This window comes from Chelonoidis abingdonii, chromosome 6 (assembly GCF_003597395.2).
Source record: "Chelonoidis abingdonii isolate Lonesome George chromosome 6, CheloAbing_2.0, whole genome shotgun sequence".
Lineage (NCBI taxonomy): Eukaryota > Metazoa > Chordata > Testudines > Testudinidae > Chelonoidis > Chelonoidis abingdonii.
Genome location: NC_133774.1, coordinates 31,887,445 through 32,031,623, shown reverse-complemented (window position 1 = coordinate 32,031,623; position 144,179 = coordinate 31,887,445). Strand labels below are relative to the sequence as shown.

The window sequence follows — 144,179 nt, the reverse complement described above, 5'->3', positions numbered from 1 at the left end:
GATTACATGCCACTGCGCTATTCAAGTTAAACTATTCAAATTAAGCGTTCAAAAAACAGTGAGGACTTGACCCTTCAAAGCCTTACTCATGTGAGTAATTTCAATATGGCTACTCCTCTGAGTGGTTGTACAGGATTGGGCCCTAATCTGTGCACCTGACATTAAGCGTTAAAGGAAAATCCATACAGACAACAGATGTTTATTCTAAACGTTAAGAGTTAGACATGCTAACCACATCAGACACGTCAGGAAAGCCCTTTGGAACTGTATTTATTATTGTCAGAAAACGTATGCCTTTCATCTCATTTAATTTTAAATTTTTGCTTTCTAAAGCTTGGTTAAACAGGTGAAACAATTCAATTCAATAAGAAATAGTTGTGTCCCCAAAATATGGCAACCCCCCAAAAATAGTGACTTCTATCACTAATGTTCAAGTTCTATTGCAATAGTTTTTTGTTTTGTTTTAAAGCCTGAATATCAGTAATAGGAGCAGCTGCTAAAGTGAATAAAGAAATAAAAGGGTTTAATCAATAAGCTCTTATTCCTACCTTCTTGTTTTCAAACCAGCATTTTCCAGTAATGCTTCTCCAGTTTATTACTCGACTCAAAACTATAATCACAGCATTTTTCATTCATGCATTTATGTTTCCTTCATTTTCTTACAAACCTCATTAACTGCCTAGTTTTAGAATAACCTGTTATTACAAATGAACAGCTATTAATCTTTATAGATACATAGATTTCAAGGGGACCAAAAGAGACTATTATATCATCTATTTAATATTTATTTTTCCTTTCCATGATGTCTGCCTTTCTATAGGTTCACAGTAACAACACGGAAATAACAGCTGTATAATTCAAAGTTGTTACCCATGTTTTGGGACAGACCATAATTACAGGATTGGGCCCTTTAGTAGTTGCTATTCTGTTGAGCCTAACTTTGGTAAAAATTAATGCTTTCAAAACAAACAGTAGATTAGGCTATAATGGTTTCAAATGTGCAGTAGGCATGAAGTTCAAAGAGTTACAGATGTTTTTTATCAAATGGATGATACTTGGACATAGCTTTATTGGAAAGCTAAATATTTACTAAAATAATTGGTTTTGGTATTTTAAGGTCATTTAATGAACAGAAAAAAATCTTGCCATTAAATTAGTAGCAAATGTTTCTAAAATTTTGATTGTTGTAACATATAATTAGTCAAGAGAAAGCTGAATCATGCGTCTCAGATTTGATTTTTAAAGCATTAAAAAGTGTCATGAAAATTACCATGGGCCATATCATGCTACTGATGTTGGGGCAACTTTTTTTTAGTAGCATTACAAAGCAACACCTGTTTAATATCCCTTTAAAGATTAGTTTTGTACCATGACTAAATTTGTCCATTTTTAATAAAATTATATAAAAAAGGTTCTGTTCTAAACTCAGTGTTTCTTTTATGTATTAATGCAATCCCCCGTTGATTACACCCATGGCTGTTTACTCATTGGTAAGATTTTATATTTTTCCTCCAGTGGTGAATAATATCACTATATTTCCCATTGATTTTCACCACAATTTAATTTGGACACAGCGGAACAAATTCTACTCACATTTACACACTGTGGAACCCAATATAGTCAATGAGACTGCATAACATATATCTGTCAAAAGGTGACATTGCAATGTGTCTGTTGGCCATCAGGGTACTGCTGTGTTAAAAAAATCATATTACAGTTATCCCCAAACACCTTTTCAAAGCAAATACTCTTACTTAGAATCCTTTATGCAGGAGTTACTTCAGAGAAAACTTATTCTGAATGTATAAAGCGTTAATTTGATCACTGTAATTTAGCACCTTTGTAGTACAGCGTTGTAAAGAACAGATAACTCAGTGGTTTCAGATGTGAGACTATAATGAGATAAGATGGGCTCCTTTAGGATGGCCCCAGTTTTGTCTAATTTAACAGCTTTGTAGTCCATACTGTTTTTATTTTGTTGGTTTTGACAAGGGTTGTTTCATCTTTATTTAATACCCTCTTGATTTTGCTGAAAGAAGGATAGGCCTATATTGAAATGCTTGTACATCAGCCAGTGTTAGGCCCTGCTTGATTCATTCTGTGCGAAATTGATTTAATCAATGAAGGTATATGTACCAATGACCATGCGTTCTGCATCAACCTGAGACAAGTTCTTAGTGATTTAGCATGCTAGATGGGTGCTTCAGGGAGTCCAAATAATGAGACCAAAATAGGATTAAACACACCAGTTTCAATGACTGTAGAATTACCTCTGCATCAGAACATCTGCTGAGATGTGCTACTTAAGTGGTATTTTTCTGCTTTCATTTATAGTGTAATATTGGCATCTAATGCATACAACAGAACTTAGTTTAATTTTAAAGCTAGCTTTATTTGTGAGGTATTAGTCCTTGTTAGTTTGAGTACCACTAATGGCAATTATGTATATCTTTGACCCTGCTTTGTCCACATTGGACCCAATCCTTCTTCCAATGAAGCCAATAGTGAAGAAATACTGTTCAGTATATGTGTAGTTCTGCTTATTGCTATCGGGAATACTCTATCTGTGTACTCTGGGACCAATCCTATTTCAGTGAAATGTTATCCTTTTGTCACTCCATATATAACAATATTCACTGAGAATACCCAAATGTAAATATTTCCAGCAACTGAGGCACAACTGTTTAGAGACCACCATACCTCTTTATTCTCTAAATAGTCCATCTATAACAGCGTGAAGGCTCTCTGGATTGCACTTACCCTCAAACCTGTCTCACATACCTTTTCTCTGATGCACAAAGACCTCAGTTGTCTACACCAATGGATGTTTAATCAGAAATCGCCCTTTTATTTTAATCAATGATAAGGTTTTATATTTACTCAGTAGGATGAAAATTACAGGGTGAAGTGGGAGTTTTGCCATTGACTTCATTAGGGCCAGGATTGCACCCACGTTTCCTAACTCCACTGGCAAGATAGAGAAAGATGCAGATGTCCCTCAATGCTGTGAATCCCTATGGCTCTGTTACACTGCTGTAAATTTGAACTCCACTGGGGTGAATAGATTTAGTCCAGATATACACTGGTGTGACACAGCAAATTTTGTTCCACACTTTTTGTCCCTTCTGCTTATTTTACAAAGTCTGCAACTCTCAGGGATCCCCCTCCTTCCCTCATTGACGAACACTGTAAAGCTCCTGTTGGGAGCAGGAGCAGATCCTTTCAGATCTGCAAGAGTGGTTAGAGCCTACTATGTGTCTTTTTGCAGCATAATCACCAGCATCCAAAGAGACCATTCTTGTAATGGAAATTACATGAAAAATGAGGCCTCTGAGTATTCATAACACTGTACAGTATCCTGAGTAGACAGCTAATATTGTTTTCTTAACCCCTAGTAATTGGCAGTCTTGTTCAGTCCCAACAGGCCAGTTGTGTTTTCTTACTTATGCTTATGGAAAGTTCAGCATCAACAACATTTAGTTTAAAAATGCTCACAGAATGTGTGCAAGTGAAATAGAGACAGAGTCTCTTGCTTGTTCCTTTAGCCATCCCAACATGCACATTTACTCAGCTGTCACTCTGGATAACATCGATTAATAACACAGTAACCCAGGCAGGTAGCACAGCACTCATTTCATACCCTCATCAGACTGTCCCTTCACCCCAGTAAAAATGGTTGAACTCTTCACCCAGGCACTTCTTACAAAATGCTAAATCTTGGGATAAAATGATTTCTAACACATTCATAATTAGTTTGAGCTCTGGCTATGGGGTGGAGCGGGGGGGGGAAGAAAAAGGTTGTGTGCTAAATATTGTAAGACTTCCGCAGTTTTATATGTAACATCAGAAAGAGGGAACTCCTGCATAAAGTTGTTCTCATGGTTTTCATTATCACATAGAGTTAATCAAAAACACTTCAACCCCCGGCAAGGATCGCATGGCAGTGAGAGTATTTAGAGGGTATAAAAGCATCTTACTCACTCAGACACTAATTAACCTGGTTAAAAATGAAACAGTTTAAAATAAAGTACTGTATGTGTCAGGCAGGGCTGGGTGTTACCTTGGATTTACTGTGTGCACACACAAATGAAAGCCAATCCTACTCGTATCAAAGGTAATGGCAAGATTCCCGTTGACTTCAGCGGAGTCAGGATCAGGCCCATAGCCTTCATTTTAGGTATGAAGAGAAATAGAATTACCTTGTATACAGTTGTGCTTTGTATTGAACAAGTTGATATTGTATGTGGATTGTGAATTCAAAAACCCTATACAAACTCTGCCCTCAGTTATGCAGGTAAACCCCAACGAAGTACAGAGGAACAGTGTATTCACTTCAGACTCAGTTGTGATTTATTGTATGTAGCTGCTGCTTATGGTGACCAGATTGAAAGGGTGAAAAATGGGGACAATTTTTTTTCAGGGTGGGGCGGGTATAGTTGCCCTAGTATCGGGATGCCCCTGATAATATTGGGATGCCTGGTCACCCTAGTGCTGCTAAACTGCACCCTAGAAGCTCCCAAGCCCTCAGAGAGAATAATCCAATGCCACACCTTTTCTGGGGTGTAGCATACTTCCTTTTGCATGCTAGTCCCTCTCTATGGGCCATAACAAAGGGGCAGAGAGACCTTGGCCCCTGCCTCTCTGCTCCTCTTTTGGGGCAACCTGTATCTGCAGGAGAAGCAGCAGTTCCTCTGCCCTCCTGAATGCAGAGATTTAAACTCAGCATAGCCTTTATGTTATCTGCACAAGAGGAGAAGGGGAAAATTCCTTGTGCCCTCTACCTCCACTGTACACCCATGTAAGAATCAGTCTTTGTAATTTCAGTTAGCCTCGAGAAAAGGGGCCAAATGCTGCAGTAGGCAGGCTACATTGTGAGTTTTGCCTGAACAAGGAGGAGGGTGCATAATTTGGCCCAAGAAGAGCTTATGGTATGTTCACCGGCTCCTAACTTAGGCCTCAATCTTGCACAGAGAGCAATGTGGTGGACACCTATGCCCACATGGAGCCCCATGGAAGTCTGAGAAGCTGTACATAGGTGGAGTGAGCTGCCCCTGTGATCCTCGGTGGAGAATGGTGGCCTTAACTTGAAACCCTCCAGCTCTGACATAGAGTTAGAAAACAGTAATAACTGAGCATAGCTAAGTGTGCTTTTATTAGAGAGCCACACTGAACCCTGATTATTTTTAGACATAAGTTCCCATTGATTTCAGTGAGCACTTCTCCTTAAAAGCTTCAGGTGCAATAGGCCTTTAGTTTAACATTCTGTGTTACTGGTGTCCATGATATTGTGGAACAGTTCAAGAGTTATTCTGTTGCACTGATTAAAAATAAATAGAGCACAGTAGAATACTCAGCTTTCTCTCACATGAAACTAATCCACACATACATTATTTATAAATAATGCACACCTCTCTAGTTCACAGCATCTAAATTATGCAGAATAAGGAACAGCTGACAAACTAATTTATAGACGTATGTTTATCCTAGTGGAGATTACTACATTTGTTGTAAGGGTACTTGATGGCCCATAATTTAGATTAAAGCATAAATTGGTAGATGCTGCTATTACAGCAAAACTAATGTAATTTTGTTAATTAAAAACTAATATTTAACATCTGTCTAGGCAGAAATCTAACTTTAATCAAATAAACACAAGCCGGGTAGTTTGAAAGCATAAATGCAATTTAATTTAGTTTTAGTCAGCCTTGTTAGAAAGTTGAAAACTTTACATGCATTTCAGAATAGATATTAACTTGTAGAGCTGTATCGCAATATTGCATTATATTGTACTTGATTATCCACAATAACCTATATTTTGCTACCATGCACACACTCCCCTTCTGTTTGTACAAAACTGTTTATTTTAGTGCAGGAATTCCTTAGATGTAGTCAAGGGACACGTCTCAGTAGTAATGAAATATTTAGTTCAATATTCACCTGAGAGAATCACTTAGTATGGATTGTCTAAGCAATAATATTTGGTTACATTTGCATTGGATTTCTGATAGGAAGCAGGAGTTTTCCAATGCAGACAAAGAGGCCAAATTCATCCCATCAATTTAATGGAGTTACGTCTGGAATGAATTTGGCTTATTCTTCATTGAATTGTAAGGAATTAGGTGTATCCCCAAACTTAATTTATATGGAAATAATTAGCTGCATAAATGCACCCAAAAGAACGTCCATTGTTAATGCTATACCATTAACAAGACAGATATTTTTGTTGTTTTGTGTAGAGTTCATTATACCTTATGCATTTTATCACTTATAGTTAGACAACATAGGTAAGCCGTTCTTGTGGTCAGCTGTTGCATTTTTGATCACTGTACGAGACTGAAAGCCCTAAAAGCAAGCCATTCTTTGGACACTGAAATCCAAATCCCATTTTATTATGATGCCAATGAACTGCTGAAATTCTCCTTGGCTTGTTAACATGATAGCAGACAGAAGAGAAGAAATAAAAAGTACTGGCCTGTGAAAGCCAAATCAAAAGGGGAGATTGAAGGGATTTCTCGAGTTACTCAGGTGAGTCTTTAAGACCCCACCAGTGACCCAGCCAATGGTCAGAATGATGCAGGTTCCGTTTGGTTGCTCCAAACGCCTAGACATGGTATCCAACTGTCTGCACAAAAGGCTGAGAATTTGCAGTTTCTTTGTAAGCTTACTGCACAATAAACAAAAGAAGGGAATCTGATACTAACTAAACAAAGAATGAACAGTCAATAACATTGTATAAAGTTTTTGAAGTCGCAAATCTTTATGTGGCAGGAGGGGCTTTGTATAGTCCTAGAATCCTTTACTGCAAGGCTTTTGTTGTTGTTTGGTTTGGTTTTTCTTCTCATCTTTTAGGTGTAAGGTTTATTTTTCTAAGCCTTAAGCCACACCTAATAATAAAGAATAGGATTATGTCATAAATTACATAGAATAAATGTATTTGTGGATTAAATTAAATAAAAAAGGATGAGAATAAATTTTGTATAAAAAGTCCCTATGATTAATAAGAGAGAAGAAAATATTTTGCAGGATGCCTTTGTTTATGTTCTTCAATAATATAGTCCATGTTTGCAAAACTGAAGAGTCCCATGAGAAACTGGTACTATTTCTCAGCTTCCTAAACTGAAACAAAAATGCAGCATTTAAAAATACCTTGATCAAAATGCTCTTTCTATCATAGGTCTTGTCATAAGAAATTCATGTGGAATAATGTATACAACTGAAGAACAGTTCACTAGTATTTATAGGCCTGAATTTGAGTCCTCTTATAGTGGAAACATTATTATGAGCTCATCAGAATATATTTTTCTCAGAATGCATTAGCTGTCAAGTTTAAATAATATCTTACATGCCCTTTTGTAACTTGTAGAATTAGCTTTATGAAATCCAGCTGTTTAAAATAAAGTCTTGACTAGCAGTGCCATCTAGCATCTCAAAAAAAAAAAAAAAAAATCACCGCCACCACCATGCAGCTAGAAAATTGGTAGGTTAGTATTTATGAAAACTATCAATCTATGTAACAAATCTATGTAGCAAGTTGTAGTCAAGTGAACAATAGCACATGTTTTGATAATCAGTGCTTTACCAAATATAAAATCTGTACACGTCACAAACCATCTGGACAATAAAAGTGTCACAGGCAGGACTTTGATGTATCCTTTAAGAGAGCTGAGATTAGAGAGTGGGGGGAAAGGGTTGCATTTAGTAGTTTCATGTTGTGTCATAATAGATTAGAAACAGAATGAAGCTGTGTTAAAAAAGGGAAGGAAGGGACAGCAAGAGTTTATCTCCTTAAGGAATTTCTTTACTTTGAATATAGAGGGCATGAATAAAAATATAATGCATAAGATTAACAGAAAAAATTAGAAGTTTTGCATGTACAGTAATGGTAAACATCTGCTTTATATGGCTTGATGACTGAAATTCCCATGCTTTACTGCCCCATTCAGAAATATAAGGGGGTTATGTTCATTTTACACATATTTTGGCAAAGATCCAAATCCTTTGCATACATACGTATACTCTTGTAAAGTGAAATCAGATTTATAGGAATATATGAACAAGTAGAATTTCACCCATAATATTATTGTTTGTTAGGCACCAGCAAATTGCTTAGTGTTACATAAGACAAAGCTTGAGTATGAAGAAGTCCGTGCTTTGAAGATCTTAGAGTCGAGAAGATAGGCACAGAAAAGGCAGGATGCACTGGGAAGCCACATGAGAGATGTTTACTAATCATCATCATTGTTGGCTCTGTTCTTGTGGCTGTCATGGAAGAAGTGAGTCCTAAGGGAGACCTGAATGCAGAGACGGGTGGTTTGGTAAACTAGGATGGGGTAAGTATTCCAAGCATAAGGAGTCACATGGAAAAGAGGCAGAGAGATAGAAGTGAGAAAAGATGACATAGTAATTACTCAAAACATCCCTTTTAGAGTCTCTTGCACATGACTATATACCAGTGGTCATGCAGCCAAAACCTGTTTTGAGGTGTGGAGACGGGTTGGATGGCTCAGAAAAGTGGTAATGAGGTCCTGCATCTTTCATTTCTGGGTTGCTGTTGGAGATGGACTAACAGTAAGAAAAAATATGGATTCTGTTGGTGACATCTAAACAGATTTTTGTTTCAACGTTTGCCCCACTTTTTCGTTCACTTTTGCATAGACTCTCATGAAGCAAAAATTGTTAACATGACTATCTGTGGAAGATACATTTTGCATAAACAAATGAATCTTTCATTTTCTCGATAAAAGATATTCTCTCAGGGCAGAAGCAGAAATAGTATACGTTTCGGTCAGATAATGAAGGAATAAGGTAATTTGGGAGAGCAGTGAGGTAGTTCCAATATGGAATACTCCCAGCAAACAGTCTATAAAAAACTGCAGCCTGTGAAGAATGCAAAGTGCTCATCCTGGTTTGAATCTAGCCCAGGTCAGTTACCTAAAGTTTTCAGATAGCTGGGTGGTGACCAATGTGAAATGTGTTATTGGGATTGGCCTAGTTTCCAGTGAGCAGGTGTCGATATGACAAATTTGTCAGCATGCTGGCAGCATGAGAGAGAAACAAACAATTATATGGAAACTAACCTGCCTTCACATACCTAGAGATTGCTCCCTCAAAGAAGTTACTCTTTCACAAGTATGAAATTCACTTTATTATTTTATTTTTTATTATTATACTGTAGTGCCTAGAGTCCCAGTGCTGGATCAGGACCCTATTGTGCTAACAACATAGAAACACTTTGTTAAAAATTCTGATTGCCCAGTGTGAATGCTTGGGCCATTTGTTGATATAACAACAGGCAAATGCACTTCTGTTTCAAACCATCTTTTGCACACTGCAAAATGCTACTCCCCTAGTATCTGTACTAGTTATTTCAAAAATACTGTAAATATGCAGTATTTTCAATTTGAACTGTATGTTAACATACAAAAAAGTCATTGTTGAAAAGAGAACTTTTATAGCATTTTATTCTGAGGATTTATTCCTACCTTTATAGAATTAGGGCTTGTCTACACTTACCAGAGGATCGACACTGTGGCAATCAATGCATGGGTGGTTGATTTAGCAGGTCTAGTGAAGACCCGCTAAATTGATCACCAATCACTGTCCCATAGACTCCTGTACTCCACCTGATTGAGAAGAGTAAGGGGAGTCGACAGGAGAGAATCTCCCTTCAATGTTGTGTAGCGTGAACGCTGTGGTAAGTAGATCTAAGCTATATCGATTTGAGTTACGCTATTCATGTAACTCAAATTGCGTAGCTTAAATCGACTTTTCCCTTTAGTGTAGACAAGGCTGAATACACACAAATGACAAATTTTGGTGGCTCGCTGCACATTTTAAAGTGTGATGGAGTCCCTGTTTTTGTGCTAGAAATGGAGATATCTTATTGATGTGCTTCTGTAGGAAAATCTTAAAGAAGATGGTGGGAGTGGGTATTTTCTAGATAGTTTCTTTTTTTCTTATAATTGCTTACATCACAGTCCGTGAAAGGGAAACTCCCATGACATGGGTGGACATGAGTCTTTTCATTTTCAGTACTGTAGAGTGCTTAGGTTTTGTATACTTTATATCTCAAAGTAAATGTGTAGCTTACTTTTTTCCTTTTCTTTATGTTCCAGTTGCTCAATGAATTCCTCTTCTTTTCCCCTCTTACATTTTCCTTCTATTGTGACAAGTCAGTGGGGAAAGAAGCCCAGCCTATAGATGAATGTGGGTGCCTCTGCAGCACTGACATAGCTATTACATTTATGTTAGTCCCATCAATCCAATTAAAGAGTTTCACAATACGGTTAAGGCCTTGCCTGCAGTGGTTCTTGTGCCTGATTAGAGAGTTCTCTCATTTGTTGAATATGTCCTCTCTTTTTATGCTTAAAGAGCAGGGATGCTACAACAGACAGTGAAGGCAGAGGGTAAAATTTCCTATCAAAAGGAGAGGTAAAAAATAAAAAAAATCAAACTGCACTCTCTTGCACAACAAACTCCCTGGCACGAATCTGATTAGCTTCCTAAGGCCAGCAAAAGCACAAGAACAGGATGTTTTCCTTAAGGGATGAGGGGATATGCTGACCTTTTAATTTATAAAGGGAAACCACACACCTAGGTGTGGCAGCTCTGCTGACTAGGAGCAATTAGGACAGAATCTGGGTTGTTTATTCTGCTGGGCTCAGAAGTCCTTGTTGAAAGATCAACAAGGGCTTTCAACCATTCAGAAAGTTTAGTATATTTCATGCATATACTGTTTTTTTAACTGATTTGTGTGTTGATACTATGGATTTGTTCGTTCTTTGAAAAAAATGTCTCTTTTAAAAAGAGAGACTGCTTGGGATAGTCTGCTACCATATAGAAGTCTGGCTGCCTCTTAACCATAGTGGTAGATTCTCAAGGGACATGCACTTGAAATGAATCCTCATCCATATAACAAGTTGCACTAATTCAACTAGAGAAGTCTTTCTAGAACTCATTTGGTTCAAACTGGTGCAAACTGCTGTGTGGACTCTTAAAATCTATTTAAACCTGTTTTAGGTTAATTTAGTTTGTCAATGCCTACTGATTTAAAATAAATGGATTTAAATAAATGGATTTAAAGGGTTAAATAAATGGATTTAAAGGGTTTGCCCCAGTTTAACTAAACCAATTTAAAAAACAGTTTTAAACAATCTAATGCATCTTATACTATAGACAGAGAATAAAAAGCTGATCCTGTTGTGACAAGATATAGTAATACTTTATACCTAAATATGACCAGATTTGGATACCCTTATTCATGTTGACAAGGACTCTACTCTATGAATAGCCCTTTTAATTTGAATTAGTCATGAAGTAAGGTGCTACTAAGCATGAATATGAGAATCAGAATCTTGCTGATGATTACATTTGCAATCCCTGGGGCAGAATGAGAGAAGGAAGTGGTTAGGGTTCTCCATGAAAGCCCTTTACCTGTGGAACTCATATTTCTTCTGGCCTGAAATAGCTTGAATTTGAAAGATAAAATGGGTGAGGTAATATCTTTTACTGGATCAACTTCAAGCTCTAAAGCTTGTCTTTCTCGCCAAAAGAAGTTGGTTCAATAAAAGATATTACTTCACCGCCCTTGTCTCTCTCATATCCGGGAACCAGCAGGGCTCCAACAACACTGAATGTGGTAGGCCATCAGACCTGCCATGGAAACCATCTATTTGAGAGGGCTTCCGAGGAAGAGTATACCTTGCTACTATACTTCCTAGTTTGTGTGTTAACTTTTCATGGTTCATTTTGCCCCTGGGATTGCAAAAGTAATTACTGTCTGAGCACCAAGAGATGAGATATAGGTTTTTAAAAGTACTGCATTTTAAATCTAAATAAAAAGTAAAACACTTTAAGATGCAAGCCATCATCAGCAAGATTCTGATTCTCATATTCATACTTAGTAGCACCTTACTTCATGAGTAATTAAAATTAAAAAGGCTATTCATAAACAAACCGGCCTGGCCTGCCAGGGGCTTTCCCTACACAAGCGGCATCCCAAGTTTGGGAAACACTAGTGTAGAGTAATAAAATATTTATAGTTATTCCCATTAAAAGGTTTGTCTCTATTGTCTAAATTGTAGGTATTCATGGTAATTGCACTTCGAAAATGCAGTCAGTTATTTACAAAACTAAGAGTTATTTTCTTACAAATCATTTTAAATTATGACTAGATTCTTTCCTCTACTTCTGTAAAAAGAGGAGGATGCTAATCTTGCACATTTCCCAGCCGTCTCCTCTCTGTGGGTGCTGTTCTACAGCAGTAGAGGGAAGCCCCAGCCAACAGTAGTCCTGGGGCAGCTCTACTTTTGCATGGGCCTTGGTGGACATCTTGAGATCTGGGCAGAAAGATGTCACTAAGTTAGGTTGACCCACGGAATTACATCATTCCAAAAATACCGCATACAGGGATAATGAAGTCTAAGGAACCTGTCCTGCAAAGACTTGTGGGTGTGCTTAAGTTTACATCCCATGAGCCTGATCTAAAGACCACGGGAGTTATGGGAGTCTTTCCATTGACTTCACTGGGCTTTGGATCAAGCCCAGGGGTTAGCTCCATTGACTTCAATGGGACTATTTGCAGTCTATAAACCTAATCGCGTGTATGTGTTGTTGCAGGATTGGAACCTAAGATGGCAGCAGCAACTCAAGATACGTTGGGATCAGACAGTCAATGTACCAAAAGGCTGTTGAACTACTAACTTTTTTATGTAGCAAGGCTGTCTATTTGTAAGACTAGTATTTATTTTATGCCATTAAATTCAAACCAAGATAATTTGGATGGGTTGGGTTTTGTCTTGGCCCTTTGGAGTAGCATAAGCATTTTTTAACTTTTCTTTGAAGCAGAAAAAATAGGGCTTTCCAAAAGTGTTCAAACATCTCAAACTTTTGAATAAAGTTCTAAAAATTTCGTAAAACCTACATGTTTTTTAGGTATCTCTACAAAAAAAAAATTAAAAAATTTAGAAGTTCAATTTTCTTTCTAAAGGAAATAGCACATGAATAAATTTGGCTCCACAACATCAGATTTACTTTACAGTTTCCTTCTTCAGTTCCAAATGGATTGAGGAATATGCTGACTAATCCAGACTTCTGCAGAAATTTCAGTCCTTGGTTACACAACTTTGTTTAATAAATTATGTTTTTTTTCCAAATATTAATCAGTTCTTCCAGTTTAGCCAAAGGGAGCAAAACTTGTTAGCATGAAATAAAATACATGGAAACTCATTTCCTTTTCTTCATAGCTAAGAGTTAATTTGCTGTGAGACAAATTGAACAGGAAAGGAGAGATAACTCTTCATTTTGAATGCATCTGTTTTAAGAACATGTACTAAGCCAATTTATAGCTTTTTTCTTATAGTTGGAAGAGTTTTAAGTCCCCCCTGCAAAAAAAAAAATCTAATGAGATTAGCAAATAAAACATATTTTTGGATAAAAAAAGAACTAGCTAAGTATATTAACTGTAATCCAACAGCTTCACTTTTAACTTACTGTAATTGAAACATCTTTACATTATTTCACTTTTGAATTATTTCAGCAAGGATGTTGTATGGGCTTGGGACATTTTGAGGTTCATAAATCAATGAATGTCTTCCTCTGCTCTTGTTAGCGTCCCTGGCAACTCTGCTTGAAATCTGTTTTGGGGGAATTCTGAAAGCTTTTTCAACCACAAATTACTGGGCTAGATGTAGCAATCATTAGGTGAAATTCTATGGCCTGCGTTACTCAGGAAGTTCAGCCTAGATCAGCAGTTCTCAAACTGTGGGTCATGACCCCATTTTAATGGGCTCGCCAGGGCTGGCGTTAGACTTGCTTGGGCCTGGGGCCAAAGCCCAAGTTCAAGTCCTTTCCTTTCTCCTTCCCACCCCTCCCCCCCAGGGCTGAAGCCCTTGGGCTTTGGCCCCCCTGCCCTGGGCATCAGGGTTTGGGCAGGCTCAGGCTTTGATCCTCCTTCCTGGGGTCATGTAGTAATTTTTGTTGTCAGAAGGGGGTCATGGTGCAATGAAGTTTGAGAACCCCTAACCTAGAGCATCATAATGGTTCTTCTGGTATTAAATTCTATGAAAGGATTAAGAGGAAACAAGCTATTTTTGTGCACAATTGATATAATTTTGCTTCTGCATTGAAGAAGCTTTAAATATGCATTGAACAGGAAAACCATACCCACTTTCCTCACACTAGCCATCTGACATTTCAAAAGACAAGTACTTCTCAGCACAAGATAGCTGATAAATATATTCAAATTTGAAGTTATTTTTGACCTTTAGCCACATAATATAGCAAAATCAGGTAATATTTTAAAAATTGTTTTATAGTGTGATGAAGGTGAACATTACAGTGGGAGGTGCCAGCAATAGTCTACAAATGAATATCAGCAAGAAATGGAGAGTTGAACCAGTTTTGTCTCGTGAATAGAGCACTAGACTGGGACTCAGACCTGGTTTATGTTCCCAGCTCGGCCACTGGCTTGCAGGGTTACTGTGGGCAAGTCACTTCACCTCCATAAAATCAGGACGACAATACATCTCCATTGGGAAGCACATTATGATCTATTGATGAAGAGGGCTTCAGACCCAGCTGTGACATACGGACAATTTTCTCCAATATCTTGAATGAACTTTACTGAATTGAGTTAAACTTTATTGACTTCCTTCTGGCTGACTCTTAATCCTACTTTGGCAATCTCATGTTTGCTATTATAATGGTCTTTTTAATGGCACTGTCATCTGTGTCCAACAGAACAATGTCATCTGCAAAGTCAAGATCTTGGAGTTTTCCTCTACTGCACAACTCCTGAATTTTACTTTGATTTTGCTCTTTGAATCATAAAATCTGTCATAATGCAGAAAAGATGGGGTGGTAAAATACAACCCTGCTGCACTCCAGTGATGATATCAAACCAGTGTCGCCACTCTGTCCTTTTCAAAGCATTTGAGCCTTCTGACAGCAATTTCACCAGTGACACCATCTTTTTAGGAAGCCCAAATTGATGCAAGATCTTCCATAGTAACTATTAATGCAAAGTGTTGGTGAAATCTATGAAGTTCAAGACTAATATTTCTGGTAGATGAGCCCTCTCTCAATCAACTGTCTCAGAATAAAAAGATTTGGCATATATATGATCCTTTTGGTCTGGAGCCTGCTTGCTCATTACACAGTTTTTCCATCTATGATCAGTTTGATTCTGTTCAACAGTATCCTGCAGGGCACTTTTCCAGATACTGAAAGTAATTTTATTCCTTGCCAGTTGTCACATACCAGCTGGTTGCCTCTTTATTAATTTATAGATCACACCTTTCTTACAATTCTCTGGACAGAGTTCTTTTACCCAACTCTATATTATGAAGTTTATAGTTATTACAAGGTTAGTTATTGAAACAACTCAAATACAAAAGTCCGTCTCAATTAGCCAGCCAGAAGGAAATCACTGAGTTGACAATAACTGAATCTGAATGGAAAGATGATGGTGGTAGACCCAACTCATGAGGGATCTTATCACCTGAAACAAAATATGCTAACAGCTTGTCACAGAGCACGACTCCTATCATGCCTTCTCCCTGCAGAAACTGCACTGACTCCAGTGGTTGTGCCTTCACCATATCCTTTTATTTAAGGTCCTTCCACCATTTCCCCAATTCCCATGCAGCAGTCTATTTACAGCACTAATGACACTTTTTGGCTCTTTCCCCAGGACCCGAGGCTTAAGGCTTCTGAATAACTGGGCTCACCCAGCCCTAGTCCCTTCACTCCTCCTTGGCACTTCCTTTCTGCCTTATAAAATATCATGTATCCAGTAGGTAGCAATGGTATATGGTATGTAACAGGAGCACTGGAACCTTAATGGAAGTTGTGGGGGAGGGAGAAGAGGTCCTGCTTTGTGCCCAGGCTGGAAGCCAGAGCCAGACAGCAATAAGAGCAACCCAGGGAACCTGGGTTGCTGTGGGGAGCCCCAGACCTTCCATCTGTCCTGGGGGGGCAAGGGGATCCAAGAACAGCCCCCAGCCTGTGTCCCCACCCCCTGGGATGTACCATCCAGGGCAGGTGGAGGGTCTGGGGCTTCCTACAGCAGTCCAGGCTCCTTGGGCGGCTCTTTCTACAGCCCAGCTCCATCGTCTGGCCTGACCAGAGTGCGAGGCCATGGACGGGGAGAGGTGTGACCCCCTCTTGAACTCAGAGCTGGATTTTAAAATCCCTCCTAATTCCTGGGACAGACATTATTTTTACATCAAATACCATCTCTTTTCTTGTTTCTGTCTTCTTAGCTTTATTCTGAATGTTCTGATGACAAGACAGTGAAATAAAAATTTGCCGGTGGCCTATTTCCCAGTTAGAAAGTTAGGCAACCTCCACACTAGCTCAGCTGTGGAGAAAAGGGGAGAGCACATTTCAGTTTCCTGTGTTGGAAGTCACAAAAATCCCTCCGAGTTTTTTCCACTGCGTGGCTGACCTTCCTGCTCCGTCTTGGGAAGCTATGCAGGAGACCTACTGTCACCGGTTTCCCTGGTTGCCAGATACTCTGGAATGTATTCAGTGGCAATTCTACAATATGAAGCCATTTATGTTACTGCCATTCAGGCTTTCAAGGTTTTGAACTGAGTTGCAGGAGAGATTCCACAGCATCCAGTTCACCATCTCATCACTCCCCTTTTCATCCCATGTCCTGAGAGCCTGCAGTACCAGAACCCATAGCGTCCATGGGCAATATGCCATAAAGATAGTGCTGTGCTTTCTACGCCTCCCCAGTTAGGATCTGTGGGTTCAGGCTCTTGTCTGGTCATGGAAGGAGATGGGAACAGTTAGCTCAATATTTAGAACTTTCATTGATATCAATGGATTGAATGCAAAGTACAGGTTAGTACAGGTCTATTTGCACAGTAGATTAGTGAGGAGAAATAGGTTAAAAAGGTGGCCATTGCAGATGCATATTTGAACTCTATGCTAAAATCCATCATTAACTTTTTCATGATTCAGGGTTATCACATGGATACCTGTATCGGTTTTATCACTTTTTAAACATAACAGCACTTCAGCTAAGACATTTTATATGCATTTTAAAAAGGTAAATCCTTAATACAAACTAATTGATTGCAAATTTTCATTTTAAAAGTGAAAATGATATTAATGCAATATTGAGTCTTAAAAATTTACAATTTTGTTTGTGTTATTCACCCAACAAAAATTATGGAAAAATGTCATCACTTACACAAGACATTTTTAATACAGGAAGTAATTTGTACTCCAGAATTACATAAACCTTTAAAAATTAGCATTTACAAAGAGGATAACAACCAGGGCTGGCTTTACCATGAGGCGAACTGAGGTAGCCGCCTAAGGTGCCAGACTGTGGGGTAGGGGGGGCAGGGTGCCACTAGGACCCAGAGTGTAGAAGATTGTGTCTGCGTCTGGTGCATGTGTATTCTTTCTGCTCTAGATGCACAGAGATGGTGGAGTGCTGTGCTGGAGGAAGGAGAGCACAAGAGACATAAGAGGCAGTCAGGAGAAAAGGTGAGAGGGAATAACAGAAAGCAGCAGGAGCTGCAGGGAGAGAGAGGAGGAGGAGCCTCTTATGTACCTCTCTAGCACCCCCAGGAGCCTGGACTGATTAACACCAACTTCTCAGGAAGCTTCCTGTTTTCTGCTGCTTCCCTGAACCTACCTGAGGAGAACAGGTAGTCATCTGAAGTAGTAGGAGCCAGACAGGCTCTTAAGACGCTGATATCTTCCCTCTCTCAGGCCCTGCTACCAGCTGTTTGTATCTGTCAAGCAAGGTAATAACAAACTTCAACAGGACTTTATTTTTAAAGAGGAAATCTCTTTTCCAAGCTGCTGCTGCACGCTCTGTAACTCTCACTCTACCTCTTCAGCTCCTGCCCCCTCCTTCCTGTTTCCTATCCTTTCAGGCTCTCAACAGCCAGTGCTCCCAATTCTAATAATTACAAGCAACATCTAAACACCACACCAGCCTGCTTATTTGTCCCCTTTAACTGAGTGTTGAGAGCCACTATAGCTGGCACAGAACAGCAGTCATGAGTGAAAGAGAGAAAACACCCCTCTGGGATAGCATTCAGAAAAAGAAAGAAAGCAAAGGAAGCTTTTCTATATAAGCAGGAAGGAACACTCCTGAGATACATAGACATAAATGTTCACAATGAACCTTCCGGCCCCAGTGAGGATGTGAGTGGTGAGGCGATCTTCCTGATCTTCCAGTTAGTCAGAGTGCAGCATCCATATCTCCATCTCAAATGGATGTAACCATGCACATTCCTGAAGAAAAGTGTAGATCACAGAAGAGTGTGGTGGAGGCACAAGAAACAGCTGCTGCTGAGTTTAGTTTCTTAAGTCTAGATGATCCAGGACTGTGGACCCACTTGAGCAGTAGCCTGAGGGACTTCCTTGTACTGCATGGGCCACAGCAAGTGAAGAACTTAATGTTCCCCAAAGACAATGAAAATAGACGTTTCCATCCAACACATTACTGGCGTGAAATCCCCAATGGTGACAAAGTGGAGAGGCCAAGGCTTATGTACTCAAAAACCCAAAATGCTGCATACTGTTTTTGTTGCAAACTCTTCCAGTCTAATGTTCCAGCCACATTGGGTTCTACAGGAACAAAGGACTGGAAAAATCTGGCTAGAAATCTGGCATGCCATGAGAAGGCAGCAAATACCAGAAAGCATTCCATATATGGAAAGAGTTTGAGATGAGACTAGGGTTAGAGGCCATGATAGATGATCAGCATCAAGAGAAGATTGCAGAGTCTCTTTACTGGCAAAATGTTCTGAAAAGGCTCATTGCCATTGTGAGAATTCTTGCTACCCAAAACCTAACACTGTGTGGCACCTCAGATCAGCTGTATATGCCAAACAATGGAAACTGCCTTAAAATTGTGGAGCTGATGGCTGCTTTTGATGCTGTACTTGAGGAGCATCTAAGAAGAGTCACCACCCATTAATGATACTACACGAGCTGATATGACAAATGTGCTTCTTAAAAAGCTGGAAGATACGGGAGTTGCTATAGTTGACATGAGAGGTCAGGGCTACAATAATGGTGCCAATACGAGAGGAAAGAACAGAGGAGTGCAGACACAGATCCAAGAGTTAAACCCTCAAGATTTTTTTGTCCCATGCAGTTCTCATTCATTGAACTTGGTGGCCAGTGATGCAGCACCAGCTTCTAGTGAGGCTGCTGAATTTGTTAATGTAATTCAAAGCATCGATGTATTTTTCTCAGCATCAACTCATCAATGACAAATTTTGAAGAAACACCTGACAACATCCTCTCTGACTCTGAAACCACTGAGTGCCACATGATGGGAAAGTCGAGTGGGGGTGATAAAGCCTATCAAACACCAAATTGGGAAGATAGATGATGCCATAGTTGCCATTATGGAGGATAATGCTATGACCGGAACTGTTTGTGAGAGAAAACAGTGGCAGAAGGGAATGGAACAACCAAGAAACATACATAACTTCAAATTATGTGTGGCTTAGTGTTGTATCATGACATACTGTTGAAATAATGTTGTAAAGCAAGAGAACCCAGAGGTGTTACCCTGTTATATCTGAAGGCAATGAACAACTGGAACAAAGCAAAGTCCATACCTACAGTCTACCGGTCAGATGAGGGAATTTCAAAGTTTCGAAGGGGGCAGAGAAGTTGGCAAAGGAACTTCACAACTGAAGCCTATTTTCCCACCCATTCAAGAATACAAGAAGTCACCGAATTTGATGACATTTTGATTACAAGCATGAGATAATCCCGTAAGAGATCCCAAACAACAATTCACTAAGTTGAATTCTTAAACCAGATGCTAAGATTTGTGCAAAACAGTCAGCTGAAGAATGTTTCATGCAGCTCAAGGAACACAGCAGTATATTTGGGATGTTGTATGATATTCCAAAACTCCTCACTATACCTGAAGAAGACCTACACCAGCAATGCAGGGCACTAGAGACAGTGTTGACACATGATGACATGCACAATATTGATGCGAGTGATTCCTAAGAAGGATGGAAGCAAATTTTTGGAGTGGTGTAAGAAGTTTTGCACTAGCATACTCATACTGCACTTCTATTGAGATCACTTCCCATTACCACCAACCGGTCAAGTTTTTGTCTCTGTTTAATTCCTTTTAAGCAAAATGTTGTTTTGCTTTGTTTCTTTTGAGAAGTATTAGAATGAAATTAATGCAATCTTGACATAATACAGTAGAAAATTCACTGGGGAATACAGAAACCGCCATCCTAAAACGAGCTACCTCAGAAAACTCTTCACTATATTAGTGATTTAATATTTGTGGGACATATTCTGTGCTGACCTCCACCTCTGGCAACATCACTGAAGCAGTGGTAAAGGGGTAATGTTGCCTGAGTCAGCACAGAAAATGGACCCTTCTGCAATATCATATAGCAATGAGTTCTATAGTTTAATTGTATATTATGTTAAAACATTTCCTTTTATCAATTTTAAGTGAATTTCATTTTAATTACATCAAGTTTATTGTTTCTATGGTATGAAAAGGGTTAGATAGGAGCAACAGATAAATAATTATAGAGAGGTTATTTTATATACACCTGTTATATCCTCTTATGCATCTTCTTTCCAAATAAATAGACCTAGTCTGTTGAATCTCTTTCGGTAGGGAAGCCTGCCCTCCCCTGTATGGGCTTGTATTCAGTGGGTTAGACCTTTTCCATATCTGTCATCGCTTTTTGTGATGTGACCTTAACTGAAATCTGTGTCCAGGGTAAGGACATGTAACTCATGTTACTATATAACAGCCTTTTTCTTATTGCTCCCTAACATCTTCCATAATTCCTTTTACCTGCATTACACTTTGAGCAGATATCATTGATCATTCTATACTTACACCCAGATCATTTTCAGGGACGTTTACAATTAATTCAGAACCCAGTTATGTGTTTGGGTTCTTTTAAATTTCCCCTCCCAATATACATTAATTTATACTCACTTACATTGGCTTTCATTTGCCATTGTGTTGCCCAGTTACATATTTGTTACATCTTTCTGGATCTCCCAAAAACCCTCAAATAATTTTTTGTCAGCAGCAAAGCAATCATCCAGGTCATTTAGTTAAGCCCATGTTCAACTTTAATTGGGTTATTAATACTTTTAATGTGATTAGAGTTAAGTATGTGCTCACTCCTTACAAGGGTCCCCATATTCTCCCCCTACCCACCATGCCAAGGTTATGGACACACTGCTTTCCCCCCCTCATTTTCCCCTTCACACACATCCTACCCTAACTGACATGTTCCAGAAAGAAAGCAGAAAAACCTTTAGCGTGTCATCATATTCAAATCTATTCAGGAGAATGAACACAGATGAGTGAGGGTCAGAGGGCTCAGCAGCTTGCAGAACCAAGACATGTTCCGTTCACATGTTCAATAGATTTGAATAGATTAGAGGCGTCTGATTTATGGAAAATATGGTTTGTCTGTCAGATTATACTCAACAACATACTTCATAATTACTGGAATTGTGTCAGTGTGTTTATGCCTGCATCTGTAATTTTCACTCCATGCATTTGAAGTTTTTTACCCATGAAAGCTTATGGCCCAATAAATCTATTAGTCTTTAAGGTGCCACCAGACTCCTCATTGTTTTTGTGGATACAGACTAACACTGCTACCCCTCTGATACTTGTAATTGACTGGATTATCTTGATTGTTTCTTACTACTGTTCATGCCTGCAGTTCCTGCAATCACTTTCACTGCCCTCTCCCTCTCTCCCCGCACAGGGTCCCCTAATCTCCCGGTCAGTGAGGGCTCTGTGTGCTCCCATTCTCCCCTCCACCATACCGGGATCTCCCATTCTTCCCCCTGCCAAGGGTCTGTGTGTCCCCCATTTCTTCTCTCTCTCCATACCCGGGTCCCCCATGCTCCCCCGCCTACCATGCCAGGGTTATGGGCATGCCCCTTATCCCCCTTGCTTTCCTCCTGGCCCATTCTCCCCTTCACACACTCCCTGCCCTAATTGTTTTCATTCTTTCCAGAAGATAAGTCATTTAGAATGTCAACATATTCAGCTTTATTAGGGTTGATGACCAGAGATTAAATAGGATTTAAATAGGATATTTTTTTATACTAGAAGGTTTCCACAGGTGCCACCAACCACCTGTTTGATCTAAAAACAATTTCAGAGGTACTTGAGGCTATGCTAATCAGATGGCAGGGGTTCCATACATCTCCCATTTTTGGTTTTCCCCAAAAAATCTGTAGAGTTTTGGCTATTGATACCAAAACATTCTCTGAAATTTTGGAACTGATCAGATGTAGCATTCAAATTTTATTGCATACAGATAGAAAAATTTTGTTGGACTGAGTATAAGGCCTTTACAAGTTCAGCCATGTAATAACTATATTAGAAGATGCAAGTGTTCAGCATCTCAGAAAATCAGGCCATATCCCAGCATTCTCTGTGGAATTAATAGAACCATAGACACGTAGGGCTGGACGGGATCTCAAACAGTCATCAAGTTCAGCCACCTGTGCTGAGACATGTCCAAATAAACCTAGACCATCCCTGACTGGTGTTTGTCCAACCTGTTTTTAACAGCCTCCAATGATGCAAATTCTACAGCCTCCCTTGGAATCCTATTTCAGAGCTTAACTACCCTTATAATTAGAAATCTCTTCCTAATATCTAACTAAATTTCTGTTGTTGATGATTAAGACCATTACTTCCTAACTTCAGTGAACATAGAGAATAAGTGATCACCATCCTCTTCATAACAGCCCTTAACATATTTAAAGACTCTTACCAGGTTCCCCTATCAGTCTTCTTTTCTCAGGTCTAAACATGCCCAGTTTTTTTATCTTTTCTTTATAGATCAGGTTTTCTAAACCTTTAAACATTTTTGTTACTCTCCTCTGGACTCTCGCCAATTGTCCACATCTTTCCTAGAATCTGACAACTAGAACTGGATGCAGTATGCCTGCTGAGGTCTCACCAGTGCCGCATAAAATGGGATGGTTACATGCTGTGTCTTACATACAACTCACCTGTTAATACACCCCAAAATGCTACTGGCAGGTGCAACTTACTTTTTTAGCTTTCCTACATTCTCCTTTCTGAGTCTACTCTTTACAAGTTAGTGGCCTATAGCATGGGCTGCGAGTATTACGAGTGAATGAAATGATTGCTGTTTGATATTCATATTTCAAAGTCCTTGTGAAGGAGTGGACTCATCACTGAAGCACCTCCTCATACCTGGATGTGGCATAGCAGCTCTCTTCCTGTATAGTAGCCCCTATCAACAGCCACTATGGTCCTCAGCTCTACAGTCAGGCCACGATTTAAATCCACCCCTTCAAGGGTAGCACCAATGTCCAAAACTTTGTATCAGATCTCCAGCCCCAAATCTGAGCCCCCATGGTCCTTATACCCATCTCTTAGGGTCTCCTTCTCAGAAACTTCCCCCCCTCTTTTCTGGTGGCTAGTAGGGAAAACCTGGACCTTATCACTACACCAGATTCCAGCCAAGGGACCTATATAACCAGCAGCCAAGGTCTGGTCCACACAGCTATTTGCTGCTCCCTCCCTGAGCATCTTCCTATTGAGCCTCTGTCAGGCCTTCTTTCCCATTACATCTCTAGGTTAAGCCGTCTTACAGTGCTGGGACTCTCAGAGCCCACCCTTTGAATCCCCTATCAAAACCCCCAGCATGAAAAGTATAAACAAAAACTCACTTCCATCCTTCTTTGGCTTAGCCTTACATCTCTCTCAATTAAATGCTTCTCAGATCTCTCTCCTTGGAAGTTCAGGTTCTGACCTTTTGTCAGGGCTTGTCACAAGACCATGGTCCATGCCACTCCTGCCAGCTTCCTCTACTTAGGTGAGACTCCCAGGACTTACACTCTGCCCCGGCCTTTCTTGACCCTCCCACTCTGTTCTCTCTAGTCTCTAATCACGGAGAACTGCAGAGTTTCACCATACAGTCCCTTTCTAAGCTGTACTTCCTCTCTTTAAACTAACCACCCAGCTCCTGCCCAGCTGGGCTTCATCCTCAGTTAAGCCTGCTTGTCACTCCAGGTGCAGCAAGGTAGCCTAACTGGCCTCTCAGGGGGCTCACATTAACTCTTTCAGAGCCAATGCAGGGAACACACCCTGTCACAGTCGTATTATCTTTGAATATTCAGATGCATAAAATAGAAAGGGCCCAGTCTTACAAGCCCTTATCTGGGAGAGTTGTGTAACATGGCTGCTACTCTGAAACCTGTGTGAGAACAACTCAGGAGAATTAGGGTTGGCAGGATTAACCTTTTATCATGAAAATAATAGGGTTAAAATGTAATGAGGTTGGGCAGCCTCACAAGAGCAGGCAGGGAGAAGGAAACTGAGATTTCTCTTTTTCTTTTCTCCTGTGGCCTGCCTGTTTGGGTGTGATATGTTCCTCCAGTATTCTGGAAAATGGTCAGAATTAGCCTGCATTGTACGCATAGGCTTCAAGTGCTTGTTATGGTCAGAAATACCTCTGGTGTTTGCATACTTTGCTGGCTTTAAGGGCTATGCACCCCTGAGCTGCATACTGGAGGTTGGAAAAATGTCTGCAGTGATTTTCTAATATTTAGTGAATACCCGGGGAAGACATTTATGTCCATTTTTAACATGCAAGAGGCAACACACATTATTTTTAGCATGCAAATGTCTTCTTTTGCAATTGATTGAAGGCTACATCAAATTTCAAATTTAGGGAATTTTCCATTTAGAGCTAATTATCATCAGTGACTTGCAGTGTGGATAAAAACTTTAGTAATGTGGATCTGTGTGGCCAGTTGTTAGCTATATACTATATAGAAAAATTATGTCTCTAAGGCTAGCAGGATGGATGACTTCACTTCAGAGAGTTTCCTAAATCTTTAACATGTTGTATACATTTTAAATAATCTTAGAAAGAGGATACTGTATCATTATCCTTTGCTTATGTATTTTGATCTTAATAGAAACCTAAACAATTTGCTAATAAACATAAATCATGACTAAATTGAATTTCTGAGGTTTCATTTTAACTTACATTTAACGAGACATAACTAGCTCACAACTGGAACATACCTTCTTTAAGAACAAAAACATCTTAAGGAAAGGTCACAGTTAAACTATCGACTCTCTTTGAGGCAGGGACCATGAGTAGCTCTGTGTCTGTACAGCACGCCGCACAAGAGGGGACTTATCAGAGCCTCTGCACACTATCAAAATATAAGTATTGAATAATAATAATAAGAGTGTATATATTTGAGTGGTCATATTTCAGTCATGACTAAGGTCCTACTTGAATTGTGGGGTGATTGTCAAATAATTGCAGCTGAGTTGCAGACAAAACATGGAAAATTGCTGAAAAGTAATAATATATATGGAGATATACCTATCTTGTAGAACTGGAAGGGACTCTGAATGTCCAAATCAGGATATTAGGAATGGCAATATACGAAAACCTGTAGGAGAGCACTTCAACCTCCCTGGCCACACTATAGCAGACCTTAAGGTGGCCATCCTGCAGCAAAAAAACTTACGGGACCAGACTTCAAAGAGAAACTGCTGAGCTTCAGTTCATCTGCAAATTTGACACCATCAGCTCAGGATTGAACAAAGACTGTGAATGGCTTGCCAACTACAGAACCAGTTTCTCCTCCCTTGGTTTTCACACCTCAGCTGCTAGAACAGGGCCTCATCCTCCCTGATTGAACTAACCTCGTTATCTCTAGCTTGCTTGCTAGCATATATATACCTGCCCCTGGAAATTTCCACTACATGCATCTGACGAAGTGGGTATTCATCCACGAAAGCTCATGCTCCAAAACCTCTGTTAGTCTATAAGGTGCCACAGGATTCTCTGCTGCTTTTACAGATCCAGACTAACACGGCTACTCCTCTGATACTTGACACCATGAGGTAATATTTGTTATTGGATCAACTTCTGTTGGTGAAAGAGACACTTTTTCAAGATCCACTGAGCTCTTCCTCAGACAAGTTTATTACCTAAAACAACCTTTCAGGGTTACGTGAAGAAGAGCTCTGTGGAGCTTGGAAGCTTGTCTCTTTCACCAACAGAAGTTGATCCAATAACAGATATTACCTCACTCACCTTGTCTCATATCCAGGGACCAAGATGGCAACACCAACACTGAAAACTTAAAGACACAGAAGTTACATACAACACCAAGTAAAGATGATAGTTTGAGGGAAATCAAAAGCAGGCAGAGCCTAATGTGTCCACCCTTGAGATACTCCAGCAATTCAAGAATGAAATTTTGTCTAACTACAGGAACACTTGCAATTCTTCCTGTAAAAAAAGATCTCTACTGATCAAAAGAAAAAAAATTGATACAACCATCGGAAGCTAGTAGATTGTTATGAATATTTCCAATTAAAATTCCTATGTGTACTTCATTTCCCCCAACATTCTGAGGAAAGTTGATCTGCCAAAACAACACCCTGAAAAATGTTTTCTATTCGTTGCATACATTTTTTAAAAGGGGGGTTGCTTTGTTTCAATGTGGATGAGTCAATGTTACTGAATGTTTATGAGAATGCCACTAAATAAGCTATGTGAAAATCATAAAGAGCTTGGAGGCAAAAAAGAAACAGATTTAGAGGTAGTAGGTACCACTTCTAGTGTAGGACCTGTACTGAAGTTAGTTCCTTTTCAACTTAGCAGTGGAACAATTAATAAAGGAACCCATTAAGGTCTGATTGTTGCTGCTAAAAAGGAAGGTTGAATTTCAGTCCTTTGAAGTAACTGAGAATGATTCAGGCCTCATTACAGAGATATAATCTACATTCATACATTTATGTTAGTGATTCAAATCTATTGGGACAGATTGAATTCCGTTAAATAGTGCATCTTTCCTGTGGAACTTTTCTCAGGCTTTCTCAGGCTAACCTAAGAGGTGACCTAACAATACAAAGTAGTGGGGTATTTAGGGATTCAACTGTGCTATAAAAGAAAGGCTATACAGAAAGTAGAAAAAGGAATGAGATATAATCTAAAAAGCTATGTCAGCTTTTCATTTGGGCTCTGTTTTGTAAATGCCCTCCCTGTCATCACGCAGTATAGAAAAGGACTCTATCTGTTGTAGTGGTTTTAAGTACTGCACTAAGTATTGCACCTGCCAGAACCAGACTTAATGTGAAACTTCTAAAGTTGCAATTTTTATTTTTGATTCACGCAATCAAGCAGAAGTTATAAATAGGTCTAAGTAGAATTTCTCACCTGAGCAGAAAATTCAGCTCTGAGGCTTTAAATACTATTTTAAATAAAGTCTTTTTAGCTTCTAGTTATACTTTCTCTTCCTAGTGCAGAAAAACTCTTAAAAAATTGCTGCATTTTGTGACATTTGTTAGCACAAAGGGCTATAATTTGATGGTGTCATCAAATGTACAATTTAAAAGACATGTATTTTTAATTACTTGTCATTTTAAATTTTTTGAATCAGCTGTACTTTTGGCTGAAACACAGATTCCTCAGTAACCCTATACCGTATACTTCAGACATTGTGGGTAACCCAGGTATAAAACTATGAGCTAGAAAACTGAAATTAACATTGTGGACACATTAAAGTTGTCAGCCATTCATTATAAAATAAACTTTTTCTTTTTCTTTTCTCTTTAAGATTAGTAACTGCAAAAATAAATCCTAAATCAAATTAAGCCCCAGAATTTTCTGAAGCCTTTACCACAGTGAAAATATGAAGAATAAATATTCTGAAGTAACATAAACACCACCATAAAACATATAGATTCCAGCATTAAATGGTTCCATTTTTAAGGTTGTTTAAATGTCACCCGCAGAATCTAAGCACATAAATTTAAGAGCTGACTCTTTTGCAACTGCATAAACATCAAAATTGGAGAAAATCATTTCTAATTTTTTACTGTGAAGTTAACACTATACTAAAGAGCCCAGCCTAATGAATCAATCTAATTTTATACCTATTGTCTTTTATATATTTGCTGCTGTTCAAAGTAAGATTGATTCCAAATGCACAATATAATGGCAGAGGCTGTTTTTCCACTGTATTCTATTGATCAGCATTATTTCCCTTTGATGATGCCTGTTTCAGACAAGTTCTATGTTTATGCACAGGATAACTCATTTTGTTTCCACATAATGTCAGTTTCCCTCTGTAATCTATTCTCTTACTTAATAGTGTTTGGTTATCTTGCATTTTATATGGATTATTTTACATTAGTGAATGCTCATGCACAGTTTAATATCTTGTGTACCGACTGTCCTTAATCACCAGCAGGGACACTCCCTGGTCTCTTACTAAGGTATAAAAACTTAGTGCATCACACAGGGTTGCCTGTTAATTGTTGGTTAAAAAAAAACCACAGAAAACCATTCAGACAGATTTTATGGGGAAAACTTTGCAATCCCCATAAAAGCCCATTTTGCTTTGAAGTCCGACCCGTGATTCAGTCAGTGATTCATGTTAGTAATTAGAAATTATAGGTCATTTAGATCCCCGATTTCATTTGAGACCAGGAGGGTGAGGGGAGATAAATCTTGAGAGGCTTAAAAGGAAGAGCAGGCTAAAGTGTGAACTTTTTATTTCAGCAACGGAAGCGAGAAATCAATGGTACGTTAAAGGGGGAGAGACCTCCATGGAAGCAGGCAGAGGGGAAGGAAAGGGAGCTAATTATATCTCTTCCCTTTTACTCTCCTTGACCAACATATAATCTTACTTTTCAGGGCTTGTCTGCACTATATTCTTCTAACCAGTCTCGCCCCCGATCCCTTCTCTAGCCCAGGAAGGGGGGTGGGGGAAGCCAGTACAGCAACAAGCTCCAGGTGGTTCTCTCAAGCACTTCGCTGCCAAAAAAATAAAATAAAACCCTGCTCTAGAAAACAAGCATAAAAAATAGGAAGAAAGGAAAGAAGGGGGGTTCCCTAGAGGGGATTGGTTCAGCCTGGAAGACAGGGAAATTAGTAAAGCATGAGTCTCCAAGCCATGCTGGTGGCCAGCACTCGGAGGAGAAGAACGCTTTAGGAGCAATTAGCAAAGAGCTGAAGGCTGCTACTTCTGCTGCAGACTGGGAGGAAGCAAGGGCAGTTCCGTCCGGAGGCTCCCTCCACAGCAGGCATTTGCTCACTCCAGCTGCAAAAGGGTTTCAGATGTCCCACCGCTGCTTGACCCCCTGCAAACAAGAGTTGACCACCAGAGGCACATCCCACCTCTTGCTTGTAATCACTGACATACACTGAGGCTACAGCTTCCAAACTGTTTACAACCAGACGGGGGAGAGAAGTTGGGATTTTTTTTCTCTCTCTTTTTTTTTTTTTTTTTTTTTTTTTTTTTTTTTTTGGTACTTTCTGGAGGATTCAAAGCAAAACAAAGAAACTGCCTCCTTCTGGGCTGTCAGTGAGAAGGGACGAGTTGTACAACTGGCTTGCGCTTTGCCAAGGAAAGGGGGTGGGGAAATCAGAAGAAGGTGCAAAAGTCATCAAGTGTGTGTTTGTGTTTGTGTGTGTGTGTAGGGGGGGTGGGCGTGGGGCAAGAAACCCCTTCCAGTACCTCCTTTGGTTCTAGTCGTTATTTATTTTTGCTATCGTTGTTCACTCTGCTGTCATCTATTTTTCAGACCTTTCTGCATCTAAGATGGTAAAGAAAGGAGGGAGGAAGAGAACGAAATAACCACGGGGAAGCCTCAGACCAGGTTGGGGAGGGGGGGTGAGAGTAAAAGGAAAGAGGATTAACCACCACCACCACCACACAAAAACCCCACCAACTTTCTTCTGTGAGGGAGGACTCGAAGGATTAAAAAGGCAGCAGCTTCTGAGGCGATTTGTCCCGAGTTATGGATGTTGGTGCACTCGCTTCAGGCCAGATCAGAGCTCAGGGGGCTCTAACCAGAAGCCGCAGCCACCAGCTCTCCACTTGCCTTTTACCAGGTTTTACCCTTCCAGTATGTTTCTTCTGATGAGACATTTTCCAGCGCCCAGTGTTTCAGTACAATGTGCAAATGGATACTGACAAATGGTGCCTCAGCCTTTTCCCACCTGCCTTGCTGCGGGTGCTGCTGCCTCTTCCTGCTGCTCTTCTTGGTGTCTTCTGGGTCTGTCATCTGCCAGGACATGCGGTCTCCGGTGGCCACCAACGCGTCTTCTTCATCCTCCTCCTCCTCTTCATCCTTCTTCTCTCCTGCCAGTGCGGGGAGGCACGTGCGGAGCTACAATCACCTCCAGGGAGATGTGCGCTGGAGGAAGCTCTACTCTTACAACAAGTACTTTCTCAAGATTGAGAAGAACGGCAAGGTCAGCGGGACCAAGAAGGAGAACTGCCCATACAGTAAGTACTGACTCCCCGAAGCCCCTGAGAACTGAGCGCCCAGAGGGAGCTCAATCAATATCCCACCTCTCCCCCCAGAAAAGCCTCACACAACTGGGTCAGTCACCCCACTACTAGTGCATCTCATTTGCTCACATGCCAACCCCCACCCTGCCATCCAAACTTTTAGTTCTCAAGAGCACTTGCTTGGGAAGGTGACAAGGAGAGGTGGGGTGGTGTCTCTTTGGACCCTGCTCGCTGCATCCTTCTCCTATCTGCACATCTCATCTCTCTCCAGAAATTTGTTTTGCAAATAGTTTGAGTGAACACAATTGGTTTCCTGGGCTGGCAGAAAAGCAACTTAGAAAGATTTGTAAAGGGGGAAGGGAGGGTATTTTCTACTGAGTCTGAAAACAATTATCCCCTGTCTTTAGAATGGTTTGATGTGAACTCTAGTTTAAAACGATACATTGATTCCCCATCTCCCTTTAAGCCCCACAAGATTTATCTACTTCTTCCCCCCTCCATCCTTCCACTCTCTATCCTGTGAAAAGTGTTTTTCTGGTTTTCATTTCTGTCCCTGCATGTTGTTGGGTTTTGAGCGATTGCAGCCCATGAAGTTAACTTTTAAGGCACCACTGCTGCTATTTGTCTTTGCCTTGTTTTGCCTTCTCTCTGGTAACATGATGCTCATGTCTGCGTTGTCAATAGCATATGTGCTGCTTTGTGGTGTCCTTTTGTACGGAAAGCTCTCATACTGCAGCTATTCTGCTATACTGCTATTGCATCGTAAACATCTGGGGCTGTACTCGTACGGACCTCACACACATTTCATTGGCATCGTTTTTAAAGAAGAAATATTTTCAAAGTAAAAGTCACAAGGCTGTTTCAGTGGCTGTAGTTTACCCTATCGAGTGAACGTTTCTCTAATACTAATTAGCTTCTAGTAATATTGTGTCTCTGGTAATATATTTTTGATGAGTATCAGAGGGGGTAGCCGTGTTAGTCTGGATCTGTAAAAGCAGCAGAGAATCCTGTGGCACCTTATAGACTAACAGACGTTTTGGAGCGTGAGCTTTGACGAAGTGGGTATTCACCCACGAAAGCTCACACTCCAAAACGTCTGTTAGTCTATAAGGTGCCACAGGATTCTCTGATATTTTTGATAGTCAGTCTTGAGAAATGTAATCTTTGTGCAGGCAAGAAAATGAATAATCTCAAGTGGAGGGGGTGGGGAACTGTAGTAAATCACAATACATTGTAGTAAAAACATTGTACAATACATTGTAGTGTAATTTTAAATGCCAGCATCCCTGTGTTGGAAAGGTAGCCTGTGCTATACCAATGTTTGAGAAAGCTACTTTATTTGATCTTACCGGTGAAGAGCAGCTGGTTAGGCTTAGTTGTTTTTTTAAATCCAGATATACCTAGGGATATATGCCCTGCTAAACTAAAAATAAATGAGAGCTGCTTGAAACAGTAAGTAAAGTACAGACTGTGGTTTGGCAGGATGCCATGTTGTATGTTAAAAAAAAATATTACAGTTAATTCTCCGGTACTTGTATTCTTTCTTTACACCTCCATAATATGCCTTTTTTCATTTGAGTTCTTGTGTCATTGCTTCCACTTGTTACAGCTAGCAACCTATTTTCATATTTTATATTATCACAGGTGTTAATTCTGCAGTGTTAGACCTATGTTTGTAATGTTTTAGGTGTCAAAGCAGATTGGCTTTACCATGTAGTCTTTTAATTTTCACAGAAAATAGTTTTATGAGATACAATCATATGCTGAAGACTTCATTTTGGTAGGTTAGCCTGTACCTCTAGCTGTTACCATTATTGTACCATGTTTCTTAATAGAGCAGAGTACTGAGCTTCTCAGAAATGTGTTTCTAAATGTGTACTCCTCTACTTGTAAAGTAAATAGGTTTTGTGTGAACATATTGCTTCAGGAAGGGAATGGGAATTAATGTCTGATTCTGCAGACATTAATGCAGGCAAGTAACTTTACTCAGGTGAGTAGTCCTATTTTAATCAGTACAACTATTCATTTAAATAAAGTTACCTACATGTGTAAGTGCCTAGAGGATGAGTCCCTAACTGAGGAAAGAGAATAAAGGGAAACACAAACATACACATGATCAGAGCCCCAGTCCTACAGTCCTTAGGTAGGAGCAACTCCCCTTAATCTATCTGGCATTATGCCTAGGACTTTTTGTTTTTCACCCAACACATAATAAAATTAGAAAGTAGTTAATATTCTTGTTGGCATGTCATAGATATTTTCAGATTTGCAGAATGTTTGTCTGCAGTGCCAAAAATTAAATAAAACATACATTTGTTTACCTATTTTCCCCCCATGCACATAAGAACTTCAGAACGGCCATACTGGGTCAGACCAATGGTCCATCTAGCTCAGTATCCTGTCTTCCAACAGTGGCCAGTGCCAGGTGCTTCAGAGGGAATGAACAAAACAGGTAATCATCAAGTGACGTAAGTCAAACATTAATTCAGAACTACAAAATAATTATAGCTTCTTGTCAGCAAAGTTCACATAAAGTAAATGAAGGGCACAGTTTCTTCAAAATGAGTAACTTGAGAGTGCTTAAATGAAGCACAGTACTGGAATACCTTTAAAAAGCAACCCATGTGGATATATAATATTTTAGTAAGTATTTAAGTTGTTGCTATCAGATCAAAAAGAGTCAAACATCTACACTGTTCTTTAACTACATACCAATGCAAATTAAAATGTCTTAATGAAAGCGCACAACTGTGTTAAATGATCCCCACCTATGTTGCCTTGTATTTCAAGAACATCCATATCAAAACATTGTAAATGAAAAGCATAGGTTCTGTGAATCATAATTTAACATGTGGCTATGTAATCAGAACGCCACCATAATCTCCAGATGGACTGAGTCAGTGGCAGTATTTTGTATCATCATTGATATATTGTCAAAATGTGTAATTACATGTGAATAAACTCCTGCCATACCTAAGAGGTAAGCCATCTAGCCAGCCCATCAAACTGTAGTTTGTTAAATATTAGGGTGTTTAACCTCTGAAATAAGTTCCTCATCCAAAATCACATTTCCCTAGACAAATAATGATTACTATTGACACACATGGCTTTATTTTTTAAATATTTTAATTTGGGGATTAATTTCTTTCACTCAGATGATAATGTTTAAAATCCAGTTATACTACAAAAAATGTTATCTATGGGGCTGCAAGCTTCTGATATGCTATGTAATTAGACAACAGTTTTAATGGCTGCTTGACAGTGAAATGCTATGAAGTAAAAGGAACAGTTGAGAAAGTCAGGATAAACCTTCAGAAAGTACAATTTAGTTTCAAGTTCCTAAAATGGCTCAAGAAGCATTCATTGCTTTGCTCTATAAATATTATATAGTATGCACTAAATAAAGATTTACTTTGGCAGATGTTTTCCAACTTGATTACACCAGAACTGTTACCTCAGCCTTTACATACCTCCAGGATAACAGAACGGGTGAATTATGACTATTCTGTAAGAAGTCTGGGGGACCTTGCATAATTTATCGTAGCTGGAGTATATCTGTCACTAGATATACATAGTATAGTTTAGGTTTTGTTTTATTATTCTTTACATCTAGAGCTTTGCCCTTGAAACTCTACCACTCAGCACTAGTTCTTACCTCAGTGTTACAGCTGCAAGGTCCTCTTGCTACAGCTCCTGATAAGTCCATTTCTAGAAGTGAATAAAACAGCTGTAGTGCTCTCCAGTGACTGTGAGCATGTGTGAAACAAAAGCCCTGAGTAATTACAAAAGTATTGCCTATAACTTGACATCTGAGATGGCTACGAAAAGTGTTACGCTTTTAGCATATGTAAAGATAGAGGCATTGCTGTGTGTAGACATATGGCCCAGTTGCATCTTACTGGAATTAGTGGGATTGCATGGGTCTAATGGAGAGTGAATTTTGGCCCATATAACTTATGATGAGTTGGCTAAGGTAGACATACATTAAGTCTTTTTAGTATTACACTGTCAAAAACAATAAAAAATTGATGACAAAGTCAACTTTGTCTGAAGGCCTCAAAGTATGCAAGATATGAATGTTAATAGGGATAGCAACAAGTAAATAGCAGTAACAAGGGAAGAGGGTAAAATATGAACTGCACAGTTATTAAGTTCTAGAGCCTGAACAGGGATTGCAGAACTGGGTTCATTTTTTTTTCTATTGTATTAAATCTGTGGGCCTGATCCAAAGCTCATTGAAATCAATGGAAGATTTCCCATTCACTCCCATGGGCTTTCACTTCCAGTAAGGTGGTATGTGCACAGTGCTGTACAAAAGATACTATAGAAGGTGGCACAGCAACTACCACAAGGAATTTACACTCAAATTAGGCTGGCACCATAGGGGTATATTCTGAGCTAGTGTGAACTGATTAAATCAATGGAATCACACTGATTTATAGCAGATGAGATTTATCTTCTAGTATACCTACTTATTGACTTTAGTGGGCCCTTGCAGTCTTTCCATTGACTTCAGTGAACTTTGGATCAGATAGATAATGCACAAAGAAAATCTACATCAATGTCACCTATGTTAACAGTGGCACATTAGATTAAGGATACATGACTATTTAAGAAAAATCTGCTAATTTCATTGTCTCTTGTAATTGTTTACAGCTGACAAGCCAATGTTTAACTATTCCCAGGTGTAATAAAACCATTTAATTTGATTGTAAATAACAGTGAGATAGCTGCAATAAGATCAGATGTACAACTTTAAATAGAAGACTAGAACATTGAACAAACAGTGCTGTCTTAATACTGCATATTTTTAGAACAGAATGTATGAGATCATTTTAATTCTTTCAGAGTTGGTTTAGTATATTAAGCAATATTTTTTTTTAAATTAAAGACTACTTTCCAGGCTCATGTATTTCTCTGGTGTCACTTTTTACAAGTTGTTGTTGACAGTTCAAAAAAATTTTTAAAAAATTGACCTCAGGAAATCATATACTGCCTCCTAATAAATACTTTTGTTTCTTGGGAAGGAAATCTATATATTTTTATTACTTAACTGGTATCTCATTTAACTCTAGGTTGTTCCTGGAGTTCAGTTACATAATTTATAACCATCAGCATCCAAGCACAGACACTTGGGATTTATGTATATGGAAGGAATTGTATTATTTAATGTCTACATGACACTCTCCTGTTACCTTGACTGCATTACCACCATGTGGACCCTCCACACTGATAATGTAGCCTTATCATACATTTCTTAAGATTTACAGTTGTAAGGAATCTTTTTTTCTTTTTGTCTTAATAAATCTGATTTATAACCACTTGCAAAAGAAGACTTGAGACAGCATTAGGTGGGGATCACCCTGACAACCTAAGAAGAATATGAGACCAAGGACAAGTAAGCTTACATATTCCACCCTGCTATTTCAGTCCTAACTTGGTAAGGACCATAATATGTGGCTCAAGGCAGTATGAAACTTCTCAAGCATGTTCCACTATAGTGTAAGAACCTCTGTCTTGAAAGAAGGCATTTTAAAATGTTTTCAGAAGTCCTTCTTAAGTCTCCAATCTTATGTGCCCAATCCAGCTCACATTAAAGTCAGTGGGAGTCTTGCCACTGATTTCAGTGGGAGTTGGATCAAGTCCTGTAGGATAAAGTTTTCGCTCATCTACAGAGCCTTAGTTGTTGAAGGAAAGCTTATATTTGCAAGCAATGTCTTTCCACCCTTTGTGTCTTGGGTGGTTCCCAATTATTTTTATCACATTGAAGATTCATGAATGTTAAACACAAACAAGGTAGAACCTCCTTCATGTGTGTGCTAATGGAAAAAAAAATCCTTTCTGAACCACAATATTGTTTTTTTTCTCAAACGTTTTCCAGTTGAGGAGGTAGAAATGGTGTCAATAAAGTCAGTAGAGTGATTAAGCAGCCACTATGGGAGTAGTTCTAGAGTCTATCCATTTTTCTTCTAAGCTTGACTTAGTCTTTAATTAGTCAAAAAAAAGTACTGAATTAAGATTACAGTTCACACACAAATCTAATGTCATCACTATTCTGTGCAGCTGCAGCAAGAAGTGGAGTGTTAAAGTGTATTGTTGCAGGGTATCTTTTTAAAATCTTATTTCTAAAGACTTTAATGATCTCATTTGCCTTTTAGAATAGTACAAATGTTCCTTATAGTGTATAATTCCAAAATTTGTCAACATTAATAGTGGATATTATCTTGTTGGAATTAAATGAAAATTTCGCATCACTCACTCCAGGATATGAAACACAACTTCTTTGTGTAATGGAGGAAGGATTTACAAATGGACTGTATACCAATATACTTTAATTTCTTTGTTGGCATATGCACTATTATTACAAGTCAGACCATGCATGGCTAACACAGAGATTATCCTTCTCTTACCCTAAAGATTTATTTAGTGAAAAAAGCTCTCCAGTATTTTAATGTCTATGGATTCTTATTATTTAGATGCTTTATTTTTTCTGTTGAATCAGTGGTATTTATTACTTGGTTTTGTGGACTGGGAAAATCATTTTCTCACAGTACTAGTTGCCTTTGTTGCTAGTGCCAACTCATTGTAATGAACAAAGAGGCTTTACAATATGGAATAAAGAAGAAATAAGACAGAAAACATGCCATCCAAAGCTTTAAGAAGAAATCAACCTGTTTCTTGGAAAGCCATCTCTGTCTATAAACACCAAAATCTTCAAGGAAAAAAGTGTGTACACTTTCATCTTTGAATGGATTATTAAAACTGAATTAATCCTTTGAGGGGGTACAGTTTTACACAAATGTGAGTTTTAATTAATTTAAATGTGAGCCAGGTCATATGCAAAACAATAGCTTTAGAGGCACTCTTTGCTTTTAAATCAGGTCACTTTTGTCCTTTCTTTTAACATTCTGTTCTAACTGGAACAGTAAATCAAAGAAAACACTTAAACTATATTCCCATGTAAGGTGGAGAACTGGACAATACCTTTTTACTGCTACTAACACGTGCATCCAATTATTGCTTGATAGATTCATAGTAAGTAGCAGTAAAGCATTACCTTATTTTATAGTTAGGCTAATAATTCTTTAGCCTATCTCCTTACATGTTTAGCTCTAAATAATCTGTCAGTATTGTATATCTTCTGTGATTAAAGAGGAATTTTCACACACTTGGGCAAGCTTCAAAAATTAAAATATGCTGAAACAAAAAGCTGTTTAATTTCTCTCTAACTTTCCACATGGTGTTTCTCTTGATGCTTGTACAGTAGAGCCTTGTTCGCAGTAACAATTTGTAAGAACAACTGCTGCTTACTAGCAACATTTTCTCTGGGAACACTTTCCCTAATGTGAAGTGTCCACTTAGCAACATAGCCACCACATAAGAGCAACATTTGTGACATTGTGACGCCACATACTCCACTTACTTGCATCATTTTTTTGTGTGGCAAAAACAGACAAAATGCCAAGAAGCCTTTAACTCAGGGGTCAGCAACCTTTCGGAAGTGGTGTGCTGAGTCTTCATTTATTCACTCTAATTTAAGGTTTCGCATGCCAGTAATACATTTTAACATTTTTAGAAGGTCTGTTTCTCTAAGTCTATAATATATAATTAAACTATTGTTATTGTAAAGTAAGTAAGGTTTTTTAAATGTTTAAGAAGCTTCATTTAAAATTAAATTAAAATGCAGAGCCTCCCAGACCAGTGGCCAGGACCCAGGCAGTGTGAGTGCCACTGAAAATCAGCTCACGTGCCATAGGTTGCCTACACCTGATCTAACTGAAAGAAAAAGTACAGATTATCCAAGACTGTACAACTCCAGGAACTATTCAAAACCAAGTTGCAGTCAAGTGGGAATTGCACAGGTCGGTTGCATGCAGAATATGGAAGCAGAAGGATAACTTTTGGCTAAATACTATGACGGACAGTTGAATAACTGCCGTAAGAGTGGGTGTGAAGGAAAGCCTCTGATGTTGACCAGCTCTCTTTATATGGTTCAAGGAGAAGAGGGCACAGGGATAACTGCTTGCTGGACCCACAGTCAAGGAAAAAGCCCTTCAGCTTGCTGCTTCATTTGGATTAAACGATTTTAAGGCAAATGACAGTTGGTTTACCAGATGGAAGAAACGCTTCAATGTCACTTTCAAAGAAGAGCATGACAAAAAGCAGTGGGCGGACACACGAGCAGCTTAGCAGTGACAGTACGAAAAACTTCCTCACATTCTTGAAAAGTTTTCCCTGCTGACGTCTACAGTGCTGATGAAACAGGACTTTATCTGAAAGGCTCTGTGGCAGAGGACATGTAGGGAAAAAAATTAAAAGCAAGAAGGAGGGAAAGCTTCAAAGGACAGGGTAACTCATCATCCCACTGTGGGCTCAGAGGGATGTTTCCATGGAATGATCAAATGGTCTCAAGAAGACAGGGTAGAACCCCCACCCACTCCCGCAAACTTTGCATAGTCTGCATGTGTGGAAGGCAAGGGACGTATAGACTTAAGGTCAGAAGGCACAATGCAGGCCACAGAATCTCACCCACCCACTCCTATTGAAGTCCTCAAATTGTGGCTTAAAGACTTCAAGGTGCAGAGAATCCTCCAGCAAGTGACCCGTGTGCCCCACACTGCAGAGGAAGGAGAAAAACCTCCAGGGCCTCTGCCAGTCTTCCCTGGAGGAAAATTCCTTCCCCACTCCAAATATGGCGATCAGTTAAACTCTGAGCATGCAGGTAAGGCTTACCAGCCGGACACCCAGGAAAAAATTCTCTGTAGTAACTCAGATCCCACCCCATCTAACATCCCATCACAGACGATTGGGCATATTTACCTGCTAATAAGCAAAGATCAATTAATTGACAAAATTAGGCTATGCCATCATACCATCCCCTCCATAAACTTATCAAGCTTAGTCTTGAAGCCAGATATGTCTTTTGCCTCTACTACTCCCCTTGGAAGGCTGTTCCAGAACTTCACTCCTCTAATGATTAGAAACATTCGTCTAATTTCAAGTCTAAACTTCTTAGTGTCCAGTTTATATCCATTTGTTCTTGTGTCCACATGTACTAGCTTAAATAATTCTCTCTTCCCTGGTATTTATCCTCTCTGATATATTTATAGAGAGCATCATCTTCCCCTCAGCCTTCTTTTATTAGGCTAAACAAGCCAAGCTCTTTGTCTCCTTTTCATAAGACAGGTTTCCATTCCTCGGATTCATCCTAGTACCCTTCTCTGTACCTGTTCCAGTTTGATTCATCCTTCTTAAACATGGGAGACCATAACTGCACACAGTATTCCAGATAGTCTCACCAGTGCTTGTATAAGTACTACAACTCCTATGTCTTACTGGAAATACTTTGCCTTGATGCATGCCCAGACCACATTAATTTTTTCACAGCCATATACATTGGTGGCTAATGAGTTTGAGTTTGGCTTCTACTCGGATGTGTAATATCTACCTCCATACCTCATTCCATTTGTCATCTACCATTATCCCTAAGCTCCTCTTTAGCCTCATTAAAGACTTGAGACAAGTATTGTATAGATATTTGGGCCATGCCTAGATTATCCTTAACCCTTTCCACTCCATCCTCCAGTGTTTATGGTCCCACTTCTTTTCTTGTTTTCTCTTATTAATTGGCTATAGACCTTTTACTATTGGTTTTTAATTCCCTTTGCAAGGTCAGCTTTTACATGGCTTTTGCCTGTCTTCACTTATATCCCTATATGTACTGACCTCAATAACGTACTTTTCTTTGCTAATCTTCCCATCTCCACTCCTTTGTAGGCTTTCTGCTTTTTCTTAATTTCAACCTCTCTGAGATGCAATGCTCAATCCAGCTTGGTCTACAACTCCTGCCTATGAATTGTTTCCCCTTCTGGTGGATGCAGGCTTCATAGTTTCTGCAACTTTGACTTGAAGTAATTCCAGGCTCCTCTGCCTTTAGATCCACAAGTTCTTCAGTCCAATCCACTTCCCTAATTTCCTTAATTCTTTAAAATTAGCCCTTTTGAAATCAAAAACCCTAGTCCCAGATCTATTTTGTATCCTTCCATCTAGTTTGAACTGAATTAGCTCATGATCACTCGAACCAAGGTTGTCCCCCACCACCATTTCTTTTATGGGGTCCTCATTACTCACAAAATCAAATCTAAAATGGCATCCCCTCTTGTTGGTTCTTCAACTATTTGGTGAAGGAATCCATCAGCTGTCGCATCCAGAAAAATCTGAGCCCTATTATTATTACTATCATTTGTCCTCCAGTTATATCTGGGAATTAAAGTCTCCCATGATCACACAATTCCCATTAGTGTTTACTTCATAAAAAACATTATAGATGTCTCTACCCATATCCAAATCAGATCCTGGAGGTCTGTAGCACACCCAAGCACATCTCAGAGGAGGCTCTAGTAGCTTCTTTCCAATGTGATTTTTGCTAAAGAGACTCTGTCTTATCCATTCCATCATTCTTATTTCTTTACCAGTCTACCTCATTCATTGGTATACAATGCTACTCCACCACCTTTACCATTTTTTCTGTCTTTCCTAAACAGCACATACCCTTCAATATCTGTACTCCAGTCACGACTACTATTTCACCATATTTCTGTTATCTCTATAATATCCGGTTCACTTCCTACACCAGTAGCTCTAGTTCCTCTATTTTGTTACCTGGGCTTCTCGTATTAGTGTACAAACATCTTAATTTTTGTGATTTGGCTTCACGGACATTCTTTACCCAATTAGGCACAGACATTCTACCACTAGTATCACCTATTAGACTGGCCTCTACACTACCCTTCCTCCTTATAGCAAGTGCAGGGCGTGGAATATTTCATATGCAGTCATGAGGCAAGTTTGTTGCAGATAAAGCATGTCACTTTTTTTTAACTGCACAAATACTCAGCTCAGTCTGAGTCTTCTAAGGCTTCTGGAAACATTTAGTGCACACTGAACATGCTCAAAGGATTAACACAGGTACTGGTACAGTCAGTTTCATACTAACTGAATTGAGCTAAATCATTACAAGTCAGGTATAAATCAGTTTAAGTGTGTCCACACTGAGGTTTGGACAGGTTTAACTAAATTAATGGAAAAAATTTTTGGGTATAGACAAGGCTGAGGTTTTGAGAAAGATTCTGGAAACATTTTGATATACACTCAGAATGATCTGAGGCTCAACACAGAAGTTAGGGGAACACCAACAGACCTGGTTAATGTTGGCTGGGATCAAACTTGGGACCTCTACCTGAGCTAACAGATTAATATTGCTTAGCCAAGGCTCTGGCAGACTCCTTCATCTCTAGCTGGACTAGGTGCCACTAGAGGGGGACAGTGCCACACCAAGAAGGTATGGGTTACATTAGCACAGTCACTCAGATACTTCTAACATAACTGTTTTTATAAATTAAAAATGTGAGCTACTATGCTAATTAGACATCACCCTCTCCCTGAACGTGTGAAGTCACAAACCCTCAAAGGATGTGTACAATTTCTTAGAGTAATGTGGCTGAAATTGTTACACTGCAGCTTCTGTGCATGCCGCCCAGTGATAGCCAGTATTTATGCAGTCATACATAGTCTCTGGTCCTTCCATGCACAATAGGGAATTGGATTGTTCCCTTCCCCCAGAATCTGTGACAATATGCACTGTTGCTATGTCCTCCTACCTGTAGCTGATGGCACAACTTCAGTATTATGAGTACTAGTGAGATGAAATACACAAACTGAAAGAGAACACCTTGGTTTAAACACACTGCCCTAGAAGTTATCAGCTATGTAGAGCATTCACAATCAAAAATCTTTGCTAGAAGAGTTAAGGTTGAATTTTTTTCAGTGCAACGTAGCCAGCTCTCGAAAGTTTAATATCTACATTTACAACAATCTATTCATTTCTAGAAAAACAAACAAACAAACTTGGAAATACTGTGTGAGAATGATGAGTAAAGCCTGTTCCCCACTGCCACAGAACCCGTATCACTCACTATCATTGTCCCATTGTTTTTGTCTTTAACGGAAATATTCTGTACACTGTTGCAATTGTGTATTGTGTAGTAAAGTTTTCAAAAGAAGCACAGTCCTTCAGTACACTAAGTTATGTCAGAGTTCTGCAAAGTTTCTGACAGGTTAATATAATGGTGCAGTAGAAGAATCTTTTTTATAAATGATCTGTCTAGTGTTATGAAATATCTTTATTGTGTAAGCTTTACTGGTTTGTATACTCAGCTATTTTAACTACATGCATTTCAACTATGATATCTATTTGTAGTGAGTAATGAAGTAGTATATGTTAGTCTTCTAATGTATGGGAAGTGGATCAGTTTAATAGGAAATGGAAGTTTAAGGCCCTAAGGAGGGGAGACTTTAACTGCAATTCTGCTGGAAGTGCCAGGAATGGATTCCAGAATTGAGTACAAGGAACCTTTCCTTTTCTATGCTTTCAGTTACACCCCCTTTCTCCCACTGGGTCCAAGCAGCATGGAGCAGGTAGCTGTCTGATTCAAATGCAGAGAGCAGAAGAGCCAGACCTGGGGAGGAGGGCCAGCATAAATTTGGACAAGGAAGTGGGGGTGGAAGAGGCTGACTGGAGGCCACTGAAGGAGAGATTGAAACTGGGAACCAGGAGACAGAGGAGACTAGAACTGATTGAGCAAGGAGACTGGGGACTGGGAGCGGATGCGGGGAGACTTGGACAGGCTGAGCAAAGAGACTGGAAGGGAAAGGGGAGGGACTGAGAGTGAGTGAACGTGTATGGGAGAAACAGATTGCATGAGAAGCTGAACAAGGAAATTGGGACTAGGAACTAGTTGGCTGGGAGACCATCCTTTCTCTTCCTACATTCACTACAACCTTCCAGGTTCTGCAACAAATGAACCAGTGGGCTTACAAATACAAATCTCCTTCACTATGTAACCAAGCTTTATCCCCAGAGCGGATCCTCCTCTACACTGACTGAGGCAGGATCCTGTGGGAAAAAAATTGTATGGATGATGTAACTAAGAGACTGTGTCCTAATACATGTGCATAAGGGGGTAGAATTAAGGTTGCTTAGGCAATCTTAATTTGGGCATTTCCTAACTTTTGAGTGCTTGACTTTGCAACCTTAATGATGTTCTTTTAACATAGTTTTTGTGTGTATAATATAGCAAGAGACCGAAGTGAAGACTTCAATATACTGTTTTATTACATAATATATGTTTATTATTTCAGTCTTTCAAACAGTTAATCAAGATTCCCATCTAAGTACACAAACTGCCAGGAGGTTTATTTCTTTTCAGATCATTCTAAAGATGAGATGAAGTTAGAGGTCACAAGAGATGAATAATAGCTTTCAATGCAATTTCATTTAACTCCAGACTTCAATATCATTGACTTCCGAGGAAGTAAACAACAAGGGATTTACTGCCTCATCAAATGATCATTTTTAGGCAATCATGAGCCAAGATTTTCTTTTTGTATATAATCATATGGCTGATTTTTTTTTCATGGTATGATTTATGTTTTCATACAAGTATTTTAGGTATATTAAAATGATGTTGGGGAAAGGGAAACAAAGATCTTTGAAAGTGAGGGAAATTGCCCTAAAGTATCAAATAAAACTTGGTAACCTCTGTAACTGCTTCTGCTTCACAGCTTTACTCATTCATTCAGTGCACTGTACGGATCATTCAATTGCATTGCATAGCACAAACTAACAATACATGCACTCCCTTTAGTCAAAATTAGTGCAATACATTTGATTATAGGATCAGCTTCTTGTAGTAGCTGGACACAACTACAAACATTAAAAATATAATAGCCAGTGATCAAACAGTATTGCTACAGATGCAAATGGGTCCTGTCTTAACAAACTGAGCCCAAATCTTATTATACAGTACAGCAGTGTTACATTCATGACAGACAAGGTGTGCTAAACATCAGAAATAATTGTATCTTAAAGACCTAAACTTGGGATGTTTCAAGACTAGATCTTAATTCTGTGGGTTGGGCCTCTCTGTAATTATTATAAAACATTTCTATAAAAACATAAATGTAGATGCTTTAGGAAATATGCCATGAGCACAGCTTTTTTCTGTTCCCCTTCCCTATACTTCTATATGCTTTAGTAGGGTATGTCTACACTACGGGATTATTCCGATTTTATATAAACCGGTTTTGTAAAACAGATTGTATAAAGTTGAGTGCACGTGGCCAAACTAAGCACATTAATTCAGTGGTGTGCGTCCATGTACCGAGGCTAGTGTCAATTTCTGGAGCGTTGCATTGTGGGTAGCTATCCCGTAGCTATCCATAGTTCCTGCAGTCTCCCCCGCCCATTGGAATTCTGGGTTGAAATCCCAATGCATGATGGGGCAAAAACAGTGTCATGGGTGATTCTGGGTAAATGTCATCACTCAATCCTTCCTCCGTGAAAGCAACGGCAGACAATCATTTTGCGCCCTCTTCTCGATGCAGACCCTTGAAAGATCTCCCCTGGCATGATCGCATCCGCCGATTCCGCCTCAATCAGAAATGAGCCTGTCCTTCGTCAACTTTCTCAAGTCATTATAGGTTCAACCGTATGCTAATAGTTATGCCGCTGACAGGAATAGTGGCGGTTAGCTGCTCCTGTGTTGACACCAGCCCAGCATTACGATGTGCCTTTGCAAGCGCAATAGTGAGATAGGTGTCATTCATTCCCTGTGGTGCTGCGATCTAGACTCACCATTGTAAAAACCTTGATGGGATGTGATTGGAGGATTGATTTCTGATTTCTAGATTTTGTACTGTTTGCAATGGTGTGATAGTTTATGCAAGTGATGTTATCATGGATTTTAGGTTTGCCATTACTGCTGCTGTCATGTGGGTGGTGTCTACCTGGCCCTGGACCTCCACTGAGTCGGCTGGGGTTGATCGACCGATGGACACAAATTAATGTGAATGAACTTCACCCGTTGGGCCTCCTTCACTTCTTTCTATTATCGTTTTTTAGTCTACAGATAAGAGTCACTGGGTCGATGCCATAGAATACATGGGGTGTCTTAAGATACATTACTAGATCAATATCCGCAGAAGCATGACTCCGACTCCTGGGTCAGAAGCACACAGAGACATCCATGACAGCAAAACCTGTATAGTGCTGTCATCGGACTCTAAGGTGTGCACCACATGCCACAAATGCTGCACACTGTTTGTTCCTCCCTACGCTTCCCCCACCCTGCCTGGAGATGGTACATTTTTGCTCAGTGTCCCCCGATTTGTGTGAATTGAGTAAAATAATAACAAAAAAATGTGTTTCAGCGAATAAGAAAACCCTACTGACTTCTTAGCGGATGAATATGCCCAGCGTAGTCGGAGCCGATGCAGCGCTCCAGCTGCAGCCTAATCACCGTAGTACGTTCTAGGCAGGAGAAGAAAATGTTAGAATTGGATGACCACCATTAGGGGTGAGGAAAGAAGAGACCGGTCAGCCTACGCGCCGGCAAGTAGTATTGAGTCCAGAGAGGTAGTACAGCGCAATACGTTTGCTCGTGAGACACGTACAAGGGGAGGCAGGTGAGATAGATAGAGACATAACAAGACTCCAGCCTCCATATCGTGAGGCGGGACGGATTATCCCCCTAGCATTCTGATACTTCGTGCAGAATGACAGGAGAAGTTGCAATTCGCCCAATTTTGTGACCCAGCGTCCCCCCCGTGCCGACATACAGTCAACCTCGAGAGGCCGAGCCAGGAAGACTACCCTCATGGTAGCTGCTATGATGGTTTATCCACCCATTTTGTAACGAAGCTTCTGTCATAGGAAAGGAAGGGGATGGGATCTTGTACTAGACTGCCTCTCAGGCTGTGCCCGCAGCCACCTGGCGGAATGGCGTCCCGAAGTCTTGCAGGTAGAAGAGGTAACAGTAGTCCAAGGAGCGGTGCGGCTCGAATGTGAAAAATGGCAAGATAGACACATTTTCCCGTTTCCCGTCTTCTGACGCGGTTTCGAACCCGATGGAGGGCCTGCAGCACTTTAGATCAGGTAGACGGTGGTGAAGGATCGGCCGCCCGGGGGGGAAGGGGGCATAGAAACTTGACGGGAGATGATACCCCTTAGACGCCTGTGATCCTAATGTTTGTTGACCGTTTCAGCAAAACTGTCGAGGATACTGAGGCCACCAAGAATGCACAACCATTTTCCGGAGCTGCGGGTGACTGTAGGGATAGCTGTAGCCAGATCCTGCCAGGTCCCGCTGCCTCCGGCTCCCGTCCAGACAAGCTCCGATTTGATTTGCGTCTTCCGGTATCTTGTCCACACAGCACTGGGTGCGTGGGAGTACGCCTGCTGTGGCCTCTATCTATTCATAGCCTGGGAAGTTTTTTTCACATATGCGTTGTCAGGTTGTCTTCCTTGTTAATGGAGTTCTGGGAGTCGAACAGATGTGTCTCCCCTTACAGGCGGATTTGATCCCACTATTTCTCTTCTCTGTACTAGTCCATGCGTGGAGGCTCTTTTGGGCATTTGGGGACTGCTTATCGCACCTGTGCTCCCCATCAGAGCTCTCCTTTAGAGCAAACAGGCAACTGAAACCTTCAAAAGTCCTCTTTACGGGTATTGTTCCTTTCTACCTGGCAAGTGCCTCCGAGGTGTCGACTTCTTTCCTATGAGCAGTTCACAATGGTGCACTGTGGGATACCGCCCGGAGGCCAATACCGTCGATTTGCGGCCACACTAACCCTAATCCAACATGGCAATACCGATTTCAGCGCTACTCCTCTCGTCGGGGAGGAGTACAGAAACCGGTTTAAAGAGCCCATTATATTGATATAAAGGGCCTCATTGTGTGGATGGGTGCAGGGTTAAATCGGTTTAACGCTGCTAAATTCGGTTTAAATGCGTAGTGTAGATCAGGCCACAGGAATTTGATCATGACATCAATTTCTGACATTAGGCTATTCCAAATCAGTCTACACCTCCTTGAAGTGCTAAATATATCTTAGAGTTGGGGTATCCTTTTTTTTCATTATTGTCATCGTGCCTTTGGCATCTTAGGGCTTTATTCTTTTGGCTGAATTTGCAACAATTGCATTTACTTTTACACACACACACACCTACTCTTTTTTCCTTCTCTTATGGCACTTACAGTATAACTCTTCTTTGAAATGACAGTCCTCTAGTTTATACTCTATTCGACTACAGTGAAAACACTTACAATAAGGTTATTCAGTCTGACACTTGGCTAATGTGACATTAATCTGGTGTACATCACTCTTGGTCATTTCTTCTACTTCTCTTGCTGCAGTCTTCATTAAAATAGACACATCTGCAGCTGGAAAACATGGAAGATCAACTTCCGTTTCTCTGTGTCTTCATGCCTCAGACCACACACCAAACAACCCATCCAGATTTGCTCAAAATATACCATGCTTGTTTAATTTCTACCGTTCTACCACACAGTCACTTGTGGATTCCACATGCTGATTCTGCTTATGCAACAAAAAATGTTTTGCTATGGTAAGAGGATTTGGAGACAAAGACCTTTGTAAAATACCTATAATAATCTCTGTGAAACTCTTCTCTTTTGACTTCATTGGTTTTGTGAGCGTACACAATAATAGATCATACAGGTAAACAGGGGTGTTAGCTTTTGTATCTGCTATGCTATTAGCATAATAAAACCTGCTCTAGTCTTTCAACATATAATTCATCATAGGGATCCATATGTCCAATAAACCAAACCACCCGACACAGGCTCAAAAAGATATTTAGTGCTGTTTGGAATAAAATATTACAAAATTGCTGCTTCACTGACTAAGGAAGTGTCAATCGCAATCGCTTAGTCTGGAATCCCATCTGTATTGCCAGTTTGTGTCATTTGTAGGCTTTCTTGAGGAGAAGCTGTCAGTGTGAGGCCAACACACACAAGGAAAGTCTTGAACGATATTGACAAGCAAGAAGATCAGTACACAGGAACATCCTGTAACTTGCTATTACATTATAGGCAATGTAACCATAGGCATCACTTGCTAAGTGGCCCAACATTTCCCATTAGATGCACAAGGGGGATGAACTGAGGCACAAGAAACCTTAAGTCTGGTGTTTCCTAACTTCAGAGTGCTTGAGTTTGCAAACTAAATGTTCCTTTAATGGGTTTTTTATTTAATAGATGGAAACGCCCTTAGAAACAGCTCTATCACATGTTACAATACATTGCAGCACCAACAGGACTTTGATCCACATGTTTTCTGTCTTTCCATAGTAAACAGTCAGCCACAGTCAATATACTAAGTACTGTACCATGTTACCTCTGCTAACTGATGGAAATTGCTTTTCTAATTAAATTAGAATTAAGCCTCACAACACAACTACAGCATAAGCAGAAAGCATTATCAGCTGCAAGCCATACTGCATTCTAATATTTCATTTGTGGACCTGATCACAAAAAAAAAAAAATCAGAAAATGTATATGTCATTCCGTATCTGCTTTTTCATTTCAATTTCATTTTTTGCAAAATCTTCCTACCTGCTGTAGTCACATGTGTACATGAATAGGGATGATTTCTGTTCAAGTTATAGTCTATACTGTTAACCAACACTTAACACATGCTACTGTACTTCAGCCTGGTACTTCACACTTTATGGGCCTAATCCTGCTTGCCTTACACACACAAAATGCCCACTGATCTCAGAGGAAGTTTTATATGACTAAGAAAGGCAACATTTGGTCTTAAGAGTACTTTCCCTGTAATCAGGATGCCACAGCCATGCAACAAGCATTAATCAAAATGTTTTCAGTTGAACTTGGCAGTATGCAACAATTGACACTAACCACAATCTGCAGCATATTAGCAATGTGGCAGGCTCGTTGAACTGATCGTTCTAAAGCAATATGCCTGGGTTAAAACCATCAAAATATCTACATAGGGTTTGAGATAACAATTTGTTATATCCTGCTGAGCTGCAGCTCAGCCTGTATTTGGCTTAGTTCCTTTACATGCTGCCATTTTATGCTCTTTCCTGGTATCAAATGCTCATAAGAGACTGGAATTTTCCACCACAGAGTTTATTTTCATGTAAAAGCCCATTAAATGCCATACTAACTGTCAAAGTAATTTTTTTTCTTTCATTGAATTTGATGTAAGAATGTCAGAATTACCAGACTAGGACAGATCAATGATTCATCTAATCTGATATAGTGTCACTGATAGTGACTAATGCCACGTAAGTGTAGAATGAATAATGGATCGGACTGTGCAAAGCTATAACACCATGGACAATGATCCCAACTAACAATGTTTTTTTATGCCCTGAGGCATGAGAATTGACCAACTTTAAAATTGTTTTTCTAGCTTGATCATACTGTAAAGCCCCAAGTTTATTAACATTTAATCTGATGCACAACCGGTTATATGAACATTTTCCTGCTGCCAATGTCTTCCTTCTGTCATGACTTCAGTCCTTCAACTAATGTTCACGCAGCTGAACAGGTTTGAAAAGACAGAGTTTTGTCAGGAAAGGAGAGACAGAGTTATATCTGTTACCACTCATTATAGTCATTCAGGGATAATGTATAACTTGTACACTCTACCTACTATAATTCTGAGATGTTCAATTTTATGAACTTTTTGATTTTATGAAGTATTCAATCCCCAATTAGTTCATAAAATCGGAGTTATACTGTATACTCAATATTATTTGTAAGGGAATTGAACTCCCTTAAATGGGAAGTCATGATCTGAGTGAACTAGTTTTTCTTCTGAAACATACTTCTCATAAAAACATTTGAAATATAATATTAGTGCAGTAAAGAAGAATTATCTACCTATTAAGTATTACAAACAGAAATTAATTTGTCTACCCTATAAAGTAAAGTATATTGTTTTCATTTCTTTAAATTATAGGTTTATTTATTAGATGCCAATAAAGTTTTCTAGCACTGCTATAAAGTAGCATAGTTTTCAGGGAAGCTAATTTTCACCTCACTTTTTTGATGATTCAGTATATCTGTCCTTCTTGTGTGCAATCAGCAAAAGCCAGAGAGAGAGTCTAATCTCTAGCTTTTACATTTCTAAAATTACCTGGAACTGTAAATGTTGTATTCTGTGAAGGTTAATTCAACAGTTCACTTGTTCATAGATTATAAGGCCAAAAGGCACCACTGCGATCATTAAGCCTGACCTCCTGTGTAACACAGGCCATAGGACTTCCCTGAATTAATTCCCATTTGAACTAGAGCATATCTCTTTAAAAATAATTCTTCATCTTCATAGGTAGATACATTGAGTTCCTTTCAGATTTCAGAGACGAACAAGGTCCAGTCACCTGTATCTGAATTTTCAAGATCCCATGACACTTTTCATGAAAGTACTGGTGTTTACCCCAGTGTCCTTGCTCAAAATTATGTCCTTCTCTTCCTCCAACTGGTTGGCTGCAACTCTCCATCAAGGTGACTACATCTCAGTGGCACTGTATAAATTCCAAGACTGATGCTGCAAGTCTTCTGTACATGGAACTCCTATCACATACTAGCAAATATGGTAACACATGGCTAATAGAAGGCGTGCAGGGATGAGTTTTTCCAAAGGAATCCTTAAGGGCATAGCTATTTAAGTATGTTCTTGTATAATTCACAAGTGGTCCTTGCACTGCTGATATAGGATCAAGGCTTTGCAGAATCAGAGTGAGTCTGTAAATCTCAGAATAAAAAGTGCTATATGTTGTTCCATTATTTGAGCCTATGACTGAATTCCTTCACAGGACAATTTATTGTACATATTTTCTTGCTGTAGGGTACTTCTGCTTTCAAATGGAGCTGTTTGCTGTCAGATAAAGGCTGACAAATGTTTCAATTATTACAGAATGTCTAATTATATTCTCAGCATTTAGTCAGATAAAGGATTTTCCTCCTTTTTGCGTCCCAGTAATGAATTCTAGCTAACATAACCTGGTATCAGTTTTTTGGCATTCCTTATAGTAAGGGTAGATTTGTTTTCTGGTTTTGAAGGAGAGCTGATATTCACAAGTCATATGTCACAAGCCACTAAAAGTGTCAGAACCCCATAGCAGGCCCTTGGTGGCTTGTTAATCTCTCCTTTTTAAAGGAAACAGACTAATTCACTTAAATATAATGAGAGCCATGCCTGGTATACCCTACTTTCTAAACAGTGTCAGCTATACAAGACCTGCCTTATTTCTTCACCTTTTTTGGCTCCAGCAATTAAACATTAAGCTAAGAAGCATGTTTTTTTCTTTTTGTCTGAGCTATTTCAGATGTCAAATATGTGAAAAATGGAGGCTGCAGTTTTTGTAATGGAAAAATATACAAATGTTTTGGGAGGTTTTTCCCACCCTAAATTATTGTCAGCATGATGTAAAAGATAAACCTGGATGTTAAATGGAGAGACCAGATGTATGTCTAACCTTTTGCCCTCGTTATTCTAATTGGCTTCCATTAGGAGGAAAAGAAGTTAAAATAGCTCTAAACAAAAATAACTGATGGTAAAATAAACTTTTCAACTGGATTAGAGTCCAATATAAAAAAAGAAAGTATTATAGTACCCTATACTAACAGTCCAAAATTCTACATTTTATACTAGTGATACTGTTGTACTTTGAGCTATTATGTTAGAATACTCCATGTTTAGTTTTAATAAGATGGAGGGGACAGCAGGATCCCAAGCAACAGTAACATAAAAAACATAACACAGATCAAAATATTCAAATCCAAAAGTTCCAATCTGGATTGTCATAAATATAAAGGGAAGGGTAACAATCTTCCTGTATACAGTACCATAAAATCCCTCCTGGCCAGAGCCACCAAATCCTCTTACCTGTAAAGGGTTAAGAAGCTCAAGTAACTGGCTGGCACCTGACCCAAAGGACCAATAAGGGGACAAGATACTTTCAAATCTTGGGGTGGGGGGAAGGCTTTTGTCTGTCTGTTCTATGCGGCTTTGGCCAGAGCAAGATCAAAGAAGCAAGCAATTTAACTCCTATAGAGTTAGTGAGTATTTAGCATGAAAATGCATTAGATTTACTTTTATTTTGGCTTGTGAATATTCTCTGTGCTGAGAGGGAGGGTATTCCTGGTTTTCTTTTGATAACTAAAGTTTTGCCCAAAGGGAAACCCTCTGTGTTTTGAATCTGATTGCCTGTGAGATTATCTTCCATTCTAATCTTATAGAGGTACTCCTTTCACCTTTTTTCTTTAATTAGAACTCTTCTTTTAAGAACCTGATTGATTCTTCATTGTTCTAAGATCCAAGGGTTTGGGTCAGTTGTACCCGTTGGTGAGGATATGTTCTCAAGTCTCCCCAGGAAAGGGGGATTGTTCTCAAGCCTGCCCAGGAAAAGAGGTGTAGCAGTTTGGGAGGATATTTGAGGAAGGTAGTGCTCCAAGTGGCCCTCCCTAAATGTTTGTTTCAATCACTTGGTGGTGGCAGCGTTACCTAATCCAAGGTACAAGGAAAGATTTGAGTCTTGGGGAGTTTTTAACCTAAGCTGGTAGAAATAAGCTTAGGGGGTATTTCATGCGGGTCCCTACATCTGTACCCTTGAGTTCAGAGTGGGGAGGAAACCCTGACATGGGTGCTTGAAGTAAATAAATAGGTGTCAGACTATAGATTTAGGCACCCAGATTGGAAAATGTTATAGTTCCTTTCACTTTGAAAGAGCTCTGGAAACATTCAATATTTAATCCTCACAACAGCCCTGTATTATTTCTCTTATTTTACAGAGAGGGAAACTGAGGCAGGGTGTTTAAAGGGTAGAGTCTGCCACCCATTTTCCTTCTATGTAGTACCTTATTTCACAAGTACTCCCAATGATTAGGTCATGGATGTCTCTGGATAAAATGTGCTCTTCCTTTCCCTTTTTCCATTAACAAAATGAATGTTGATGACTGTTTACTCAAATGATTATAACTTCCCAATGCTTTATGTAGTACATTTGATTTACCTTTCATATTGACATTGTCCTATAACACCTTACAGAGTTAAATACTACATGTACAAAGTTGAAATATAGAAACACATAAGTAGAGAGAAAGAGAAATGAGGAGAGAAGGAAATGTGTCCAGAAGATTTTGAAAACAGATGAAGAGTCAATATGAGAGAGAAGTAGTGGAAGGATGTTCCAGATAGAAGGAGGTGAAGAGAGTGTCTTGAACTAAAGGTTACATGGCTATATGAAAACTACTAGTGAGAGTAGACCAGTGCTAGCTGGGGGAGAAGGAAAGAGGGGAGCAAATATAAGTCCATCAGATGTCCTGGGGAAGTCCATGGTAGATGAGAGTTTGTTTTAGCATGAAAGCACAGAATAAGATAAAATGTATTCCAATTTATTATTTTTAAGTGCTGACAGTGTGCTTAGCACTGGTCAGTAGATAGATTTCAAGACAGCCCATGCCCCAGTTAATGCACATTCCAGAAGACAGGCATAGACCACAAGATGAATTGGGAAATCCAGAAGAAGCAATTACCTTAGCTACATTATTTTTATCCCTTTTTGCAGTTGTATGTTGACTTTTTTGCAAGAAGAGTGAGTTCTTAGGAGGGATTTAAACAAGGGAGAAGGTGAGGTCACAGTGGGGTAAAAAGGTCATTGCTTGCATTGAGGGAGGCAGCATGAAAGAAGGTTTGAAAATGAAAGAAATAAAGAAGGTACTGAGGCCAGGAGAGTAAAGGGCTAGAGGGAAACCTCATATAAGATGATATCCAAGATTTAGATTGGAGAGCATTTGTATAGCGCTTTGAAGATGACTTTCTTCTGACAGCTTCAGCTAGGACAACTGTGACATTGCTAACATAAGCATTCCCTTGCTAGAAAGTGTTTACCCATAATCCCTTATAGTGCTCTGATCTGATATCACTTAGAATAGTGGAAGGAGTTGGCTTTGTCTGTGAAATGTTTCTGTGACCCAGGGCTGGAAAAGAGAACAATGGGTGAGAATCTGCTGCTGAGACATTAGAGAAAGCAGGCTTTTATTTTAAACATATGTGTTAATCATGATTCAAAATGAGGACCAGGGAGAAAAATCTTTAGCTGGCATAGAAGGGCGAAGGAAGAAAATTATTTACATTGTAAGCATACCATATGAATTATTCATGGCTCAGAATGGATGGGGAGTGGGTGAGTTCAAGCTTTACATTTGTAAAATTATGGCTAAAAGCGTTGAGATGAGTTTTTCTTTAGAAGTGGAATTGTGAAGGGAAGATTTGTGTGTGTGCTAGTGAAAGAAAGATTGGGGCTGTTTAGAATAGAGAGGAGATGAATCAGGGGGTTCATGATGAAAGTAGACAAAATAATGAATGGTATAGAGTAGGGAGATCAGGTCACTTCCATATACTCTGTCATAATACCAGGACAAAAGGGCATTCATTGAAATTGAAAGGCAACACATTTTAAACCAATTAAAAGGAAATACTTTTTCCTACAATGTACAGTTAGCATGTGGAACTCATTGCCACAAGATATCACTAGAGCAAAACTTTTAGCAAGATTTTTTTAAAGGACTGGACATTTATATAGATAACGAGAACATCAAAAGTCATAATAGAAAGGTTAAAAATAAATGTTTGAGAGGGATAAAAAATACCTCATGCACCATGGCATAAACCAACCTCTAACATATGGGGTTTAGGAAGAAACTTCTCCTTATGGGAAGGTTATCCCATAAGGAAAACTATCCTGATGTGAAGGAAATATAGGAAGAATAGTAGGAGGTCAATATGGCTCTTTAATGAACTAAAAATCAAAAAAGGAATCCTAAAAAAAGTGGAAACATGAACAAATTGCTAAGGAAGAGTACAAAAAATAGCACAAGCACGGACAGAGAAAATCAGAAAGGCAGGTGGTTTGCAACCTTTTTTTCATTTGTGAACCCATTAAAAATTTCAAATGGAGGTGTGGACCCCTTTGGAAATTCAACTTGTGGTCCACAGACCACGTACCATAGAAGTCTTGGACTGAAAACTGACTGAACAGAATTCAACTATAAATGTTGCACGTGCTTGGCACCACATTTGATGCAGCGTGAGAAAGGGCACTGAACTGTGGGCTTCTATGATTACAACAGTACTTCTGGGTTTTGACCTGTAGGTGGGGTATTTTGATTGATCGGAAAAATGGAAGGCCTTTTCTGGGATCTGAAACTTCATTTTCATAGTCACCTTTGGCAGACCCTTTAGACACAACCTGAGGATCCTAATGAAAACTGCTGAACCACACCTACCACGGGACATAAAAGGCAATAAGGAGGTGTTCTTTAAATATATTAGGAGTAAGAGAAAAACAAAGAGATGTGTAGGTCCTCTGCTTAGCAGGGAGGGAGAGCTAATAACTGATGACATCAAGAAGGCTGAGGTATTTCATGTTTGTTTTGCTTCAGTCTTCACTAGAAAGAGTAATGGTGATCAGCTACTCACAACAATTAATATTAACAATCAGGGAGAAGGAACACAATGCAAAATAGGAAAAGAATAAGTTAAAGAATATGTAATTAAATTAGATGTATTCAAGTTAGGAGAGCCTGATCAAATTCATCATAGGGTGCTTAATGAACAAGCTGAAGCAATCTCAGAACTGCTAACAGTTATCTTTGAGAACTGGGGGAGGGAAAACCTAGTACCTGTCTTTAAAAGGGAGAGCAAAGAGGACCTGAGGAATTATAGAAAAATCAGCCTAACTTTGATACCTGGAAAGCTATTGGAACAAATTACTAAGCAATCAATATATAAGCAACTAGAGGATAATAGGGTTATATGGAATAGCCAGCATGGATTCGTCAAGAACTAATCAAGCCAAACTAACCTAATTTCCTTCTTTGACAAGGTTATTGGTCTAGTGCATAGGGGAAGCAGTAGACATGATATATCTTGATTTTAGTAAGGGTTTTAACACAGTCCCACATGACCCTCTTATAGAATCATAGACTTTAAGTGGTCTATGGTCAGAAGTGACCATTATGATAGTCTAATCTGACCTCCTGCACAATGCAGGTCACAGAATCTCATCCACCCACTCCTGTATCAACCCCCTAACCTATGTCAGAGCTACTGAAGTCCTCAAATCATGGTTTAAATACTTCAAGGTGCAGAGAATCCTCCAGCAAGTGACCTGTGTGCCCCACACTGCAGAGGAAGGCAAAAAAAACACAGGGCCTCTGCAAATCTGCCCTGGAGGAAAATCCCTTTCTGACCCCAAGTATGGCAATCAGCTAAACCCTGAGCATGTGGGCAAGAGTCACCAGCCAGACACTCAAGAAAGAATTCTCTGTAGTAACTCAGATCCCACCCCATCTAACATCCCATCACAGATGATTAGGCATATTACCTAATAATCAAGATCAATTAATTGCCAACATTAGCTACCTACATCCATCCTCCATAAACTTACAAGCTTAGTTCTATGAATGCCCCAGATATGTCTTTTGCCCCACACTGGCCCTGGAAGGCTGTTCCAGAACTCGTTTTCTCTTAATGGTAGAAACCTTCGTCTAAATTTCAAGTCTAAACTCTTGTGTCCATTTATATGGCCAGTTTATATCCATTTGTTCTTGTGTCCACATTTGGTACTAGCTTAAATAATTCCTCTCCCTCCTGGTATTTATCCCTCTTGATGTATTTATTAAGAGCAATCATATCTCCCCTCAGCCTTCTTTTGATTAGGCTAAAAAGTCAAGCTCTTTGTCTCCTTTCATAGATGGTTTTCCATTCTGGATCATCCTAGTTAGCCCTTCTCTGTACCTGTTCCAGGTTTGAATTCAATCCTTCTAAACAATGGGAGACCAGAGCACACAATATTCCAGATGAGGTCTCACCAGTGCCTTGTATTAATTTGGTACTACACTTCCTTATTCTTTTACTGGGAATACTTCGCCTGAAGTATTAGCTTTTTGACAGCCATATCACATGGTGGCTTATAGTCATCCTGTGATCAACCCAATGCTCCAAGGTCCTTCTCCTTCCTGCTGTTACTTCCATAACTTTCAGCTTATAACCAAAAGTCTTGTTTATTAATCCTAAACGCATGACCTGCAGGTTTCACTATAAATTTTCATCCATTACTCCAGTTTACAAGTTCATCTGATCTCTTGTTATGAATCCCAGTCCTTCCCTGTATTGGCAATAACCTCCCAGGCTTTTGTGTCATCCGCAACTTTATTAGCACTTCCCACTTTTTCTGCCAGGTCATTCTAATAAAAGATAAATAAATTGTCCCAAAACCGATCCCTGAGGGAACTCATTAGTAACTTTCTTCCTGCCTGTTCAGTCACCTTCAGTGTGACCGTTGTTGTCTCCCCTTTAATGAGTTCCTTATCCACCTTTCAATTTTCTTGTTGACCCATCTTTTTTCAATTTAGCTTAATAATTCCCCATGTGGACGTATTAAATGCCTTACTGAAATAGAGTAAATTAGATCCACTGCATTTCCTTTATCTAAAAATCCGTTACCTTCTCAAAGAAGGAGATCAGTTGTTGGCTATGATCTACTTTTTGTAAAACCATGTGTATTTTGTCCAATTACCACGTGACCTCAAAGTCATTAAATTCTTGCTAACAGGCTTGCATTTCCATGTGCAGTTCTTGAACAGTCTTGGTGAGATTGCCCGGCCCATCGCCCCACATCACACCAGATTTCATCCATTAAACTGTTTGAGTTTGGCTTCTACCTCAGATGTTGGTAATATCTAACTCCATATCCTCACCCCCATTGTCATCCTACCATTATCCCTAAGCTCCTCATTAGCCTACTCTAAAGACTGAGGCAAAGTATTTTGTTTAGATTTGGGGCCATTGCCAGATTATCCTTAACGTCCACTCCATCCTCAATGTTTAGCGGTCCCGATTCTTTGTTTCTTGCTTTCTTCTTATTTATATGACTGTAGAACCTTTATATTGGTTTAATTCCCTTTGAAAGGTCAACTCTACATGGCTTTTGGCCTTTCTCACTTTATCCCTATATTGTTTTCTGACCTCATAGGTAGCTTTCTTGCTTTATCCTCCCTCTTCCATCCTTGTAGGTTTTCTGCCTTTTTCTTAATCACCTCTCTGAGGATGCTTGCTCATCCAGCTTGGTCCTACAACTCCTGCCTATGAATTGTTTCCTTTTCTTGGCGATGCAGGCTTGTGATAGTTTCTGCACTTTGACTTGAGTTAATTCCAGGCTCCTCTCCTTTAGATCCAGAAGTTCTTCAGTCCAACTCCACTTGACTAGTTTTCTTACATTTTTTGAAAGTTAGCCCTTTTGAATAAAAAAACCCTAGTCCACAGATCTGTTTTTGGTTATCCTTCCATCTAGTTTGAACTAATTAGCTCATGATCGCTTCAAATCAAGGTGTCCCTAAACCATTTCTTTGATGAGCGTCCTCACTACTCCACCAACCAAATCTAAAATGGCATCCCCTCTTGCTGGTTCGCAACTGATGGTGAAGGATCCATCTGGCTATCACATCCAGGAAAATCTGAGCCCTATTTATATTACTAGCATTTGTCTTCGTCTATATCTGGGGAAGTTAGTTCTCCATGATCACACAATTCCCTTAGTATTTACTTCATTTAAAAATGTTAAGGGTTTCGTATCCATATCCAATCAGTTCCCGGTGGTCTATAGCACACCCCAGGGCATGTTATCGCAGGGAGGCTCTTAGTAACTTTCTTCCCCAATGTGATTTTTGCCAAGACAGCCTCTTCTTATCCATTCCACTCCCTTCTTATTTCTTTACAGTCTACCTCATTCACTGAATACAGTGCTATCCACTCGCTTTGCCTTTATTTCAGTCTTTCCTAAAACAGCACATACCCTTCAATACCTGTATTCCAGTTAATGACACTATTCAGAAGTTTCTGTTATCCCCATAATATCTGGCTTCACTTCTGACCCAGCTAGCCTCAGTTCCTCCATTTTGGTTACCTAGGCTCTCGCATTTGTGTTACAACATCTTTATTTTTGCTATTATGGCTTCGCTCAACATTTTTTACCTGATTGGCCCAGACATTCTAGCGCCCGGTAATCACCTATTAGACTGGTTATCTACAGTAACTTTCTCCTTATGTCCATTTTCCTGACCCATGGCTGCATCCTTTCTTACTTCGTTTCTTCCTCTCAATGTTTAAAATCCGGCGTGGAGATTACCTGGACATCTCCAACCATCTCCCCACAATTCCCATTTTAAAGCTCTCTTAATCAGTTGTGCCAGCCTCCATCCTAGAAGTTGTTTCCCCTCCCTATTTCTGCGTGAGTCCATTCCCGGAAAAGAACAGTCCTCTGTCCATGAATGCTTCCCAGTGACCATACATCCCAAAGCCCTCCTATAGCCCACTCCCTGAGCCATCTGTTGATCATATAATCCTTGTCACACCCTTTGTTGCCTTTCTCCAGGATACAGTAGAAGCCCACTGAGATCACCTGAGCCTCATTTTACTTAAGCGTCTTCCCCAGCCTGGCATGAGTCTCCCTTTGATACGTTCCAGTGAGAATCTAGCCCTATCATTTGTTTCCCACATGAAGGCAGTCAGTGAATTCTTTCCCTGCCTCCGTTGGATCCTCTTCAGCCTCAGGTCCACAATCCAGTATTTTAGCACCTGTCAGACAGTACACCTTCTGTTCTCTGGATCAGCTCTGGTTACAGGCATGTCTATTCTTTTCGTAAGGAGTCCCCACCATTGTAGACCTGCTTTTCCTGGTGATTGGTGCGATTCTCTTGGTCTATCCCTGTTCCCTCTAGCTTGCAAGTCCTCTCGATTCCTAATCTCCCTTGCCATCCTCTGCAACTCATCCCATATCTCTGGGGCTCATATTTGGTGTTATCTCCATTAACTCTTCCCCTCTTCCTATAGACTAGGGATCATCTCTTCTTCCTATGCCCTCCACCTTCAGTGACCATCTTGCTGGCCCCTCTTCATTTTCCAATCTCACAAACCTGTTCCTGACTAGGTCCACTTCTCTGCATGGTTCTCTTAGTCACCATACTTCCACTGTTACTTTAACTCACCTGGCAGTCTCCCCTCAAAGAGTTCTTTGGTCCATGCTTCTCTGGCAATCTGAGCTTTTCCTGCCAGCTCCTCATGTCTTTGCTCCATCATCCGCTGGAACCCCTCAAACAACCAGAGTTCCACTGCATCACCAATCCTCAATCTTCTTCATCAGCTCGACCAGGCACACTTCATGCACACAAATCTTTTCAGGTACCCTTTCCAGGATTTGTTACATGCTGCAGCTTCCACATCCGAGTCATCTTCATTTGGTCTTCCACTGCTTGGGGTCGCTACCACTGCTGCCCTTGACTGTATAATCCTTTCTCACCTAAGTCCTGCTTAGTCCAGGAAACACAAAGCAAAGCAAAACAACCACCACCCACAGCTAGGCAAAAAACCCCCCAAAAACAACAAACAAAAAAAAACCAACCAGCACAAGACACTGCCAGACACCACACACCCCCCCATTCCTGCTGCTGCCTCCTAATCTTTTCCCCAAACTCCCCTGCAAATCCCACTTAAGCTTCCCTGTTATAGCTCTGTTGCTGACTCCCGTGCACTGCAGCTGTCTGCATAAATGGGCTTAGATTAATCACTCTGCACTGGGTGCACAATTGTTTGAAAGACTGCTAACTCAAAGAGCAGTTATCAGTGGTCACTGTCAAACTAGGAAGACATATCTAGGGGGTCTGCAAGGCTCACCTGGCAAGACCGCAATTGTTAATGATTGGATAATGCGAGTGGATCGATATGCTTGTAAAATTTGTGATGACACCAAGCTGGGTAGGGGTTGCAAATACTTTGAGAGTATTGCGGATTAGAATTCAAAGCAACCTCAACAATTGGGAGAATATTGTCTGAAATGAACTGGATGAAATTCAGTAAAGACAACTGCAAAGTACTACACAGGAAGAAAAATTCAAGCATGGACAAACTTACAAAATGAAATAACAGATGAGGTTGTAGTACTGCAGAAAAGGATCGGGCTTACAGTGGATCACAAACTTGAATTATGCGTCAACAATGTGATGCAGTTGGAAAAGGCTAATTTGCTGGGAGGGTGTTGTTAAACAAGAATGTCATACGTAAGACACAGAAGTAGTTTCCATATACTCACCACTTTGGTTGAGGCCTCAGCTGGAGCGACTGTTTCATATGTGGCACCACACTTTAGCAAAGATTGGGAACAAATTGATTTGAGAGTGAGAGGAGAAAAATAAAAATGATGAAGGTTAGAAAACCTGACCTATGAGGAAAGGTTAAAAATGTGCGATGGTTAGTCTTGAGAAAAGACGACTGAGGCGGAGAACCTGATAACAGTTCTCAAAAAAATTAAGATCTGTTCTAAAGAGAATCGTTTGATCAATTGCCGCTCTCATTGTGTAGTGAGGTAGGACAGAGTAATGGGCTTAAGCTGCAGCCAAGGGTGATTTAGGTTACATACTAGGGAAAACTTTATAAGGTGATTAAGCTCTGGAATAAGCTTTCAAAGGAGGCTTGTGGAATCCCCATCATGGAAGGTTTTTAGAATAGGTAGACAAACACTGTCAGGAATGGTCTAGGTCTTATTTTGTCTGTCCTCAGCACAGGGGGCTGGATTTGAGGCTCTTGAGGTCCCTTATGACCCTGCCCATGTCTGATTTAATAATTACTGTAACTATCTACTTTCTTGCACTTTCCTCTCAAACAGCTGGTATGACCACTGTCGGAGGCAGGATGCCAGGCTAGACAGATGACTGGTTAATTTGGATGGCAATTTCTATGTTTCCTACCATGGCTCACGAACAGGGACCAAGCCAAGACTTCCTTGTGAGGGAAAAATAAGAACTGTATTTAAAAGGAGCACTATCAGTTGAAAATCATAGATTTTCTGAGACTTTGAACAGAGATGGCGATGGGCTATATATAAATTATACATCCTATAATCGCAATGCTTATCCATTGTATTGCTTTTTTCTTTGATTTAAACAAAGTAGCCAAAATTGTTGTGCTGTGATTTCAGTTTCTGCCAATATATCTTTGCATTGCCTTATAAAAATACTCTTTGGGGGCATAACCCGGTGAGAAAATACTCATTGACTTTTCGCGGGCGTGCAAACCCTGAAAGCATGCCAGCTTTGCAGCAGGCTGAAAGTGGCCGGGAAAAGATAGCTGGCATGGAAGAAAAGACATTTTAAAAACTAAATCAATTAAAAAACAAAAACCTTGTTCTGGGACCTGCAGAGCAGCTTGGTGATAGGGGAGCACTTCAGGTAGGGGGAGCATCCCCATCTCTTCTGTGACTCTGTCCAGCTTAGCTATCTTAGCCCATCACCATCTCCTCCTTTGCTTTTTGCACAAGCCCTAATATTTGGAATAATACAGCCACAAGAATTCCTAAAGCCCTATTGTTGGGAATGTATCCATATTGCATAGCCTCAGGGTATGAGGGGCTGTAGAATAAATGATGTACTATATTGTTCTGAAAGCATCTCTCTGCGCCCTTGAGGAACCCATAAACTTAATTCCTGCCTGTCATTCAACCGTTCAGTGACCCTTGTGTCTCCAATGATCCTTACCACCTCGTCATTTCAGTGACGCCCACTTTCAAATTAAGCTAATAATCCCCATGGAACAGTATTAAAGCCTTACTGAATAAGAAAATTAATTCCACTGCATTCTTACTAAAAAATACCTACCCTCTACAAAGAGAGGAGATCAGGCTTGGCAGATCTATTGTGTAAAAAAAACCATCGTGTAAAAGTGATCGCAATGACCATGCCCAAACGTCTAAAAATTCTTGCTAAACAGGCTGCCATTCATGGCCAGTCCTTTAACACTGAGCAAATGCCGGCCCCGCCCCAACATCACCCGATTTCACCTAAACTGTGAGTCTGGATTCTACCTCAATGGGTAGATACCCAGCCCACCCCATTTCAACCTACGCATGATCCCAGCTCTCATTACCCATTAAAGAACTGAGGCAAATAGGTTAGAATGGGCCACCTAGATACCTAACCGGCACTCATCATCAAGTACGGCCATTTCTGTTCTTGCTTCTCGATTATAACTAGAACCCTTTAAGGTTTAATTCCATTGAAAAGGTCCAACCACATGGCGTGCCTCCCACTATCCCTATATCTCCTGACCCAAAAGGTAGCTTCTCTAAACCCCCCATCTAATCAGCCTGGTAGTATTCGCTGCTAATCACCTCTCGAGAGCGCTCACCAGCTGTCACACCCTGCCTATGAACTGTTGTCCCTCTTGGATGCAGGCTCTGAAGTCGCAACTTTGACTTGAATAACCAGGCCACCCTCCGTTAACCAAGAAGTCTCACAGTCCAACCCGACTAGTCATAATTTTAAAGTTACCCTGTAAATAAAAAACCCTAGTCACAGTATCTTTGGTTACCCACTAGTGAACAAATTCACCATGATCGCCAAATCAAGGTTGTCCCCACAACCAGGTCTATGAGTCCTCACTACAAACAAACCAAATCTAAAATGCATCCCCTCTTGCTGTCACAACGTGGTGAGGATCATCGCTATCACATCAGAAATCGAGCCCTACTATATTACGAGCATTGTCCATTCAGTCTATAACTCTGGAATTAGTCCCCATGATACACAATCGCATAGTATTACTTCATCACAAAAGTAAAGGTTCTATCAATACGCAAATCATCCCCGGGTCTATAGCTACCACGCATATCGCAGGGGAGCTCTAGAACTCTCCCAATGGATTGCCAAACAGCCCGACTCTTACCATTCCATCCTTCTTATCTACATCACCTCATCACGATATACAGTGCTACAAAAAAAACAACCTCCTTGCTATTCACTCTTTCAACGCACATACCCTCAAACCGTATCCAGTAATAACTAATGCAGCCAAGGGGCGCTTACCCCATAATACGGCTCACTTCGGACCAAGACCTATTCCTCATTTGGTACCTAGCTCCTCGATTTGTGCAAACATCTTTATTGCTATTGCTCGCCTCACATTTACCTATAGGCCAACATTCACGAAACGTATCACCTAAACTGACTACAGTACACTCCTTAGCATTCCTCCTTCCCATGCTGCAGCCTTTCTACTCCGTCTCCCTCAAGTAAAGCCGGCTGGAGACTGAACATCTCCAACCACTCCCCACCAATTCCCCAATTTAAAGCTCCTTAACAGTTGGCCAGCCTCCAGCCTAAAGCGTTTCCCCATCGAAGTCCATCCGAAAGCAAAAGTCCTCTTTCATAATAGCTCCCAAGACATCAATCCCCAAAGCCCTCCTTATAGGCACCACTCCTACCATCGTATGCATCATACGGTCACACCCTCTGGCCGTTCTCCAGAACAGAAAACCCACTGAAGATCACTACCATTTACTTAACGTCTTCCAGCCTGCATAGTCCCTGATACGGTCCAGTGAGAACAGCCCTACATGGGTTCCAACATGAAGACAAGTCAGTGAATTGTCCTGCTCCGTTAGGACCTCATCACCACCACATCCAGATTTTAGCACCTGCAGACAACACCTGCTGTCCTGACAGCCTGACCGTCTATCTTCAGTAAGGAGTCCCCACCAGTAGACCTGCTTTCCTGTAGGTGCGATCCGCTATCCCCTGTTCAAATCCCTCTAGTTGCAAGTCCTCTCGATTCCTAATCTCCCTTGCAATCCTCTGCAACTCATCCCATATCCTCCTGGGGCTCATATTTGGTGTTATCTCCATTAACTCTTCCCCTCTTCCTATAGGACTAGCGGATCATCTCTTCTTCCTTGCCCTCCCACCTTCAGTGACCATCTGCTGTGCCCCTTCTTCATTTTCCAACTCCACAAACCTGTTCCTGAGCTAGCCAGTCTTTTCTTCTGCATGGTTCTCTTAGTCACATACTTCCACTGTTCACTTTACTCACCCGGCAGTCTCCCCTCAGAGTTCTTTGGTCCTGCTTCCATCTGCAAGTCTGAGCTTTTCCCTGCAGCCTCCTCATGTCTTTGCTCCATCATCCGCTGGAACCCCCTTCTAAACTCAACCAGAGTTTCCACTGCATCACCAATCCTCAGATCTTTTCTTCCATCAGCTCGACCAGGCAACACTTCATGCACACAAAACTCTTTTCAGGTACCCTTTCCAGGATTATGTACATGCTGCAGCTTCCACATCCAGTCATCTTCATTGCGTCTTCCACTGCTTGGGTCGCTACCACTGCTGCCTCTGTATCTGTCATAGCCTTCTCACCTAAGTCCTGTTAGTCCAGGAAACACAAACCAAAGCAAAACACCACCACCCACAGCAGCAAAAAAACCCCCAAAAAACAAACAAACAAAAAAAACCAACCAGCACCAAGACACTGCCAGAACACCACACACCCCCTTCACTAGCCTGTCTGTTCCTCTGCTGCCTCTCTTAATCTTTCCCCAAACTCCCCTTGCAAACTCCCACTTAAGCTTCCCTGTTTATAGCTCTGTTTGCTGACTCCCGTGCCACTGCAGCTGTCTGCATAAATGTGGTTTAGATGACATCACTCTGCACTGGGTGCACAACTTGTTGAAAGACTGTACTCAAAGAGCAGTTATCAGTGGTTCACTGTCAAACTAGGAAGACATATCTAGTGGGGTCCTGCAAGGCTCAGTCCTGGTTCCAAGACTGTTCAATATTTTTGTTAATGACTTGGATAATGGAGTGGATCATATGCTTGTAAAATTTGTGATTGACACCAAGCTGGGAGGGGTTGCAAATACTTTGGAGAATGGGATTAGAATTCAAAGCAACCTCAACAAATTGGAGAATTTGTCTGAAATGAACTGGATGAAATTCAGTAAAGACAACTGCAAAGTACTACACAGGAAGGAAAAATCAAATGGACAACTACAAAATGGGGAATAACAGATGAGGTTGTAGTACTGCAGAAAAGGATCTGGGGCTTACAGTGGATCACAAATTGAATATGCGTCAACAATGTGATGCAGTTGTGAAAAAGGCTAATATTCTGGGGGGTTGTTAACAAGAATGTCATACGTAAGACACAGGAAGTAGTTGTCCCATATACTCACCACTGGTGAGGCCTCAGCTGGAGGACTGTTTTCATATGTGGGCACCACACTTTAGCAAAGATGTGGACAAATTGATGAGAGTTGAGAGGAGAAAAATAAAAATGATGAAGAGTTTAGAAAACCTGACCTATGAGAAAAGGTTTAAAAAATGTGCATGGTTAGTCTTGAGAAAAGACGACTGAGGGGAGAACCTGATAACAGTTCTCAAAAAAAATTAAGATCTGTTCTAAAGAGAATGGTGATCAATTGGTCTCCATGTGTAGTGAAGGTAGGACAAGAAGTAATGGGCTTAAGCTGCAGCAAGGGTGATTTAGGTTACATACTAGGAAAACTTTATAAGGATGAGTAAGCTCTGGAATAAGCTTCCAAGGGAGGCTGTGGAATCCCCATCATGGAAGGTTTTTAAGAATAGGTTAGACAAACACCTGTCAGGAATGGTCTAGGTTTATTTTGTCTGTCCTCAGCACAGGGGGCTGGATTTGACGGCTTCTTGAGGTCCCTTATGACCCTGCATGTCTGATTTAATAATTCTGTAACTATCTACTTCTTGCACTTTCCTCCAAAACAGCTGGTATTGACCACTGTCGGAGGCAGGATGCCAGGCTAGACAGATGACTGGTTTAATTTGGTATGGCAATTTCTATGTTTCCTAACCATGGCTCAGAACAGGGACCAAGACTTCCTTGTGAGGGGAAAATAAGAACTGTATTAAAAGGAGCACTATCAGGTTGAAAATCATAGATTTACTGAGACTTTGAACAGAGAGGCAGTGGCGCTATATATAAATTATACATCCTATAATCGCAATTCTTTATCCATTGTATTGCTTTTTTTCTTGAATTTGGGAAACCAAAGTAGCCAAATTGCTTGTGCTGTGATTTCAGTTTCTGCCAGATATATCTTTTCATTGCCTTATAAAAATACTCTTTGGGGGCAAACCCGGGAGAAAATACTCATTGATTTGCGGGCTGTGCAAACCCTGAAAAGATGCCAGCTTTGCAGCAGGCTGAAGTGGCCAGGGGAAAAGATCAGCTTGGCATGGAGAGAAAAAGGACATTAAAAACTAAATCAAATTAAAAAAAACAAAAACCTTTGTTCTGGGACCTGCAGAGCAGCTTGGTGATAGGGGGAGCACTTCAGGTAGGGGGAGCACTCCCCATCTCCTGTGCTCTGTCCAGCTAGCTATCTTAGCACCATCACCATCTCCTCCTGCTTTGCACAAGCCCTAATATTGGAATAATACAGCCCACAAGAATTCCTAAAGCCCTATTGTTGGAATTATCCATATTGCATAGCCTCAGGGATGAGGGGGCTGTCAGAATAAATGATGACTATATTGTTCTGAAAGCCTATCTACAGTACCTGCCTCCACTGTGAACTCTGATAAGTAAAATAGGGGCTCACTGAACCTTTCACACCTACCCATCCCTGTCTCTCATTCTCTCTCTCCTTCACACACTCATGCTTACACTCTGTAGGATTTCCATAAGTATCAGGCAGGCAGGGAATGGTTTGTGACTCTTGTTTTAGGATACAGCAGTCCTCAAGGCCACATATTATGCAATCATTAAAAGAGGCATCTTGTATAAAGCAATGAAGGAGGCTAAATGCTATGGACCAAAACTCCAGCTGTTCTTTCTCAAACTTCCTTTTTTATACACTTGGCAAACCAGGTTTGAAAAGGCCAGGTAGCCCATGCTGCCATTTCAGGAACAATGATCAGCTATTGCTGTTTTGTAGCCTGAAGGCCCACAAAGCATTAGTGTGCACATAGTCCAATCATGGACACTGATTTCTGCTGCTTAGAACCTCTATTTAATGACTCACCATTACTTAAAAATGAACATTGGACCAGATCATCTCCTGCCATGTTTAAATCCGTGTGAAGGTGCTTTTGGGGAGGCAATCATCCCATTGTGGGGTGGGGTTTAACCCCACACTAAAAAGGTTGTAGTGCTAGCTCCCAAACCTGGCAGATTCCCAGTTCCGCATACCTGCCAGAGTCCTTGTCCTGTTCTCCACCACTAGATCCTAGGAATCACAAAATGTTCCCCATACATGTGATAGCCAAGTAAAACATTTCAGAATAATTTGGTAAATTACATTCCATACATTTTTTTACTGCCTCACCGGCACTCTGTACACTAATCCATCTCCCCCAGGACTACATCTAACAGTTCCAACTTCACAGCATTTAGAAAAGAAAAGAAAAAACTTGCTAGGGAAACATTTTCCATTCCCATTAATACAGAATTTCCACACAATGACCCATGAACCTGAAGAGGCAGTGCTGAGATCTGGACCAGTGGCAGTTTTAAGGTTTACTGCCTCATTACCCTTCTGGGATAGAAACAAGAGCTTCAGAGCACTGGAAATGGGAATGGGAATTTGATAATTTATGCTTTGGGTACACACCATTTGCTGCTAGCCCTGGAAGATCCCATCCCATCAGACCTTACAGTTACAACATTACGATGCATGGATATCTAATTTTAGTAATTTTTCCAAGTTTTTTAAATTTATTTTTATTTTTTATAGTTGTCTTATCCTTTCAAAGCTTGAACAATTGGATGCATTGTAACTATTATGGGATTGTCTCAGACACTTATCGGGTGAAGTTTTGTTTTGATAATTGGGCCTACAATTTACCCCTGTTGTGAGCTCAACAATCAGAAGTGTGCATAAATTCACAAGATGTCACAATAATCTGTAACAACAAATGCTGATGGGAAAAGGTACAAAAGGGAGACAGACTAATTAATCTAAACAAAAAGGCCTACTCATATAACTCAAGGACTATGTTAACTTCATGCTTGGTAAAAATAGAAGACGTGAAATTGGAAATTTATCAACCAAAATTGTTGTCAGATAGTAGGCCTAATTAGTGGACAAAACAATGAGAGAATGGGCAATTCCACTCATAACTCCTGTTTTGTGTCCTTCAAGAAAGATTCTTTGGTGGGAAAATAAGAACTGATGAAGGCTACTGAAGCAAGTTCAAAATTTAATCTAACTATAGTAAAAACTATAGTCTTCTCCCCTCCCCCTGCAGATTGTCAATTAGTGAAAAAATTTTAAGAGTTCAACTTTTCATCCTGATTAGAGATGGGAAAATTTTTCCCAGGATGAGGAACCCATTTCCCACACACCTCTGATAAGCTTACTCCACAGAATACCATCATGTATTTTGTGTATTTATAAAGTGTGATAGAGTCTCTACAAATTGTATTGGAGCTATTTTGCAAATCCCTTTTTTAATAAAGCCAAGATGGCTCAGTGTGCAACTGTACAGGACTCTGAGAGGAAGAGGAAAATTATGACGAATGAATTTTAAAAATCTCTTAGTTACATGGAATTACTTTTGCAGATAAAAAAAATGATATGATTGTGAAGTCCAAAAAACTTGGGACTATCAAAGGATAGACGCAAGCGCTATGTATCCTTTTGGGAAGTTGGGAATGGACCCTATCTGAAGATATATTGCTGTCATTCATTACTAGTCCTCATGGTTCATCAAAAAAATCAGACCTTAACCATATCACTGGTCAAGAACTGAGTATTACCCAACTCTAAGTAATATTAAGATAGAAAATGCAATATATGGGATTCAGAAAGAAACACATTTTCCAGTAGCTCATGTACAATACTAAATTAATTAATTGATGGTGGGGAGAGGTTAATTGCTGAGGGTGTTGCAATGGTAGATGTAGCCCAGGCAGAAATGATTAGGGGGCAGGTGAGTGAGTCAAAGGTGTGTGAAAAACTAATTTATCATGGATCTGCAATGTATCACATGGATATCACTCACATCACAAATGTGGCACATATAATATTGTTGTACATGCTGTCCCCTAGTCTTGAAATCATAGCACTGGAAGGTTTTTGTTTGTTTGTTTGCTTTGGTTTGTTTTTCATTTTATGGCTAGAGTTGGATGGAAAATGATTTCCCTATCCCACAGAAATTTGGGATATTGAAATTTTTCCTATCCCAAATGGGGATGAAAAACCAAAATCTCAAAAAATGTTGTAAACCCCAAATTTAGAGAAAAATATTGTTTTGGGTTGGTTGAAATGTTTCATTTTAGTAATTGTGAAACTTTTTTTACTATGAGTTTAAATTTTTTAATGAAAAGGTGTTTTGAACCAGAAAAGCATAATGTTTTTGTTTAGAAAATGTTGAAACAAAACATTTGACTATCTTAAAAGTGTTTTCCAAACAATTTTGGAGTTAAAAAAATTGGTTGAAATGGATCATTTCCCCCAAACAGTTTTGTTTTCAATGAAACAGCATTTCCCATTGAAAAAACATTTTTCTTGGAAAATTCCCAGCCAGCTTTATTTAAATTCAAAGTACAAAGGAAATTGGAGAGTGAGCAGATGCAACTCTGATCAGTAGTATATGGTATTTGTCTCAAGCATAATCAGGCTCCTAGTGGATTACTGTACCCAGTGCAGAAGTGAACACCATAATTGGCACTAACCAGTAGCTCCATGCCCTTGTTGGCAGCCTTATTGAAGAATTCAAGGAATGCATTGGCACAGTGATTGAAGTACGCTCAGTCCTCAAGAGCTGGGATGAGGCACATTGGAAGGGCATTATGGTGAAGCTTGTGTTACCCCTTCTCAGACTGTATATAGCCTGTGGCCTCAAGACTTCAGTTTCTAGTACTGTCCAATCATCATGTTTCACAAGCGCTCATATTCCATTTGTGCTATGGATTTGGTTGCATGTTTAGGCTTAAAAATGTTAAAGTGCGTCCATGCAGCAATATCTGCACAAACTTAAATCCTTGGCTTGGATTTGAACATTTGGCTTCTTTACACCTACAACTCAGGCATGTGCAAAAGTACCCATGCTTATTAAAATCTATATCTAATCTGCCATTATATCTATTTTGTATATGACTGATATGTTTTCTTTCTTTTATTTATAAAGTAATTTTAAAGGTAGGATCCTTATCATAAAATGTCTACCTTCTGCAATGTAACCAGTTTCTTTCCAACCAGTTTAAGATCAGGTTGTGGCCTGCCCTGTGGGCAACATCAAAGAGCAAAGGGGCATAGGGCAACTGCTCATTCCTCTACTTCCAATGCATGAGGCAAACAAGCTCCACAGAGCTGCTGCATCCCCACATCACACGTGTGGGTGGAAGGGGAGTGGTTTACTCCATACCCTCAACATGTCCAATGGTGAAGTTACACTGGTGCACTGAGGAGTGTATCTACAACCAGGTACAGACTTGTTATAGTTTATTCCCTCCCAAGAGGACCAGAGTAACTCCAGAGTTGCTTCAGGGACCGCACAACAATACGCTGCCCCTTACTCTGGGCAGACTGCAAACTGATGAGCTAGCCTTTAATTTTATAAAACTGCATATTTTTCATGGAGAATTAAGAGCATAACACATTTTTACCAAGAGCAACAATGTTAATTAATCTTTGCACAAACGTGTTCTGCATGTTGCCACCTATTTGCATTTGATATAATCTACACAAGTATATAATTTTGGGGGTGGGGGAGGAGAGAGAGGAAGACACCTGCTTTTTTTCCTTTTATGACAGATCTTTTCCACATAGAATTTCCTGAGGCCAGTAGGCACAATTTGATTTGTTCATGACTTTTTGATATAGATATATCAACAGGAGATATTCTCAGCGTGCTAACTTTTAAAGATGTCATGGATAGAATGAGGACCATTACAACTGTGTGGAGATAATGGACAACATATGGTTTTTTGGGCAGGGGTTCAGGGGGGAGGGTTTCTACTGTCTATATGTCTGGCTTTAATCATTAACTTCTTCATGAAATGTTGCAATTGTTATTTAAGAGAGCTGTTACACTATTCCACAGTATAGGACTGTGGATTATAGGTGAACCTGCATTAAGAGGCTGCAGAGGTTAATTATCCCTGAAAGTTTCCAGTACTATCCACATCAGTTGACACTCCTAGTATACTGCATAAACAATCTGGAGAAAGCTATCATTAGCAAAGCAGGAAAGCAGCCAGTACCCTGTACTATCTCTTTGGTTTTTGAAGCTTCTCTCTCACATGGCCCTCTACTACAGATGAGTTAGTGTGTATTCAAACAAGTATGTCAGTCAGCTATGTACTGTCTGTGGCATTGTAACAGCATCTCTTTTCTATGCACATGTAATAAGAATCTCAAACATCCATCAAAACATTTAATACATTTAAATTTCCACTCTGTCAGCACCATGCTTGAATTAAAGGGACATGACAAGATTACAAATTGGCAAATTTAAAAAAAAATAGTTCGAAGTAATTTTGTGTACTTCACCTGCACTAGAGTCCTCTTGTCAATTTTTGAGGTTAAATAATCACATTTTTCTTTTTTACGAAAGTTATTTTCTCTCCTTTGCTGCTGTGTGGAAGATCCACACAAACAAGGAAACTGACTATATCGGTGGAAATAGTCCAAGTGCCTATACAAACAGTGTTGTTAGTGTGAATAGTAAACAAACTGATAAATCACATAAAATGTTTTCACTGATCTTTCTGTTATAATTCTGCTAGAAGTTAGTTGTAACAACAGAAGGTACAACATTTTCAGATAGAAGAGCAGTTTTTAAAATGGTGGTGTCCCTTTAAGGCTATTTAATTTGAGTTCCAGACTGCATTTAAATCCATTATTATCTCTGTTTAACACAGAGAGAAATGTGTATTTATCCCTCTTTCACAGACATTACCCCCATCTCTTTTATCACTCATTTTCTTGCAAACTAACACAGTTTTCTTTTTTTTTTAATGAAGTGGGGGCAGTTTTACACTTCTAAGAGCAGAAGAACAAGTTGGGGAAGGGCTTGGAAGGTCAGCCAGGGAGTTTAAAGTGTGGCAATTCACTTCTGTCTCACCTCATTCCTGCTCCTTCAGAGCAGCAGCACAATAATCTTTTAAATCTGTTTGATTTGGCTCACATGCTTGAACCAACTTTGGACATTGTTTGCATGGAAGCCACCTTGAATTAGCCTGCATAAGAGCACAGTGAAAAGAATCACAGAACACTCAACAATTCTCCAGCTTTTGGATAATTAACTAATAGAATTTCCAAAGAATTCCTTTACACTAAAAATAATGGATCCATTGAGTTAAAAAAATGAATTAGAAATAACAATATAATGTAAAATGCTCATTATGCTGAGATATGATGTGGGACATTTTTAGCTGTCAAAATGTGCTTAGAAATGTATAACAAATGCCAGCGTGATACTGTGAATTATGAAAAGGAAAGGCACAAGTTCTGCTGTGCACTGCTGCCAGTAAATGTCTACTTCTGTTTATATGTTATTACTGCAAAAACCAAGATAAGATACTCATTAGCCAAATGTTGTACTGTGCTGTCCAACTTTGGTTCCTGAATTAAAAACCATGAATGCCAAAAAATGATGTTTACAACATCTAATATGTTGTGTAATAAAGGAGTACTAGGTAGTGCAGCTAATGAAATTATTAATCTTAATGACTTGGCAGCGTATTCTTAAATTGAGTTTAATACTGCTCTCATGGAAAAGGTCCTATTTCATATTAATTGAAACAGACTCCAAACGTTGTTGATATTATAATGCCCAGGATTTACAATTAGTGCTCCTTTTTAATTGTTGAATTTGCTAAGAAGACAGCTTGCAAAACATTTGCTTTATAACGGAGGTGTCCAAAAGTGCGGCTGCCTGAAATATTACTCTTGATCACCCTTAGTTTAATATAATGGGGAGGACTTTGGCAAATACTGGCCCCAGCATACAAAGGCAGTTCAAATCCAGATGGGTGCATACTGAGATTAGGGACTTGTAGACCACACTACATATTTAAGTTTGAGGGCCAGATGTTCAGTGGCATATGTTAGCATAGCTCCGTTGAAGTTAGTGGAGTGATTCACACTGACCAAGGCTTTGGCCTTGAGAGTGGTTGCTATCTGTTCCATGTTGTGCATATAGGGGGCCCTGTTCTGCAAACCCTCATTTAAGTAAGTAGTCTCCACTTCCACTAATAATAATGTCATTGCAGTCAATGGGATAGTCCTTGTGAGTACAGACTACACAGCGTTTTCAGGATCAGATCTGGGCTCTTTGCAAGCTGTCAAGTGACACCCTAATTTGAACAGTCGACACCCCAACTTTCTGATACATGTGTTGTCGATTTTCCCATTATCAAGATGGCCGGGCAAGTGTTTCATAAGTACTTTTTTATTAAGAATGTGGCAAACAAACTCCATTCCCTCTCTCAGTGGTATGACACCTTGTTGGATGCTAGCGCTCAGTCACTGATTGTTTGAACTCAGGAAATTGAGTGGCTTGTTATATTTGTTTGTTTATTTCATTATCACAAATGGGAATCTCTCTGAACTTTGGACATGGAACCATACTTTGCAGGTCAGAATGATGTCTAGAAAAACAAACCTAGATACGTGTCTTAAAGGTATGATCTAAACTCCAAAAAGTCAAGGAAAGAGATGCTGTTTTTTAAATAGAGCTCTGTAAAATTTGCCAGTTGTAGTCATGAGTGGTTCATGTGAGTGTTTTCTGTGCTATCATTCTGTCAGGATGTATGCCTCTCCTTCCTCCAAATTGTGGGTTTGACCTTGGGTTTTGATTGTATCCAACCCCTTAAAGCCAAACTCAGTCAAGATTTTGTGCCAAAACCAAGAATTTGGCATGATTTCCATCCAAAACAAAAATGTCAGCCTGGGTTCACCTGAAGGTTTTGTGAACTTTTGACAAACTTGGTCTGAGGTTTGAGTTTGTAACAAAACCCAAAGTCAGGCAAATTTCATACAGTTTCTTGTTTTACTCTGAATATTTCCAACAGCTCTAACTCCAAACAGTGGATTAATTTCTTTTTTTATTATTTATTGTTGCAAGCATTCTGCTGTATCCACAGACAAGAAGGCAGGTGAAGAACAGCAACCTACTCTTAAATGCATTCCCTGGCTTTGAACAGTTCAGACCAGATTCTTACTATAGTACTTGTCCGACATCTTATTTCTATTATTTTTTAATAGAAAGGATTTTTAAAATCCTTTATGGAGAAAACCAACCTTTTCAATGCCCCATATTATTTTTACAGTGTTCAAACATGGGTAGGTATCTCCACATAAAAAAAAAAACAACATGATCCCTGCCCTGAAGAACCCACCATCTAATTTCAGACACAACAAAACAGTAGGGAGCAGATGTGATAGGAAGGACCAGGGCTATAGCAGTAAAATAAGGCATGTACACAAACCAGTGAAACGAGTTATTGTTTAATAGCAATAAACAAAATTAAATGGCATGGTTGACTCACTTCTCATGAGCATCTCAGTAGAAGCAGAATTTGAGTTAGGAGAAAGGAGAAGCCCAGCAGACTAGTTCTGGAAGGTTGTTACTATTAGATGCACAGAGAATGACACAGATAAGGTGAGATCTCTGGTGTTGGGAGATCTGTGTGTGTGTGCTCATTAGAAAAATAATAGGTAAACTGATAGACATGACCCTCTTACCCAAGGTGGCATTGCTGCTGAATACCCTTTTTTTTTTTTTTTTTTAAACTTTGCCTAACATCCATTTGACTTATATTATCTAGCTGCTTGGCTTGCTCCAGTATTAACAGTTATTTTGCTTATGTACACCCACACGTGCTGCTGTGGTTTTGGAACAAAGACTCAGACTAATTTATAGAACTTGGCCACATGAACTAAGAGCAAGGGCATTCCTGTTAGAAATCTGACTTCAGCTAGTGTCTGCCTAACCACTGTTGGGTCTAATGAATAGCAATGGAGACTGTATTCCAAAGCGCAGTGAATCATCAAAGGTAATAAAATTGAGATTAGACCAAAGCAGCATCTGGGAGTGAAGTTTTAAGTAGCAGACAGGAATGTGTACTAATTATTGGACTGTTAATATGTTACATGTGTCGGTTGAGAGGAGATTGGTGTGACTAAGGACAGGCAGTAGCAGAGCCAGTAGCCCTGGATTTTATCCATCACAGATTCAGTATTAAATCTCCAGCTGCTTTATAACTTTTTTAATACAACATATTCCCATGCAAAACCTGTCCGCAGGACAAAGCACAACACTTCTTTCAGAGGTCACCAAGTTTATGTAAGTGCCTAGAACCATTTGGCTTCCTGCAGAGGAGGATGGAGAGCTTAAATGAGACAGCTGGACACTGTTTTCCTGCTAATAAAATATTTGTACATCTTAGACTGTGGGGAACTCAAGTTCATCGATGTGTTTTGATGGCCTTGTTCCTATGTACCCAGGAAGGATATTTTGTTGAAGTGATGTTGCTGCATTGCCTTCTTTTGGCGCTGAATAAAACGGTCAGTCCTTGCTCAGGCCCACTGACAGCAATTCCAGGCCCCAGGGTAGAACCATCAATGAGCCCCCACGCCCACACAGATGCTGTCTGGGCAGTGCTGTGTCTGCAGTGGCTGGTGCCCAGCGAGCTACCGGCTGCACTGCTGAGCACACTCTTCCAGCACAATCAAGGCTTCCACATGCCCGTTCAGTAGGCTGCCAACTGTCTAATTGTGTAAACTCAAAGACCCTTGCCCCACTCCTTCTCCGAGGCTCTCCCCATCCCACCCCTTCTCCAAGGCCTCCCTCCCGCTCACTCCATCCCCCTTCCCTCTATCACTCAGTCTCCCCCACCCTCACTCACTTTCACAAGGCTGGGGCAGGAGGCTGGGGTGTGGAAGGGGGTGCGGGGTGCAGGAGAGGGTGTGGGGTCAGGCTCTAGGAGAGAGTTTGGGTGTGGACTCTAGGCTGGGTCAGGGGATTGGGGGGGGAGAAGGGGGTCAGGGCATCAGCACTTACCTCAGGCAGCTCCCGAAAGCAACCAGCACATCCCCTCTGGCAGGAGCTCTTAGGTAGGGGGCCCAGGGAGTCTCCACTGCCCACAGGCACCGCTCTCATAGCTCCCATTGGCTGCAGTTCTTGGCCAATGGGAGCTGCAAAGTTGGCGCTCGGGGAGGGGGCACAGGGACGTGCTGGCTGCTTCTGGGAGCAGTGCAGAATGAGGGTGGGCAGGAAGCCTACCTTAGCCCCCACTGCACTGCCAGCAGCGGGGGCTAGGGGCCTCCAGACAATTGCCCTCTTTGCCCCCTCCCCCACCCCATTGGCAGGCCTGAATGCTATCAGGAGCAAGTACATTTGCCCAAAGAAAAAGCACTCTTCACCCTGGACTTCTCTCCTCCTTAGAAATATATCGTTATTCTAAGCACCCATCTGTAAGACTAAATGTCATACTAACCCAGCCTATTGAATGGAATAATATTTAGCACTTGCATTTTATATTTTCAAAAATTGCAGAAACAAACTAATGTTTCAGAAGCACAGAAAGTAATATAGTTTTAGTAGGACTTACCATGTTGTTAAGCAATATAACTTTAATCAGTTTATATGTATGGATGAGACATAAGCTCGAAGATTAGTTGCACTAATGGTGTACTAAGTGAATTGGTCACTTTTCCTATGGAAAATTCCTTGACTCAAGTTTCTGCAGTCAGTCACTTGACTGCTTTAAAAGCACAGAAGAAAATTCACCTAAATAGGGTTATTATAGTTTGCACCATTCTCATATTTTGTTCTTCCACCAGGATTTCTTAGGGTAAAATTATCTCCTATATTCCAAGGAAGTCCTTGGGATTACACCTGATAATTGAAAGGAGACTGTGTCCTTAGTGCATTAGTAATCAGTTTAAAGAAAAATTCTTGTGAAACTATAACATGTACTCTCAGTGAATGTGGTCACAGACTTCTAGACTCTCTAATGAAAGTAAAGGAACCTCACTCAGAATTGGGCTGTTTATAAATCCAAACAGGCTCTGTTTTCAGTGTGTGTCTAATTGTGCAAACCCAAAGCTCCCAATGGGAGCTGCTGGAAGCGGTGTGGGACAAGGGATGTACTGGCCGCTGCTTCCAGCGGCTCCCATTGGCCTGGAGCAGCAAACCGCAGCCAGTGGGAGCCACAATTTGCTGGACTTGCAGACGCGGCAGGTAAACAAACTGGCCTGGCCCGACAGGGGCTTTCCTGACACAGGCGGTGTCCCAAGTTTGGGAAACACTGCCTTAGGGAAGAGAAACATTGAGTGCCTTTCAGTGCTCTCCAATTTTTATGTTTTTTTTTATTTCTCTAATTTAATCTATTAAATTGTTCCATGAAGAGCAGTCACTAGGATGCAGTATCACACGTTTGCTCCTATCCAGGCAATATAGGCTTAAACTGTGCAATGGCAGCATCCTATGCACCACAGAATTTGCCTTAAAAGGAGCACAGTGGTGGAGCTCTTCAGTGTTACACAGGTGTTTGCTTGTAGAGGTGCAGACTTACCCCTGCAGTGCCTCCTGCTGGTCTCTCAAGGAATTAGCTCATTCCAGCTTTGGAGCACTCTCTGCAGGCCAGTGATCCACCTGTCCTCTGGCCCCCATGTCCCTCCCTGGACCCCAGTGCGCTTTTACCTGGGGTGCTGTTCCCTAGTAGTAATCCCCTCAGTCTTAGGGTCTCCCCTCCCTGGGGAATCCCCAGCCACTAGTCCCACCTCAACTCAGTTGAAGGCTACTGCCAGTTATTGTCTAGCCCCACACCCCAGGGCAGACTGCAGTATCAGCCTACTCATCACTGGCAAGGTTGGGTTTGGACCTGCTGCTTTTGCCTACCCCAGGCTGCCCTCGGCAACCCTCAGTACCTAGTTGGCCCAATGTTAGGCCACAGCCTGGAGGTCCCCAGCTTCTCTGCCTTTCCCCAGCCCTGCTCCTCTCAGGTACCCTGTCTCTAGCTCCCTACAGCCAGGCCCTTCTCCCTCTACAGGCAGAGGGAGACTGTTGAGTGCCTGGCTCCCAGCCTCTTAATACAGGCCAGCTGTGTCCTGATTGGGGTGTGGCCCAGCTGCAGCCACTTCCCAATCAGCCCAGCTTAGTAGCCCCCAGCCACAACCTTCCCCAAGGCTGTTATAAGCCCTTCAGGGCAGGAGCAGGGTAACCACCCTGCTACATTGCTCATCCTGCTCTGAGTCAGATACAGCATCACTATTAAATGCTACCACAAATTGGCTCTGATTCAGCTTTGTGACTCACTTTTGGATGTCACCAGCCTCCAGTGGCGTGCAGGGCTGGAAGATAATCAAGAAATCCTATTGGTTTGGGGTCAAATTGTCCCCTATATGTGGTGTTATATAACATATTTTCATTTGGCCATATATACCCACCCACTTGATTCAAGTGGTAATAGTGGGTTAGCCCATGTCCCACCCTCAGTGGAACCACCCCCAAAAGGCCATTCTACAAGGTTAGTTCCACCCACCCCATGCCATAGACCCTGCCACAGTTGGCCAAGCATGAGTGGTATAGAGCCGGCTATGCTAGCCAGGCATTCCTTATAAAAGGTGAGCCCTTAACTGTCTTTTTTAGCTAGTCCTTCTTGCCCCTTTGTGCCACTCTGACAGGCTAGGATCTGGCCCTAATGCCAGCACTGAAGGCTATGACATCTGTGTCGGCAAATGTCAGAGATGAATTTAGCCTATATGCTGTAATGTGATATGTGTACTTTGGACTCACGGAGTCTCCACAGAATTCCCAAGAAAAACCCTGGTCCCTCAAACTGGCAGAGAGTTCAGTCCCCTACGTCCTGGGATGCTGAGATGTCTCAGAGACCACGGTGTTCTGCATAAAACCTGCTGTAACAAAGCTATGTCTGAAGACAACCATTCCTATGTAAATCACTCAGCTAGGCCAGCATCCTGAGGGTTGTGTTCAAGAACACAGGTCTACTGCAAGCTGGAAAAGAGTTTCTGTAGCTGCTGCAAGTAGTAGGTCCCATGCCCTCTCTGTAGGTCAGACAGTAGAATGCACATCATTCACTCACACATATATGCAAAACCAGTATTTAACAGCATGCTTCCATGCTTCCTTCCCAACCAAGTACCCACTCCAGCTCCTGAATGTACCCAGTCTTGGAGGAGCTGCTTTTGTGACTGTCAGTGTCCTTTTGATCCACCCCTCTTGAGGGCAAGAGGTGTCCACTGCTTAGTGGGCAATAGTGTGTGAGTTAATGTTGATCAGATTAGCAGTCACATATCCATGGAATCCCCATATAACTGAGTGGGTGATAATGATTAGAGGGTAGCCATCCTCTTAGCCTGTAACCACGACAGCAGTTTTCATCAGAGCTGATTTATTTCTTTTTCACTCTGCAAAATTTTCATTCTTTATCACTACTAAAATTAGGCCTGAAATGTACAGGCGAATATTAACTTTTTGAACAAAAATAACATAGACTGAACCTCATAACTCATCGGGTGCTGTCTGTTACTAACTGTTTTGTCAGTTTTATCATCCTGACTAGAGCCAGACTCGACTGAATGAAACTTAAATTACAAACCCCAAACTTGAGGCAAATTGAATGCATCTCTGAGGTTTACAAACCTCAATCTAGTGGGAGGAGGGGAAGAGCCAGCGAAAGCAGAATCGCCTGGATGAGTTTGTAGATCAGAATGTTGCAGTGGTGCATACCAGGCAACATTTTCCAACTTTACCTGCTAAATCCGTCTCTACCCTCCTGACAAATTCATGGCCCAAAAGAGTGACAGAAGCTGAGTCATACTGGTGCTGATAAATGTAGTTTGAAAAGGTTTTCTAAGATGGTATTCGGCATGTTTGGAAAACATTAAGGGCTGGAGCTTATCCCAGCATGGAACTCACAGTGTGGTGTATAAGGAACTTCATCCCCTTCCATGAAGGGACAGGACACAATTGCAATTCCCTATGATTGGGTGCATGAGCAATGTTTCCCCTTTGGTGCATGTGATAAAAAATGGAGTGGGACAGGAGCAAGGAAAAACAAGAACAGTGAGGGGAGCCAGCTGCACCATCCAAAAAGACCTTGATGAGGGTTGTGTCTTCTGACACAATCCCTCCCAGTGCTTAGACACAGCTGGGGTCATTGCAGCTCCTAACACAGGGCTGTGTGTTAATTACACCCTCAACTTAAAACACAGATGGGTATGTGTCTATTCAACAGCCTCAGAATAGAACTGCAGTCTGTCCATATGTTCTGGCTCAGCCTGATAAATTTTATAAATGCTCTTAAATGGTTTTTTCTTTTCAATATTTAAAAACATTGCTGCAGATGTGGGCATCACCTTTAGGAGGACCTAAATTCTGGGGAGGTGCAGAATTGGCATCCAACCATATACTATGATGTAAATAGTACCAGGGCTTTTGCCATGTGTCACTGTAGTGAAAACCAACAGGAGGAATTATTAAGTGAATCCAAATAGTGTACAATAGAAGTATGCCACACTACACTGAATTATGCATCTCTTTCTTATAGCAGCACCACTGGACAAAAAACAAACAAAAAATAGGGCCAATCACAAAGGAGCAGCAAAATAACTAAATTCACATTTCCTGTTATTTCAGTGCAAGTCTGTAAGATTGCCACACAAAGAATTGCAGTGGAATAACAAAAGGTGTAAATTAAGACAAATTTAACTATTTTGATGCAATTTTGTATGTAGACAAGCCTATCCTGAGTGAAATTCTCCCTCCACTAGGAATCCTTCCATTAAAGTCACTTGGAGAAATTGTAGGGCAGATTTGTCTCTGTATATTTTCTTTTCTTTTTCTTTTCTTTTTTTTCTTTTTTGTAAGTTAAGGGCTCCCCAGGTATGTCCTCTTTTATAGTTAACCTGAGGTGGTCACCTTCATAAAAACAGCTGATCAGGTATAAATACCTAGAAGATTCCATCTACTGTTTACGTACATTTTTTCTGTATTGATGATTTGCATTACGGTAATGCCCAGAAGGCCCCATTATGCAAGCTGCTGTGCAAACACACTGGAAGGCACTGTCCCTCCCAGCTCCAAAGAGTTTATGTTCTAATTTAAAGACAAAACAAGACTGTAACAAGCAATGAGAGGAAAGGGAAGGGTGGAGGCAACTAACAATAAGATTTGGATTTGCAGAACTCAATGTGCATAGTACACACGCCCTAAAATCACAAAGGGTAAAATTCACTCTAGGCCAAAGGGCCTACAAAAAGTTCTGTGTACCACTTATGCCCTTACCTTGAATGAGGATTAAGCAGTACGTAGGCACTGTGAAGTGAATTTCATCCTGAGTGTATTTGCTGAATAGGAGGATGCAGATCACCTTAGTCTCATGGAATTAGACCACAGTGTGTTGCATTTATGTTGGCTCTAGAAAGAACTATCCCTCTGTCCTTCCAGTTACAAGTATAGCTTAATGATAGTGTCTGCAAAAAAAAAAAGAAAAAAAAAAAAGGTCATTTAGGAGATAAAACAAGTGCTTCTCTCCATTTTAAAAGGTAAAATCTGTACTTCTATTTACCTAATCTTTTAAGAGGAAAATTATGAGATCTGTACCTTAGTAATTAGAGAGATGTTAGAAAAGTTAACCTTAAAGGAGAAAAGACTTCCTTGACTTTACTTTAGACAACCTACATTCTTCTAATGTTTCCTTTTTCATTGGAAAGTAGTAAACTACCCTTGCCTAAAACCAAGGTAAATGGGCTCTTAATGCAGTAAGTCAACATTAACTGCCTGACCTTCATCAAGCACATGGCATCTTGTCACAATCGCTTATCAGTGACAGGTGTATGGTAACAAAATGTTACTTTTCATTTTCTTTCCAGCAACTGGGTAGCAGCTAAAGCTAATCGTCCTGAGATAAAATCAACATCATGTCCTCAAGGGATTTTGTGCATCTGTTTAGCGTGTTACACCATAGTAAGAAAATAGGAGCTGGAATTATAGGACCTGATGTTGTCCTTGAAGTCAATGGTAGTCTTGCCATTGACTTCACTGGGAGTAGGGCCAGGAATATGGGTTGTATTTCACTGGAATATAACCCTCTGCTTCCTAAGATAAAGGGGATTTCTAAAGAAGCCACTGAAGTGTTTTCACAGTCCTTAAGAGTTATAAATGACACACAGATTTCATTTGAAATTGTTTCTTTATTTTTTTAAAAAAAAATTGTTGAAAAAGTGCTTTACTAGAGTTTCACTTATGCTGAGATACTCAAAGATCTTCATACTGTGGAGCACATGTTGATAGAACGAGTGCCCCATGGACCCTCTTCCCCTCACATTCACAATCATGCAAACCTCTCACTCATACGGCTACTGCAGCAACCACAGAAGCTAAGTGGAAAAGTATTACTAAGGATGTGTCTACGTTTGGAACTGTGGGTATGGTTCCCAACTCAAGGAGACATACTTGTGCTAGCTCTCATCAAGCTAGAGCATTAAAAATAGACTGTACCTGCAGCAGCGTGAGCAGGAGGATTGGCTAGTTCCCCCAAGTGTGTGCCTAGAGTCTCTGCATGTACTCAGGTAGCTATAGAGTGGCCAGACAGCAAATGTGAAAAATTAGGACGGGGGTGGAGGGTAATAGGAGCCTATATAAGAAAAAGACCCAAAAATCAGGACCTCTGGTCATCCTAGGTAGCTAGCACATCCCACTGCTTTACATTCTGTTTTTAGCGATGAGAGTTAATGCGAGTACGTCTCCTCGACCTGGGACTCTCACCCACAGCTCCAAGTATAGACATACCACTAGAAAGTATTGAGGCTAGACCTCAGCTGGTATAAATTTGAATAGCTCCAGTGGATCTAGCCTTTATGTATTTTAATAGCCTTTTAATGCAGTTTTGCAGCTGGAAATGAGGAGAAGAAGCCAGAAGCATATGACTGGCCAGTTCTCTGCAAACCACCAGCAATCTGTGGATCCCAGTTTGATAACCACTGATCTACTAGAATTCCAGAAACAAACAAACTTCATTTCAAACACCAGGTAGGGTTGCTAAGTGACAACAGTGAACTTACTTATCATATCAGTTACAAAACCCACACATTTAATAACGAGGGGAGTAATGAAAAAATTGTACCCTGCCCAATAATAAACATAAATATGTTGGGCTGGGTCCTCAGTTAGTGTCAATCAGCATATCTCTATTGATTACAGGAGAGCTGCTCCAATGTATGCAGCTGAGGATCTGGACCAGTATTCTAATCAAGTGCAAAGAAATGCATAATTCATCACAACACACTTAACTCTGACACCTGGCTTTTGCTTGTCTGTTTTTTGTTTTATGTGTTTTTCTTGACTTGGTTGTGGTGTCTAAATATATTCTTTTAAGGGTTACTGCCAATTGAGAAATATCATCTAAATATATTTATCAAATGAGATTCTTTTGGTAAAGTACGTATAATTACTTTTAGAGAATAATGTTCTATACTGTATATTAACAGGAAAAGTGAATAAAATTGTTGATTCATGGTAAAACAACATATGGCATATAGGTGGCTGATCAGTAAGAGTCACTAATGTATAATTTTGGTGTGATTTACTTCCCAGAAGATTTTGTGTTTTGTGTGTATATGATGAAATATTATTTATTTATTCTGGGTCAGAGTTGGGTTTGTGCAGTGATGAAAATGATTTTACTGGAATAAATGCAATTAAAGGCCTAGTCCAAAGTTCAATAATTTAATATTAGGGTTTCCATTGACTTCAATAAGCTTTGAATCAGGCCCCAAAGGAACGGCAAATAAGGCCCCGTGCTCTCTTGAATTTACCCATGGGGAGTAGCTTGCACCTTTGATTTATGGCTGTAGGGTAACTCCAATGAATTTCAGCTCAAGAGTTTCAATTTCCATATGCAGCTTACTCCTTCAAAGGGGATAAATTAGGCCCTAAATTATAATAATGTAGCATTTTAAAAGGTGATATGATTTTCATTATTGGTATATTGTTAATCCAAAAGATTGTTATAGTGAAATATAACTATACTGATAAATGTTTTACAGATACTAATGAGCATCTCTACTACCTCAGTGACTGCAAAGTGGTATAGCTCCAGTCAAGGAAATTTACACATTTATATTAAAAAAAAAAAAAAAAATCACCTGAGAACTAAATGGCACAATGGGTTAATTCACTGGCTCCTCCCCTCAGTCTAAAGACCTGTGATAAAGTCTAGTTTGAAGTAAACCTTGATGGTTTCAGTCTTGGGGCCATTTCTCCATTGAACGGGGGAAGGACTCGGCCTTCTCTGTGCCAAGCTATAGACTGTGGTACAAGCAAGGCCTTCAAAGACACAGCTGAAACAGGTATTTAAAGAAAGCATTTTATAGCCAGAACTTCTATCTTGCTTGCCTTTCAGTGGTGTTTGTGAGCCATATTTTAAACATATTACCAGCTACATCAGTTTCTAACATAGTTGTTCAGACTGGTTAGGACTGTTTGTTAAAGTGTGAGCTATTGTTAAAAAAAAATCTGTTTTAGCTTAGATAAAGCAGGCTGGATAAGTAAAAAGTTATATTCCTGTTTCCCAAAGCATACTAGAGGGTTCCCATCCTAACTTTCCAATTATCCTCCTGAAAAATAATCCTGCATGTGATTTCAGCATGACTTTGAACTTATCCTTCACAACACTGTGCGCTGAATACAACTCTGTCTCAAAAGCCCATATTGGCAACATGGATGGCATCTAAGATTCAGGTCTCACTGACATCTGGAGATGATTTCATCATGATGCCTCTTTCCTCTCCTCTCCCAACAATCCCCACTCACAAAACAACTTCCTACTCATCTTGCACACAGACACCAATAAATTATGGCCAGAATTCATCCCTAGGTAGCATTTGTTGTCTGCTCAGAGAAACACTAGGTGGTGCCTGAACACGCTGCCTCTTAGCACAACGGTATTGTTTATATAACACAAGTCCAACAACCTGAATTCTGCGAGCACTAGGTCCATAGAGGCCTGCCTGTCCTCTGCCAACAACGTCAGTCTTTATTGCCCATGAGTCTAATTTTCTTGCAAATGCCTTTGTATCTTCTCTTATTCTGCCTCTTATACATGCAAGGAGTTTTATGTAAAAAATCTGCAAAGCCACCATGTTGTCCTCTTTCAAATCATCACTTAAAACTCACCTGTCATGGTGCCTACAAAACACTGCTGTCTGTGATAGCCACTAATCAGGCTAATCGTAATAGCCACACTGTTTACCTTGTGCTTGCTCACCCTATCTATTTCTTGTTTTCACCTGTTGTGTCTCATCATACACTTGGATTGTAAACCCTTGGAAGCAAGGTATGTGTAAAGAATCTAGCCTAATGGGACCGTAATCTCTGAGTGAGATTAGATGCTAACACAATACAAAAATATTATTAATAATTATAATAAATCTATTTTTAAAAGAAATGTTTTCAATGGCTTTGGCTTTCATTTATATTTTTTATTTAAAAAAATCAGTGGTGCTTTCAGCTCCCTAACATGCATGCAATTAGTTCTCTGCACTGGGGTGTAGTAGACCATAACTGTAAAACAGAAAAGAACATGCCAGAATTTATGCAAATATATGAAAATGTGTGCACATTTACAGAGCTTGTTGGCAAGTATGCAAGAATATGCAGCCCAGATTTTGCAGTTACATTAATTTTTTTTCCAAGCCAATGTCTACTTTGCTCTCCACTACCACCTATCAGTACCTTTCAACAGTACTTTAGATTGCTCCTTCCACTGTGTGAAATTCACTCCTGTGTATAAAGCCCTCATGAGACCTATGCACTGGCTAAAATGAAATTAAGCTCTATTTTAAGCTTACTTCCTAGCTTAGACTAAAGTATTTCATAGTGTTTTTCTATAGATGTATTAGTCTCCTATTTATCCATTCCTGCACGCTTTGGGATGTCTAGTATTGCTTGAAGAGAATAAGAACTGTGATTTTACTTAACTCTTGTGCCCAGGTTCCTTGTGTATTCCCCCTACTTTTGTGTGCATGTCTCAATGCATACCAAAGGATTGGTAAGACAGAAACGTCTGTCTGTCACTGATTCACAGTGTGGCATTGGCTAAATCCTTTGTGGCCCATTTATCTCATCTATAAAATGTAGAGGGGCAGTGGTGTGTTATTTCCTTAGTTTTTAAAAATCAAACTGGAAAAACAGAAATGCCATCGTTTGGCATCAGTACTGACAGCCACAGTAGGTCATCAGAATTAGCACGTTTGGATCCACACCACAGAACTCTGCCACTTGAACTAACAGAGTAACTGATAGCAGTCACAGGTTGTCATTCTCAGTGTGGATGGAGATAGGACATTAGATGGGGATGGGACACTTCACCAATGTGTTTCACAGATATTTGCTGACAGCACAGGAATGGTGAGACTCAGGAATAGTGTGTTCCCTTCCTGGCTCTGGAGAGGAATGTACTTTACAGGGCACAGACTTTTCTGCCCATTCCCCTCAAGCTTGATCCCTTCAGCCCTGTGCAGTCCTACCTGTTCCTGCCACTCACCCTCTCTCCCAACCCTCCATTCCCAGCCTCAGTCTCCTTGCCTAGTCAGTCCATTTTTCTCCATCCCAGCTCCTCTTCTGATCTGTCTGTCTTCCCACCTACCTTCCCCATTACCATTGACTTCTAATGGCAGTCTCCCTCTCCCAGATCCTCCTCCGGTCTCCTATCCCTTTCCCCCACCCCATTTTGTCCCAGTTTCTTTGCCCAGCCAGTTTCTGTTCCCCCTCATTTCTCCCCCCTTACCCTCCTATTTCCCTCACAAGCTCCAAGTCCCAATCTCCTCTGAGGTCAGACTAGATGTTCTAATGGTCCTGTCTGGCCTTAAAAATCTATACATTTATTAATCCTTTGCCTCCACCCATCTCCCAGTCCCAGTTTTCTTCTCCCTACCACCTGGCAGCCTCCAGTACCAATTTTGTGTGCCCCGTTCAGGCTCCTTGTGCTAGTCCACTCTGCCTGGTCTGGCATTTGTTCCCTTTGCATTTGAATGGGGCCACTGACAGCACAGGAAAGAGAACTTCCCTGATATCGGTTCTGATGCCCAGTCCCAGCATCACCCATACCAGCCCAGTGCTGCAGTGGCAAGGAAAGTCTTGCTCAAGCCCATGCAGAAACATGCTCAGTATAGATAGATTCATTGGGGAAATTAGCTCCAAACCTCTAGCAAATCTCTACTGCCTATCTTTGAACTGTGGGTTGTGTTGTTTTGTTTTTGTTTTGTTGTTGTTGTTTTTTAAGGCTCATAACTTGGCCAAATTTGGGTGGGTTTTCATGGGGATGGGAAAAGGCATCTCTCTGCCACAAAGGCCACCACCGCCACCACCACCCTTGGCCAAACGTAAAAGCCCTGCTTCAAAGCATCGGGGTGCTAGATCTTCTCAAATAAAAGGTCACTAGAATTTTTTAACAGGGGCAAAACAATATATTTTCATTAGCTCTGTGTTCAGAAATGGCTAAACCACGTTGGCTGAAACTTCCCCAGAAATCCAACCTGAGGCAGACACTTTGCATGGAAAATTTCAGCCCAAATTGGCAAGGTTATAAGCAACTGAAAATAGGGTCTTACAATGGGCTGTGTTGAGCAACCTAATATACAGTGCTACCAGACCTGCCTAGAATAAAATGAGACATAGTATCGTCCGCTGATTTTTTTCTAAAGAGGAAGCTGATTTATCTTGTTTTTATTTATCTATGGTAGCCACAGAATTATTTCATTTTCATATACACAGCTTACATGGTTCAAAAGCCAATATTGGCCTCTGGTATTTGTATATACTCTCCACTGAAGTCAGTGGGAGATTTGTTCATGTATCCGACCACTCTGCCAGGGCTAAATCTTCAGTGGGTGTAACTTGACATCATTGATGTAAACCCTGGCTGCAAATTGATGTCATCCATGGGTGGGATTTTTAAAAGAACTCAGCATTGCTTTAACTTTTCTCCCATTGAAGTGAATGGTAAAGCTGTTCAGAGTTAGGCCATTACTGATTGCTTTTGAAAATGTATGTGGTTTCTGCATACTTTGCTGACAAAAAAGATATTACTACAGTTCATACTACAATACCAATACACTTATGGAAGAGTGTGTTGGAATTGTATACCATCAACATCCACTGAGCTCTGATCTTTATTACTGAGGATGGTTAATGAGAACTGAGCTTGTTTTTCAGATCATAAGTTGTTTGCAGTGCCGTCAATTAAGAAAAAAAATCAACTTGTAAACTGAATCCATATGATGTGGAGGTCTTGTAGGGGGCCAAACTGAGGCTGAGCACCAGCTGGCACATTTCCATGGAAATCAATTAAGTCATTCCTACTTTTGCCAGCACTGAATTTGGCTCTGAGAAAGAATAGCTATGAAAGCCCTTTATTTCATCTTCACAAAGTCACTTTTCAGGCACTTAATTTCAGAACTACATTTGAGTAGAGTTGGCCAAACTATTTATAGTGAACAATTTATCTGACAAATTTAGCCCTCTTTCTTGTTTGTGAAGTATCCATGAGCAGACTGCTTTTTCATAATGGATCTGCAGTTACTCTATGAACATATTTCAGCCCAAAGATTATTTGCAATTTGCTTGCTTCAACTATAATCAAGTAGTCCTTTTCTGTTGTTATTATTCATTGACTATCTAAATCACAAGGTAGTATTTCTGCTCACTGGCTGGATGACTGAAAATTTATAAATGAGAGTGGTTGTTGCAAAGTCTTCTGGCATCAACAGTGGACTGGACACCTGTATTAATATGTGGATACCTTATGAGCATGGGTATGCACACAAAGCAGCCATTAGCCAACATTCTTGCAAACAAAACCTGTCTGCATGGATGTTTGCTAAAAAGTGAAGAAAAAGGGGTGTGAACATGGCTGAATGGAAAAGGTATTCATGATTAGTGAAACCATACACATACTTTTTCTCACTAGTCACTTACCTCTGCTAACAGCGCTTATTTGCTTCTCCTGACCTGCTCCTATCTCCAGCTGAAAAAAAGCTTAGGCCAGATCTGTCCATTAGACAGCACTGACAGCTGTCTTGTGGGCAGAAATATGAGAGGGGAAGATGAGTACTGCTCCATGTCTGTGCTGAATTACATGCAATTTTAGGCGAAGCATATTCACCCTACACCCCTGACATACGTGAAGTCTTTAAAAAAGCGTGCCCTTATTCTACACATGTAGCATGATGCTATCATCATAACTTTTCTGTTTCTTGACACCATTCAGTACCAGAAGTACAGTGCTTCAAAAAAACCTTTCCGAGTGGAAATACAAAACAAAACAAAAATAAAAATAAATTCTACAGACAATGCAGCTTTTAAATACTTGAAATAACTTTCAAGTCAAGCCAGTTTAACCAGTCTGTGTAATGATTTGTCTCTTGACATATGAAAAACTTGGGATCACACCTCTAACTTTATTTTTACATCTATAGCCTACGAATAGACATCTAATGTGTGTGGTTTGTTTCAGATTACATATTGTTTTATTTAGTTCCCATAATAAAGTCATTCTGTAGTTAGCATACAAATATATAGAACCAGAGGCACGATGAGGACAGATGCAGAAATATACATGCACTTACCTATTCTTCACAAAAGTCCCCTATATTTTTATGCTCCAACTGAAGTGTCATGGGCAAGAAGTATGGGAATATTTTTGCAGGTGTCAACCTGGATAAAAATTTAACTTTTAGTGATTCAGTTCTATTGCTGAACCTAAAAGTCGGGTTTTTTTGTCATTGTTTAAAGGGGCAACAAATAGCAATTTTTTCTGCCTTATTCACTCAGAGCTGTTCACAGCAGATAGTCTATAAAGTTAAATACTGAGCACTTTATAAATAGAAGCTTTAGAACCAATAAAAGATAGGTGAAATGGAGCAGGTCCTCAAGGAATCAATTTTGAAGCACTTTGAGAAGAGGAAAGTTATCAGGAACAGTCAGCATGGATTCACCAAGGCCAAGTTATGCCTGACTAATCTAATTGCCCTCTGTGATGGTCTCAAGTTGCAGTGGGGGTGGTTTAGGTTGGATATTAGGAAAAACTTTTTCACTAGGAGGGTGGTGAAGCACTGGAATGGATTACTTAGGAACATGGTGGAATCTCCTTCCTTAGAGGTTTTTAAGGTCAGGCTTAAAAAGCCCTGGATGGGATGATTTAGTTGGGGATTGGTCCTGATTTAGTTGGGGATTTAGTTGGGGTTGGACTAGATGACCTCCTGAGGTCCCTTCCAACCCTGATATTCTATGAAATAGCCGGGGAGAATGACTGAGCACAGAGTAGAACTTGTTCATGGTGATTTTGGGAGGGAGTATAAGTTTTAGGACTCCAGAAAGCAGAGGATATTGAAAGGCAGTGAAGTCTAATAGTTATCATCCAGGACTGGGAGACAAGAACTCCTTGTTGTGCCACTGATGCACTGTATGGCTTTGGTCAAATCCTTTATATCTTGTTTAACCCATCTATAACACCGGATAATAGTGCTTAGCTGGTTTAAGATACCAATGTGATCATGTGTCCTAGAAATAACATCGATACATATTGCTAATTATTGTATTGTAGTGCCTAGAGACCAACTGAGAACAGGGTCCCATTGTGCTAGGCACTGTACAAACACAAAATAAAAGAGAGTCCCTGCCCTGAAGAGCTTAGAGTTTAAATAGGCAAGGCAGCCTAAAGGTAGTGGAAGGGGATGGAACATAGAAGCAGAATGGGCAGCAAATGTCATGTTAGTTCCTTGATTTTTACTTTTTGGGATGTGGGTTTTAATTGAGAGGATTGGGTTAACGGAAAGGCCATTGGCTACACTTAAAATGCTACAGCAGCACTGCTGCGGTGCTGCAGCTGAGCCACTGTAGCACATTCAGGAGGGGTTTTTTTGTCAGCATAGATAATCCACCTCCCAGATAGGTGCTAGCTAGGTCAGAAGAATTCTTCCATCAACCTACCACTGTCTACATGGGGACTTAGGTTGGCTTAGCTATGTTGCTAGCAAGTGTGGATTTTTCACACCCTTGAGTGATGGAGGTGGGTTGACCTAATTTTCTATTGTAGATCTGCTCCAAGAAAGTAAGAGGAGACATTGAAGAAAGGAGGCAAGGGGGTAGAGCAGGGGAAAAGGGAGGGAGGGAAGAAAGAAATGAAGGGAAAAGGCATGAACTGAGGGTGAGAGGAAGAGACTGTGAGGGAGGAGTTTCAGAAGTTATTTTGATCTGATTTTCATAGTAGCAGCTAAAACTGAATGAATAAATTCACAACTGATGATTTACTCAATTAATTGAGCCGCCTTTTCTGTTTTATCAGTTGTCCACAAACAGATTGTGATTTCCTCAAATTTATTTGCTATTCTAATATAGTTGAGAGCTAGTTTTTCAGGCATCCTACTCCATGTGCATTGATCATGAATGTTCAGTTGGTCAGATAAGTCACATAAGAAAAGTTTCTCTTCAAATGTACACTGATGAACGTCACTGGTTTCAATGGGGTTGTTCTTAATTTACACCCTGGTGGTTTTGCTCCCTTTGTTGAATGAGTTTGTAAGCACTTCTAGCACTAAGACATGCATGTGCAAATTTTGATTGTGTTTCTGAACATCACTAACACATACAGTTTTGAAATACACTTCCTTATTTGTGCCAGTAAAACATGATCTCTCGTATGTTTGTAGAAAATCAACACTAAAGTGGCATGACTTTGCAAAAGTGAATTGTGTGAGTTGAATATTTATGATTGCTTTTTGGCATTATTCACCCAGCACTAACTGTAGTTCAATTATTTTGCCAGTTGAATGTATAGCACCATTTCATTCTATAGTTTCAGTCCATACTGTCCAGCTGAATTCAGTGTGGTGTTTTGACTGAACACAGATGACAAAACTGGCCCATTCTCAAAAGAGTTGAACATGTTTGCCTACATAATTAACTTTTTAAAATTAAAGTGAACAAAACAACTAGCTATTTTGTTGTTAAATTTGGCAAATTAGCAATACAAGCCTTCCATAAAGTAGTCAAAAAAATTATTGAGGTACTCTATCCTTTCTTTCTTGAATTTTGCAAGTCATGTTACATATATGACCATCACTGTGGTTATATTTCTCAGATATTTTGCAAGTGGCTCAAATTTTAGTCTTTCTCCTCTTCAAGGGATTGATCTGGTGACCTTACTCACATGAGTAGTACCTTCATGCTTGAGTTGGAGTCAATATGACTACACTAGAAGTGGTGGTATCAGAATCTTGCCCTAAGTAGGCAGAATTATTTTCTCTTATAACAAAAATTCTTGAAACTGCATCAACAAAAAGGAGGATTTTGATGATTTTTCTCCCCCCCTTCTAAATTTGCTTCACTTCATTTACCAAAATCCAGCTGAATTTTATTTTTTAAGCAGCTGAGTAGGTAGTCTCAGTATAGATACTTCCCTTGTGCACATCAAACTTCCAAGTTATATTTTTCACCCTCTTTAAAATACATAAATAAAATCCTCATTTCTTTTGTCTCTGATAGATGAAACAGAATACACTAATCACTGAACAACTAACAAATTAATAGGGTACTTTACTTTGACTCAGATGGTTGGGCATTTTTGATAAATAAAGTTGTTCTGACGCTATATGTTGCAATTCAAAGCTGTTAAGAAGCTTTTGTTACAATTTAGCCTTTTCATAATATATGCTTCTTTGAACTCACACCGCAATGGAGAAAGATGAGGAAAGGACTCTAGTGATATTTTGAACACATCAAAGGCTTAAGAAACTAAACATGCAGGACAGATGCTTTCGTCAACCTGAACTCTATCTGGTTTCCCAATCTCTCACACTACATATTGCATTGTCCTTTCTAAAAGTCCATGTATTTTGGGGAACTCTATCAAGTTTCCCTAGATTCTCATGAAATTCTTTTGTTTCCAATTCCTTTCACATTTGATCAATAAAAGATTTAAAAAGATAAATAATTCTCAGAATCTCTATAGTCATCTTGTCTGAAAGAAAAATTCAGGCAAAGATACATATCCCAACTAGATAGTGATTGATTCTTACCATTTCTGACAGTAAATTCCTGTCTTGCTCCCTCACTTTTAGGTGTCTCTTTCATCGTTTTCACAACTCATCTTTTCTTTCCAAAGTACAATTCCTGTTTGAAGCAGACTAGCAATAAAACATATGTCCTGTCTGTTTCTATTAGGTTTTCTTGTGGAGCTCCCCTCCCATCATGTAGTCAGAAATCCATGTCCCTCTGTTACCTGAAAGAATGTGGGTTAATTAGAGAGGGAGAATAGTCTTGGAGTAAAGGCACAATACTGAACAGGTGGACAGCAGGGTTCCATGACTCTGTCACAAACTCACTATGTGAGCTTGAGTAAGTCACTTGCCCTCTCTGGTCTCAGTTTTCCTATCTGTGATATGGTGATGAGAATACTTACATAAGAACGGCCATACCAGGTCAGACCAAAGGTCCATATAGCCAATGCCAGGTGCCTCAGAGGGATTGAACAGAACAGGCAATCACCAAGTGATCCATCCCCTGCTGCCCGTTCCCAGTATCTGGCAAACAGAGGCTAGGGACACCCCTGCCCCTCAGGGCTAATAGCCATTGGTGGACTTATCCTCCATTAACTTATCTAGTTCTTTTTTGAACCCTATTATAGTCTTGGCCTTCGCAACATCCTCTGGCTCACTTGATTGACTGTGCGTTGCGTGAAGAAATACTTCCTTTTTTTTGTTTTAAACCTGCTGCTCATTAATTTCATGTGGTGACCCCTAGTTCTTGTGTTATGAGGAGTAAATAGCACTTCCTTATTTACTGTCTCCACAGCAGTCATGATTTTATAAACCTCAATCACATCCCCCTTAGTTGCCTCTTTTCCAAGCTCTTACACTCTTTTGTATAGTGGTTTGAGATCCTCTGATGAAAATTATTTCTAGAGAGCTGTGGCTGTATCTGCAGAATATGGTGCTTCCCCATATATTCTTATTTCCAGTTTTCTTCTTGTCACACAGTAAGTCACTGCTGAAGAAGATGAAGAAATGTGCAGAGCTTGCCATGCGTGGAGAACTAATCTTCCTCCCTTTTATTGAATCTATTCGATTGTCATCAATTGGTTGTACAATGCAAAGTTTCCTAATTGGGATACGTGAACATTTTCTAATAAATGATCTTCCCAAGAAGCTCACACAGTTAGCCAATGACATATTACCTGTGACTTGGTAGCAACACACATAAAGCCATGCATATGGATGTATGACACCGTCACATATTGAATCAACAGTCATCAGACTGCTCTGAGGGGATCCAAAAGCAGAATCCCACATGCCCTTAGTTTGCTGTTCCTCTAAAAGCCTTCTCCCTGGTTCCTCCAGGGAGTCCTTTTTAGACCCCTGCATTGTCACCTCTGTACCTGTCTCCTGTTCAAGAAATTTCCCTCTCCACTTCATCAGCCCCCATAGAGAAGCTTGGTCAAATTGGCTTCCCCACTCAGGCAACCCATTGTTCAGTCCAGAGTACAGTTGCTAAGGTTAAAGTTAATGACTTTCCAGGTGTAGTGACATTAAATGTGACTAGGTAATGTAATAGGTAATGCTAGCAACTTTAGAAGAAGGTAGCCTGTGTCTGTAGATCCTTCTATAGATAGGGGTTGCAGAAAGGGGGAGTGCCACCTCCCTGCCATGCACCCCTTTTCCTCTTGACCCCACAAGTGGCTTAGATTTTGAAGGTAGGCAAGGGTGGTTAGGAGGTCAGTAGGTTTCCTATGGATTCCACCACACTCTTACAGGGCAAAGCCTTGTATGTTACTACTTTCCCTTTTATGGTATGGAAAATCTTCCCAAGTGTTTTTTGGTGGCAATCAGCCATTGAGGAAGCCTCTGGCAATATGGTCCATGCAGAAGGTCCTGTGTCCAGAAGCCACAGGGGTGAGGAGGGTGAAACACCTGATCTCTTTCATGGCAGAGAAACCTTTCCTGACCACACGGGCTACTCCGCAAATAAGGGAATGGAGTCCTACATCAAAAAGGCCATGAATCCTTTCTGAATATGTAAAGGGATACAGCCACAAAACCTCACTTAGCAGCTTTATATAGTTTAATTTATAGCTATGTCTTAGTTGAATTATAGCATTCAATAAATTCAATACACTATAGCTATGGTTATAAGACAATTTCAGTCATAACCCTTGAACTCATTCACTCACAACTTTACCAGAAATGTTCCTTTTCTGCAGACATTTTCTGTGCTTGGTGTCTGCTGAAGTGATATACGTGTGCATGAGAGAGGGAAGACAGCTTACCTGCTCTGGAATTACATCAGTCTATAAAAATCCAGTTTTCTGATTGTACACAATTAGTGCCAGACTTTTTCAGACAGACAGTTCAAACAGTACAAACTTCATTTTGAAATTTTTCTACAAACCAGGCCCAGATAGCTCTCCGCCATCAGTGGGTGGGAGAAATGACTAGGAGGTTTTCCTTCTGGTGGTTTCTAAGGCCTAGTCTACATTAGAAACTTTTGTCGGGATAGTAATGTTGGTTAGGAGCATGATTATTTTTTCAACATTTTTGGCAAAATGCTGGCAAAAGCTCTATTAGAAGCAATTATATCAGCAAAGAAGTGCTTTTGTTGATATAAGCTACATCTACATGAGGAGAGGGTTTTGCCAGTAGAGTTATAACAGCAAACCCTTTCTAGTGTCCTAAGATGTATTTTCTAAAGGCCAAAGGAGGGATGAGGGAGATTTGGGGTCTCCTATTCTTGGTGATGGGGGACACATCTGTACCTTTGTCTGGAAATATGATTATAAATGGGATGCCCATCACTAACTGACCTACAGTATTTTCCATGAAGTAAAACAATAATGATGGTGCTGATGATCTCATGAATTGGCTAATGTGTACTACTACCCTCTGTTGGACTGACTCCAGTGTGCATATAGTCTCTAACCTGTTTACACCTAAAGAAGCTTCTCCTTTAGTCTGAATAATAGGGGACTATGCTGGTGGAACAGAAGGATCTAGTGTCCATCCCCATTTTTGCAGAGTTACCACAAATTTGTTACAGTACTTTACACATACTGCTTTCAATTTATAGATCTCATTGAAAATACTCTTCTCTAAGTATTCCCACCTTTTTTTCTCTCTCTCTTTCTCTCTCTTTGAATTTGATAGACCCACTGGGATTTTCTTATCTTGTTTTTGCTAAAAATGTGCATTGACTAAGACTGTCAACTTTGCTTTATTCCATTATAATAAAAGTAGCAGCCTTTAATCACTACCAGGAATATTACTGGCACACCAGTTTTTACATCTCAAATATGCTTCTAATTTTCCCAGTCAAAGGCAAATTGTTGGTGATATCTTAATTTTCTTTTAGGTAGTTAATGCCAAAATGCAAGGTTATGATCTTGAACTGAATATTTCCCAGATGTGTGGCAAGGTGAAAGGTGGAACAACTAACAGAACCTGACTTCCTATCCATGTTAGTCTAACTTAGGTGAATTTTAAGTCAGACTTAATTAACCAGTCAGACCTCCACAAGCCTTCACCTTCACAGCTGCTCAAGATGAAAGCTTAAAGCTTGTGTGGATGTAACATATTCCACATGTTGGAAGAGAAATCAGAATCAGCTGCCACTGTCTCCTTACACATAGTTTATGGTGCCCTGTTAGCCACCTTCTTGTCAAGAGTCAGTGATCTTCTAAGAGTTAAATGCTTCTAATGCATTTACAGATTCAGGGCCTGTTCCTGCTTCCACTGATGTCAATTGCAAAATTCCCCTGAGCTTAATTTAGAACACGATTGACCCAATATTTGGAAGGTATTGAGCATCCTTAACTTTCATTATCCTCAACACTTACAGAAGTCACTTGGCACCTTGCAGGAGCAGCTTAATGAAGGAATACTGGAAAGACTCAAAATCTGGAAGTATGGGTTTTAATAAAACCCCAGCAACACTGGAATTGTTAAAATGGAAATCAAAGATTTATTTTAGCTGGTTTAAATTATAAATGAGTAAAGACCACTATTAATAGGAAGCAGTGTGATCTAGTGGTTAGATTTCTCGCTCGTATTTCCAACTTTGCCACTGTCCTACTGGGTAACCTTAGGAATGTCACTTCACTGCTCTGTGCCTCTATAAAATGCAGGAAATGATACTGACCACATTTGTAAAGTATTTTGAGATTTACAGACAAAAAGTGCTATGTAAGAGCTAGGTAGTAATAGTAAGCCACTATAGAATTCTCAGTTCCTAAAGTATTGTGATTTACTGGTTGGCAATTTTGGTCACAAAGGCTCTGAGAACTACACTTCTCAGAATGAAACCAGCAAGAGTCCCTGCTCCCTTTCAGGAATTGTTGTTATATGCACTATACTCAGTGATTTTTCTTTTAACAGTCTTAGAACAACCTCTTGAGGTGTTAATTGACCAGGTTTGAGTGATTTGGAATGACATTATGAGCTGGTGCTATGACTTATCCTAACTATCATGTCCCTGTGGAGATGCTTTGTGGATAGAGATTTTACTCTGTTTCAGATGCTGTGAACCATGTGCAGTAGCAACCTTCTCCATTCAGTTATTACAGTTAGGTGCTTTAGCATAGCAATAATCCCATAAAACAGTTGATGACTGTAATAGACTTTGGGACCTAAAGGATTATCAGCTTTGCAAATACCACTCAGTAATTGGTAAGGAGAATTGAGCCTTAATGATCTGATGGAAGTAGTAACTACTTCTCTTTCTGAGGGTAGTATAAGGTTAGTATGACTGGTGTTTTCAGGGAGCCATTGATGAAGGCCTCCACCAAAGAGGATGATCTTGTCAATTAGAGACCAGTATCACATCTTCCATTTTGGGGAATACATGAAGAGGGCAGTAGCCAAACAGTAAAATCAATATCTCAAGTCTTCAGATTTTCTTGATTCTGGTCAGTTTCATTTTAAATCTAGGTTTGGGACAGAATTGCACTAAGGATATTGATTAGTGATCTTCTAACTCTTGTTGAGGTCAACATGGCCAAGCTGAGTTTGTTGGATCTGTTAGCTGCCTTTTGTGCAAAGTGCTGTTGATATGTCTGAGGTCCCTGGAAGGAGTGGATGGAACTGCTTGGAAGTGCCTTCTCTCCTTTTTATACTGAACAACCCAGAGGGTGATTTTGGGTGAATGTCTGTCTATCTCTAGGCAGGGGTGGAAGTAGTTTAAAGGACTTATCGGTACACTGAGCGGGGGCGTGGCCTCAACTGGAAGAGATGGGGCCTTTCAAGATTTAAAGGACCTGGGGCTCTGGCTGTGGCTGGGGGCCCCAGGGCCTTTAAATCACCCTGGAGCTACCAGCTGCAGAGGCGGCTGGGAGCCCCGGGGCTCAGGGGTGAATTAAAAGCCTGGGGCTTCGGCTGCCATGGAGCTCCAGTCCCTTTAAATCACCGCAGGAGCCCTGCTGCTACTACCCCTGGGCAGCAGGGCTCGGGTTAGGGCTGAGGTAACGGCGGTAGGGATCTGGATGCAATTTAAAGGGCCCAGGGCTCCTTTAAATCCCTGCCCAAGCCCATTGCCGGAGCTCTGGTGGTGATTTAAACGGCCCAGGGCTCCCTGCAGCGGCTGGAGCCCTGGGCCTTTTAAATCACCACCAGAGAAGCCAGTCCAGTCGTACCAGATTACTTTCACCTCTGCCTCTAGGGCAATCTTAGGATGGATTTTGCATGGATCTTGTTCAGTGTATGTAAGAGGTCTTGAGGAGGGCTAGACAAAGGAATTTGCTAATGGTTATTAAGGAGAAGTTCTATGGCCTGTAGTATGCAGAGAGAGCTGCCAGTAGTGTATTCTTCACAGGGGTCCCTTATCTTCCCTCCTTCCCAGGTTAGTCCTTGTTACCTGTTTGCACACAATGTAATGCTTTCCTTCTTTCATGGGCACATGACCAGGAAACCAGCTGGGTATGTTGGGGGCAGAGTGGTGAAAGAGTTTGTTAATTGCGGTATAATGGAGTAAAAATGTAGTACAATTGTACATATGCATTTCAGTGGATTTTCACAATGTGTTGTAATTGTTCATTATTGTGTTGTTTTAAACATTGGAAGGGACTCCCAGTACAGGCAGATGTATGTCTTAAAACATCAAAATAAATAAAGTAAATAAATAGTATTTTACTGCTTAATGGCAGCCACTGTAATTTTAGTCACATGTTTTAACTTACTCTTTTTCTGTCCAAGCTATTTTTGTTGGTGGTTACTATAAGAAGAAAGGAGATTGCATTGTTGGTTTGAGGGAAAGAGGGAGTGACTCATCAGCCATTTAGATGACTGGGTGGCAAGAACATAACAAATCACAAAAATGGAAGTTGGGGAGAAACATGGGCATTGTGGGTCATATTTTCAAAAATGGCTACTGATTCTGGGTGTCTTCATTTATCGAAGTTCATCTCGTGACACCCAAGAGCATGATTTTCAGAGGAACTGGACACCCCATAACTCCAGTAGGAATTACAAGGTCTCTGTCCAGCTGAAGGCAGGCCTTGTAGAGTATTGTTTAGTTGGAGGGGGGGAGGGGTTTAAGTACCAGCCATTTCAAATGTATAAAACCAGTCCAAGCCCTAATGTGATTAATCACCTAAGGTGCAATTTATGAGCATAGACTCTTAGCCCAAGTAAAAGAGCTCTTGGGCAGGAACTTCACAGTGGTTGTAGTGGGGGAAATAGAATTAAATTCACAACCTGGAGGCCAAAAGTAGGGCAGCTCCACAGATTATATACCATCTCTAGGCACACCAGGCCCAATTGGCATGCCCCTGCCTTAACCTCAGCCACTCTCCACCATGGATGCCTATGTGTAGAAATCACTGAGCCTGGCTTTAATGTACAGAGACAGGTGTTGGGTCTGTCTTCATGGCCACTCAACATCTGCCCATTCCCATGCAGTGATTCTGTGCTGGAGGGTCTTCCTCATCCTCAACATCACCACATGAATTTAGCCCACTGTAATTGTTACTTGATTGTCTTTTTTGCTATCGGATTCCAATGAGCAGAGGCCTCACACTGAATATGGCTGCCAACATTTTTGGTAGGTTGAATAAAAGAGACGGAAAGAATTTATGAAACCATAGTTCAAGTGCTGTCGTTTAACTGGGTTGCAGGCACAGGTCTGTGAATGTGTGCGCAGGAGGGTAAGAAAATCAAGAAAAGTGTCTTCAGCAGCTTAGCTATGTAAACAGAATTTGTACAAACGGAGAAGGCATGAGGCACAAGCTTGTGCAATTAGATCATGTAGTCCAGTGCGCAGAACAGAATAACTGGCTGCTATCTGAGGATGTCAGCAGGTAAGATGGGGAAACAATAAAAAAGTAGACTAGAAGATAATGAGAACAGAAGGGTGTGAAGTGATCGTGCTCTTCAGATCAGCCTTTTAAGTTCCAGTGCAAGATTGACGACTTTGTCATCCCATGTTTTGATGAGGTGTTGAATGAATGTTTAAGAAGACAGCATTTATCACTGTTCATCAGAGTTTAAAAAAAATGTGTTAGTACTAAGGGACTGCAGATAGCAGATTCAGTCAGGTTAGGAGGCAGTCAAGTATTAAAGATGAAAACACTGTGAAAGACATATGTCAGACGCTTGTACTATATCACGCAATTGTTTACATCTGTGTGAAAGTGTGCAGGCCTTGTTATTTGCTTTAACATTGCTGCATACCTTTGATGATGAAGAGAGCACATTGAACATATAAAGTAAGATACAAATCTCTGTAATTTTTTGATTTTCTAATAAATAGCAATATAATAAAAGCATTCCATACAATTCTAGAATGCCATATTTTTATTAGTTGTAGGCTGAAATAAGTGTGACAGTCATTCCATATTCTTTATGAAAATATGCTGATGATATGAATGATATAACTGAGAAACTTTATGCAAGATGGCTCATGTGAGGTATCATTGGAAAGGTTATGATTTACTGAATGTGATCATCCAATTTGTATGCCTGTATCCTTTCTGTATCTGAAGTTAGGAATATTGACTAAGTATCTGTATTTCAGCTATGCTGCTTTGGGTAACGCCCACCGCTAACACTTTAGGTACAACAGTGGAAAAGCCAGACAGGGCTCATGGCCCAGCAGCGAGGATAATGGACTGTGAAAAGGCTTGGCCATCCTGCGTATGCTCCATATTGCCACTGACTCATGGACACTGTGATACTACAGAGTCAGGTGGTCTGATACTAAAACATTACCTGGGATTTCTTGTAACTTTTCACTGTAAGGGAAGGGGGGCCAAGTTTGGGAAACAAAGAATTCCCGTCTTATGTAAATCCTATTTAAGGGTGAATCTGAACAAGAATATAACTGGAACTCTGAACCACAGAAACTTTGCAAACTACCTGCAACAATTTCTAGGGTGAGAAATACTATTTGTAACCAATTTCTTTAGTGAAACTAGCTTAGTTTGCATGTTTGATTTCATTTGCTTAGTAATCTGATTTGTTCTGTTTGTTACCCCTTTTACCACTTAAAATCTGCCTTTTATAGTTAATAAAATTTGCTTTGTTTATTATTAAACCCATTTTCTATAATTTCTAACTGGAGGGGCAAGGAGTATGCACACCTCTCTCCACACCGAGGGAGGGGGCAAATTTCAATATATATTTTTGGGTCTACACTCCAAGGGAAGTGGACATCTGAATACTGGAGCAAGTCCCTTAAGCTGAGTCTTCCCATAGCTGATCTGCAGTTGGAGGTGGGGTGTGCGTGCGCAGTGGTTCTCAAAGCCAGTCTGCTGCTTCTGCAGGGAAAGTCCAGTTTGTTTACCTGCCGCATCCACAGGTTCGGCCGATCGCAACTCCCACTGGCCGCAGTTCACCGCTCCAGGCCAATGGGGGCTGCAGGAAGCATCAGCCAGCACATCCCTCAGCGCACGCCTCTTCCCACAGCCCCCACTGGCCTGGAGCAATGAACTGCGGCCAGTGGAAGCCGCTATCAGCCAAACCTGTGGATGCGTCAGGTAAACAAACCGGCTCAGCCCGCCAGGGGCTTTCCCTGAACAAGCAGCGGACTGGCTTTGAGAACCACTGTGTTAGAGGAGGTTTTAAGAGCCTGGCTCAGCAAGACAGGTTAAAGGGGCCCATGCTGGCAGAACAGGTAGACTCTATGGTATCTCAACACATCAGGTGGCTTCCCAAGGGGTCCAACCCATCACAGTAAGTACATAGAATATATTCTATTAGCAGAGTTATTTAGCATTAATTTGCGAGCTCCCCCTTCACCAAAAAGGCCTGATGGAGGAGTTGAGTACTCAATTACTTAATCAGACTGGGTGAGGGAGTGATATGCTAAGGAGCTAATTAGCCATTAGCTTCGAGAGGAAGTAAGAGCTAAGGGTGGTGAGACCTCTTTCTCTTCTTGGAAGAAGGATTGAGGACTACAGAAAACAGCAGCAACAGTTACTGCATTGGATTGTGATGGGATTTGGCGGCAGGAATACAGCTAAAGCTCATGGAGATGCTAACAAATAGAAAGTGTCCAAGGCTGTTTGTGTGGATCTCAGGACAGGAGGGGAGCCTGCCTTCTTATACAGTCCAAATGAAGTGAACTCCCAAAATCCATTCAGCATGAATTTCACCTTTCTGCTGATGTGCAAGATAAGTATCTAAAAAAATTCTTCTTCCTTCGCCTTATAATTTATACACCCCCCTTGATGTATCTGTGCTATATGGAATTGGGAACTCGAACAAGCTGAAGTTTGGAGGTTAAAGGAGATTATTATTATGAGCATACATTTCTCCACTGAAGACATAATAGTGGAAGAAAAGATCATTATTTCATTTGTGACAAGACTGCTTCTACTGGATACAAGACAGGGCCCAATCCAACTCCCACTGAAATCAATTAAATGACTCTCACTAATTTCAGTGGGAGTTGGATCAGGCCCCTGATGAATAACTTTTTCTGGGGTTGTGATGAAGACTTTCTGAAATTATTGGGAATCTCATAACATTTGGCTTAGAATCTCTGTTTTTCAAAGATTTCAAGACTAGAAGGGAACTAGGCTTACTTTCTGAATACTACACCCCTTCGAATTTCACCCAGTAATATCTAATTGAACAGTAGATTATACTCAAGAATATGTAGCGTGAGTTTTGTAGGACTAATAAAACTTGGCATGCACTGCAAATGGTTTCCTTTGTGTGGCTCTTTACATCAGCTTTTTATAGCCTTTACCATGTTGGGCCTACAATCTTCTCCTGGCTTCTCTGACAGCACCTGATGTGGATACTTGCCCGGGGCTGCTCTGCCCCACATTAAAATGAGAGAACAATTTTGTTTAGTTTGGGCCAAGACTTTCATAAATATGCATCTAAGGATGTAGAAATTAGTTTGAAGTTATTTTTTTTTAAAATTGGAAAATAAGGTCACTTACTTTTGCAGGTCTCAAATTCATACAAAGACTCAGATAAATACAATTGTTATGTACTGAAATGAAACAAAGAAAAAACAATTAAATTAGATGTGAAAAGTAGAGAGTTCTGAAATGATGGTGGGTTTATTTTTTGTGTTCTCTCTCGACTGGGCAGTGTGGGGAGAAGAGCTTCATTGCAAAAATATCAAAGATAACTTGATTCTGCTGCATTTCAAAATGGACTGATTATTCATATTTTGAAGCTTTCAGCATGATATTTTATCTTCTTATCCATTTGTCAAACTGGAACTTCTGAAAATGTTTTTAAAATTTCATATTAGAAAAACTAATGACAATTGGCAATAGAAAACCTTCTGAAAACTCAAAACCAGAAACTGAAAAGGCAACTGAAAGGCAAGAAATAAAAACTGAAAATAAACAAAAAGCAGAAAAGTTTTCATAGAAAAACTGTTTGCAAAATTGTCCACATTTGAAAAATGGCCAGATTTCATAGGAAAAAAAACAATTAAAATGTAGATTGGCTCTAATCGTTGTCTCCCCCAGCATCACAACTTATTAACTTACTCAAGACAAATGGTGTCCAAGAAAAAGGCAGTATGTGTTCTTTCTGAAAATAAGACAATCAGTGGCAAGCTTTCACCAATGAGCACATTAAGAAGTTGATATTATTATTAGCCAGAGAGTTCCTTCATGTTACCTCCCCCTCTTCTAGCTGCATGTCTGGTGCCACTAGTCAGCTGCTCTCATATGAGTGCTTATTCACTTTAATGAAACCCAACCTCTCCTTAGCATATCACCCCCTTGCCCAGTCTGATTAAGTAATTGAATACTCAATTCCTCCATCAGGCCTTTTGGGTGAAGGGGGAGCTCGCAAATTAATGCTTAAGTGATCAGAGTTCTGGATCAGCTACTGGCTCTCAGCACTCAGACGCAGACACAGACCATTGTGGTTCACCAGTGAGATTTTTACTTTGTGACCAAATTGTCTTCTGATGTTTTATGTGACTTTCTTAATTTTAGATCATTCTTTTAGAATTTTGATTTGCTAAAACGTATTGCTACAAGCATTTTTAATATTAATTTGTAAAGAGTTTCCAAAACATTAAATCTAAATTAGCAGCTGCCACATTTGCTCTGTCGATTTGGAGATATTACATGTGGCCATATACAGTAGAAAAGGTCCTCCATTTTTGTTCCCATGTAATTTTGTTGAGATGGTATCCTAAGAGGGTGCCTCTATCATGATCCTTTGAGATGCAAGTGCACAAAATCCCTGACTAGTCTTGCCTGTGGTTGATGTTCCTGATGCTTTTTTCCACTGCCATTTGCCCATATATACTTTGGTCCACTACTGAACATCCAAGAATAAGATTCCTTGTGATTATGACTTGTGTAACGCCAGACGATTGACAACATTTCTTTCTCTTAGCTAGTTTGCAAATAGTTGTGCTATTCCCTTTGGTGCATATTTCTGACTCCTGTTGCCTGGAATGGGACTTGTGCATGTACATTCAAAATCAGGATTTGGTTCACAAATCAAAAAAACTGCAAAGTGATGGGAAACATAAAATTATCATCAGATCAGTGAAATCTATAGGCCTTAACCAAATCCCTTTGAAGTCACTGGGACTTTGGATCAGCCTCTAGGTGAATTTTCATTGAAAAGATTTTGAAGGAGTTTTTTTTTTTTAACCTTGAAAACATTTTAAATTGAAATATGAATCTGCCCTACTAGCTACAGATAGATTGTAATGCTGCAGTTTATAGTAATGCACATCTGGGTCTAAGAAAACATGTAGTGACATTTAAAAACGTGCAGAGATTTTTTTTAGAAACAAGCACATAGCATATTACATCATCTTTTTAGTGACTGTGTAGAACCAGCACCTTGTTCTCTGGGCCAGATTCTGCCACCTATATTCAATACTCTGCAAGTTGTTTCTTTGTCTTCTATGATTTATATAAGAAAATGGGGCCACTCATGGAGAAAACTGCTAGTACTCAACATGAGTTGAGGGGGGTAGAATCTGGCCCTAAATTGGATACAACAACTTTAAAAATTCTTGTAAGTGTTGTTGCATGTGGTGTTCATCCACTGATGTGTGGCCTATTTTGGCTAAATGTTTAAATATTGAATATTTTCTAAGTAATATATCTGAATCGAATGTACCTGAATTCTAGACCAACTCATTGCAGTAGGGCTTTCAGATAGAGAGCTATATGGGCTGTAGCATCTAGACAAATTAGAATTTGCTTGTCTGTGACTAATTTTAAATACTGTGTTTCAGTACCATTGTTTCTTTCAGTAGCATGCTAACTTGCATTGCTGTTATGCTTGGACTAGCTACACACTGCCCTGAGTAAGGGGTGTTGTGTAGCTTTGCCATCCCAGGAGCATGACAGTCACCATTCCTCCCATGGTTCCTCCATTACCACTATCCTTTTTGTGAGTGAGCTTACTTTCCCGTGTCTGGATTTTGGCCAGCTACTCTAGTTGGTAAGTAGGGGGGCAGAGCCAAAGTTCCTCTCACTCCCATTTTCCAAACTACTTGAGAATTAAAGGAGGGAGAAGGGACTTACTTCTCCTTATCCCTCTGCGTGTCTGAGTAAGGGCTGTGATAATCTAGTCCAGGGATCAGCAATCTTTAAGAAGTGGTGTGCCGAGTCTTCATTTATTCACTCTAATTTAAGGTTTCGCATGCCAGTAATACATTTTAACGTTTTAGAAGGTCTCTTTCTATAAGTCTATAATATATAACTAAACTATTGTTGTATGTAAAATAAATAAGGCTTTTAAAATGTTTAAAAAGCTTCATTTAAAATTAAATTAAAATGCAAAGCCCTCTGGGCCGGTGGCCAGGACCTGGACAGTGTGAGTGCCACTGAAAATCAGCTCACATGCCGCTCGGCACCTGTACCATAGGTTGCCTACCCCTGATCTAGCCCTTCATGAGTTTTCTATGCTCTTACTCTGTTGAACTCTATGCTGACATAGTAATAACTTAAAAGGTTCAGAGGTTCTGTTCCCACAACCTTCCAAAAGGTTGGATGATAGTCTCAAGTTATCTAAATGTATGCAACTGGAAATTAGATTGGAAATCTCACATGATCAGGATTCTGACAAGATATCCAGCATGTTCTGGCTTGAGTTGGGGTAGGCATGACACAGCAATAGCTTTCCTTGTAGTATTTCAGTATTTCCACTTGTGATTTAAAGCAGAAAGTGGGGAGGTTCTATGAGAACATTAAAATCATTTTATAATCTTCTGAATTTTTTCCAACCTCAAAGGATCGCTCTTGGGTCAAGATTTGGTATATGGTTTAAGATGAGATGTTTACTCCTAATTATAACATTGTGGTCTCTGCTGGATTTGTAGGAAAATAATTTTGCTGTGACCCTTGTATCATAATTTGCCATCTGACAACTACATTGAAATCATTATGATTACAGTCAGTGAAACAGGTTTATTTTAATGAAGACACTTCTGAAAGGCATGTCTTCCTTAACTCACTCTGTTTCCTACACTTATTGCACCTGCCTCTTCATCACTGTACACCTTGTGCAGTCATATGTACTTATGCAAAAGTGAGTATAAATTACACACATTCTGATATGGTGTCATTTTACATGCACTTTGCACAGGTGTGAACAACTGCACAAGCTGTAAGGAAGTGGAGAAGCAGGCTTAGTGTCCTTATCTTCCTCACTCCCTCACCCTTTTCTTTCCATCAATCTGGCTTCCTCCACTAAACAGGACAAGTGGATAATCAACTATCCACCAACCAAACACTTATAACTGATACCTCTCTTGATACCACCCTTTCCCTGAGGGACCTATCAATAACAACACCTCCACCCCTCAAACATGAATTGTCCCACTCTTGAACTGACAAATGCCTAATGTCACTGCTTAATCTGCTCCCCACCACCACCCCTATAGACCCAGACCCAGGCAATCCAGACATATCGGGGAACCTTTCAGGACAACAGACACCAGCAGCCAATAATAAACATGGAACAAAAGTTCCAACAACACAGTCTGGTAGAATCCTACTGAAAGACCCCCATCATCCAGCCAACAACAGCTGCCGCCACCACCATCGAAGCTGTTGTCGTCAGGCAGCTGATGAACTGGAAAACTGCCTGTTTCAACAGCCATCTGACATCATCACATTCCATCCAGTTGGGCTCATTCTTCTGTTGGAGAGAAGAGGGAACTGCAGAGATATGTTTATGTGAGATTATAGTTTAGAGAGGCTCCCTCACAAAGGGCAGTATTATAAATACAGGAATTTTGAGATGTGCTGTGATAGAATATCAGGGTTGGAAGGGACCTCAGGAGGTCATCTAGTCCAACCCCCTGCTCAAAGCAGGACCAATCTCCAGACAGATTTTTGCACCAGATCCCTAAATGGCCCCCTCAAGGATTGAGCTCACAACACTGGGTTTAGCAGGCTAATGCTCAAACCACTGAGCTATCCATGGAAGCAGAGGATGGGGAGAATACAGTGTAGCTGTTTACAGAAGTTTACCACAGATGCACTCCACAGCTTTTCGAAATAAAAGCTTTATTTCCTTTTTCCTTCGCTGGTTTGCTGTTTAGCAAACCCCAAGATCTTTAGATAGTGTCAGAAATGCTGAATGAGAGAGAGACTGAATTCATTCTGAGGTTAACTCCTGTGTTTGAAACTGAAAGCATAGGAAAAGGGAGCATGTGGAGCAGCAAACAGAGAAGTGCAAAGGGCTTTTGTATGTATTTTATGAGCATGGTGGTAGCTTGGCTTCAGAAGGGAAGACAGCCAAAAATGGATGTGCTGCGACCTCCATCCAGTCTGCAATTGCCAGGCAATGTTGCAGAGAACTGGAAAAAAAAATCTGACAGAGATTTGAATTGTATTTAGCAGCAATATGAGCAGAGGAGAAAAATGATGAAGTAAAATCATCAGTCTTTTTCATGTTGTTGGGGAGGACGCATTGGATATTTTAACAACTTTAAGTTGAAGAAGATGAAAACATGACGTTAAGTAAAATACTAATTAAATTTGAGGAACATTGCATGCCAAAAAGGAATGAAGCCTTTGAAAGAAACACATTTTTACATATATGCAAAAAAATTCTCAACGACCAGTCTGTGGACTGGCGCCAGTTCCTGAGATCTCCCTTACACAGTTTAGGAAGGCAGCAAGCTGCTCCCTGGTATCAAAAAGGTTGCCACAGAATTAAGGAGACTCGGTAAAACCCATGACTTTTGAGCTGACACAGCGTGTTGTCAGAGATAGAATCAGCTGTGGCAGTAAAGACTACATGTTAAGAGAGAGAGAGAGAGACTGCTCTTTGAAGGAGATTTAACTTTAGAAAAAGCATTCCAGATGAGCAGGGCAGCAGAAACGGTGGAAGCACAAGCCAAAGAGCTGCATTCACCAGAAGGGGTTATTCTCATACAAGTACAAAAGAACATAGCCACTAAAGGTCAACTCAAAAAGTGGAACCACCCACTGTGAAAACCACTGCTTGTGAAGAGACTGTTTACAGATGGTCATGCAGAAGGTGTGGATCACAGCACAGCCCAAAACAGTGTGTTGCTTTTGGGAAACTCTGTCATAAGTGTGTGTGGGGGGAGGGAAAATCACTTTGCAAAATGATGCAGATTCCAAATGCAGAAAAGTCAAATGGATGCAGTGGAATACTATATGGTTGAGGAGTTTTACGTAGATATGCTGAGGGCTTGTCTACACTACAGCAGCTGGTCGATTTAAGCTACACAACTAAAGTTACATTAATAGCGTAATTCAAGTTGATGTAGCTTAGATCTACTTTCCACAGGGTCCACACTATGGTGTGTTGATAGGAGATGCTCTCCTGCTGACATTGTTTCTGCCTGTCATTGAGGTGGAGTACAGAAATCGATGGGGGAGTGCTCTCCCATCGATTGAGCGTGTCTTCACTAGACTCACTAAATTGATGCAGATGCATAAATTTAAGCAACGCTGATTTATCTCCATAGTGAAGACCAGCCCTGGGATGAAGCACAATTTATGAGGGACTGGATACAGCCAATGAAAGTGAATGAAACAATTATTCCACTCAAACTGGACATAGGACCTCAAGTTAATATTCTGTCTAAACAAGGTTTTGAGAGACTGAAAATAAGACTAAAACAGGAACCAACAAAATAAAAGTAACTAATTATTCTGCAAAAAATATACCAGTGAAGGGGAGATACATCACGTACAGCTTCTCATTCATTGTAGTACTAAAAGAGGTGACACCAATTTTAGGCCTGGGTCAATCTCAACCTGTGAAAAGCTCAGTCTGGTAAAATGGCTGCTCTCACTACAAGATCATACTAAACCTGGCTATGAGGCACTTATTCAGGAACATCGTGATCTGTTTAAAGCTGGGGTCTTGCAGGGTGAACATAGAATCCAGATAAACAATTAGGTCCCTCCACTTATCCATCCATGGAGACAGATGCCATTTGTACTCCATGACAAATTCAAGGCTGAGCTCTCAAGGATGGAAGCAATGCAAATAATACAAAAAAACTGAAGAGTCAGTCAATGGAAGGAGTGAGCTACCCAGTCCTTGTGAAGAAAAATAAAAGCTGGCTACACATATGCTTAAATCCTAGAGACTGTGACAAGGCTATAAAAAGAGAACACTTCCAACTGCCAACAGAGCAGAGATGATGGCTCATTTTGTGAATGCACAACCTTTCAGTAAATTGGATGCCTCCTCAGGATTTTTTTCAGCTAAAATTAACTGAAGAAACCCCAAAATGATGCAGCTTTAATACCCCATTTGGAAGATAGATTTTTATGCCTACCCTTTGGCATAACATCAGCACCAAAAGTCTACCGCAAAACCATACATAAGAGCTGTAAACATATTAATGGTGTCGACACCTCAATGGATGACAGCATTGTCCGGGGCTCAACTAAAGAGGAATGTGACTGTAGCCTTTGGAAAGTGTTGGCTTCCAACAGAGCTGCAAACTTGAAACTAAATAGGGAGAAATTTTGTTTTAGGGGTTACAGAACTGACTTTTGTTGGAGAAACTATTTCCAGTGAAGGTGTAAAACCTGATAAGAGGTTTCAGCCATTGAAATGATGCCATGTCCCAAGTCGAAGATGTCTAGCAATTCCTGAGAATGGATAATTATCTTGGAAAATTCATACCTAATCTACCTACAAAAGCAGCAGCTTTGAGGAAACTCCTAGAAAGTAAAAATGAATAGTACTAGGATTCAGAACAGGAGGAATCATGGGAAGTTTTGAGACAACAACTGATACAAGAGCCCATGTTAAAGTTCTACACTTGAAGCAGGCCTATTGGAATTTTAGCAGATGCTTCACAGTCTGGCTTAGGTGCAGTGATTTTACAGAAACACAGTGATTGTTGGCAACTAGTGGAGTATGCATCAAAATCACTGACTGATGAGGAAACCAAATATGTGCACGTTGAGAAGGAGCTCTTAGGAATATTGTTTGCCTGTGAGAGATTCAATCAATGTATTTATGGCTGGACTGTAGATATTGAAATGGACCACAAGCCCCTGTTAGAATCATTTGGCAAACTGCTAAATGACTGTACCTTAAGGATTCAAAGAATGATGCTAAAACTACAAAAGTATGATTTGGTTATAACCTACACACCTGGTAAATTCATGTTTACTGCAGATGCACTTTCCAGAGCAATGACTCCACTATGAAACCAGAGAAGACTGTAGAGATAGAGATGCAAGCCTACATATATCTGATTGTAAGTCAATTCCTGTAGCTAATGAAAAACTGCAACAAATAAGAGGGGAAACAGAGAAAGATGAATCACTGGGGATCCTTAAAGAAGAGCTAATTCAAGGGTGACTTGAAGAAATAAGCAATTGCTGTCCAAGTATAAAAGACTATTGAAACTGCAACATGGACTTACTATGATAGATAGGATGATTTTCAGGTTCAGCAAGGTTGTAATACAAATAAGCCTCTGGAAAGAAATGGCATGGAAGATCCACAAATGTCATTTAGGAATTGAGAAATGCAAACAATGGGTACGAGAAGTGATATATTGGCTGCGGATCAATCATGACATTGCTAATGCGATAGGGAACTGCTTTTCATGCTTGAAATACAAGTCATGTCAACAGGCAGAGCCTCTGAGACCACACCCAGTTCCACAAAAGCCTATGAGAAGGTAGGTACTGACTTATTTATCTGGCAATCAAAGGATTATTTAATAATCCCAGATAATTAGTCTCTATATCCAGCAATTTGCTCACTGCACAGTACTAGTACTAAATCCATAATAGCTGGCACGAAGGGAATATTTTTCAGACATGGAATTCCAGATGCAATCTTTAACAATAATGGGCCACAATTTTCCAGCGCAGATTTTAGGCACTTTGCCATTGATTGGTTTTCATCACAAAACATCAAGTCCAAATTACACCCCCTCCCCCCCCATCCAAATGGATTTGTGGAAAGGAGTTTACTGGTAGTGAAGGACCTTATGAAAAAGACATTTGACAATGGAGGTGATTTCTATAAAGCGGCACTGGCTCTTCTCCAGCTCAGCTGTTAATGGAAAGAAGGATTAGATCTAATTTATCAATCCCTATAATGTACTGAAATCTAATGACAACAAAACCATACAGAAGATGAACGAAAATCAGAAATAGATGCAGAAATATTATTTTGACAAAAGGGCCTGTGATCTCCCATCTCTTAACCCAGGTGATAGTGTCCCTGAGGAATCATGCCTGTAAAACTTGGGGCCAAAAGGGATACCATTAAAGAACAGCTGAATCCATGGTCTTATGGAGTTCAGACGAACCAAGGGGATACATTTAGCTGTAATTGAAGAAATGTAAGAGTAATCCCAGAAAGTTCCAAAACATTGACAGTAGATGTGGACTCAGTCATTTACCAACCAACTGATCATTTAGCAATGGACAAAGGAGAAACTGGCAAGGAACAAGACAACAACTCAGACTCTAATGAGAGGCTGATGCTGAGAAGATCAGAGAGGGAGATCAAGTGTCCTGAAAGACTCAGAGACTTTCTAACCTGCCTGGAGAATGGGGTATTTGAAGAAAGAGAGTGGTAAAGACTCACTTCAGAGAGTTGTGCTGGTAAATCTCTCCTTTCTAAATAGTTGACACGTTAGATGTATGAATTGTAGTTTACAGAAATATACCAGTCAGGCTGAGAATTTAATGTATGTGTTAGATAGTTGGTAGTTGTTTATAGTGAGCTAGTTGGCTTTTTAGGATGGAAGATGTAAAAATATGTTTGTGCAAGACTATAATTTATAGAGGCTCCCTCACAAGGGACAGTATTATGAATACAGGAATTTTGAGATGTATCCTGGAAGTGGGGGAATAAAAGTTTTATTCCTTTCTCATTCACTGGTCTGTTGTGTAATGAACCTCAAGATCATTACAGGAACAGGGAGGCAATACTTGTGGGGAGAGAACAGATAGGAATCATAAGAGATCACCATCAAAAGGGTAGGTGGAGGGCTCAGAATTGGGGGGCAGGGAATGGAAGGTGGAATTATTCTGGGAGCCTAAGTTTACAGACACAAACTGCAGTTTTAGAAATTTTACAGGTGCTTGTTATACAAATGACGACAACATCCTACACCACAAAGAAAGGGGTCCTGGAGTCTTATAATCCTGTTTGACTGATACATTTGGAACTCTCAGAGCTGCATTCAATTATTAGTGCAGTAGCGTCTTGATAAAGTATCAGATACTTTATTAATCACAGAAAATACTGAACTATTTCCTAAGGAACCGTGTGATTAAATTCCACACTTGCCCCAAGATTTTCTGTAAATATTTTCAGTTCAGGTGCCCAGCACTTTTACAAGAACACAAGATTGCAAATAGCAATACAAAACTATACAAGTGCTATTTTTTTTTTTACAATTCCTCTGTGTAGTGTGAGATGGCCAGCCATTCTTCTCTTGCCTTGCCATTTGTATAATGAATACTTGTGTAAACTATAAAAATACAGTTTATTTAAGGTAAATATATTTGGTTGCTATGGAGAATGTTTCTAGCCTTTGGGAACTGTGAAGTGAGCACATGCATGGCCTCAGGGCACATCTCAAGTTGATATTGTGAATGTTTCTAATTATAATGAGTTGAAAATGATTTGGATATTGAAAACCATGCTGTTACAGTGGATGTGGTCAAATGGGATTAGTTATAATTGTTGTAGTTTATAGAGTTACGACTGTAAAATAATTGTCTGATATCTGTTTTAAAACCATAATGGAGGCCACAAAGATTTTTTTTTCTTTTTCCTTCCAGATTTCTACAAGACATAAAACTGAATTGAGCAACTACTACTGAGATTCCCCAAAATTGCTTCATTAGTTTTTCATAGTGGTTATTATGAAGGCAAATTATACACAAAATAATTTCCACTTTACATGTTTAGTAGAAATTAAAAGACTAAGCCATGAAAATGCCAGAGTCTGTTCATCTGCCATGCGGAAGCTTATTGTACTTGTGGAATATGAAACTTCTGAACCATATAGGGCCTAATCCTGCAAACCCTGGATGTAGTATCATTATTTATATTGCAGTAGTGCCTACAAGCCCCAATCATGAACCAGGACTTCATTGTGCTGGGCATTGTATATATACATGGAACAAATGGGAAGTTGACCCATAACATATCTTGCCACAAATATTTCCCTTTTCAATCTCAAAAGAAAGAGTTATTTTCATTAGATGGTTAAAAGAACTTTAATTACAATTTTGGAATGTTCTACTGTAAGAATCTGTTTCTTTCTTACCTGGGCCAGCCTATGACCCAATGACTTAAGTGACTAGTACTTGTATGCAGGTATTTTCATCTTTTTACCAAAGACCATTGGTTTGAATCCATTCCAGCTTATCGTTTCTGAAAGTCAATATGTGGCTGTTTTGTGACCTATGTCAAACAAACTGGTGGTCTCATCTAAATTTGATTATGCATATGGCTGTATCACAGAATAAATGGGAAGATTCCATTGTCTTAAATGGACTTTCAATCAGGGCCCTGAAACATTAGGTCTCTAAAGAAGAGACTATAAATCAGGCAAAATTGCATAGGGAGAGAGGCAGTGTGATCTAGTAGAGCCAAATTCTGTACAGACCTAGTGTGCAGCTCTGTTGACATTTCCAGGGTTGCATTGGCAATGGGGAAGGCGGACGGGAAGTAAGCACAGAATTTGGTTGATGTAAATTAAGAACATAGGATTTATTTCAAACATGAACCTCCACTGAAATCTCCAGAAAGACTCTGCAGATGAGAATTTATGAAGTTATCATTTGGGACATAAATAAATGCTTTTTATCCACGCTTCCAAGTTTTTAGAACATATTTACTCAGTAAGAATAAATCCTGTACCAATGGTGATGAGAAGAAACTGATAATAGTTCAGAAGAACCTAGCCACATTTTAGGCAAGCGTTACTGTGTACAGTCAAACTAATTCCAGCACAATAATATTCGTCCTGATGAGTTAGTTTCTGATCTATCAGTGAGGATAAAATGGAGTGTGAGATTGTGACCACAGTTTACCAGAAAAATCTGTTGTATTTGATGTTATACTGAGTATGGTTCATTGCGCTGTATGCATTAAAGCAGTGTTTCTCAAACTAGGGTCACCGCTTGTGTAGGGAAAGCCCACAGGTCCAGCCAATCACGGCTCCCACTGACCACGGTTCACTGCTCCAGGCCAATGGGAGCTGCTGGAAGCAGTGTGGGCCGAGAGACTTACTGGCTACTGCTTCCAGCAGCCCCCATTGGCCTGCAGCAGTGAACCGCGGCCAGTGGGAGCCGCAATTGGCTGGACCTGCAGACGGGGCAGGTAAACAAACCGGCCCGGCCCACCCCACCAGGCGCTTTCCCTACCCCAGTTTGAGAAACACTACTTTAAAGTACTGTATCAACTTACAATATGTTTGTGCATCATTCAAGTGCAAAACAGGACTGGCTAATTCAATTCCAATTTTGTACTTGAGTAATATACTATCCAGTTTCAAACTGCACTTGAAAATTTAATAAATGTTATACTGAAAAGTGATACTATATTGGTCAATAGAATAACATTTTATTTTAACATGTTGCAATTCTTACAAGTATAATATGACAAACTATAATTCAGTTAATCAATATTGACATAGCTGTATTAATAATGTCTCTTGAAATGCTAATTTAGATTCTTTCTTTGTTAGAAATGGACCCACACTAGAAATTACAGCCATTTAAAATTTCCTTATAAATAATGGTTTGTGTTCTCCCCATCACTGCCTGGCATGGAAAGAGCAAAAACATATCAGTCACACAGAAAAAGGGACAGAGGGAGTGCTTGCACCACATCTTCACTCCACCCAGGGATTGTCATCTACAGTCACTCCATTTACTGATGCTTGTTTCTGAGCTGGAGTACTTGAGGGAGGGGGATGGCCAACAGGGTGGTGAAATTAAAGAGCTGCTGTTCTTCATAGAATGCTCTTGTAGGCAAGCCAAAGAGAAACTTTGAAGCTATCTGAGAGTGTGACAGGTGAACATGGCAATAAATCTCAAAAGAGCTGTGTAAACATTAGAGACCAGATCCTCAGCTGGTATAAATTGCCTTAACTCCACTTAAGTCAATGGAGCTACACTGGTTTAGGTCATCTGAGGATCTGGCCCTAATTAATTAATTCTCTCCTCTGTGGCTAGTAAATAAGTATTATTGCCCCATTTTACAGGTGGGGAATCCAGGGTATGGAAAGGTGAAATGACTCAATGTAGCCTCCATTGTAACTTAATAGCAGAGTTAGAATTAGAACTTGGGAGCTCATCATTCCCCTCCTGTCCTTATTTCCCTTTGTTTATGCTGCCAAAGGGTACATCTTCACTATAGAGTTAAGGCATGTTTACACTATGGACACTAGAGTGGCATAGGGCAAGCCTGTAGTTAAGACACAGACTAGAGCGGTGGAAGGGTTTTCTTCCATTGCTGTAGGAACTCCACCTCCCTGAGCGATGGTAGCTAGGCTGACGGAAGCATTCTTCCATTGACATAGCTGCATCTATATTCAAAGTTAGGTTTGCACAGCAATAGCACATAGGGGTGTGGATTTTTCACACCTGTGAGTGCTGCAGCCATGTCAATCTAAGTCTTAAGTATAGAACAGACCTTGGGTTAACACCTCTCATTAACCTGGATCAAGGGAGAGTGGCCACACCAAAAACAACACTCCTAGTGATTGGGTTGCCAGCATAGAGTAGCCACATCCCCATTGCATCACTAGCTCAAACATCAGTAGCATCCCCGATAGGCCAGCTAGTTTGAGTTTAAAGTACCACCTAATTCAAGCTAGAGATTTGTCTGTGTGGATGGGAATCAGTTGGGGGCAACACTCAAGTTATACCTCAAGCTGACTTTACAGTCAAGGCATGCCCTAAAGCATGTGTATGTTAATGTTAACTGAGATATCATAAACTTTCACTGATCTGGCTGCCCATGTCTTTTCCTGACTGAAACTAGTCAGGAAGCTCCAGATTCCCAATGGGTCCCTACTGTTACTGGTTTTCCTGGCTTTGGAGGTGAGACAGTTGAGATCTGGATATTATTGTAAACCTCTTTCCCTGCTCCTCACTGGCAGTGGATCTGCACCACTATTCATTGCATCTTCATTCAGTGTTTACTCACACTGTAAGTGTTTAGGTTCTCAGGGGAGATTAATGTAGACTTCAGTAGATAACCAGGCTCATCTCACTATAATGGAGTCCTTTTAGATTACAGAATTCTCTGCATTACTTTATCCCGCACCATGATGATTTATCTTATTGCAGATGAAAATATGAACTCACAAGACTTATGGCAGAAGGAAAGAGGACTATTTCAAAGTTTCCAATAATATGGACTGCTTCAATTGTTCATGCCTGTCAGGATTTATATTTTATTATAGGTATAGATTTGAGTCACACATATCTGTTATCATTCTAAATTTGTAATAAGAGATTTGATAATCAGAGTAGTTTAAATAAACAAAAAACAGAGCCCAAAGGATAGTTTGTAACTCTCAATGTGGACAAGACAGAGAAACTGGAAAACTTTTAATTCTGCTTTCTGCTTAAAAATGTCCTTTCATTTTCAAAAAGGAAATTTGGAAGGGCCTGATTCCACCGTTATTTCCTGCTTGTGGCTATTATTAAAGTCAATTAGACTCTTGTGCATGCAGGAACAGCAGGATCAGGCTAGTTGTGGCAGGCTGTTAGTATAAAATCCAACTCTTAACATGTCAATGGAAAGCCCTCACTCACTTCTGTGGCTGCTGGATGCACCAGTGAAGCCACTTATCCTTCAGTGAGAAAAAATAATCCATAATATTGACTGGGTCCATTTGATGTTTTTCTTTATTTCTGGTAAATGTTAACTACCTCACCAGCTTGTTCACCATTAAAAATTACCTGATAGTTCTCTCATACATAGATTCACAATGCTTTTAATATGCATGGCCCAAACAGATTTCCTCCATGCTAGAGGCAGAATTCCTTTACTACAGACCAAATACCAATATTGCAAATTTCCTAGCATCACCCCACCAATGTACCCCACTTTCAATGGACTTTTCCCTGTATGTAGCGCAATTATCAAAGAAAGGCCCAGGGAAGTATGCTCCTCACATAAGGTCTTCACCCCAAGCCCCACTTCAGATTAGGTTCTATAGTCTTAACGTACTCAATATGGTTTAAGGACCAAAAACAAACATTTCCATCTAATGCATTGAATGCCTAGTTATGTTGTTTTCTTCCTGAGTTGTGATTATAATATGGAATTTTTAGGTGACTGGGAAAACAAATGGATTCCCCAGCACCCCAACCCTTATTTCTGAGAGCACTTGCACCCCTTGGACACAAGGTTTATCACAGACTTGGAGGGAAATTGTGTGGGTTCCTGTTGCTTCAGATGTTGGCAGCTCATCACTGTAGAAAACTTGCTGAAACCTGGTTCCAACTAAATTTGTTCCTAAGGTTGCTTGGCCAGTGTAGAAGGCCTAGGATTTGTTATCCCTAAAATTTCTGACCATTGCTACCACTCATGCAGTTTTTCTGGTTGTATCAACTTGATGAGCACTAATATAGGCAGGACACTATTTTAGCAGGTCGTATAGACCTGTTTATACATCAGGGAGAAAGGTTTGGACTCACCTACACAGGCTGCATAAGCCATGTTAAAACCAGTTTAACATGAGCTATATTTAACCTGAATTTAAATATGGCTCCTAAACAAGATATTAATCCCAATGTGGACACAGTCAGTTTTAGCTCCATCTTCATACCCACTGGCCTGCTACTGACACTGCAGGATGACATTTTTGTGGTGGTATTGTTGATATTGAGACGTGCCTAATATTAATAGGAACCACTAACATCACACATGGGGCAGTGACTTGTCACACTCACAACCCAATATGGATTAAAATAACCTAAAGATAAAAGACTCTGTATCCCATTACTGGTCCTTTGAGCCATTCAGTATCCTAGAAAGCCAGAGCTGCCCAGGCCAGGGCGGGGGGGGGGGAGGAAATGGGGCAATTTGCCCCGGGCTTCACAGTGGCCCCGCAGCAGTCCAGGTCTTAGGCGGCATTTCGGGTAGGGGGCCCTTTAGTGCTGCCGAAGACGCAGAGCAACTGAAAGGGCTTCTCGCCACCAAAATGCCGCCAAAGACCCAGACTGCCACCGCCGGGTGAGTACGAGTGCCGCAACTCCCCTGTTTTGCCCCAGGCCCCCTGAATCCTCTGGGCGGTCCTGCAGAAAGCTATCTTGAAAAAAAAAGTGCTAATCACTTTTATTACAAACAGAGCAGAGTGTTTCTCTGCCATCCCAAGATAATGTGGATGTCAAGGTTAGTCTTACTATATCCCAGAATGTCAACACACTTGCCAAAAATGAATTTATCAGCTCAATGCAGCCGAGAGCGTTAGTTTATCTAAATGTCCTACAAGGAATAAATAGTTTACCACTGTTTTTGAAGATTGGGGCAAATCTGACATTCTATTGACATATGCTATAGATTTAATTTAATGCTGTGGTTCAGATGTCTCTTCTGATAACTTTTAGTGAAATCTATGCTAAGAGTGGAACTGTTTAAGTGTTTTATGGGGGTTTTAAATGCAAGGTTAGCAAAGGAAACATGATAATTGAAACAATGTTTGTATATTCTCTTGTAGTGATTTGGAGAGGAATGTTACTAAAGCTTGTTGGTTGGTTGGTTCTGAATATTAACTGAATTTTAGCATGGTTTGAAGGGATTCATTTTAAATTTGATCTTTTTTTCTGTAACAGGCAGATCACTTTCTTTAATGAAATGATTAAAATTCTTTGAGCTGAGCCTCTCATTTATTGATTTATTTTATTTCATTTTTGTATTTTAGGCATATTGGAGATAACATCTGTGGAAATTGGAGTTGTGGCTGTTAAATCAATTAACAGCAACTATTATTTAGCCATGAACAAGAAAGGAAAAGTCTATGGCTCTGTAAGTATGTTGCTTTTGTTTTCAAAATGGACTGCAGGAGTCAAGACATAGTTTTCTCCCCCCACCCCGGACTAGCTCAGTTATCTGTAATTTTCTAGTAATTAGAGCTGCAAGGAGTTCTTCATCAAAATTTCAGGCTCTCATAAACCAGCTGACCGTGGTTTGTTCATTAGCCTAAAGTTTGGCAGCGGCTGCTGGCATTCGTCATGGAAATGGCCTGTTCTGGTGTCTGTTCCGGCCAGATCTCCCACTAAATAGCAGCCAACACAGCATGAAAACTGCAGACACTTTGGGGAGAATCTAAAAAAATTTAAATTTTAAAGGTATTTTATTCTTTCATGTGTACAGTACAATCCTGTTTGTCAATTTTGGGGGAAGAATCTGAAACCTCATAAACAGGTGTTTCAGATGATGGAGCAGCAGCTTGGAAGGCATTTAAAGACTGTACACTAGGTTCCCAACTCTAGAGTGCGCTGGACAGCATACTGGTCAGCTTTACAGATTCACAGGCTTTAAAGGGGCAACACTGATTATCACACAAGAATACAATAGAGAGGGGATAATCACTTCCTCAGGAACATAATCAAACTTTGGTTAATCAGAGTTTGGTAAACCTGTACTTACCTATAAAAAATGGAATGTGTCTGTGTGTAATATATAAATTATCACCAATCATTTTCACAGCTGCATGTAATATAACCCCATGAATGGGTGAACTAAAAACTCTGGTTTACACACATACTGCATATATCTATAGTGTACATGTCAGGACCCTGGTCTCAAATACCAGTTTTGAACCCAGGCCCAGTGGGTCCTCAGGAAGCAGCACTGGCCATCCGACTGCACTTACTTTGACTTACTTTGGAATTCAGACTTGGGTAGGCTAGCTTCTAGGATTCCTCAGCTGGCTCCGAGTGGCCACATGATCTTGACCCTGATTGGCTGGTGACCATATATAAACTTGCAGGTAGAGCATGACACTGTCATTGTTTAGAATGGCCTGCATAATTCACTAATGGGTTTAATGGCCAAATTTATGCCAGTAAAACTTTTTTTTATCTTCTGTGAACTAGGATGAAAGTTTGGATCAAAATAGAATTCTGCATCTGGGAAAAAGGAGTCAAATGAGTTACTTTTATCAGAAATATTTGCCAGCCTTTTTGATTGGTATTTTACAGCTAGTATGAGCAGGCAAAGGGGCAGTGGATCTTTAATTTGATTTATTTATCAGATTCAGGATTGACCAGACAGAAGGAGAATTAGTGTGGCTTAGAGCTGTTGCTTAAGTTAATGCCCATCTGCCTTTTTTTTTTTTCCATTGAAGCAAATGTTGAAATATTAAAGTAAGTCCAAACAGGCTTTAGGTTTCTAAATGTGGTGAATATAAAGAGCTATTTTGGGAAAGGGAGAATATATTCCCTGGAGATGTTTTTCCACGTTTACATAGCTCTGCTAATGGACTAATACTGTGACTCAGAGCAGTTTTGAAAGTCAAATTGAGTGTGACTGAGTCAGTCAACTGTGTGAAGAAAACAAAAGTATGTTTTCTGTAGTTTATAAGTGAGGCCTGGTCTTCACTAAAAAGTTAGGTTAACCCATCATCCTTCCATCGCTCATGGCTGTGAAGAATCCATATCCTTGAGCAGTGTAGTAAAGCCTACCCAATCTCTGGTGTAGACAGTGGTAGATCTACAGAAGAATTCTTCCATCAACCTAGCTACCATCTCTCAGAAAGATGGATGAACCCTTCCTGTCGGAGTAGGTAGTGTGTACATTAAAGTAGTGCGGCGATGCAGCTGTAGCCCTTCAAGGGTAGAAAAGCCCTGAGGTGACGTGAAAGATTAAGCCGGGTTTGAAAGTTCTTAGTTGTATCTAAATATAATGAACTCTTGATCCGTTTTTGAAAAGGAAATCTACAGGAATAAGTCATGAAGATTTATATGAATTGCATAAAAAGTAGTTGTCGTATATTGCCTCTATGTACCTTCGAATATCTTTGAAACCATGTAATTATTTTAAAGACTCACTTAAACTATCTGCTATATGAATGTTCCTGCTATATATTTGTTGCTGCTTTTTACATTTTAAATGCTCAAAGTATCTAACAACATTCATCAGAAATAAAATATCTAAAGCATCTCAAAATAATCTTATTTGTACCATAAATAACACTTTATTATTTTAGCATATTTCTTCTTCTTAATTTTAGTCTCGGCATTTGACTAGGTGCCTTAGAATTACCATATGTAGGTAGGTAGGCAGGTTGTCAATGTTTACATGTTCCATCGTAGGGTTCTTGTGGGCTTCCCTGTAAATAAGAACTTGCTTTCTGCAATGTCGGAATTACATAAATATATACTGCTGTGTGTCTTACTGCACATTTCAATATGCAGGGTTTCAAATGACCTACTTGCAAAAGACTTCCAATTTGTATTTAAGTGGCTTTATTGAAATGGCTTCCTTTTTTCAATATGGAAGCTATTTGTTTATTAAAGACATTCTTGTCATCACTCCTGAAAAGCAGATCTGTGTATGGTAAATATTACAGAAACAATTAGCCTCCCATGACAACATACTCGCCTTTTATGTTTTACATCCTCTCCTAGCAAACTGATACCAATTTTCTTGAAAAATGGAAACCATTCATCCTTGGAAGCGTGTGTGCAGAATTTTGTTAGGTTCACAGTGAACATTCTTACAATATGGATATTGGGCCAGGCACTGAAGTCTTTCAGGTCCTGATCCATATTTATGGTAAGGCCCTTTATACCCTACTGGCATGTTAAAGGGGCCTTAAGGTCCATTTACACTGCCAGAGTGATTTGCAGCCACTTAAAGTCTCCTTTTCAGGGCCACAGTGGTATGAATGGACTTTAGTTTAAATGAGTCTTTACAGTTTAAAATTTACAGTTTATAGATTCATTTAACATGTGCTACCAATAACCTGGATCAAGAAACTTCAAAGATTGCATTTGCTTAGAAGTGCAACATGGTGAATGAGTCCATGACTACTACATAGAGAAACCTTATAACTAAGAACCTGATGTAGTATTGCTGCCATGTCCCATCTGAGAGGTGGCTGCATTTCACTAGTGGGTGAATTATTTACTCTTATTACTATTTATAATTATTTATTGCCCAATCGGTTACATTTTTATTTTGTAGCATAACTGACGTGTTATAATGTGCATGCTAATAAATATTTCAATAAGCAAACTTTATAATTTTATAATCATCATCTAGATTATGTAGAAAACTTGTAAAGCATTTTGGAATTCTTCAGGTTATTATTATATACGATATTATTTTATCCTCAATACTGTTAAAAAGGTCTTTACATTCTGAACTGGCTGGTTCATTTTTCTCTGTTTACAGAAAGAGTTTAACAGCGATTGTAAACTGAAGGAAAGAATAGAAGAAAATGGATACAACACATACGCATCCTTAAATTGGAAGCACAATGGAAGACAAATGTTTGTGGCCTTGAATGGAAGAGGAGCTACAAAGAGAGGACAGAAAACAAGGAGGAAAAACACCTCAGCTCACTTTCTTCCAATGGTAGTAATGTCATAGATGAAGGAACTGGTTTATTGATGCAGTTGAACCAAAGGCTCTTTTGTCAAGTATACTTGGTAATCCTCTTGAAGAGTAAAGGCAAAGAAACAGTGCAGATGTCTGCTTGTTTGACAAGGGGGGGAAGCCTTTGAAGGTTTTGTGCTCATTGCTGGCACATGAAGGACTTTTAATTAGTTCTGTGTCGCATCTTATAATCAAGATACAAGCTGGATCAAATGGGATGGGAACTATTCCCAGTGTGAATAATGTTTTTTTATCTCTGTGATAGAACTTGCAGGACGCGAGACAATCTGTTGAATGATCTTTGGGAAAAGTTATTTATGGAATACTAACTCATATCAAAGACCTTCATTGCTCATTCAAGCTTAATGATCCAATGAACAGTTAAACACGCAAGCATTTACTGGAAGCACTTGGGTCATATGCACAAATAAAGAAGTTTCTGGAGTAGCCTCATGGAAGAATGGATAGGATTAAGAAATATAAGCATATTAGAGTTAAACTGTTCTAACAAAATAAATAGTATGGTTTGCCCATGTATTCTAACTTCATTCCTTTTTATTTTTCTCTAAGTTATTTATTTAATAGGATGTTAAATATCTTTTTTTGGTTTTAAATGATTTCCTTGGTTGCTTCCTTATTTTTCCCCCTTTTTTCAGCTTTTCTCGTAGGGGTTAATAGAGTAAACTTTCAAAACCTTACTGACTGCCTGAAAATAGGAAACTGACAAGTCTTTAAGGTAAAGTCAGCATTGCAGTGAATATGTCCAATCTGTTTTCTTCTAAACTGTTTTGCACTTAAGCAAAAGGACCTGAAGCAGTGCTCAGATTTATCACACACATTGGATGTGTTTATGTTTGTGAATCCTACCTGCCATCACTCAAAAACAAACTTCAAGAAATACATTGTCAGGAGGGTTTTGTTGCTTGTATGAAGTGGATGGAGAGGGTCAAATCTGTACTCAGGTGCATTCGTGTTTGGGATGTGTATGTGTATGTAATTCAGATCCCATTGATTTGTATTTAGGGATTAATGTATAGCCTTTCTTAGGGGTCTGATCCAAAATTCATTGCAGTTAATGGGAGTCTTTACACTGCCTTTAGTGGGTCTTTGGAAAAATCCTTAAATGTGGCTCATGCCCATTGATTTTAATGAGATTGCAATATTGCATGCATTTAAATACAAGCAGAATTATCCTGTGGAATTGGAAGCACCTGACAGCAGAATTTGGCTCCCGAAAAGTGAGTCCAAAAAGAGCACACTCCTGCAGTCTTTATTCAGTTAACCTGCATAATTCAACCAAAAATTGTCCTCATTAACAGCTTGAAGAGTCGCAGACGTATATTGAGAGTATTTCCTGAATAAACATCATAGGATATTCATGATCATGCATTTATCAGAGACTACTTTCACATGCATATAACATTATGAGAGCCAGCTTAGAAACAGCATCCATGTCTCAAGTTAGAATATCTTTCATATCCATCACCATAAATGAATGCTCAAAAAACACATCAGGCACTTTTTATGAAATGTTACTATTCCCATGGCTTAATTTGAGCAAATGAGTTTAAGCCTATTATGAAGTCTGGTCATCCTAAAAGAATATAAAGTTTGTTTTTGCTTTACTTATTTCTGTAAATGTAGAGAGCTATGGATAGCTCATCAATATAACCGTACTGAGATTCATTTTGTTAGAGCAGATGAATAGAAAACAGTACATCAGCCAACATGTACCACTGTCTTCACATTGTATTCCACTAAATAAATGCATAAACTTCTCTGCAGTGTCTGTAGTGAGAAAAAAATAGTAGTATAATAATATTTTTTCTGAATACTTTAAGTGATAACTATGAGATTATATTGATGTGCAGTTCTATCTTCAGTATTGTTCGGAAAAAGTTGGTTTTATTTTTATTGTTTGGAAACTGTATTTTGCTACAAAGGAGAGTCTTGATAAATGTGTCTTTTTTTTTAAACACTAAAGTTTTACCTGTAGAAAGGCTGGTGTTCTTGTGATCGTCTATAACTTATTTGAGTCAATCCTTAACCAGCACTTCCAATGTTAATCGTTATTTAAGTATTAGCTGTGTATTAAAAAAAAAAAAAGGCAGTAGCAGCAGCTTTCCCATAACATAAAACAAAGAACGGTCAGACTGTATTTCCTGTTCCTCAAAAAAAGTTGGCTGTTTTATAACAAAAAAGTGCATTTGAGGCACAATATTTTGGCTTGTAGCTAACATTGCATTTCATGATATTTGGTTTCCAACCTATTTGTTGACGAATGAGATTTTTTACAAAAATCTACCACAGTAGAATTTCAGATGTTAAAATTATATTTGTAATTGAGACTGAAAAGCAAAACTTGTCATATTAAGAAGGAGGTTTTCTTGTTTAAATTTTTAAAGTATTAATTGCATATGACAATGTATAATGGACCACCCACAACAAAAATTAAATGTTTGGTTGAGAAAATATAGTATTGGATAACCACTTTAACAACATCTATGGTACAAACTAGGTTCTCATTTCACAGAACTATTTACATGACTTAGGGGAGTGTACATGTAAACGTTCATAATTACAGGATTTCAAAACACTAAAACAGCTTCTAGCAAAATATGTCGCTGCTCACAGAGGCCAAGAATAGAAAATATCACTTTTCTGAAATGAGAAGAGGTGGGGACAGGAGCCATTCTGTGGAACAAATAGTTGGTTCCTGATGGTTAACAAAAATAAAAAATTCTTGAAGGAAAATGATGGCCTGCACTATAGGCATGCTCTGGTATTTTGTGTGGTAGAATTGTGCTGCAGACAGTCTTCCCAGAGTATTAGAGTTCCTTTTACCATAAGAGGGGACTCCTAATCAAGTTGAAGAGGGTGGGTTTTTTGTTTTTGTTTTTTTTTAAAGGCTGATCAACGATGTACAGTATGTTATATTTAAATAAAAAATAATAAAATGCTGGGAATAGAGAATAAAAATATTGTCCTTGATTGTTTTATTAGCCTTAAATGATACTTCATAATAAAAACAAAAAATGGAAAAGGTCCATGTATACTACAGGATGTGGTTTGGCGCTCCATAGCCCCAAAACAAAACAAAAGTCACTTGAACATTTGTAAGGTTTCTTTAATTTTTTGCATGTGTGAGTCAGCTATCATCACTCTAATAACAACCAAATGCTTTAGATTCTTCCTGTAAGTGTCTAGGTCCACCTAGCTTATACAGTGGAAAAAAGCAATGAATTTAAAACAAGCATGTTTGATGAAAGAATGAAGGGCTTTAGGAGAAAGAGCATGAACTCACATTTATAAGTAAATGTTGGATAAAGAAAAAATACCCTACATTTTGAAGTCTTTATCCAAGACTCTAAAGCTTTTAAAGTTCAAGTAAGGTTAGTAAGATGCAGTAGTGCAAAAACATTTGTACATGGAAGTAGACTCCAACTTCATGTCAGTTATGTAGGCAAAGCTCTATATTAAATGAATCGCAGCAAATTTAGGACCGGTTTCTGAAGTCAGAGGTGAGGTTACCCCATCTCTTAAAGTACCAGGTGTTATTATTTAGCTTTCTTAAATTAACTGTCTGGGATTATTCCCCCGCTGCTAATTTCTTATTAAATTTTAGAAGGAAAAGAGCAACACAGAACATACACATGCATGCACAAACATTTTTTCCACTGGAATTATGTTGAGTATGAAGGAGACTGCTTCGTGGAAACCGTTTCAAAGCAATTGATAATGGCAACATTAAATATATACAAGAAACTACCTGTTTCATGTCACATTATGGCCAAGAGATTCAACATGAAAAATGCATTGTTTTTAATTCCAGGAAATTATGGATTTATATTTGCTTAGATCCATCTAAGAGATGTTTGAACCTAGTATTTAATGTCATGGAAGCGCTTTGGGACTGTCTTTTGAGGCTCAGGGACTGTCATTTGCTGCTTGTTAGTACAGCACTTAGTACATTGGTACACAGATCCCTACTGGGGCTTCTACAGGCTACTATAATATAATGAATAAGAAGGAAATGGGACTGCAGAAGTTCCTCATCAGTATTTTTATGGAAATTGCACATCATTGCTTTCATATGACAAATACATTGCACGTGATGAATAAACTGATATGCTGGTGAAATAAAAATGCACAGGTTTGGCCATTTGGTTCAGTGTGAAACTACTACGATCTCAATATCCCACTACCTAAAGGAAAGTACATCAGATACCTAAATGTATATGGTACATGGTATGTATTACCATAGACAACATGTTGCAAGGAAGTAGAAGAGCTTATGTTCATATCAGATCTTAGAATCTAGGATTCTCTTGGGATAAACTAGTACATGAAGAATCAAAACATTCTATGTTCTTCATTACTGTTGTAAACTGAACATATGAATTTATGCAGCAAAGCCCATGACCTCAGCTGCAGACATATTATTTTATGGTCTGAATCATTCTACTCGGTTTTAATTATCTTATATAAATTTTAGATGGCTAATTCACCATTTTACTAATTTCGAAATCATTTAACCATCATATCAGAAGTCTTTTGCCTGTTGGCAATCTGCACAGAGGGTCTTTCTCTGAAGACAAAATTAATGCCAGCATTACACATTACATGAAGTAGACCCAGCATGCTATACATCTGTATGGAAGAGAAACCTTTTAAAAACTATTCAAGTTTTATACAAAATGATTTTTTCAGGAAAGAGGAACATTTCCAGTACAAGTTGAGCACTGTTAATTTCCACTCATACTTAATTTATTGCCATAGATATTCTCCATCAAACATTTGCAACTTTTAAATTTAGGAGAAGCCAAAGCTAAACACATAGCTAGAGGATGGAGAGTATCGCAAAGTATCACAAAAATGCTCAAGGATTATCAGGTTACTAACCACGCTCCACAAACATGGGAGTTGAATGTTCAGTATTCAGATTCATTTTTCGCCCCTCACAAAGATGGTCTGACGTAAGGCCAAATGAACAACCGTATTATCAGCAATCACCATAACTAGTATTACAGGAAAGGAGGAAGAGGAATAAACTCTGAATGGACTATATATTCTTCCATGTGATCTATGCGGTGGATGTAAGATAAACTGCTGATAAGACAACTTATATCTGCTACAATGCAGAAATGCAAATTTTCAAGATACTTCCATACCACAAATAGGGATTTCCACAGCCTGCACAGTGTGCCTAAACTGGCTTTGACCTCTCTTCAAAAGCAGGTATGGTTTAGCCAAAAAAATATTTTTATCTTGCCACACTGCTAACACAGTTTCTACTGTCTCATAATGGTGAAAAGCAATGTGAGAAGACCTTCAAATCAATTAATTGGACTTCAACAGCTTCCAGTGATGTCAAGATACTATGCAAGTAAGTGATCATACTGTGACGGGTTGGACCACCTTCTGGGATGCCACCTGATACACTGGTATTTCACTGAGCCTCCCCTGCTCTATCAGCCTGGGTTTCGTCTCCCTGCTTTGCTGAATTAGGCTCTCTGGCCTCTTGCAGCACACACACACATAGGTAGGGCCAAACTCCACTGCAAACAGACTGAAGTCAACTCTGTGCAAGAGGACTCCCCCAGCACTCATGAGCACACCCCTTTTTGGGAGATTAAACCCAAAATACTGTTTTGTGCTGTATAGTAAAATCTGCACAGCACAAGTTCATAAAAATCCACCCTCTCTTCCTCAATGTGAAGAGAGATGTGCACACTTCTGGTCCCCCAATTAGAAACTGCATAAACTGGGTTATATTATAAATAAGAAATGAACTTATTAACTACAAAAGGTGAATTTTCAGTGGATATAAGAGATAGAACAAAAGCAGATTACAGAACAAATAAAACAGAGTATGCAAGTAAAGCTCAATATACTTAAGAAACAGGTTACAAAATATAATTTCTTACCCTAAATGTTGTTTTAGGCAGATGGCAAAGTTTCTGTGGTTCAGAGTTCCAATTATATTTCTTTTCAGACTGGACTCCTGTCTCAGTCTGGACTCCTCCCCACCCCCGCCTTCTCCTTCAGGTGCCTTTTGTAATCTTTCTTCTTGGGCAGACAGGCCATGGAGCGGAGGAGTCCAGTTTGCCTTCCTCCCCACCCTTAAATAGGGATTTACATGAGAGGGAAATCCTTTGTTTTACCAAACTTGCCCCCCACCCCCGCCTTCCCTTCCAGTGGAAAGTTACAAGATGTCCCAGGTAATGTTCAATATTAGGTGCCAGGACCACCTGACCTAGTATGTCACAGTTACATCCCCAGACAGACACCTCCCAGGAGGGAGAGAGATTAGTATCTTCATGGTCTTCTTGTTCCTTCCTTGTGGCCCATCAAATCTGATGGCCTGTCGTCTGGTGGGTGTCTTCCCAATATATACCCAGTTATAATTGTTACATAGTCCATATTCCTAACTTTAGATACAGAAATGGTACATGCATACCAATTGGATAATCACATTCAGTAAATCATAATGATACCATACCTTTCCAATGATACCTTACAAGACCCATCTTGCATAAAGTATATCTCAGTTATGTCATATCCATATTATAAGCATATTTCCAAAAAGAATATGGAGTGCAATATCACACATGTATCTATAAAACTATACTGATTAAATCAGTGTTTCCCAAACCTGAGATGCCGCTTGTGTAGGGAAAGCCCCTGGCAGGCCGGGCCAGTTTGCTTACCTGCCGCGTCCGAAGGTCCGGCCAATCATGGCTCCCACTGGCCATGGTTCGGTGCTCCAGGCCAAAGGGGGCTGCTGGAAGCGGCACGGGCCAAGGGTCGTACTGGCCGCTGCTTCCAACAACTCCCATTGGCCTGAAGCTGCAATCGGCCGAACCTGCAGATGCAGCAGGTAAACAAAGCGGCCTAGCCTGCCAGCCATTTTCCCTGTACAAGCGGTGTCCCAAGTTTGGGAAACACTGCATTAAATAATGTTAATGTCACAAAATAAGTATTAGCTATTATAAGAATATCAGGATGATTAAAACCTTTGGAAGGTATAGCCTAAGAGAGTATATAATAATTTGCAGAGGAAGCATTCCTGCACCTTTATGTTATATACTAAGTTAGAAGGAAAAGTAATAGGAGTTGCTCACATGAGACCTAAGATGTGTTCTACAACTCACCTCTCAGCATGAAGGCACTTAAAAACAAAGATGTAAAGACCTATAAAAAAAAATCACTGAAATATTTACACCTGCTCTGTGAACTACTAGACCACAATAAAAAGCATTAAAAACGTAAATTATAGAATAGATCTGTGCCCACTTACTGCTGATGTGACTAACTCTGTGACTAGATATGGGATTGACCCAAAGTCCCAGACCCAAAACACTTTGAACTTTTAGGGGGAAGGGGGAATTAGAACTTGATATGAATTTTACAGCTGACACTTCTCTTTATAATAGGACAAACCAAAACCCCAGCACTGAACATCCTCAAATTTGGAGCAAAGGCAAAATCTGGACCTGAATTCTATAGTATTAAGAGGCGTGTATATCAGTGAGTAGAAAGAAATATGACAAATCGCAAAACATGTTCTCTTCGATCCATCTAGCCACTACCTTAACAATATCCAGCTAATTTGCGGACTGATCTATTACAAACATATATTTGGTGTGTCATATTCTTTCCACTTTGCTGACACGTATGTTATTAACTACAAAATGCTGCAATCTTGCAGCTTCTTTTTTAAACCTTATTTCTTAAATAAGCTTTGACAGAGTTCAGAAAAAGTTACATAACTGTTGACCTTTGCATAAAATTTGACTTTTTTTTTTTCCAAATTGCACCTGGAATAATACATTCTAGATAATCAAGTTAAATGCTGTCACCTTGGTCTTCCAGCAAACATATAAATGTGGTACAAATATTATTAGCCTCTTGAGAATACTAATCTGCATATGCTCAGTTAGAGGAAAGGATGGAGTAAGAGCAGTGGAATCTTGAAACAAGAACACACACATAAATCTAGCCATTGTGGCTTGTTAAAAGTTTTTGGAAATTCAGCATTGCTATAAAAAGTTGTCCAAATTTCAAATTTTCATTAAAAAACCCTGGAAAAATTGACAAGTTTTTCTGTGCAGTTTTTTAGAGCAGCCAGTGTGGAAGTTTCAGCAGCACTGTTCATGAAAATTTTGAATTTGTGAGAGGAAAAAATGTAAAATATTTTATAATTTTTGACCACTCTACCAAGTGCATTATTCTTCAGCATTACTTTTAAAAATGTAGTTTTCAATTTACCTTTACACTAGTTTTAATATTCAAAAAATTTTTTTTGTATTGGTTGCCTGGTATTTTTTTTTCTTTTGTAGATGTAAATATACAAAATATAATCAATGCATCCCTAAAAGGCAAATTGATCCAGTGGACAAGGCACCAGAATGGAAACTGAGAGTCCGATATATTTTTGTCAGCTCTGCCAATGGCACAAGTCATGTGACCTTTAGGCTACTTTTGAAAATTTGGCCCTGTATTTTTGGTGTTCAAGTTTAGACAGCTGTGGCCTGATTTTTAAAGTTCCTGATCACCCACAGCTCTATCATTTCTAGCATATCTGAACATCAATCATCCATAGGCCTCATCCAATGCTCACTGAAGCCAATGGAAACTCTTACTGACTTCAATGAGCCTTACTAAAGTCAAGATATATGAGAGGCAGAAGTACCCAAAATTAGTGGCCAGTTTTGAAAAGTTGGATCTTAACATCTTGGAGCTTTAGTTTCCTCCTATTTGTAAAACAGAGATAGTGCCCACCTGGCTTAACCAAAATTTCAATGATCTGAAACTCAAAAAAGGGAGTCCTACAAGAAGTGGAAACTAGGTCAAATTACAAAGGATGAATATAAACAAATAATGCAAACATGTAGGGACAAAATTAGAGAGGCCAAGGCACCCGATTAAACTAGCTAGAAATATAAAGGGTAACAAGAAAACATTGTATAAGTACATTACAAGCAAGAGGAAGACCAAAGACTGGGTAGGCCTGTTACTCAACAAGGGGGAAAAACAATAACAGAAAATGTGAAAGTGGCAGAAGTGCTAAATGACTTTTTTGTTTCAGTTTTCCCCAAAATGTTTAGTAGCACTTGGACATCTAACACAGTGAATGTCAGTGAAAATGAGGTAGGATCAGATGCAAAAATAGGGAAAGGCTAAGTTAAAAATTATCTAGACAAGTTAGATATCTTTTAGTCACCTGGGCCAGATGAAATATATCCTAGAATTCTCAAGGAACTGACTAAAGAGCTATCTGAGCCACAAGCATTATCTTCAAAAAGTCATGGAAGACAGATGAGATTCCAGAGGTCTGGAAGAGTGCAAATATAGTGCCCATCTACAAAAAGGAAAATAAGGACAACCTGGGGAATTACAGACCAGTCAGCTTAACTTCAGTACTCAGAAAGATAGTGGAGCAAATAATTAAGCAATCAATTTGCAGAGACGTAGAAGATAATAAGGTGATAAGTAACAGGTAGCATGAATTAGTCAAGAACAAATCATGTCAGACCAACCTGATAGCTTTCTTTGACAGAGTATCAAGCCTTGTGGATGGGAGGGGGGGAAAGAGGTAGATGTGGTATATCTTGACTTTAGTAAGGCTTTTGATATTGTCTTATATGACCTTCTCATAAACAAACTAGGGAAATACAACCGAGATGGAGCTAGTATAAGGTGGGTACATAACTGGTTAGAAAACCATTCCCAGAGAGTAATCTGTGGTTCACAGTCATGTTGGAAGGACATATCAAGAGGGGTCCTGCAGGGATCAGGTCTGGGTCCGATTCTGTTCAATATCTTCATTGCTGATTTAGATAATGGCATAGGGAGTACACTTATGAAGTTTGCGGATGATACCAAGTTAGAAGGGGTTACAAGTGCTTTGGAGGATAGGATTAAAAATCAAATTGATCTGTTCACACTGGAGAAATGATCTGAAGTAAATAGGATGAAATTCAATAAGGCAAATACAAAGTACTCCACTGTGGAAAGGTATCTGGGGGTCATAGTGGATCACAAGCTAAACATGAAGGAGTTTTGTAAGCAAGATATAAGAAGTAATTCTTCCAGTTAGGCCTCAACTGCTGTATTGTGTCCAGTTCTGAGTGACACATTTCAGGAAAGATGTGGATAAATTTGAGAACTTCCAGAGAAGAGCAACAGTGAATAAAGGTCTAGAAAACATGACCTATGAGGTAAAAATAGAAAAAAATGGGCTTGTTTAGTCTGGAGAAGAGAAGACTGAAGGGGACATGATAATAGTTTTCACGTATTTAAAAGGTTGTTACAAGGAGGAGGAGGGAGAAAAATTGTTCTCCTTAGCCTCCGAGGATAGGAGAAGAAGCAAAGGGCTTAAATTGCAGCAAGGGTGGTTTAGGTTGTTCCTTAGGAAAAACTTCCTAATAGTCAGAGTGGTTAAGTACTGGAATAAGTTGCCTAGGGAGGTTATGGAATCTTCATCATTGAAGTTTTTGAAGAGCAGGTTAGACATACACCTGTCTGGGATGGTCTAGACAATACTTAGTCCTGCCTGAGTGCAAGGGACTGGACTAGAAGACCTCTCAAGATCCCTGCCAGTCCTATAATTTTATGCTTACTCACCTTTAGTAGCACTGTGATTTCTATACTTGAAAAGTACTATGTATTACTATTATTGTATGACACTAGGTACTGGTTGAATACTGCTATCCTAACTTGTACTGAGACAATGCAGACCCAAACAAAGCCCGCCCAGAGTTAGATCCATAATGGTCTGTCCCACCTGCCAGACAGAGGAGGATTTGGAATCAACTCTGTAGTCTTGTTGTAGTCAAGCGGTTTGCTAACATTTGAGGGACTCAATTTAGACCAGAATGAGGAAATAAAAGGGTTCACTGATGTTAGCGACAACTCTGAATTTATTTACGACATGCCTCTCCTAGCTTCTGCTTTTTGTTTGGCTGATGGCTGCATCAAGTGGCAGCATGGTGCCACCAACATACAAATTTCAGCATTATAGTTCCATATAGGATGTTATAAATCATGTTTTGCTTGTCAATATCAACCACTGTCTTTAGAACCCATGGGTTCCAGTGGGACTACTCTCATGCTTAATGTTAAACATGAGCAGAAGTATTTGCAGAATCAAAGCCTACATTTGGATTGTAATGACAATTATGCTGTTGTTACAACCAAAGATTTGCTAGGGGTTATTTACTATCAGACACCCATGTTACACCTCAGCTTCCCCTTTTAGTGGTTCATGTAAGGCAGACAGAGGGAAGGACATGAGGCTTTTGCTGTTGTGCAAGATCCTGACTGCTTTTCTCCACTGGTAGCCAGTACTGGAATTATATTGTTCCAAGGAAGTTTTCTTTTGCTAGAGAATGTTCTAGTGACATTAGAGACCCACCATCACAACAGCAGAGGTGGCAACCTCTCCCTCAGGGTCAGTTGATATAGCTTCTTAAAATGTACTGAATAGAGCATTCAGTAAGTATGGACTGAACGTTCATAAAAGAATCCAGGTGTAGATGCGAAGAGAGAGAGAGAGAGAGAGAGAGAGATGCCTCCGTTTACCTTGGGTACAATATCCTCTATCTGGCAAGGATGTGTGAAACTTAATGAATTAATCTAGTTAACTAATTATTCATTAAATGCTTTGACATTCTCAGATGAAAGGTGAAGTGTAGAGTACAGTGTATAATTGTTACTATTTATGATTTATTGCATGAGAGATAGGGTTCAGAGAGTGAAGGGGAATGGAGTAAACTTTTTATTCAGAGCTGAAAACAAACAGCAATTGGTCTTTGAAAGTAACTATTGACACTTGTCTATGTGTTTCTGTCCAGCACTCTTGCTATATTTTTCCCTGAACTTCCTGTGTGGAAGCTCAAACAGCATTACCTAGCACAATCTTCTATTATTACATTTGAAATGGAATATTTGTTTAGATTACTAACTCCAGGTCTCACTTTTAGTAATGGGGATTAAATTTCACATGTAAAAAGAGCATGCAGAGAGATTGGATGCTACAAAGCCTGCAACCATATGTCGCTGAAAAATCTCATGCTATGGAAGGTGGGCCATGAAAGGATTTGGGCTCTTTTTTGTTGCCATTGAAACAAAATTTTTCCATGCCTATGCAGTGTGATTCATATTTGCCAGTTTTCTTCAAAACCTGACTCTCTGACATCTGCCACACAGAGTAATCCGTTGAACCATTCCAGTTCTCAAAGTTTCTGCTATCTAAGGTAAATCTCTCCAGCTCTCCCTGATGTACTGACATTTTTCATGCTCGAGGCCCATTCATCTTTCTTCATCTTGAGTTCACTTTGTTTGACAAACTAGCACCCTCTTATAGCCACAACAATTGCACAGTCTGCATGGAATTCTTCAAGTACTTCCATGATCATTGCCTTGTTAACCACATTGTTCTTTCTTTCTCCAGCACTGCAGTAATGTGTCTGTTTCTTTCATTACATTCTGTCTTCCTGCTTTCAAATATTTCCTCATTAGCCCTCACAACCAGTTCAGAATTGGGCAGCCTGCTCTTCTTCCTGTCTCAGTCTGGAATTTTCAAAGAGCCTTGGGGATTTTCTTTGGTAGCTGAGCCCCTAACTCTCATAGGCTTTCATGAAAACTCCAGCTTTGGCTCTCACTAGTTGTCACAAATATAAAAATTTTTGTTTCTGGCACAGCATCTCACTTTTAAAAAAAGCAATCTTCTAGAGAACTGCAGGGACAATGTGTGTGTTTCCTTTAAGAAAGAAAAAGCATTATTACTCCTGGACTGACAACTATAGGGCGTATCTACTGGCCCTATATGCCATATACAACAATGAGAGAGACAAGGTGTATAAAGTAATAGCTTTTGTTGGACCATATTCTGCAGGTGAAAGAGAAAAGCTTTCAAGATGGTTATCACCTCACCCACCTTGTCCTCTAATATCCCGAGACAAACACGGCTACAACAACATAGCATGGTCTCAGGATATTAGAGAACAAGGTGGGTGAGGTGAGCTAATACATTTACTCCTTTAGCTCAAATATAAAAAAAAAATGTTTCTGGCATAGCATCTCACGCTAATAGCCTCTTATTCTTTATTTGCACCTGACTCTACAGGGATATGACACACTAATCCAACGTTATAAATCTTTTTGCAAACAATAACATTATTTTGATCGAAAACATTTATATTAGTTCACCATGTTGAACTTCAAAGAATCCAGTCCATTTTTGTAAATCATTAAATGAATTCTTGAAACACGAACCTGGAATGACAATCTACTTATTAGCCACAGAACATCTAAATTGCAGGTATCAGCTTTTCTGTACTCTTCCTTGCTCATGTACCTCAGCTGATCTAGAGGTACAAACATTAGGTGTGAGAGGCTAGTTCAGTTTCCAATCTCATTTAGTCTTAGGCATCTGTTGAGACTGCCAGACAAGGCTGATGTTGGTGATTTGGATACTTGTCCACTGGGAACTAGTTTGAGACCACCAACTTATTCTATATAGAATACTATACAGTCAGTTGTGGTAATAAGTTTTAATCAGTAACAGCTGGAGTCAAATTCAAACCAGGAACCTATAGAGGCAGTGCACCATATCCTATTACAAATCCCCTAAGCCCTCCAGTCCCCAAGAATTAGGCATACAAATTCGTGCAGGACAGAAAGGAAACATAAGTGGTTAAAAATTCAGTAACCAAAAGAAGTTGAAGCAGCTTAAAACAGAAGACACTATCTAAGTGCAGATTTTTCAGCACAATACAGTCCCTGCTGGGAAACTTCAGTGAACTACATAAGAGAGATGAAATCTGTGTCTGATTCAAGCTGCTATTGCACAGTGATTGCAGGAAACAAGAATGACCCAGTCAGTTATGACATGGAAAGGTCAATATCCACCTCCTTGTGACATTTAGTAGCTTGCACGAAAAACAACAGATAATTTCCATGGATAGTTGTTATCTTCTTCAGGAGACCTCAAATGGATAATGTCACAACAAATAAACTTCTCAAGTAACCCACTCCCCCTCAAAAATGTGTTATCCCCTAGTGTCTGGTGACTACTGGATACAGTCCAAGACTCTTTACTCATTTCAACTACTATTACTAACAACGTTATGAATTATCCAGTAAATCAGTTTACTCCAATTAAAGCTAGTCTTTGATCTGATGGCAGCTTAATAAGCTCTTGTGCTCATGTCTTATTTTGTTTTGTTCATTTTAAAAGTAAGTGCAATGTTTGATAAGGGCGATAAAGTGACCTTGCATAGTAAAGTCTTCTATTGATCCACAAAACAGAGACAACACAAGTTTCCCCTATACCACACTGCCAACATGTATCAACCCTGACCTGAAAGACCTACTAACAGAGGAGAAAGGGAAGTTTGTTTTTATGCCCATTCAATTATTGCTGAGATTCTCAACAAGCCAAAGGTTCTGGAGAGTTTAAATGGAGACACAATAGCAGGACCCCATGGATACCACATTTTATTCTGCTTATTAATGATTGTCTATCCATACAATGCATTGGTACGTTGGCTACAGATGTAACCTTGTATATTTTAACAACTCACTTTCTTAAATGAAGTCAACTTTAACATTTTACATATCTATATAAATTCACACACGCAACTCCTACTTGAAATTTCCTATCAAACGTGTTATGTCCAGAGTTTTATCACAGAATGGAAGCATACATGTCACATCTTGCTGTTTCTTTTTATATGACTTACATAGGAAAAGCTAGCATTATCTTGCATTAAAGATATTGCCAACTCTAAAGTTAATAGTTCTTATAAATTTATATTACTACTACTTCTGCTTAAAATACATTACATTACATTTCTTGTTACTCTGGTCTTCTATTAGCTAATAGTTGTAGTAGCAGAAGATAGTGCTTAGTCTCAGAAAATGGCACTATCAGGGATAAGAGTTCCATTGTGCTAAGCACCATACAGACAAGTGAGAACAGCCCTTGCCCCATTGAGATTACAATATATATGTCAGACAGGATGCAACGGGTGGACAAGACAGCCAACAGAATGAGGAGTGAAGGATAAAGTTATAAACAAAATGAACAGAGTATCAGAGGGGTAGCCGTGTTAGTCTGGATCTGTAAAAGCAGCAGAGAATCCTATGACACCTTATAGACTAACAGACATTTTGGAGCATGAGCTTTCCTGGGTGAATACCCACTTCATCAGATGCATGAACAGAGTTTAGCATAAAATAAAATGTCTCTGCTTGCCCAATCAGTGCCAGATAGTGGTGATCTGTGGCATCATGGCAGAAGAAGGTTTTATGGAGGGATTTAGAAGTGGATAAAGTGGCAATTTAAACATTTTTTATTGGGAATTTTTTCCCCCAAGCAGACTGGGCTGTATGGGAAAAAGCATGGAGGTGCTTAAGTGAGCAGCTGATAATCAGAGCTGGCATCATTGGAGTAAGCTAGTATCTTAGATATATAGGACAGGTAGATAGGATAGAGCAACATGGTAAAAAGCTTTAACAACACAGAGGTGCAGTTGAGGAGGGACAGCCAGTGGAGGGATGCAAAGATGGGGTGAGAGGATCTGAGCCACAAGTGTAATCCTAACCACAGTGTTCTGGATAGTTTTAAGAAGGGGCTCAATGTGGCTGGTCTCAAGGCAAGAGAGGAAAAGGTTAAGTAGGTCAAAGCACAAAATTAAGAAGGCATTGGCAGTTTGCACAGACAGGAAAGGCTGAGTCTTTGAAATGTTATGTAAGAAAAGCTTTTACACAGCCTGGATGAGTAGATCCAAAGAGAGAGCTGAGTCCATTGTTTTATTCTTTTTCACTTTCCAAATATGCTTGCTAACAGAGTTCACCCTCTTAAAAGATAGTCATGTCCCAACATGACACAGGCAAGTATTCTTAAAGCAGCCAATATATAATCATAGAATATCAGGGTTGGAAGGGACTAGAGGTCATCTAGTCCAACCTCCTGCTCAAAGCAGGACCAAGACCCAGATGGATTTTTGCCCCAGATCCCTAAATGGCTCCCTTAAGGATTGAGCTCACAACTGTGGGTTTAGCAGGCCAATGCCCAAACCACTGAGCTATTCCTCCTCCCTAATAACCAAGACCCTTCATCATCAAGAGGAAGAAGAAAAATCTTAATTTCTGATGACTCAATGACTCAGAACCTATCATTCTCCAAGAAACATCATTCAGTTCAGTCCAAAAATGACCATTACTTAGCTTGTAGGGAAATAAGACCAAACTTATTTATGACCACAGATAACATAGCATTGGTAATATTGCTGAAATATTGTTCAGTCCAGACTTCCTATAGACTAACTATACAAGCCTAACAGATTTCAGCAATACTTCACAATTGTTGTAGTGTTTCTGAAATGTGTTTACCATGATTTTAACATCTTCTTCCAAAGTGACCTCATGTAATTTTTGAATAGCTGAAAGATTTATGCATTTATTCTGATTTATTACAAAAATATAATTCAAATCCTAGGGGTCTGTACAAATGTTTAAAAATATAACTAAGCATAACATAAATAATAGCAGCAGAGAATCCTGTGGCACCTTATAGACTAACAGAAGTTTTGGAGCGTGAGCTTTCGTGGGTGAACACCAACTTTGTCAGACTCCTGCATCTGACGAAGTGGGTATTCACCCACAAAAGCTCACGCTCCAAAACTTCTGTTAGTCTATAAGGTACCACAGGATTCTCTGCTGCTTTTACAGATCCAGACTAACACGGCTACCCCTTTGATACTTAAGATAAATAATCAATATCATGAATATGCCATTTAGCAATAAAGAACAAACTCATCACAATACCCAGTAATTGGTAAGACCAAATCCTCAAGCAACCAGAAAAGCATAAGATGAACCTTGCAATATGCCAATAAACAATAAATCGATGCTCTCAGACCAAAATAGAGGGGGAGAAAGTGAGTTCTAGAGTCAAGGACCTTTCCCAGAAAATGCATTGCCACCAGTTCTCTCCCTTTTAAACAAGAAGATGCTATTGGCCATGGACTTATAGAAACGTAGAGCTAGAATGGACTTTAAGTGTTCATCTAGTCCAGCCCCTCACACTGAGACAGAGCCAAGTATACTTAGATCTACCTAACAACTATTTGTTTAACCTGTTCTTTAAAACCTTCTGTGACAGGGATTCCACAACCTCTCTTGGTAACCAATTCCAGTAGTTAACTAACCTTACAGATAAAAAGTTTTCCCTAATATCTAACCCAAATATTCCTTGCTGCAGATTAAGCCCATTACTTCAGTGCACATGAAGAAAAATTGATCTCGATCCCCTTTATAACAGCCATTAACATATCTGAAGCTTATCATCAGGTCCACTCTTGGGTTTTTTCCTCAGGACTAAACATGCTCAGTTTTTTTTAATCTTTCCTCACAGGTTGGGTTTTCTAAACCTTCTGTCATTTCTGTTGCTCTCCTCTGGACTCCTTCCAATTTGTCCACATTTTTCCTAATGTGTGGTGTCCAGAATGGGATACAGTTCTCCCATTATGGAGTTACCAGAGCCAAGCAGAGCGGGACAATGTCTTATATATACACACAACACTTATGTGTCTTACACAGGATAACCTACTAACACAACACAGAATATTTGTCTTTTTTTGCAAATGCATCATACTATTGATCCACTATAACCCCCTGATATTGGCTAGGTAGTAGTACTGCTGAAAACTTATTCCAAATTTTGTACATGTGCACTTGATTTTTCCTCCATATGTGTAGTTCTTTGCACTTTACTGAATTTCATCTTGTTGATTTCAGATGAATTCTCCAATGTATCAAGGTCATTCTAAATTTTAATCCTGTCTTCCAAAATGCTTGCAACCCCTTCCAATTTGGTGTCATCTGCAACATCTATAAGCATACTCTCCACTCCATTATCCAAGGCATTAAGGAAAATATTGAATAGTACCAGATCCAGGACAGACCTCAGTAACAGCCCACTAGGTACAGGCTCCAAGTTTGACAACAAACAATTGATTACTGCTCGTTGAGTACAGTTTTTTTTCAACTAGTTGTGCACCTACCTTATAGTAATTTAATTTAGACAAGTGGTTTTCAAACTTTTTTCATTTGTGGACCCATAAAAGTTTCAAATGGAGGTTTGGACCCCTTTGGAAATATTAGACAATATTTCCCTACTTTACTTACGAGAATGTGGTGTCAGACTATCCCAAAATCCTAACTAAAATGAAGATATATCATGTTTATGTTCCCCCCTATCCACTAGGACAGTAACCCTGTCAAAGAAAGAAATAAGGTTAGTTTGACATGATTTGTTCTTGACAAATCCATGTCGACTATTCCTTACTATCTTATTATCCTTTAGTGGCTTACAAATTGATAGCTTAATGATTTGTTCCAGTATCTATCCAGTCTCAAAGTTAGACTTAATGTTCTGTAATTTCCCAGGTCCTCTTTGTTCCCCTTTTTAATGATAAGGACTATGTTGTCTTTCTCCTGTCCTCTGGGACCTCATCCACATCCATGGATTCTTGAAGTTAATCACTAACAGTTGCAAGATTGCTTCAAATGGTTCCTCAAGTACCCTAGGATGATTTTCATCAGGCACTGCTGACTTGAACACATCTTATCACTATTAACCTTTTTAGTTATGACTGACACAAAATGGACATTAAACACTCATCCTTCTTGGTATCCTCCTTAGCTCATCTGCCCAGCTAAAGTAGCAGACCTACACTTTCCCTTGTCTTTCTTTTGTTCCTCATGTATTTACAGAAATTATTACTACCTTTTATGTCCTTTGCTAGGTGTAACTCATTTTGTGCCTTAGCCTTTCTGAATTTTTCCTTGTATGCTTGCACTATTCCTTTGTTCTCATCCTTAATTAGTTGTCCATGGTCCCACTTTTTATTACAGGATTCTTTTTTGATTTTCAGGTCATTAAAGAGCTCCTGATGCACTTATATTGCTCTCTTACCATTCTTCCTAGCTTTCCTTCACATTCAGATAGTTTGCAGTTGGGCTTTTGAGAAACAGCCAGCATTCCTGAGCTCTTTTTTCTCTTAAACTTTTCTTTCCACAGGACCTTACCTACCTACTAGTTCTCTGAATTTATTGAAGTTTGCTTTGGTGAAGTCTATTATTCCTTACTCTGCTGTTCTCACTCCTGTTCCTTAGAATAATGAAATGTATCATTTCATGCTCACTTTCACCTGTTACGTTCCAGCTTCAGATTCACAACCAATTAGAATCAAGTCTAAAATACGGCCCCCCCTGCCGCTGCACCACCCACAGTTACCTTTCTCCACTTTCTAAAATAAGAAGTTGTCTCCCACACATTCCAAGAATATATTGGAGATCAGAGACCATGATCACTGGGAGAAAAAGAGGTCATTTCTAACATAACCAGGACCTAAAATAGTTTAATAGATCTAAACCAGAACCTAAACTTCACCCAGAAGCTACTGAGGAGCCAGTGCATTGATGCACTGTGGTCTCTGCATGAAACTTTGCAGAACAATTACATAACTTATACATCAAGAAAGGCTATTTTTGTGATATAACAGTA

The 144,179-nt window shown here is 39.8% G+C and overlaps 1 protein-coding gene across 1 annotated transcript; it reads left to right on the top strand.

The window, feature by feature from the left end:
- The first annotated feature begins 29,550 nt into the window (after positions 1–29,550).
- On the top strand, positions 29,551–126,573 carry FGF10 (fibroblast growth factor 10). The gene is made up of 3 exons (XM_032805308.2): positions 29,551–30,315; positions 120,915–121,018; positions 124,394–126,573. The coding sequence occupies exons 1-3, from the start codon at positions 29,982–29,984 to the stop codon at positions 124,589–124,591; spliced, it is 636 nt and encodes a 211-aa protein (XP_032661199.1). The 5' UTR covers positions 29,551–29,981; the 3' UTR covers positions 124,592–126,573.
- Positions 126,574–144,179: the final 17,606 nt, after the last annotated feature.

Coding starts and splice junctions, on each gene's coding strand:
- FGF10 (XM_032805308.2), top strand. CDS start 29,982: ATGTGCAAATGGATACTGACAAATGGTGCCTCAGCCTTTTCCCACCTG. Junction 30,316..120,914: donor GAAGGAGAACTGCCCATACA/GTAAGTACTGAC, acceptor TTTGTATTTTAG/GCATATTGGAGATAACATCT. Junction 121,019..124,393: donor AAGGAAAAGTCTATGGCTCT/GTAAGTATGTTG, acceptor CTCTGTTTACAG/AAAGAGTTTAACAGCGATTG.